The following is a 119312-nucleotide window of genomic DNA, read 5'->3' as shown; positions in this document are numbered from 1 at the left end:
ATACTGATTCAGCAGCTGAGGGAGGGAGATAGGTGATAACCAGCATGAGGTTTACTTGCTCATGCTTGACCTGAAGCCATGAGACTTCATGGCGTCAATGTTGAGCACTCCCAGAGCCACTCCCTCCCAACTGTAGACCACTAGGATGACACATTTGGTGGCTCTCTCCTGCCGGTGGGACAGGACAGGACAGGACAGTGATGGTGATGGAGGAGTCGGGGACATTGGCAAAAAGGCATGATTCTGTTGGTATGACTATATCAGGCTTTTGCCTGACTAGTGTGTAGGACTACCTCTCCCAATTTTAGTGCAAGTCCCCAGATGTTAGTGTGGAGGACTTTGCAGGGTCGACTGGGCTGGGTGTGCCTTTGTCTTGTCCGATGCCGGTGCCGAGGTTGGTGCCAAGTGGTCCATCCGGTTTTATTCTTATTATTGTTTGTTGTAGCTGTTTATTACAACTGAGTAACTTGCTCGACCATTTTAGAGGGCAGTAAGAGTCAACCACATTGCTGTGGGTCTGGAGTCACATACCATGCAGACCAGGTAAGGGCAGCAGATTTCCTTCCCCAAAGGACCAGATGGATTTTAAAGAAAACCCGGTACTTTAATGGTCATCATAACTGATACTAGCCTTTTATTGCCAATTTATTTAATTAACTGAAATTAAATTCCACAGATGCCGTGGTGGGATTTGAACTCACGTCTTCAGATTAGTTGCCCACATAATGATGGTGACTGCACTCCAAGACATTGAGCATAAAATTGCAAACCCCTTTTTACCCCGGGGCGGGCGGCAGAAACGCCACCCCCGGAATTGCACCCATTATTGTGGGGACTATAATGGCTTTGTGCTGCACCTCCCGATCAGCCTCGGGTCGGGGTGTACACGGTGATGATGCCATCGCTGTGCGCACCGACCCCTTATCGTCCCGGGCTGACCGCTTTGAGCCCCGTGGGGGAAATTGGTCTGCGGGACGCGAGGCTGGCGTGGGGCAATGCCAACACCAGCTTTGTGGGGCGCGATGCTGCCGTACAGGAGCCGCCGGGTCGTTACTTGAAGGGGAAGGCCTTTGTGCCACGGCCGCCATGTTTTACAGTCGGCCCAACAATGGCGGTCGGTCTGCCATCATGAAGCCCACCACCCCCTCTTAGGGGCCGGGCTGCTGTCCCAGCCTAAAACTTCTCCGGTGGTGCCCACCAAAGGGGCTGCAGTGTTCACAACGGCCCTCCCCTGTAAATGAAGGGGAGGGGTGTTGTGTCGTGTCAGCACTACGCGGAAAGGCCATGTAGCAATGATGTCAGCAGCGTGTCGCAGAGCTGCAAGCCCTGTTACTGCCCCGGGAGGGCCTTGGAAACGATGCAGAATGCCTCAGACAACACTCCACCTCGTCTCTGAGGTGATTCATTGTGGTGTGCTGCAGGCTGCACAACTTGGCTATAATGAAAGTGCAGGCATTGCCAATGGGGATTGCAACCCCATCTCAGGAGGAGGACAAAGAGGAAGAGGAGCCTGCCGAGGTCCCGAATGGCCAACCAGATGAGGAGGAGGAACAGCAGCCACAGAGGAAGCACTGTGGCAATGCTGCCGCTGCAAGAGCGTCTCATAATGCATCGTTTCTCTTCAATGGAGGAAGCTGACAGATGCAGCTAATATTGACCGTGCTGTGCACTATGATAATGGCTCAGTGAAATTCCACATTGATAGACAAGAGGGGAATGCAAATGGTCAAATTAATATTTTAATAACTTCGTCAAAAGTTTTGCCTCAAACAGCACACCAAACAAACCCTCACCAGCAACTAATAAAAAAATGTTAACAAATGCTCCTTGAAACAGCATAACACACAATCAACTTGAGCAATATGTGTTCAAGCGCCCCTGCCATTTGTAATTCCACACCAGCTTCAATGTGCCATATTAGGACCAGACCCATACACCAATAGCAGGCATCAAACAACAGCAACAATATATTTACAATGATATTTACAGGATGAAGACATCTGTCCAGGGTGGCCAAAATCTTTATTTCCCACCCTTTTCTTAAACCCTCCTCCCACGCCTACTGCTCCTCCTTAATGGGGCTGCAGTGCCTGCAGCAAGACTGCTTTAAGGCTGCTGTGTCTGTAAGGCAGACACTACAGACAGCCGAGCAGGATGCCCTGGACCAGCTCTGAGACCGGAAGGGCCTGCAGCGGACTGCACTACCTCAGTATCGGTGGCAGCAGTCTTAGATGGCTATGGTATAGACCGCGGCAGGTGCAAAGGTGGAGTGGCAGTGGTGGGAGCCGGAATGCTGTCATCCTGAGCAAGGACAGCACCTTCCATTTCCAGCAGAGCCTCAGCATCCGGAGCTAGATTGCTGGCCTGCTTCGGCACCATCACTTCCCCAGAGAGGATGGCCGCAGTTGGTGTTTGCATGGCATCAATCTGAGACTGACCCACAGAACCCGGAGTCTGAAACGCTGCAGTCTGAGAGTTGATGCCAGTAACCAGTGACCGCATCAGATCACGAAGGCCTTGTGTGGCTTCGGCCTGTGATGCGATAGCTACTGCCATGCCACGCGGCATCACCTCTGGGATTCCACTGTCGCTCGTTGAGCCCATCTCCCTCTGGAGCCGGTCAAGGATGGGCTCGATAGGCTGCTGGGAGGCTCGGCCAATGCTTGAGGCGGCCTCCTCCAACCTCAGAGCAAGTGCATCCATGCTCTGCGGGATGCTTTCCAATGCACCCCTGGCGCTGTGTGTTGCTGCAGACCACTCAGGCCAGGAGTCTCAGGCTCTTCAAAGCCCAATAATGGCGTGTCTTCCACCGAGGTGGTGCCTCCACTTGGTGCAGCTGATGGAGGGTCACACTCTGTCGAAAAATTTTTGCCCCCTTCCTCCTCGTCTCCCCCACTGTTCGATGTGGAGGGCTCATGGTGAGGCTGCTGTGCTTCTGGCTCATCATCTGTAAGCACAAAGCAACAGAATTGTGGTTAGCAGCAGGTGAGGGGCAGGAAGGGAAGAAAGAGCTGGCATTGGACATTTATATGTAAAGGGAGTAGGGCATTTGGTCTCAAGGGTAAAGGGCCACACATAAAACACAAAGGGCATTAACATACTGCCAGGGGGCTCGGCTTCACCAACCACTACTGCACCAACTGGTGTGCCCACGAGGGCGGACACTTGCTCCTACACCTCTGTGAGGTCCTCGATGTCAGGCTCCCCTCCTCCGGTGCACCTCTGCTCGTGCCGGTTGTGTGTCAGTTTCGACTGCAATAACAAACACAAGAAGGTGTGAGTGAGTGTGCAGCTCATCGTGTGCCACATGTGCCTACCTTCGTTGAATAGTGGCTACTGTGTGGAAGTGTGCAGATCTCCATTTGAATGTGTGTGGCTGTGCAGAGTGGCTGGGTGAACGGTGGGATTAGGTGATTACCACCTAAGATGAAGGATAAGGCTGAAGTGTTGTGAACGCATATCAAGAGTGAAACGGTAGTGCGAGAAGGAGTCAGGCTGAGTAGGGAATACGAAGGTCAGCGACGATTGGATGGCCAGGCCATGGCTGATGAACTGAGCCTGAACTTTAATGGTGTCTTCACCAATGAAGACCATCGCCTCGGTACACATCGTGCAGGAGCAGGTACTGCAAAGTCTTGACATTGTGTGAGACAGTGAGCTTCACATTAAGGCATTGCAACGTGAATAGAAAGGGTACTCACCCTGACTGCCCTAGTGAGGTTGTTGAACCTCTTGTGACATTGTGTCACAGTTCTGGCGACTGTGTTCCTGGCGGAGACGTGCTGGGCCACCTCCCTCCATCGCCTCCTGAAGACTCTGGGAGCAGGCCTCTTTCCACTGGAAGGTTGCAGCAGAATCCACCGCCTCTCCACTCCCTCCACGAATGCCTCGACGACCGTCGGCGAGATGCGGTGGTCACGCTGGCGACCAGCTTCCTCCTCCATTTTCCCACTCTGAGCAAACGGAGAAGTTGGAACTGTGCATGCGCATACTTATCTTACCACGTCTTTAAGAATTGACTGTCCACAGGATGCATAGCGGCTTTCGCAGCATTTGCATTCGCTCTGGAAATTTATTGTTGAGATTTTCAGTTCCACCACCGTTAGAGAATTGTGCAATGACTGATTTAACGCTCCCGTTCCCGCTTGGGGCGCTGAAACCTATTTTTGCAGCAGGCGGAGCAAACTTTCAGGGGAGCTATAGTTACTGCCCCAACAGGATTAACCCTTCAAAATGGGGGTACCGAATTACTAACCCAATTCCCCGATATCAGTGTTAAATTTACTTTACATCACATTTCTCAGGCTGCAATGATGCTGGAGCTCCCAGTCTCTGCCGTGTGTGACACAGATTGGGCACCCCAAAGTTATACTGAGGTCATTGGCGAATGAATACTGTGCATGTCTGGATGGATGCTGGTGCAGAGCTACACTTTCTGCAAGCTATTATTTAATGACAATGAGGGAGAGAATGGGAGCGCCTGACTTCATCTAACAATAAAAACATTTCAGAGCAAGTTTGTATAGTTCTCGGGGATTTTAAAATGCTGCTTTGCATCAGGCGGATATGATAGTGCAGTCGGTACGATCTCAAGCTGGTGCGGAACAGCCTCCAGGACTGGGGAAGAGGGGAACACAGTGTCTCACGTTACTTGTCTTTAGTACCATTGCCAGTTAGATTGCTGGCCTGACATCGGAGTTATACGACTATTTCTGTGATACTCCTACCACAAGGAGTAGTTGAGGCCAATAACAGATTCATTTAAAGGGAAGCAAAATAAGGGCATGAAGGAGAAAGAATAGATGAATATAATGATAGGGTTAGATGAAGAGGGGTGCGTTGAGGCTCATGTGGAACATAGACAGTGACTTGGACCCAATGGGCTTCGGCCTGTTTCTGTGCCGTACATTCGAAGCATGTAATACCTTGTTGATGTGTACTTGAAAATGTTTCACATTGATGCAAAAAGGCATTAGATACTGAATGAAAAGTGTACTGGTATATTCTGTATCTAGCATAATGAATGAAATGTTTGTGAAAAGTTTCAGTGACGGCAGCAGATAAGAGTATGAATTACTTAGACCTTGAGCCACATGCACAAGTTCTTCTCTCCCATCCCCTTCACTCCCTTACTGACATTGTCAACCATCCAACCAATAAAGAACAGTGCTCTACTGACCCTGACAGAACAGAAATGTAATATACTTAACAATTATGGTACAGATGCAGAACACAGAGATTCAAGCTCCATGGGTGTAAGATACCCTCGTCATGATTAAAGTCTTTGGTTTCTTTTTACTGAATAAAATGGTTAAAACATTATGGGCAGGAAATTCCAAACCTTAGCGGCAGCGGATATCACTAACGGTGCGCTCGAGCATTATCGCCGTTGGAAAGCCCCGGCGCTGGCGCTAACTATATCGGTGCACCGGTCCCGAGCGAGCAAGGGAAGGTGCTGAAAGGGCACTTCTGCTCCCGTCGGGCAATAACCGGAGTAGGATGTCGGGGAAAACTTCGGGAGGGAACATCGGATCTGATCCATGTCAATGGTCGGTGAAAGGGCTTGTGGGGCTGAACAGGGCAGTACTGAGCATGTGTGGCCGTGCCTTGGCTGGAAGGAGTGACAGCAGTAAAGCGGCAGACTGATTTCCAACTGATAAATACACAGGTCAGCCTCTGACAACGAAGGTGTGTCCAGCGGTACAGGAACCAGGCGGGTCGCACACCGGGATGCATAGCACGAGTCCCGGAAACCTATGGAGGCGGACCTGTTAAAACCGTGGGGATGGAGCCTGCTGTCTGCGGGTGGAAAAGTCACCTTGCCTCGGTGGTTAGTTTTCCGTTGTGTGATCGGCGCTATTGGGGCGGTCTGGTCGGATGCGTTTTGCTCCAGAGTCCCGTGTCCGAATTCATCCGGGGATGGCTCATAGGAAAGCAAGGGAAGGTGAAATGGTGAATGAAAAAAATACTGGAAGAATAGGAAACCATTAACTCTTTTAGCGTCTACCTGCAAAACATAAAACATTTATCCGTGCCACCCGACCTGGATGACACACCAGACATTTACAAGGCCCTTTTTTTTTTTCTTTTTTTTCGGTTTTTCTTTTGGGCACTAAAATCAATTTTTTTTCCTTTTTCCAGTGCCCCCTATAAAAGGGGAGGGGGACACTAAAAGCACCGGCAATTAAAACAAATTAAACTTTAAAACGTAAAATCAAATTAAAATTTGGTTGCCGGGCGTGATGATGCACTCCAGTCCCTCCGGTGCCCACCTCTTAGGAAACCATTAACCAGAGACCAAGTCCAAAAGGTGAAATGATTAACTAAAGAATGTGGGAAATGATTATCCAAAGTCTGCAAAATGCTTGCAGAGACTAAGTCTAAACGTGGCATGAGTTGCTGAGGCGTGAGTCCGGGGAGCGTCCGAGGCCTATCAAGGTCGCGAGAGCCAGGTGGAGTTCGTAGTCGCTGAGGCGTGAGTCCGGGGAATCCGGGCAAGGCCTATAAAGGCCGCGAGAGACAGCGGGAGTTCGTAGTCGCTGAGGCGTGAGTCCGGGGAATCCGGCCGGGGCCTGTAAAGGCCCAGCTTGCATCAGGGAGGCAAAAAAGAAGTAGAAAGAAAACGAAAGGTGACGTCACAACCAAGGGGGTAAGTGATTGGCTGGTGATTGGTCAGTAGTTTTTCTTTCTCTTTCTTTATCAGTAAGTAACATTTAGCATCGTTGTTGCCCAATTAAGTTTATCTAAGGATTAAGACATGGCAGGAGAGCTCGGACATGTGTTATGCTCCTCCTGTACTATGTGAGAAGTCAGGGACGCTTCTGGTCTCCCTGACGACTATGTGTGCAGGAAGTGTGTCCGCCTCCAGCTCCTGACGGAATGCATTGCGGCACTGGAGCTGCGAGTGGATTCACTCTGGAGCAGCCACGATGCTGAGAATGACTTGAATAGCACATTTAGCGAGTTGGTCTCACCGCAGGTAAAGGGTACACAGCCAGATAGTAAATGGGTGACCAACAGGAAGAGCAGTGCAAGGAAGGTAGTGCAGGGGTCCCCTGCGGTCATCCCCCTGCAAAACAGATACCTCGCTTTTGGTACTGTTGAGGGGGATGACTCATCAGGGGAAGGCAGCAGCAGCCAAGTTCATGGCACTGTGGGTGGCTCTGCTGCACAGGAGGGCAGGAAAAAGAGTGGGAGAGCTATAATGATAGGGGATTCAATTGTAAAGGAATAGATAGGCGTTTCTGCGACAGCAACCAAGACTCCAGGATGGTATGTTGCCTCCCTGGTGCAAGGGTCAAGGATGTCTCGGAGCGGATGCAGGACATTCTGAAAAGGGAGGGTGAACAGCCAGTTGTCGTGGTGCATATAGGTACCAATGATAGAGGCAAAAAACAGAATGAGTTCCTACGAGATGAATTTAGGAAGCTAGGAGCTGAGTTAAAACTTAGGACCTCAAAAGTAGTAATCTCAGGATTGCTACCAGTGCCACGTGCTAGTCAGACTAGAAATAGCAGGATAGCTCAGATGAATACGTGGATTGAGGAGTGGTGCAGAAGGGAGGGATTGAAATTGCTAGTGCATTGGAACCAGTTCTGGGGGAGGTGGGACCAGTACAAACCGGACGGTCTGCACCTGGGCAGGACCGGAACCAATGTCCTAGGGGGAGTGTTTGCTAGTGCTGTTGGGGAGGAGTTAAAATAATATGGCAGGGGGAGGGGAACCTATGTAGGGGGGCAGACGGAAATTAAAAAGGGAGAAAGAGGCAAAAGACAGAAAGGAGAATAGTAAAAGTGGAGGGCAGGGAATCCCAAGGCAAAAAACAAAAAGGGCCACATTACAGTAAAATTCTAAAGGGGCATGGTGTGTTAAAAAGTCAAGCCTGAAGGCTCTGTGCCTCAATGCGAAGAGTATTCGAAATAAGGTGGACGAATTAACTGCGCAGATAATGGATATGATGTAATTGGCATCACATAGAAACATAGAAACATAGAACAATAGGTGCAGGAGTAGGCCATTCGGCCCTTCTAGCCTGCACTGCCATTCAATGAGTTCATGGCTGAACATGCAACTTCAGTACCCACTTCCTGCTTTCTCGCCATACCCCTTGATCCCCCGAGTAGTAAGGACTTCATCTAACTCCCTTTTGAATATATTTAGTGAATTGGCCTCAACTACTTTCCGTGGTAGAGACTTCCACAGGTTCACCACTCTCTGGGTGAAAAAGTTCTCCTCATCTCAGTCCTAAATGGCTTACACCTTATCCTTAGAATGTGACCCCTGGTTCTGGACTTCCCCAACATTGGGAACATTCTTCCTGCATCTAACCTGTTTAAACCCGTCAGAATTTTAAACGTTTCTATGAGGTCCCCTCTCATTCTTCTGAACTCCAGTGAATACAAGCCCAGTTGATCCAATCTTTCTTGATAGGTCAGTCCCACCATCCTGGGAATCAGTCTGGTGAACCTTCGCTGCACTCCCTCAATAGCAAGAATGTCCTTCCTCAAGTTAGGAGACAAAAACTGTACACAATACTCCAGGTGTGGCCTCACCAAGGCCCTGTACAACTGCAGCAACACCTCCCTGGCCCTGTACTCAAATCCCCTCGCTATAAAGGCCAACATGCCATTTGCTTTCTTAACCGCCTGCTGTACCTGCATGCCAACGTTCAATGACTGATGTACCATGACACCCAGGTCTCATTGCACCTCTCCTTTTCCTAATCTGTCACCATTCAGATAATAGTCTGTCTCTCTATTTTTACCACCGAAGTGAATAACCTCACATTTATCCACATTATACTTCATCTGCCATGCATTTGCCCACTCACATAACCTATCCAAGTCACTCTGCAGCCTCATAGCATCCTCTGCGCAGCTCACACTGCCACCCAACTTAGTGTCATCCGCAAATTTGGAGATACTACATTTAATCCCCTCGTCTAAATCATTAATGTTCAGTGTAAACAGCTGAGGCCCCAACACAGAACCTTGCGGTACCCCACTAGTCACTGCCTGCCATTCTGAAAAGTACCCATTTACTCCTACTCTTTGCTTCCTGTCTGACAACCAGTTCTCAATCCATGTCAGCACACTACCCCCAATCCCATGTGCTTTAACTTTGCACATTAATCTCTTGTGTGGGACCTTGTCGAAAGCCTTCTGAAAGTCCAAATATACTGGTTCTCCCTTGTCCACTCTACTGGAAACATCCTCAGAAAATTCCAGAAGATTTGTTAAGCATGATTTCCCTTTCACAAATCCATGCTGACTTGGACCTATCATGTCACCTCTTTCCAAATGCGCTGCTATGACATCCTTAATAATTGATTCCATCATTTTACCCACGACTGAGGTCAGGCTGATCGGTCTATAATTCCCTGTTTCCTCTCTCCCTCCTTTTTTAAAAAGTGGGGTTACATTGGCTACCCTCCACTCGATAGGAACTGATCCAGAATCAATGGAATGTTGGAAAATCACTGTCAATGCATCCGCTATTTCCAAGGCCACCTCCTCAAGTACTCTGGGATGCAGTCCATCAGGCCCTGGGGATTTATCGGCCTTCAATCCCATCAATTTCCCCAACACAATTTCCCAACTAATAAAGATTTCCCTCAGTTCCTCCTCCTTACTAGACCCTCTGACCCCTTTTATATCCGGAAGGTTGTTTGTGTCCTCCTTAGTGAATACCGAACCAAAGTACTTGTTCAATTGTCTGCCATTTCTTTGTTCCCCGTTATGACTTCCCCTGATTCTGACTGCAGGGGACCTACGTTTGTCTTTACTAACCTTTTTCTCTTTACATATCTATAGAAACTTTTGCGATCCGTTTTAATGTTCCCTGCAAGCTTCTTCTCGTACTCCATTTTCCCTGCCCTAATCAAACCCTTTGTCCTCCTCTGCTGAGTTCTAAATTTCTCCCAGTCCCTGGGTTCGCTGCTATTTCTGGCCAATTTGTATGTCACTTCCTTGGCTTTAATACTATCCCTGATTTCCCTTGATAGCCACGGTTGAGCCACCTTCCCTTTTTTATTTTTATGCCAGACAGGAATGTACAATTGTTGTATTTCATCCATGCGGTCTCGAAATGTCTGCCATTGCCCATCCACAGTCAACCCCTTAAGTATCATTCGCCAATCTATCCTAGCCAATTCACACCTCATACCTTCAAAGTTACCCTTCTTTAAGTTCTGGACCATGGTCTCTGAATTAACTGTTTCATTTTCCATCCTAATGCAGAATTCCACCACATTATGGTCACTCTTCCCCAAGGGGCCTCGCACAATGAGATTGCTCATTAATCCTCTCTCATTACACAACACGCAGTCTAAGATTGCCTCCCCCCTGGTTGGTTCCTCAACATATTGGTCTAGAAAACCATCCCTTATGCACTCCAGGAAATCCTCCTCTACCGTATTGCTTCCAGTTTGGCTCGCCCAAGCTATGTGCATATTAAAGTCACCCATTATAACTGCTGCACCTTTATTGCATGCACCCCTAATTTCCTGTTTGATGCCCTCCCCAACATCACTACTACTGTTTGGAGGTCTGTACACAACTCCCACTAACGTTTTTTGCACTTTGGTGTTCTGCAGCTCTACCCATATAGATTCCACATCATCCAAGCTAATGTCCTTCCTAACTATTGCATTAATCTCCTCTTTAACCAGCTATGCTACCCCACCTCCTTTTCCTTTTATTCTATCCTTCCTGAATCACAGAGACATGGCTCCAGGTTGACCAAGGCTGAGAATGCAACATCCAAGGGTATTCACCATTGAGGAAGGATAGACAGAGAGGAAAAGGAGGTGGGATGGCGTTGCTGGTTAAAGAGGAAATTAATGCTATCGTAAGGAAGGACATTAGCTTGGATGACGTGGAATCGGTATGGGTGCAGCTGCGAAATACCAAAGAGCACAAAACACTGGTGGGAGTTGTGTACAGGCCACCAAACAGTAGTCGTGAGGTTGGGGACAGCATCAAATAAGAAATAAGGGATGTGTGCAATAAAGGTACAGCAGTTATCATGGGCGACTTTAATTTACATATAGATTGGGCTAACCAAACTAGTAGCAGTACGGTAGAGGAGGATTTCCTGGAGTGTATTAGGGATGGTTTTTTTGACCAATATGTCGAGGAATCAACTAGAGAGCTGGCCATCCGAGACTGGGTGATGTGTAATGAGAAAGGACTAATTAGCAATCTTGTTGTGTGAGGCCCCTTGGGAAAGAGTGACCATAATATGGTAGAATTCTTTATTAAGATGGAGAGTGACACAGTCAATTCAGAAACTAGGGTCCGAAACTTGGGGAAAGCTAACTTCGATGGCATGAGGCGTCAATTGGCTAGAATAGACTGGCAAATGATACTTAAAGGGTTGACGGTAGATAGGCACTGGCAAACATTTATAGATCACATGGATGAACTTCAACAGCTGTATATCCCTGTCTGGAGTAAAAATAAAACAGGGAAGGTGGCACAACCGTGGCTAACAAGAGAAATTAAGGATAGTGTTAGATCCAAGGAAGAGGTATAGAAATTGGCCAGAAAAAGCAGCGAACCTGAGGACTGGGAGAAATTTAGAATTCAGCAGAGGAGGACAAAGGGTTTAATTAGGAGGGGGAAAATAGAGTATGAGAGGAAGCTTGCTGGGAACATAAAAACTGACTGCAAAAGCTTCTATAGATAAGAGAAAAAGATTCGTGAAGACAAATGTAGGTCCCTTGCAGTCAGACTCAGGTGAATTAATAATGGGGAACAAAGAAATGGCAGACCAATTGAACAAATGCTTTGGTTCTGTCTTCACGAAGGAAGACACAAATGACCTTTCGGATGTACTGGGGACCGAGGGTCTAGTGAGAATGAGGAACTGAAGGATATCCTTATTCGGTGGGAAATTGTGTTGGGGAAATTGAAGGCCGACAAATCCCCGGGACCTGATTGTCTGCATCCCAGAGTACTTAAGGAGGTGGCACTAGAAATAGTTGATGCATTGGTGATCATTTTCTAACAGTCTATCGACTCTGGATCAGTTCCTATGGACTGGAGGGTAGCTAATGTAACACCAATTTTTAAAAAAGGAGGGAGAGAGAAAATGGGAAATAATAGACCGGTTAGCCTGACATCAGTAATGGGGAAAATGTTAGAATCAATTATTAAGGATGAAATAGCAGCGCATTTGGAAAGCAGTGACTGGATTGGTCCACGTCAGCATGGATTTGTGAAAGGGAAATCATGCTTGACAAATCTTCTGGAATTTTTTGAGGATGTAACTAGTAGAGTGGACAAGGGAGAACCAGTGGATGTTGTGTATTTGGACTTTCAAAAGGCCTTTGACAAGGTCCCACAAAAAAGATTGGTGTGCTAAATCAAAGCACATGGTATTGGGGGTAATGTACTGGTGTGGATAGAGAACTGGTTGGCAGACAGGAAGCAGAGAGTCGGGATAAACAGGTCCTTTTCAAAATGGCAGGCAGTGATTAGTGGAGTGCCGCAGGGCTCAGTGCTGGGACCCCAGCTCTTTACAATATACATTAATGATTTGGATGCAGGAATTGAGTGTAATATCTCCAAGTTTGCAGATGACACTCAACTAGATGGCGGTGTGAGCTGTGAGGAGGATGCTAAGAGGCTGCAGGTTGATTGGACAGGTTAGGTGAGTGGGCAAATGCATGGCAGATACAGTATAATGCGGATAAAAGTGAGGTTATCCACTTTGGTGGCAAAAACACGAAGGCAGAATATTATCTGAATGGTGGCAGATTAGGAAAAGGGGAGGTGCAACGAGACCTGGGTGTCATGGTTCATCAGTCATTGAAAGTTGGCATGCAGGTACAGCAGGCAGTGAAGAAGGCAAATGGCATGTTGGTCTTCATAGCTAGGGGATTTGAGTATAGGAGCAGGCAGGTCTTACTGCAGTTGTACAGGGCCTTGGTGAGGCCTCACCTGGAATATTGTGTTCAGTTTTGGTCTCCTAATCTGAGGAAGGACGTTCTTGCTATTGATGGAGTGCTGCGAAGGTTCACCAGATTAATTCCAGGGATGGCTGGACTGACATATGAGGAGAGACTGGATCAACTAGGCCTTTATATACTGGAGTTTAGAAGGATGAGAGGGGATCTCATAGAAAGGTATAAGATTCTGACGGGATGGGACTGGTTCGATGCGGGAAGAATGTTCCCGATGTTGGGGAAGTCCAGAAGCAGGGGACACAGTCTTAGGATAAGGGGTAGGCCATTTAGGACTGAGATGAGGAGAAACTTCTTCACTCAGAGAGTTGTTAACCTGTGGAATTCCCTGCCGCAAAGAGTTGTTGATGCAAGTTCATTGGATATATTCAAGAGAGAGTTAGATATGGACCTTATGGCTAAAGGGATCAAGGGGCATGGAGAGAAAGCGGGAAAGGTGTACTGAAGGAATGATCAGCCATGATGTTATTGAATGGTGGTGCAGGCTCGAAGGGCCGAATGGCCGACTCCTGCACCTATTTTCTATGTTTCTATGTTTCTTTAAATACATGTCCGAAATTCATTTATTAATAACCAGTGACCACATTTACAACAAACATATTAATGATGCACCTTTGTGCAATGGCTCGTTACTGTGCCTTTGCCTGCTCTAGTGCTCCTACAAAGTGTTGGCCCAGTAGCTGCAGCACGGCTGGTGGACGGCTGCTGAGTGTCCGTGCGGGGGACTTCAGATGACCTTGCAGGACACCCTCGACTGACTCTGGGCCAGGAAGGTCCGGCTGCAGACTGCACCATCTCAGCAGGGGCGGCAGCAGTCTGGGGTAGCTGGATGACAGACAGTGACAGGGGCAATGGCGGTGTGGCCGTGGTGTAAGCAGAAATGCTATCATCCTGAGAGAGGACAGCAACTTCCTGTTCCACTGACCCACTGCCATTCCCCCGCGGCAACACCTCAGCATCCCTAGCAATCTGTTGGAGCACAGATTGATGGCCTGCTGAGACGCCGTGAAAGCCCCGGTTGACGGTGGTAGACCCAGCCATGATGGCAGCAGTCAGAGCTTGCGTGACATCAAGTTAAGACTGCATGAGAGCAGTCTGAGATTGGATGCCACCAAGCATAGACTGCATTACAGCACTAATATTTGCGTCGCTTCCGCCTGTGCTGCACTGGAAGCTGCCAGATCGCCCATCACACGCGGCATCATGTCTGGATCACCACGGACTCACTGGGAGTCTACCATCCTTTGCAGATTGGAAGTGATTGGCTCCATGGTGTGCTCAGAGTCTTCTGCAATGTTGGAGGTGGACTCCTCCACACTCCTGGTCATTACCGAGAGGCTGTCATGCACCCATGCCATTGGATCTATTATCGCCGTGTGCATGCCCATCACACTTCTTGTAAATGCCTCAATATGGAGGTCCTCATCTGTGTCCTGTGTAGCACAACTCACACATGAACCCGCCCTCCGGGGAGTTGGCTCCCGAGCTATCCTTTGCCCCGACCTCACTGTAGCCCACTCGTCCCCGGTGCCTCACCATGTGCAGATCTCGCTACTGTGGCCTCTAAACAACAGTGTCTGAGCTGGTGCCTGTGGGTGAGATCCGCCTCGCTCTCTACGCTGACCTCAGCGACAGGCTTCTCAGTTGCTTGTTCGTTGTCTGCAATAATAATCTCACACGAGTCGGGTAAAGGAAGGGAGAATTGTATGCATAGAGCATGATTAGCTGGAAAGTCTGATACGCTTGTGGGGTGAGGGGGAAGTGGGATGTGAGAAGAAGGAGTAGGGATGAACATACCGTGGTTTCCCCAAGGGGGTCTACGTCGCCGATGACCAAGGCGCCCTCCACCCGGCGCCCAATAATACGCAGCACTCTATTCTCCAGTGCAGACAGTGGTTGGGTGTCGGCTTGTCCCCTGTCTGTGCACTCCTGCTCCGTCCTGTTTTGAGCCACCTTGGCCTCACTCCACCGTGCTGCCCAAGACATCATGCGCTACCTCCCTCCACATGCTGCACAAGGCTTGCGGCGAGCGGCTCCTGCCACTTGCCGGGTCGAGCACCGCTCTCTGACTCTCCACACCGAACACCAAGGCTCCATTGCAGAATTTGTGGGCTCTCACCCTGGGTCGTTGATCCTCCATGTGTGCAGCAGCTTCAGTCCGTTAGCTCCTTCTCCTTCGGGCTGTACAGAGACTCCAGGGAAAAACCATGAATTGTTCATCCAGCACACCCAGCACCAACATCAGAGATGGAGATAGGGGGCCCTCGCCCACCCCGCCACCACCCTCCGACCCAGCGGGCGGGGTATTTCAGTTAAAATCTTCCACCAGGTCGAGCAGTTCCTGGGAGATGTCGGGGCGACTGGGCATGCTCAGCCTCATCGGCCTCGCCCGCCTCAGCTTACAGGACGACCGACCCAGCAATGATTAATGGTTGTGGTATGGTGGTAACTGTGGACGGCTCCATGGCCCCCACAACAGGCAGGGCTTCTTCCCCATCCCCAGGAGGCCCAGGCTGGACAGAAGTAGCTGTATCACCCTCCCGAGGGATGGGCAACTCCCGCCGATGGCGCGTCTTGGTAATGGTGGGGATGTGGGGTGGGTGGAGCGCGGGACCAGCGCGATGCGCCAACTCCTCTTGCATTGAGGGACCTCCCTCCTCTCGGTCCTCCTCCGCTTCCAAGAAATGGCGCTTCCTTTTTAGTCTGGATGGACACTGTAAAGTCCTGTCCCCTCAGTACAGATTCACACGAGGCATGTAGTGAAGTCAAGGTCACTCTGGACCTGCACCTTTATTTCACAGCTCTGGAATGCTGCACTTGCCTGAGACCTGCCCTTATATACCTGTCTCTTGCAAGTGCACCCCTGGTGGTAAGGTATGCTGGTGGTTACAGGTCATATCTTATTACAGTCATGTATAGCATGTTAGGATACAGTTATATACTATAATGTAAGATACATGACATCACCCTCCCCCAAGGTCTTATTGTCTTTATAGGTTCAGTCTCTCAGGTGGTCTACGCTCTCGCGTGGAGTGTGAGTTGTGGTTCAGTTGTTTGCCTTGGTGTCTGTTTTTCTTTGGGTGTGGTTGCTGATATCTCGCCTGGGTTGTCTGTTTCGATCGGTGTGATTGTTGTTGACTTTTCTGGGCTGTCTATTGGGATTGCCCTTTCCTCAATTTGTTCCCTCTGTCTGTCCACCAGGTGTGGTGCGAGTTCCACATTGTCGTCTTGCCTCTGGTTCCGCAGTGTTGTTGGTAAATCTGCTTTTGACTTGGTCTGCATGCCTCCGGCAGGTTTTGCCATTGTCCATTTGTACTACCAGTAGCCTATTTCCTTACTTGCCCGTTACTGTCCCTGCAAGCCATTTGGGACCCCTGCCATAGATTAGTACAAACACTTTGTCCCCTATCTCATTCCATCTACCCCTCGAATTTCTGTCATGGTACTCAGTCAGCTTACGGCGCTTTGCCTCAATGATTTCGTGCATGTCTGGGAGGATTAATGAGAGCCTTGTTTTTAAAGTCGTTTTCATCAACAGTTGCGCGGGGGTGATCCCAGTCAATGAGTGCGGACGAGATCTGTATGCCAGCAGCAGTCGCGACAGGCGACCCTGCAGCATGGGACCTTGGATTTTAAGAGTGCCTTGTTTAATCATTTGCACTGCTCTCTCCGCCTGACTGTTGGAGGTCGGCTTGAACGGTGCCGTCTTGACATTATTTATGCGGTGGTCAATTATAAAGTCTTGGAATTCTGCGCTGGTGTAGCACGGACCATTGTCACTGACCAGTGTGTCAGGGATTCCGTGCGTTGCAAACATGGTTGCAAGGCTCTCTACAGTGGTGGAGGTTGTGCTCGAGTTTAAAATGGTGCATTCGATCCACTTTGAAAATGCATGTACAACTATGAGGAACATTTTGCCCATGAATGGGCTGCCTGGTCTACGTGCACCCGCGACCATGGTTTGGTAGGCCAGGGCCCGGGGCTCAGTGGAGCCTCCCTGGGGGCATTGCTGAGTTGGGCACACATGGTGCACCTTCGGACGCAGAGCTCCAAGTCCGCATCAATACCAGGCCACCAGACGTGGGATCTGGCTGTGGCCTTCATGAGAATGATCCCCGGGTGCTCGCGGTGGAGCTCCCGGACAAATGCCTCTCTGCCTCGCAGAGGAATGACTACTCAGCTGCCCCACATTAGGCAGTCTGCTTGTCGTGATAGCTCATGCATGCGCCTGTGAAAGGGTTTTAATTCCTCGGAGCAGGCATCGCGAGCCTCTGCCCAGTCACCAGTTAGGACACATCTTTTTACTAAGGATAACGTGGGGTCGCTGGCCGTCCAGGCTCTGATTTGGCGAGCCGTCATGGGTGAACCTGTGAACTCAAAGACATTGATTGCCATGACTATCTCACAGTCCTGTTCATCAGACACTTCCGTGGTCGCCAGGGGTAGCCTGCTGAGAGCGTCGGCACAGTTGTCTGTGCCTGGTCTGTGTCTTCTGGTATAGTCGCCAGCATGAGTGCCCATCATTGAATTCGTGCCGAGGCATTGGCATTTATTGCCTTGCTCTTGGATAGGAGGGACGTGATCGGTTTCTAACGCGAACTTGGCCCCGAAAAGGTATTGATGCATCTTTTTCACACCGTACACGCATGTGAGCGCCTCCTTCTCTACCATTCCGTACCCGCGCTCCGCCCGCGAAAGTGACCTGGAGGCATAAGCTATGGGTTGTAATTTGCCCGCACTATTGACATGTTGCAAAACGCACCCGACCCCATATGCTGATGCATCGCATGAGAGAACTAGCTTTTTACCTGGATCAAAGAAAGTCAAAACACTGTTGCGTGCCTTATTGAAGGCGCGTTCCTGGGCGTCCCCCCAAAACCAATCGCACCCCTTCCTGAGTAGCACGTGGAGAGGCTCCAGCAGCGTGATTAAGTTCTGGATAAAGTTCCCAAAGTAATTGAGTAGCCCGAGAAAGGCACGCAGTTCTGAGACATTCCGGGGCCTGGGTGCCAGGCGAATTGCTTCTGTTTTGGACTCTGTTGGGCAGATTCCATCAGTGGCAATCCTTCTGCCCAAAAATTCAACCTCGGGTGCGAGAAACAAGCACTTGGATTTCTTGACTCGTAGGCCTACCCTATCCAACCACTTTAGTACTTCCTCCAAATTACGGAGATGGGAGTCGGTGTCCCTACCCGTGATAAGTATGTCATCTTGAAATACAACCGACCCCGGGATGGACTTGAGCAGACTCTCCATGTTGCGCTGGAATATGGCAGCTGCTGACCTGATGCCGAATGGGCATCGATTGTATATGAAAAGGCCTCGATGTGTGTTGATGGTGGTGAGTAGCTTGGATTCCTCGGTCAATTCTTGCGTCATATACGCAGATGTGAGGTCTAATTTTGAGAAAAGTTTACCTCCAGCCAATGTGGCAAATAAGTCCTCCGCTCTGGGCAGTGGGTACTGGTCCTGTAGGGAGACTCTGTTTATGGTAGATTTGTAGTCCCCACAGATTCGTATGGATCCATCGGGCTTCATGACTGGGATGATGGGACTTGCCCAGGCGCTAAATTCCACAGGTGATATAATGCCTTCCCGCAGAAGCCTGTCTAGTTCGTGTTCAATCTTTTCCCTCATCACATAGGGTACAGCTCTGGCCTTGTGATGGACCGGTCTAGCATCCTGTGTGATGTAGATTTTGACTTTGGCCCCTTTGAAAGTGCCCACACCTGGCTGAAAGAGATGTTCAAATCGCTTTATAACTATTGAGTAGGAGGTCCGTTCCTCTAATGACATGCATGGACATCATCCCATTTCCAGTTTAGTTTTGCCAGCCAGCTTCTCCCCAGCAGTGCTGGGGGATCTCTGGGGACAATCCACAGGGGAAGTCGGTTCACTGTCCCTTTGTGTGTGACAGAGAGCATGGCGCTGCCGAGGACTGGTACGATTTCTTTGGTATAGGTCCTTAGTTTGGTGTTGATTGCTCGCATTGTGGGTTGATGAGGTGTGAACGGCCGTTCCTGTGGCTCTTGATGGCTTCTGCCTGCTGTCGAGAGCCTGTTCTCCTGGTTTTGTCTGTGTGTGGGGGTAGCAGCTTGTTTAGTGCTGTGAACTTCTTGTTCCGATATTTCGTTAGTTGTCGTACCTGCATTGTAAATCAACCTTGTTTCTTCTTCCCCTACCAAGAATGTCTGTGCAACCAGTGCTGCTGCCTCTAAGGTCAGGTTCTTGGTCTCTATGAGCTTTCGGAATATGCCTGCATGGCCTATTCCTTCAGTGAAAAAGTCTCTCAGCATTTCTCTCCTCAGTTCATCGGAGAACTCACATAAACTAGCCAACCTCCGAAGTTCCGTCACGAAGTCGGGTATGCTCTGGCCCACACAGCGTCTGCAGTTGTAGAACCTGTGTCTGGCCATGTATAGGTTGCTCGCTGGCTTCAGGTGGTCTCTTACCAGTGTGCTCAATTCTTCAAATGACTTGCTTGCTGGTTTCTCGGGTGCCAACAGATCCTTCATTAAAGCATATGTTTTCGAGCCACAGCTGGTCAAGAGATGGGCTCTTCTCTTGTCTGCCTTATCGTCGCCTAACCAGTCTTTGGTTACAAAGCTTTGCTGGAGCCTTTCTATAAAGTCCTCCCAAATGTCTCCCGCATTGTACTTTTCATCTGATCCGTTGTTCGCCATTGTGTGGATTCTGTAATCCCGTAACTCATCGCCACTGTAAAGTCCTGTCCCCTCAGTACAGATTCACACGAGGCATGTAGTGAAGTCAAGGTCACTCTGGACCTGCACCTTTATTTCACAGCTCTGGAATGCTGCACTTGCCTGAGACCTGTCCTTATATACCTGTCTCTTGCAAGTGCACCCCTGGTGGTAAGGTATGCTGGTGGTTACAGGTCATATCTTATTAGTCATGTATAGCATGTTAGGATACAGTTATATATAATAATGTAAGATACATGACAGACACGGAGGCAGGGAGACTTCTATGTTTGCCTCTGCCTCTGCCTCCGCTCCCTCCTTCTGTTTTTGTTTCTCGGGCCCAAGGCCGACCGCGGGTAGTAGATTCTCTTTGGGAGTGGGTCCTGTCATAGGATTGGTCACAGGATTACCTCGTGCTCACGTTCACCATTTTGGTGTTTGGGGCAAGCGCGGTTATGGGGTCATTTGAGTTTTCTTAGTGACTCGCCTCAAGATGTTTTTTTCCCTCCACACCTTCCTTCTGCCCGGACGCACTCCCTTTCCCCCGCCGGAGGCCGTGTTGGTCTTTTTCTGACATCGCCCGTGCCTCTACTGGTTCCGACGAAAGCGGGTGGGGGAGGAGTGGCGGCGACACCAGCCTCGGTCACCTTAGCTGGTTTAGCGGACTTGGAGGTCGGAGTCGAGGATGACTTGCTTCCACACTAGAAATGAGTTCTCAGGTGACTGAAGAGTCCAATGCGGGACCCACAGTCTCTGTCACAGGTGGGGCAGACGGTTGTTGAAGGAACAGGAGGGTGGGGTGCCTGGGTTGCCACGCGCTCCTTCCACTGTCGACGCTTGGCTTCAGCTTGCTCTCAGCGAAGAGGCTCGAGGTGTTCAGCGCCTTCCCGGATGCTTTTCCTCCACTTTGGGCGGTCTTGGGCCAGGGATTCCCAGGTGCCAGTGTGGATGTTACATTTTTTCAAGGAGGCTTTGAGGGTGTCCTTGAAGCATTTCCTCTGCCCACCTGGGGCTCACTTGCTGTGTTGGAGCTCCGAGTAGAGCACTTGTTTTGGGAGTCTAGTGTCAGGCATACGGGTGATGTATCCCGTCCAGTGTGGCTGATCGAGCGTGGTCAGTACTTCGATGCTGAGGATATTGGCCTGAGCGAGGACACTGACGTTGGTGCGCATGTCATGCCAATGGATTTGCAGCATCTTACGGAGGCAGCATAAGTGGTACTTCTCCAGTGTTTTGAGGTGCCTGCTTTACATAGTCCATGTCTCTGAGCCATATAGGAGGGCGGGTATCACAACTGCTCTGTAGACCATGAGCTTGGTGCCGGGTTTGAGGTCCTGGTCTTCGAATACTCTCTTCCTCAGGTGACCAAAGGTTGCACTGGCACACTGCAGGTGGTGTTGGACCTCGTCGTCGATGTCTGCCCTTGTTCACAGTCGGCTCCCGAGGTATGGAAAATGGTCCACTTTGTCCAATGTCTCGTTGTGGATTTTGATAAACGGGGGGGGGCAATGCTGTGGCAGGGGCAGTTTGGGACGATCTTTGTCTTACAGTTGTTTAGTGTAAGGCCCAAGCTCTTGTAAGCCTTGGTGAAGATTTTGACGATGGCTTGGAGTTCGGCCTCCGAGTGTGCGCAGACGCAAGCAGCGTCTATGTACTATAGTTCGATGATGGAGGATGGGACGAGCTTGGATCTAACCTGAAGGTGGCGGAGGTTGAACAGATTCCCGTTTGTCCTGTAATTTAGCTCCACTCCAGCGGGGAGCTTGCCGAGGGCGAGATGGAGCATTGCAGCAAGGAAGATCAAGAAGAGCATTGGTGCAGTGACACAGCCTTGCTTGACCCCAGTCAGAATGTGGACTGGGTCTGTGGTGGATCCGCTGGTCAGGATCACGGCTTGTATGTCGTCATGGAGCAGGTAGAGAATGGTGACAAACTTTTGAGGGCAGCCGAATCTGAGGAGGACGCTTCTTAATACCTCACGATTGACAGTGTCGAAGACTTTTGTGACCTCGGTGGAAGACACGCCATTATTGGGCTTTGAAGAGCCTGAGGCTCCTGGCCCGAGTGGCCTGCAGCAACACACAGCGCGAGGGGCATCTTGGGGCAAGCTCCTCAGAGATTGACTCTGATCATGACTCCTGCTCGGAGACACTCAGATGTGGACATGGACTTGGAGGCTATGTCGAGAGAGTCCATGGTAATTCACCGTGAGCTTATGGGTGCATTGGAAAGCGTCCCGCAGAGCATGGATGCACTTGCTCTGAGGTTGGAGGAGACCGTCTCAAGCTTTGGCCGAGCCTCCCAGCAGCCTATCGAGCCCATCCTTGACCGGCTCCAGAGGGAGATAGGCTCAACGAGTGACAGTGGAATCCCAGAGGTGATGCCGCGTGCCATGGCTGGCATGGCAGTAGCTATCACATCACAGGCCGAAGCCATTAAGGAGCAGCAGTAGGCGTGGGAGCAGGGATTAGGAAAGGTTGGGAAATAAAGATTTTGACCACTATGGACTGATGTCTCCATCCTGTAAATATCATTGTAAATATATTGTTGCTGTTGTTTGACGCCTGCTATTGGTGTATGGGTCTGGACCTAATATGGCACATTGAAGCTGGTGTGGAATTACAAATGGCAGGGGCGTTTGAACACATATTGCTAAAGTTGATTGTGTGTTATGCTGTTTCAAGGGGCATTTGTTACATTTTTTGTTAGTTGCTGGTGTGTTTTTCTTGGTGTGCTGTTTCAGGCGAGACTTTTGATGAAATTATTAAAATGTTTATTTGACCGTTTGCATTGCCATTTTGTCTATTAATGTGGAATTTCTCTGAGCCATTATCACAGCACATAACATGGTCAATATTAGCTGCTTCCATCAGCTTCCTCCATTGAAGAGAAACGATACATTATGAGCCACTGATGATTGGCCCTTGCAGCGGCAGCATTGCCACAGTGCTTCCTTCGTGGCTGCTTCTCCTCCTCGTCTAGTTGGCCATTCGGAGCCTTGGCATGCTCCTCTTCCTCTTTGTCCTCCTCCTGAGGTGGGGTTGCAATCCTCACGGCCAATGCCTGGGACCTCATTATAGTCAAGTTGTGCAGCATGCAGCACACCACAATGAATAGCGACACATGTTGATTGCAGTATTGAAGGCTGCCACCAGAGCGGTCCAGGCATCGGAACTGTTGCTTCAGCACCCCTATTGTCTACTCGACTCTGTTGCGGGCGGTCGCATGGCTGCTGTTGTAGCGATGCTCCAATTGGGTGGTGGGATTGCGGAGAGGGGTCATTAGCCAGGTGGCAAGGTCGTATCTTTTGTCCCCGAGCAGCCAGCCATGTCCTTCCCATGGTGGCTGAAACATTCGTGGCACAGTGCTCTCATGCAGGATGTATGCATCCTGTGTGCTGCCAGGATAGCGGGCATTCACTGTGAGGATGCGCTGCGTGTGGTCACACAGCAGCTGCACATTCAGGGAGTGGTATGCCTTTCAGTTTCGGAAGACCTCGACATTCTAGAATGGTGCTCGAAAGACCACATGTGTGCAGTCAATGGCTCCTTGAACCATTGGGAAGCTTGCTATCCTGGCAAACCCATATGTCTGCTCATACTATTTATCCCTGCTCATTGGGAATGTTAATAATTGCATTGACCGTCTGAACAGAGCCCATTAAACATGAACCAAATTTCCCGGCGGGGCACAACAACCTGCGTGGCTGGGTGGCAAGCCTTTCAATATGCATTATTGCAGCGATGTGAAGCAAATTGAGAGACGTTGCCTATGTCCTCGATGCAGCCTGGAAGGAGGCGGAGGCATAGAAGGTCAGCGCAATACTGGCCTTCACTGCGACGGGCAGCGCAGTCTTGGTGCCGATGTCAGGCTGCAGGTCAGGCTGCAGAAGATGGCACAACTCTTTCAGGACCTCTTTTCGGAATGCAGCCTTCTGACACACTGCTCCTCTGATATGTCAAGGTGTGAGCGTTGTTCCCGTTAAACCTGTGGGGGGTAAGGCCTCCTGTCCCAATGTCAATGGGGTCTCCTCAGTTGTGGGCCATGCTCTGTTGAAATGTTGCACTCACTGTGACCTCCAATTAACCCGGTTGCTCCTCCCTTCAAATAGCCTCCAGGTATCGCCTAACTTACGTGGGATTGCCTGGTTTCTCTGGCGTGTGCAGCGGCAGACGCTAAATGAGACGGACACACCTCATTTTGCCAGTGGTGTGCTAGCGGGTTGCTGCTCGCGAACTGATGTCATGATCTAACTGATTTTGGACGGCGAGGCGTTTTGCGCCGCCGGTAAACATGAACCACATTTCCCGGCGGGGCACAACAACCTGCGTGGCTGGGCGGTAAGCCTTTCGAGATCCATTAATGCCCCTAAATGAGGTGCTTCAAACCAAATTTCATGTCTACAGAGTGATCAACAGAGGGAAAGAGTTCCTAGGTCCAGTAGCTGGGACTGAACTCTTGTTATCATTTAAGAAACAACTGGATACAAAAAAGGTGGGGAGATAGATATATATTTTTTTTTGGAGGGCCGTGTGGCCTCCATCATCTGTAATTATCTTGTTTGTGCACTAAATTGATAATATTGTACAAATTCTTCACATTTGTATTGAATTCCTCTGACTGTCAGTCAACTGTGATATTAGCCCACTTATACAAAAAGGGTTCCATGCCTCTTAAAATAAAGTTGAATACATTCAAGGAAGAATTTGCAATTATATTGTACGATTCATGCCCTCAGGACATCTCAAGACACTGTACAGCCAAAGATAACGGGGGCGATAATGCCCGCGCCAGTGTAACGGGACGGTAACCTACGAACCTGGGCCTATTTGCGCCCGGATTGGAAGTACCGCCCCCTCTGGGAATTGGGCCCAAGTGCATCAGAGAAGAAGCGGAGTGTTGTCTGAGGCGCTCCCGGTAGCTGGCCGTGCATCTCTGCGCCACGCTGATGACATCAGCACTACACGGTCACTCCGCGTAGCACTGACATGCCACAAAGCCCCCCCACTCCTTCATTTGAAAGGGGAGGGCCGTTGGGAACTCTGCAGCCCCTTTGGTGGGTACCACTGGGCCACCAGAGACTTTTTAGGCTGGGGCAGCGGCCGGCCCCCAAAGGGGGGTGTGGGGCTACATGATGGCAGCCCGGCCTTTCCAACAACTGCTATTGTTGTGACGACTGAAAAACATGGCGGTCACGGTGCAAAGGCTCTCCTCTTTAAGCAGCGCCCCGTCAGCTCCTGTACAGCAGCATCGCAACCCGCAAAGTTGTTGTTGGCATCGCCCCAAGCTAGCCTCTCCTCCCGCGGGGCGCAAAGCGGTTGGCCTGGGGCAATAAGGGGTCGGCATGGGATGATAAGGAGTCAGCGCACACGGCAATGGCATCACCGTGTACACCCCGTGCCGAGACTAATCGGGAGGTGCAGGGCAAAGCCATTATCACCCCCACAATAATGGGGGCAATTCCGGGGAAGCCGTTTCCGTTGCCCGCCCCGGGGTGAAAAGGGGTTTGCAATTTCACGGTCAACGTCTTGCAGTGCAGTCACTGTCATTATGTTGGCAAAATGATCCAAACACATGAGTTCAAATTCCACCATGGCAGCTGTGGAATTTAAATTCAGTTAATTAAATAAATCGGCAATAAAAAGCTAGTAATAGTAATGATGACCATTAAAGTACCGGGTTGTCTTAAAATCCTCTCACTGATGTCCTTTCGGGAAGGAAATCTGCTGCCCTTACCTGGTCTGCACTACATGTGACTCCAGACCCAGAGCAATGTGGTTGACTCTTAACTGCCCTCTGAAATGGCTGAGCACACCACTCAGTTGTAATAAACAGTTACAAGAAACAATACTCAGAATAAAATGAGATGGACCACTCAGCATCAACCTCGGCACTGGCATCGGCAAAGACAACGGCACACCCAGCCCAGGCGACCCTGCAAAGTCCTCCGCACTAACATCTGGGGACTTGCCCCAAACTTGGGAGAGGTAGTCCCACACACTAGTCAGGTAAAAGCCTGATATAGTCATACCAACAGAATCATGTCTTTCTGCCAATGTCCCTGACTCCTCCATCACCATCACTGGGTATGTCCTGTCCCATTGGCAGGAGAGAGCCACCAAATGTGTCATAGTAGCGGTCTACAGTTGGGAGGGAGTGGCTCTGGGAGTGCTTAACGTTGACTCCCTGAAGTCTCATGGCTTCAGGTCAAGCATGGACAAGGAAACCTCATGCTGGTTACCACTTATCTCCCTCCCTCAGCTGCTGAATCAATACTCCTTCATGTTGAACACCACGTGAGAGAGGCACTGAGGGTAGCAAGGGCACAGAATGTATTCGACATGAGGGAAAAACCGACCTGGCCTCATTCTCTCCAATGTACATGTCGCAGTTGCATCTCTCCATGACAATATTGGTAGCTGTGACCACCGCACAGTCTTTGTAGAGCCGAAGGTCTGTCTTCACACTGAGGGCATCCTCCATCGTGTAGTGCAGCACTACCAGCGTGCTCAATGGGAGAGATTCAGAATGGATCTAGCACCTCAAAGCCGGGCATCCGTGAGGCGCTGTGGGCCATTCGAGCAGCAGGAGAATTTTATTCCACCACAATTTGTAACCTCATGGCATATCCCTCACTCTACCATTAACATCAAGCCAGGTGACTAACAATGATTCAATGAGAAGTTTAAAAGAGCAGACCAGGAGCAGCATCAGGATACTGAAAAATGAGCTGCCAACCAGGGGAAGCTGCAACACAGGACTACATGTATACTAAACAATGGAAGCAGCATGGGAGTCAGGGGAACGACTCTCCACTGGCTGGAGCCATACCTAGCACAAAGGAAGATGGTTGTGGTTGCCGGAGGCCAATCATCTCAGCCCCAGAACATCACCGCAGGTGTTCCTCACGGCAGTGTCCTAGGCCCAATCATCTTCAGCTGCTTCATCAATGAACTTCCCTCCATCAAATTCCTGGAATTCCCTCTCTAACAGCACTACGGGACTACCTTCACCACGCAGAAAGCAGCGGTTCAAGAAGGTGGCTCACCACCACCTTCTCAAGGGCAATTAGGGATGGGCAATAAATGCTGGCCTTGCCAACACGCCCACATCCCAGAAACGAATGAAAAAAAAGAGATGGAAATAGTGGGAAGAGAGGTTTGAGGGCGACAGTTGACCAAAACATGGAGGAAGTGGGGTAAAGATTCGAAGACGAATGTTGGTCTCAACAGAGCGGAAGGTGGGAGAGAGATTCAGAGATAAATGTTGGTAAAGACACACAATAAGTGCAGGATAGGGGTTCAGTGATGAATATTGGTCAAGGTAGGGAGGATGAGGGGATGTGGGATAGAGGTGCAGGGTTGAATGGTGTTAAAGTTAAGGAGGAAAGAGGAGGGAATGGAGAGAGTTTCAGGGATGAATGTTGCCCATATTGGGGAGAAAGTGAGGGACATCGGTTCAGGAATGAAGGTTGCTCAATGTTAAGGAGGAAGTGGGTGGAGACAGGTTCAGGGATTAATGTTGCCCAATGTTAGTTGGAGTACTGCGTGCAGTTCTAGTCACCGTAGAAAGAATGTGATTGCACTAGAGAGGGTGCAGAGGAGATTTACTAGGATGCTGTCTGGAATGGAGAATCTTAGCTATGAGGATAGATCGGATAGGCTGGGTTTGTTCTCATTGGAACAGAGGAGGTTAAGTGGAGACTTCATACAAGTGTACATAATTTTGAGGGTCCTGGATAGAGTGGATAGCGAGGGCTTATTTCACTTGGTGGAGGGATCAATTATGAGGGGATTAGTTTTAAGGTGGTTGGTGGAAGGTTCAGAGGGGATCTGAGGGGAGACTTCTTCACGCAGAAGATTGCGGGGATCTGAAACTCACTGCCTGGAAGGGTGATGGATGCAGAAACCCTCACCACATTTAAAAGTTGCTTGGATGGGCACTTAAAGTGCCGTAACCTGCAGTTACGGACCTGGAGCTGGTCAACGGGATCAGACTGGAGAACCTCATGTTGGTTGGTGCAGATACGATGGTAAGTACTGCAGGGAATCGAATATGTCCAATGTGATCTCCTGGACTAGTTTTGATTGCCTGGATGGGTCAGAGAGGAATTTTCCCAGATTTTTTTTCCACATTTGGCCTGGGTTTTTATCTGGGTCTTGCCTCTCCCAGGAGATCACATGGCTCCGGTTGGGGTGGTGTACAGAATGTTTCGGTGCAAGGGGTGTCGCAGTTGTGTGGGGTGGACTGGTTGGGCTGGGTGCTCTTTACCTTCCCGCTGTTGTTCATTGTTCATAGGTTTATATGTAACCTTCAGGGCTGCTGACCGAGAGCCATGTGGCTCTTTATTGTCCGGTGTGGAGACAATGGGCCGAAATGGTCTCCTCCTGCACTGTAGATTTCTTTGTTTCTATGTTTCTATGTTAAGGAGGAAGTGGGGGAGACAGGTTCAGGGATGAATCTTGCCCAAGAGAGGTAGGGAGGGAGAGAAGAGAACGTTCCAACAAAGTTGCATTTGACAGTATGAAGCTTGCGCCAACATTTCACGATTACCACACATACCAAGAGATAGAGAGACCCAGGAGGTGTCATCAGTCACATGCCGGTCAGTATAAATACATTGTCGCACAGTGTCTGATAAGTTTTCATCTCTGGCAGAGAGGATGCACTCGAGTTTGGCATTGGCGCAGGTTCTGGCCCTGGCCACGCTGTGGGTCGCCGGTGAATCCAACACCAGTATCGAGTGTCAATGCTCGAATCCCTCTCTGTGCCAACCCGTGGCCGCACACATTCAGCACCAAGTCGAGGTGGGTGTCGAGGGCCATTAAATTCCCTCGTGTAAAAGTTATTTTACTTTAAGTTGTCTGTTGAAGTGTATTGAGCAGCAGCCCTTGGAATGGACATTGGGATGTGAGCTCCTTCCTTTCTTCATTTTGTTCCTCTCACCCGCACTGTTGTGGAAGATCTGAGAGATCCTCCTCTTTAGGTTGTTCTTTCCGGGGTCGGGGGTCGTTCTTCACCCCCTGGCACTTTCCCCCTAGGGGACCGAGATGGGGGGCTCGGGCTGGGCTGTACTGGGGACTCAGGCTGTTCTGCGTTATGATGGAGGGCACTGGTTGGGTTTGTTTTGGGGGCTCGGGCTGGGCTGAGTTGGATTGGGCTGGGGGCACAGGCTGCACTGGGTTGAGTTGGGGGCATTAGCTGGGTTAGTTTGTTTTGGGACACTTTGGCGGGGTGTGGCTGGGTGGAGGCACTCGGACTTGGCTGGGTTAGGTTGGGGGCGCTGGCTGGTTTGGGCTGAGGCTGGCAGGTTCGGGCTGGGCTGGGTTGGGTGGGCTCAGGTTGGGCTGGGTTGGGGGTCTCGGGTCGAGCTGTGCTGAGCTGCATGGCAGTCACGGGCTGGGTACAACATACACGCACTGGGCTTGGGTGCAAAGGCTGGGCTGTGTTGGGGGGCTTGGGCTGGGCTGTGTTGGGTGGGCTCGGGCTGGGCTGTGTTGGGTGGGCTCAGGCTGTGTTGGGTGGGCTCGGGCTGGGCTGGGCTGTGTTGGGTGGGCTCGGGCTGGGCTGGGCTGTGTTGGGTGGGCTCGGGCTGGGCTGGGCTGTGTTGGGTGGACTCGGGCTGGGCTGTGTTGGGGGGCTCGGGCTGGGCTGGGTTGGGTGGGCTCGGGCTGGGCTGTGTTGGGGGGCTCGGGCTGGGCTGTGTTGGGGGGCTCGGGCTGGGCTGTGTTGGGTGGGCTCGGGCTGGGCTGTGTTGGGGGGCTCGGGCTGGGCTGTGTTGGGGGGCTCGGGCTGGGCTGTGTTGGGGGGCTCGGGCTGGGCTGTGTTGGGGGGCTCGGGCTGGACTGGGTTGAGGGTCTCGGGCTGGGAATTGTTGGGTGGGCTCGGGCTGGGCTGGGTTGGGTGGGCTCAGGCTGGGCTGTGTTGGGTGGGCTTGGGCTGGGCTGTGTTGGGTGGGCTCGGGCTGGGCTGTGTTGGGGGGCTCGGGCTGGGCTGTGTTGGGTGGGCTCGGGCTGGGCTGTGTTGGGGGGCTCGGGCTGGGCTGTGTTGGGGGGCTCGGGCTGGGCTGGGTTGGGTGGGCTCGGGCTGGGCTGTGTTGGGGGGCTCGGGCTGGGCTGTGTTGGGTGGGCTCGGGCTGGGCTGTGTTGGGGGGCTCGGGCTGGGCTGTGTTGGGGGGCTCGGGCTGGGCTGTGTTGGGTGGGCTCGGGCTGGGCTGTGTTGGGGGGCTCGGGCTGAGCTGTGTTGGGGGGCTCGGGCTGGGCTGTGTTGGGGGGCTCGGGCTGGGCTGGGTTGAGGGTCTCGGGCTGGGAATTGTTGGGTGGGCTCGGGCTGAGCTGGGGCAGGAAAGAGATGGCACCAGTCAAGCTCCAGCCTGTGTCACGGGGAGAGGGATCGCTGGCCAAGTATCCGGAAAAGGCTGAGGGGTGTGGGTTGAGATCGGGATCAGGTGAAGCTCGTGGATCGGTGCAAGGGTCAAGTTAGAATATGGTGGAAATGCAGAGTATCGTATTATAATTCCTATGTTAAAATGTTAATGTTGGTATAGTTGCAGCCTGTATAAAATAGGACACTCTATTGAACTGTGCAAAGATATTTTAGCATGTGCAACGTCAATAAAATGTGCTTTTTTTTTAACGTAAAGTATCTTAAATGACATGATCTCCCTCTTACTGCCTAATGCCATGGTTAAAGTTTGCGGTTTGCACAGAATATTGACCCCAAAACACCTGTCAAATATTCTGGAATCCCATGTAATAAAAATGGGATTTGACTTAATCAGTCAATGTAAAGTGTGACCCTGGCCATGATTAAACTGCATATAACTTATTGGATCTTTGAAAACAAAACATTGGTGGCAAATGACTTTGTAACTGATGTAGCTGATGAGGTTAGCATTTACTCCAGAGTAATGTTACTAAGTGGGCAGTGTGGCAGCAACAAGAGCACCACCAATATAACCTGCAGGATAGATGTGTTCACCAGCCCTCCCTGGTCACGTAGCCTGGGGACAGTTATATTGATTGGGAAAATCTATATTTTTAAATGGAAGTTAACAGCTTTATTTTTGTACTAGGTTGTTGTCTTTGATATTGGTGGAAAGGATTGGAAGCATTATGACTGGTCTAAGGTCACAACTGTTATAGCCGTGAGAGCGTATGACCCTGAACTTTTGTGTCACGCTCATGCAAATGACGTTCGTGTTCTCCTGACAGGTAACTCATTTTATCACCGAAAAAACCACAACGAGATATCGGTAGATTAAGGGCTAAAAATTGATTTTCGCCCCGTTTGACACCGGTAATGCTCGCTCGGAGGATATTTCGCTCTTGGATCTCTTGATCATTCTCATCGAAGCAGTCCTGGTGTTTTCTGGTTGAGTGACCGAGCGTCTCTTTGCAGGCACTGGTTATGGAGGCCTGGAGGGCAGACCAAGTGTTGTGGACATTCTGCATCTCAGGGTCATTAAGACACGCCAGGTTAGTTGTGAGGCACTTACTGTATAGGACTCTCTTAGCTGGGTCCTTAAGTGCCCCGGCATTGACTTTTTTGCGGCACTGCTTCTGCTGCCCCCTCCTCTTTGGGGCTATGCTGATGTCAATGATGGATCGGATTTGGCGGTGATCCATCCAGCAGTCATCAGCTCCTGACATGGCGCAGGTGATGCGCACATCTTTGAGATCCCTGGCTTGGATGCTGACATAGTTGAAGCGAGGGTGTTGCCATGATGCCTTGTATTTGTCCCTCTAGTGGAACAAGATGTTGGTGATGAGAAGTTCATGTTCTACACATTTTGTCAGGAGTAGGGTACCCGCTGGAGTTGGCTTTCCCTACCCCCACTCTCTGCCAAACACGCCTCCCCAGAGGGCTGTGTCATGCCAACCCTGGCATTGAAGTCACCGAGGATGATCAGTTTGTCGTCACTTTGTGCATGCCTTTTGGAAATCTGTGCACATCACATCAACCACATTGTCCTCATCAACCATTCCTGTTCCCTCATCAAAAAACTCGATCAAGTTGGTTAAACACGATTTGCCTTCAACAAATCCATGCGGGCTTTCCTTAATTAATCCACATTTGTCCAAGTGACTGTTAATTTTGTCCCTGATTATTGTTTCTTAAATCTTCCCCACTACCAAGGTTAAACTGACTGACCTATAATTGCTGGCTTTATCTTTGCATAATTTTTTGAACAAGGGTTTATCATTTGCCATTCTCCAGTCCTCGAGCACCACCCCCATTTCTAAGGAGGGTTGCAAGATTATGGCTAATATCTCTGCGATTTCTTCCTTCACTTCCCTCAGTGTCTTAGGATGCATCCTGTCATGTTTGTAACTACAATGTAACACCACTGTATTACTGTAAACACTCAACTTAGATGTACACCTTGACCACAGAGGGTGAACATGTGGGAGACACTCCTTACCTGATCACACAGGTATATAAAGGGAGGTCACACGCAGGGTCATCACTTCTGGAGTCCTGTAATAAAGAGTTAAGGTCACAGAGTGGCCTTGTCCCTGGAATGTGCCTCATGTGGTTTCATGCTGTAGAGTAAGGACTTTACATATCCCATCCGATCCTGGTGACTTATTTACTTTAAGTACAGCTAATGTTTCTAGTACCTCTTCTTAATCAATTTATACCCCATCCAGTATCTCAACTACCCCCTCTTTCATTATGTCTATGGCAGCTTCTTGTTCTTTGGACAGGTGCACCGTACTCATTTAATAACTCAGCCATAACCTTCTGCCTCCATGCGTAGGTCTCCTTTTGGATCCCTAAATGCCCCCAACCCTCCTCTTATTAGCTTTTACTATTTATATACCTATAAAAGTCCTTAGAATTACCTTTTGTGTTCATTTCCTTTTTATGAGACCTTATTTGGCACAAATTAGCTGCCACATCTCCTTATAAAACAAGTGATTTCACTTCAAACGTAATTATTTGGCTCTGAGTCATGTAAGGACATCCCGAGGATGTGAAAGGCACTATGTAAGTGCAAGTTCTAGCTAAATCTTCCTCTCCTACTTACGACTTGATGTTTGCACTTCTGTCCTGTAAAATGCCTTGGGCTTTATGTTCTACAAATGATGCTGAATAAGTGTCAGTTGTTTCTTCTTTCTTCATTAGGACGTTTAACAAGAGAGCTATTTACCAGCTCTGCAATGCGAACAGATTGGATAAATTCTAAAATACAGTTGGCAAAAAAGCAATTTATGGATGGACTCCTTGTGAATTATCAGCAATTTTTGGAAAACGATGAATTATATCTTTTTGGAATGATTGAGCTGATTCACGAAACCACACAAACCTTCCACCGTGAAATACCTGGATCTCAGGTAAACAACAACAACTTGTATTTATATAGTGCCTTTAATGTAGTAGAATATCCCAAGGTGCTTCAAAGGAGTGTTATAAGAAAAAACAAATAAATTTGACACCGAGCCACGTAAGAAGAAATTACGGCAGATGACACAAGCTTAGTCAAGAGGTAGGTTTTAAGGAGCGTCATGAAGGAGGAAAGAGAGGCAGAGGCGGAAAGGTTTGGGGAGGGAGTTCCAGAGCTTGGGACCCAGGCAGGTGAAGGCACGGCCACCAATGGTTGAGCAGTTATAATCAGGGATGCTCAAGAGGGCTGAATTTGAGGAGTAGAGACATCTCAGCGGGTAGTGAGGCTGAAGGAGATTACAGAGATAGGGAGGGGCGAGACCATGGAGGGATTTGTAAACAAGGATGAGAATTTTGAAATCAAAGCATTGCTTAACTGGGAACCAATGTAGGTCAGCGAGCAAAGGGGTGATGGATGAACGGGACTTGGTGCAACTTAGGACACGGACTGTCACGTTTTTGATGAACTCAGTTTATGTAGGGTAGAATGTAGGAGGCCATCCAGGAGTGTATTGGAGTAGTCTACTCTAGAAGTGACAAAGACATGGATGAGGGTTTTAGCAACAGATTAGCTGAGGCAGGGACGGAGATGGGCAATGTTACGGAGGTGGAAGTAGGCAGTTTCATTTATGCTGCCGATTTATGGCCGCAAGCTCATTTCAGGGTCAAATATGACACCTAGCTTGTTAACAGTCTGGTTCAGGCTCAGACAAATGCTCGGGAGAGGGATGGAGTCGGTGGCTAGGGAATGTAGTTTGCAACAGGGACCAAAGACAATGGCTTAGTTCTTACCAATATTTAATTGGAGAAAATTTCTGCTCATCTAGAACTGGATGTCGGACAAGCAGTCTGACAATTTAAAGACCATGAAAGTGTCAAGAGAAGTGATGGTGAGGTAGAGCTGGGTGTTGTCAGTGTACATGTGGAAACTGACGCCGTGTTTTCAGATGATGTCACCAAGGGGCAGCATATAGTTGAGAAATAGGAGGGGGCCAAGGTTAGACACCAGAGGAAATGATGTGGGAATGGGAAGAGAAGCCATTATAGGTAATTTTCTGGCTCTGATTAGATAGATAAAATGGAACCAGGTGAGTGCAGTCCCAACCAACTGGACGGTGGTGTGAGGCGTTGGAGGAGGATAGAGTAGTCAACCGTGTCAAAGGCTGCAGACATGTCGAGAAGGATGAGGAGGGATAGTTTACATTTGTCATAGTCACAAAGGATGTCATTTGTGACTTTGATGTGAGCCGTTTCAGTCCTGTGGCTGGGGTGTTAACCAGATTGAGGAAATTCAAACGTGGAGTTCTGGGAAAGGTGGGCACAGCTTTGTGAGGTGACAACATGTTCAAGGACTTTGGAGAGGAAAGGGAAGTTGGAAATGGGACGGTAGCTTGCAAGTACAGTGGGGTCAAGGGTTGTTTTTTTGAGGAGATGGGTGATGACAGCAGATTTGAAGGAGAGGGGGACAGTACCTGAGAGAGAGAACCATTAACAATGTCGGCTAACATGGGAGACAGAAAAGGAAGTTGGGTGGTCAGCAGTTTAGTGGGAATAGGATCAAAGGAGCATGAAGTGGGTCTCATGTACAATATGAGCATGAAGGGGTCAAGAGGGGCTATCAGAGAGAAACTGGGGAGAGATGTGAGTTCAGGGCTAAGGCAGGGGGGAAACTCAGAGGAAATTTGGCCCGATGGGCTAGGGGAAGGAAAGGAAGTGGCAGAGGCAGCTGATCAGCTGGTCTCAAAAGAAGAAATTGCAGAGGCTTTGACCATATTTTCCAATCCTTTCTGGTTTCAGGTGTGGTGCCAGAGGACTGGAGACTGCTAATGTGGTACCTATGTTTAAGAAGGGAGAAAGGGACAGTCCGAGCAATTACAGGCCAGTCAGCCTAACCTCGGTGGTGGGAAAATCAGTGGGAAAAATTTCTGAAGGACAGGATAAATCTTCATTTAGAAAGACCACGGATTAATCAAGGACAGTCAGCACGGATTTGTTTAGGGAAGATCGTGTCTAACTTAATTCTATTTTTTGAGGAGGTAACAAGGAGGGTCGATGAGGGTAGTGCGTTTGATGTAGTGTGTATGGATTTCAGCAAGGCTTTTGATATGGTCCAAGGTGGCAGACTGGGCTCGAAAGTAAAAGCCCATGGGATCCAAATCAAAGTGACAAGTTGGATCCAAAATTGGCTCAAAGGCAGGAAGCAGAGGGTAATGGTTGATGGGTGTTTTCAGTGATGTTCTGCAGCCCACACTACGATATGTGTGCGCACTTGGCCTGTGCAGCAGAGCAGGCCTCCAGTCATCTTGGTTAATCCTTGCCACTGGACTAAGACCCAGCTCTGTCAAGCCCGTGTTGTGGCTGGTGTGCAACGGCCACCACACGTTTAAAAAATCCACGCACAGGCATCTTCCACCCGTTAACATCTGGAATATTAGTTCCTTCACTGAAACTCATCCCTTTTTGGCGTGGAAGCAAGTCATCCTCGTTTTAAGGGACTGCCGATGATGATGATCTGCAGGGCTCAGTACGAGGTCCTTTGCTTTTTGTGCTATACATCAATGATCTAGACTTGAATACAGGGGGTACGATCAAGAAGTTTGCAGATGATACTAAAATCAGCTGTGCGATTGATAATGAGGAAGAAAGCTGTAGACTGCAGGAAGATATCAATCAACTGGTCAGGTGGGCAGAACAGTGGCAAATGGAATTTAATGCGGAGAAAAGTGAGGTAATGCATTTGGGGAGGGCTGCTAAGAATAGGGAATACACATTAAATGATAGGACACTCAGAAGTGTAGAGGAACAATGGGACCTTGACGTGCATGTCCACAGATCACTGAAGGGCGCAAGCCAGTTAAATAAGTTGGTTAAGAAGGCAGAGGGAATGCTTGCCTTTATTAGCCGGGGCATAGAATACAAGAGCAAGGGGGTTATGCTTGAACTGTATAAAACTGTAGTTCGGCCAAAGCTAGAGTACTGCATGCAGTTCTGATCACCATTTTTCAGGAAGGATGTAATTGCACTCGCGAGGGTACAGAGGAGATTTATGAGGATGTTGCCGGGAGTGGAGAATCTTAGCTATGAGGACAGATTGGATGAGCTGGGTTTGTTTTCCTTGGAACAGAGGGGGCTGAGGGGAGACCACATTGTGGTGTATAAAATTATGAGCGGCCTAGATATAGTGGATAGAAAGGGCCTATTTCCCTTAGCAGAGGGTCAACAACCAGGGGCCATTAATTTAATGTAATTGGTAGAATTTTTAGAGGGGATATGAGGGGAAATTTCTTCACCCAGCAGATTCTGGGGGTCTGGAACTCACTGACTGAAAGGGTGGTAGAGGCAGAAACTCTCACCACATTTAAATAGTACTTGGATGTGCATTTGAAGTGCTGTAAACTGCAGGGATATGGACCGAGAGCTGGCAAGTGGGATTAAGCTGGATAGCTTGTTGTTGGCCGGTACGGAGACGATGGGTTGAAATGGTCTCCTTCCGTGCTATAAATTTCTAAGATTCTATGATGAGCTCCTCGCACTTGTTGTTGGAGGTGAGTGTGATGGCGATAAGGGGGAGGGGTTTAAGAAGACAATTGGCAGTAGTGAATAGTAACTGGGGCTTATCTTTGCATTCCAGAATGATCCTGGAATAGTGAACAGTATTGACAGACAAGAGTCAAACCCGATAATGGTTTATATGGTCCAGCCAGATCTGGCAGTGAATGGTAAACCTGTTGTCCAACACATCCGTTGAAATCTGCACCCCTTGGACTTGAGGGAATGAAGATGAGGGCCGTACCAGGGGGAAAAGCCAGGGTGAGAGAGAATAATTGTTTTAATAGAGAGTAGGGTAACAAAGGTGGTGATGAGGGTGTGGATGAGCAGATCGGTGGCTGCAGAAATATCATGGTGAATGGAGGGACAAAGGCTAGACAGATTGGAGTTGATAAGTGCAGTTGTAAGAGAGTTTGAAGAGAGTGTTTTCCAGGGGCAGATGTAGAAGAAAGTAGCGTTGTTTGGGGGAAGGGGGATGTGGTTGGAGGGCGATACAAGGAAATGGTCAGAGATTATCTGATCTGCAATTGACACGGTAGGAATAGCGAGGCCACGAGAGATGGCAAGGTCAAGGGAGAAATCGTGTATATAGGTTGGGGAGTTCACATGGAGGGAGAGATTAAGGGAGGATAGGAGAGTAGTGAACTCAGTGGAGAGACAGCATGATGAATTGAGATGAAGGTTGAAATCACCGAGGATAAGAAGTCGCTGGGTGCAGAGGCTGAGGGAGGAAAGCAGTGAGGATATATCCGTCATTACATTTTTATTGTGCTTGGATGGGCGGTAGAGAAGGAGAATTTTAAATGAGAGGTGAGAGGGGTGGAATAAGGTGAGATGTTCAAAGGAGGAGAAGGTGCAGGAGGAGTAGGGGGATAGACCAAGGTATGATTTTGTGATGAGAACCACATCGCCATCACAGCGGTCTGGGCAGGGCAAGTGATGGAAGGTATAGCCGGGTGGGGAGGCTTTATTTAAACGTAAAGAGACTGAAATTGCCCACCGCTGGAAACAGGGCACCTACCCTGTTCCTCATGTTTTTATCGGCGTGCTAGTTGCCCAGCTAAGAGAGCCCTATACAGTCGGCGACTCACAGCTAGCCTCGCGCGCCTTGATGACCCCAAGACGCAGAATGCACACAACGCTTGGTCTGCCCTCCAGGCCTCCTTAACCAGTGCCTGTAAAGAGACGCTCGATCACGCAACCAGGAAACACCAGGACTGGTTTGATGAGAATGATCAGGAGATCCAAGATCTGACAGATCGCAAGTGCAGGGCATTTCTGAGCCTTAAACAAAAACCCAACTCTGGAGCAGCAAAGCAGTATTACAAATGGCTCAAGAGTGAGGTCCACCAAAAAACCCGAGACCTAACGAACAGGTGGTGGATGGAGAAAGCACAGCAGATACAGCATGATGTGCGAGGATTCTTCATCGCAGTCAAGGCCACCTACAGCCCAAACACCCAAGGCCCCACCCCACTGCTGGCCAAGAACGGGGAAACACTCATCAAAGACACCGAGGCAGTCGGGGCCCGCTGGAAGGAGCACTTCGAAGATCTCCTCAACCGAGACTCTGCCTTTGATCCAAGTGTTCTCGACTCCATCCCACAGCATGCTACCCGCCACCCCCTCGGCAAAACCTCAACACTGCACAAGATAGAAAACAGCCTAAAAACAACAAGGCTACGGGAGAGGATGGAATCCCTGCTGAGGCACTGAAGTATGGCGGGCAGACACTGTTGGTGCGAATGCATGACCTCATCTCGCGCACCTGGAGGGAGGAGAGCATGCTGGGAGATCTCAGAGATGCAGTGATTGTGACCATCTTTTAAAAAGGGGACAAGTACAGAGGAATCTCCCTGCTATCAGCCACTGGGAAAGGAGTCGCAAGTGTCCTCCTCAACAGTCTTCTCCCAGTAGCTGAGGGGCTCCGTCCGGAGTTGCAGCGTGGATTTCGTTCCCCACGGGACACAACGGACATGATTTTTGCAGCACGACAGTTGCAGGAAAGATGCAGGGAGCAGCGCCAGCCCTTATACATGGCCTCCTTCGTCTTTACAAAAGCCTTTGACACTGTCAACCGTGAGGGTCTATGCAGCGTCCTCCGCAGTTTCGTGTGACCCCAAATGTTCGTCACCACCCTGCGCCTGCTACACGACGACAAGCAGGCCATGATCCTTACCAACGGATCCATTACAGACCCAATCCACGTCCGGACCAGGGTCAAACGGGGCTGCGTCATCACCCCAAACCTCTTTTCAATCTTCCTCACTGCCATGCTCCACCTCACAGTCAACAAGCTGCCCGCTGGTGGTGAACTAAACTACAGAACCAGTGGGAACCTGTTCAACCTTCGCCGTCTCAAGTCCAGGTCCAAGACCACCCCAACCTCTGTCGTCGAGTGACAGGACGCAAACGATGTCTGCATCTGCGCTGATACAGAAGCTGAAATCGAGGACACAGTCGACGTATTGACTGAGGCCTATGGAAGCATGGGCCTTACGCTAAACATCCATAAGACAAAGCTCCTCCACCAGCCTGTCCTCACTGCACAGCACTGCCCCTCAAGACCCACGGCACAGCCCTGGACAACATGGACCATTTCCCATACCTCGGGAGCTTCTTATCAACAAGAGCAAACATTGACGACGAGATCCAACACCACCTCTAGTGCGCCAGTGCAGCCTTCGGACGCCTGAGGAAAAGAGTGTTTAAAGACCAGGCCTTCAAAACTGCCACCAAGCTCATGGTCTGCAGGGCTGGAGTAAAACTCGCCCTCCTTTATGGGTCAGAGACATGAACCCTGTACAGTAGACACCTCACGTCGCTGGAGAAATACCACCAATGATGTCTCCGCAAGATCCTACAAACCCCCTGGGAGGACTGACTCACCAACTTTAGTGTCCTCGACCAGGCAAACAACCCCAGCATTGAAGCACTGACCACACTTGATCAGCTCCGCTGGGCAGGCCACATTTTTCGCATGCCTGACACAAGATTCCCAAAGCAAGTGCTCAAATCGGAACTCCTTCACGGCAAACAAGCCAAAGGTGTGCAGAAGAAACGTTACAAAGCCTCCCTGATAAAGTGCAACATTCCCACCGACACCTGGGAGTCCCTGGCCAAAGACCGCCCTGTGGAGGAAGTGCATCCGGGAGGGCGCTGAGCACCTCGCGTCTCATTGCAGAGAGCGTGCAGAAATCAAGCGCAGGCAGCGGAAATAGCATGCGGCAAACCAGTCCCACCCACCCCTTCCCTCAACGACTATCTGTTCCACCTGTGACAGGGATTGTGTTTTTCATATTGGATTGTTCAGCCACCTAAGGATTCATTTTAAGAGTGGAAGCAAGTCTTTCTCGATTCCGAGGGACTGCCTCTGATGATGATGTTGGTTGCGTTGGCCTCTTGAACGAAATTCTGCCCTTTGGCTTTTTATTCCCGGTGGATCGGAAGTCGGTCATAACAGGGGCGGAAGTGCGGCAGTGAGCACACTCGAGCGGAGGACGTTGGGGTTGGGCGGGGTGGCCGCCGCTGTCAGTCATCAGCGTAGCGCTGATGATGTCATCACGGTGCCGCATCACCACGGCTCTCCCCTTCACTTAAAGGGGAGAACCTGCGCGATTGTTTAGGTTCGGTCCACTGGGCCACCAGGGAATGTTTAGGCCGGACCAGTGGCCTGGCACCAAAGAGGGGGTGGCAGGTTTCCTGTTGGTGGCCCGGCCGAACCCGGGGGCATAATTGTTACCCCGACATGGCAGTTGGCCGACAAAATATATAACATGGTGGCCGTGGTAGTAGGTATTCCCATTAATGGGAGCCGCACCGCCATTTTACAACCTCACTGCACCGGCAGAAAACAGCAACTTTTGGCACCGTGCTGTGGGAGCACGATTTGTTCGGCGGAATTTCGCCATAGCGGGTGTACGCGCTTATGACGCACTTAGGATTGATAGACAGCAGAGTAGCAGTGGGGGGGAGTGGGTCACTGACGGGATACTGCAGGAGTGGAATTTTTTAAATGTGGCCATTACATGTGAAATCGGCGGCCATTGCACTCCGCAGCATGGCCGCTGATTTCCGGCGGTAACAGGCCTTAAAGTAAGGGGCAATTTCAGCCCCAAGGTTTCATCACCCCTCAGCCAAGTTTCCGTCACGTCCAAGATGTCGATGCAATCATCCACGATAAACTCATGGATAGCAAGGCAGTTGTTGGAGGGAAATGCGGAGAGGGTCGGTGATGGATGATCCACTGCCAGCATCCACAGGGTCAGCACTTGGAGGGATGAGTTGGACGAAGGTCATCTCCCTGTGGGCTAGCTGGGTGGCAAGGTCGGTGGGAGAGTGGGGTGGGACCGTTGGGGACACTACCCCTGAGGAGACAGTGACGAGTGCCACGGTGGGCCCTTCGGAGCATACCAAGAGAGGCACAGAGAGAAGCTGCAGGCTTATCTAAGAGCGAGTCGAGCCTGCGACGGCGGCAGGAGAGGAGGAAGGTCGAAGTGTAATGAAGGGTCGGGGTAGGGATTTGGGAGGACAGAGTATCCGAGAGAGGGGAGTTGAAAGGCAGCATGACGACAGGAGAGAAGGTCAGGGGGGGGATAGGGAGAAAAGATCAAGCGGGAGAAGTTGTGGAAATAGAAGTGAATGTCTCAGGTTCGAAGTGACAGTCAAATTGCGCACGCAACTGGACATCGGGAAAAACTGAAGTTACATCAGCCTGGTTATGTAGTAATTATAGGGATGCACATTTCCCGGGAGTGACAGGGAATATGTTGATGGTCATAGTAAGGAGTGCAGAGTTAAAGTAAAGGAGCCATTTAAAAAAATGAGGATAACACTTTTGTTTCTATTTAATTATAAAGGAACATTGATATTTTTCTGGAGAAGAAAATGGAAATAGTGATATTTAGCTGCTGTTTATTAGTGCACCATCTGGTTCCATTCTGCTTTGACCAAAGCTGAGGTTAGAAATTTTAATTTGAATCAGCTTCAACTGGATATACAGCAAACTTGGTGCTGCACCACTTGTAGCCCAGAATTCTACCGTTAGTTGAAGCCCAGCTTCCATGAATGGCATGGTTCAAACTGTAATATTCACACAAGTTCACAGAACAATAGAGCACAGAAGATGACCATTTGGCCCATCGTTCCTGTGCCTGCTCTCTGAAAGAACTGCCCAATGACTCCCATCCCCCTGCTCTCGCTCCATAGCCTTACAACTTTTTTCCTTCAAGTATTTATCCAATTGCCTTTGAAAGTTACCAACAACTTGCTGTGAAAAATATCCTCCTCATGTCACCTCTGGTTCTTTTGGCAATTACCTTAACGGGGTCCTCTGGTTACCGACCCTCCTGCCACTGAAAACAGTTTATTCTAACTCACTCTATCAAAATCTTTCGTAAAGGGAAGAGAAACTTGTATTTATGCAGGGCCCTATAACATCCTTCGGAAATGTCCCGTGATTTACACGCGATGGTTTATTTTGAAATTAAGGACCATTAAATAGGTTTAAAGCACTTGCTGCATTTTTATTCAATGATGCTTGAAGCAGATTTTATTGTTATGAGGTTTTTATATGACAGACCTTGCTAACCTGACGTGCTGTCATTTAATTCTTAAGTGTCGGCTCATTAATGCCTTGTGTTAAGGCAGTGAATACGCAAGCCGTACAAATCATGGGGCTAGACTTTCCGTTATTTTTGCATGCATATCACCCACTTAACGTCATTTTAACGCTGAAATGAGGTATAATGCCCATATATCGCCCATTTAGCCACAAAATGGAAACTAATGTCAGCAGCTCATAAATGAAAGAACGTTGTGGTTATTTACAAAGCTGCAACACTGCTGGGTGTGCAGGTCAGACATCACTGGTGTGCATCACCTTGGTGACTGTTAAAGTTTAAGTTGATTCAAGTTAAGTGTAATTATACCCTTTCATGTTTAGGAATCACCAGTGTGTAATGGTGCAGCTATCTGAGACACTGTGCAACAATGTTATGTTGAATATAAAACATTTAATCCAACCATTTATGTGAAATCATAATTATAAGTGTAAAATACACCTCTCCCCACCTCACAACAAATTTATCACATTTATATCATTCGAATGGTCACCATTTCCAGCAACACAGAACACAAATGCAAACTAGCAAGATAGCCCCCTCACCCCTTCCCTCGAACCTCTCACCAAAATAGCACAAACAACATAAAAATATGCCCAAGACAACACCTGCACCTCACTTTCCTTTCCCCCCTCCACTTCTACCCCACACCTCTACCCCTTCCCCTTCCCCTCCTGCCTCCAAGCAGCCTGGCTGAGGAGCTCCTCAGGTGCTGCTTCATTGGGGGGGATGACGGCAGAACCGCTGCTTGGACGGATACGGGAGAGGACGGTCCCGAGGTGGGAATGTCCTCCGGGCCAAAAGCAATATCTTCGTCCTGGCTCTCATGTGTCATTGGCATTGGGGTACTGCACTTTGGGGCGCAGTGCCGTGCTCCGGGACCACTGGGAGGCCTCCGCCATCAGTGTTCCTGGCTATTGGCTCCATGGCCTCCACCAGCTGTGGCATGTCCGCCATCATAGTGGCAGACATGCTGGCCAGCTGGAGGGATTTGCCCCCCATTATTTGTTGGATCTGCTGACCTATGTCAACACTCCTCCTGGACAAGTCTACCATGCCCCTGCTCAGATCTGCTGCTCGTGGTGCAGACCTGCCACGTATAACCAACCTCCGCTTGGTCGGCGCCGGTCTGGAGACACCTGGGGCGCCCTGTGGCAAGTTGCTTGGGCCCGGTACCTCCATGTTGGATGTGCGAATGGCCGCGGGAGTACTAAATGTCATTAGTGTCGAATGGAATATGGAAGTTGGGGATGCAGGCTCCTCGAAGTCAGCACTGTCATCCGTTGAGAAAGGACCCGGCAGGTGCACGGGTGAGTATCGGTGCCCCTCAGCACCACATCGAGGATCGTCCGGTGAGTCCGGCCCCGCGCCCTCACCTTCTGGCCTCTGTGGTCTTGCCTGGGGCCGTGCTGCTGGCTGAGCTGCTAAACATAAATGAGGTTATTAGAGGAGAAGGGGGTGCTAGGGGCACATGGTGAGTCTAGCGCTACACACAGCATATGCACGACAAAAACACCACTATCAAGATCATCAAGACATCACATTTCATGACTATCACCAAATTCTGCAATGCAATGATTCTCATGAGGACATCATTATTTAGACAAGAATTTTATGATTCATCTATCATATAATATTGGTCGGATATGAGTGTGTGTGGCATCTATTGACTTTACATCACACAATGATGTATACTTTACTCACGTGGCATCACATCAGGCTCTGCTGCTGTTTGCGTGACTGACCGGGGGGTGGCTCCCCACTAGTGCCAACATCCACTCCTTGATTTCAGTGATGTCGCCCCCCCACACGTTAACATCTGCTCGGCCCTATTCCTTGAAAGCTACTTCTATAAAAGGTAACAACAGCACGACATGGCATGAGATCATTGCGTGATATTATTGCTCGGTACTGTCACAGAGACTGATACAACACATAACCGACAGATGTAATCATTATACACCATGACCGCAGGCTTTGAGTAACCTTCCCGGTATAAGTGCAAGACATCACATCTGATTTTAATCACTCATTACACTTACAATTCCAATCATATAAATATATAAGTACATGTAAATAAATGTAATACTTACTGTGGTGGATCCGACAAGGTCGTTCCGTCGCTTGCAGGTTTGGTTGCCCTCACGCACCTCGTTGGTCATCGACAAGACCACCTCGGCTATCTCGGCCATATCTTCTGGTAGGTCTTTGGGGTGGGTGTCCCATGCCCTCCCTGGGTCAATTGACCCCAGCGTGACTTGACCTCCTGCATGAGGGATGCATTTGCCTCGTCCGAGAACTTCCTCGCTCTTTTTTGTCCTCCCAATTGTTCCTCTCCCAGCTCACTGTTTTCACCAGCGTCAGTCTCCATACTGTGCTAGGTCGCTTCCTCCATTCCTTCCAAATTAAATATTATTTGTTCCACAAAAAGTCGGTGCCAACTACCGTCTTTGTGCTTAGTAGGCTTTTTTCTGCTGGTAAATCTCACTCCTGCCTCCCAAAACAGCCAAACAAGCACACACCACACCCACACATGTTTCAGTTCCTCTCTGCTCCCTCTCACTCTGCCTCCTCTTCTGCGCATGTAATGATGACCCCTGACCTCCTGAAACGCGGGAAATGAGCGTTACCATGCTGTTGCTCTGGTCAGCGACACTTTATGGCAGAAGGTCAAAAAAATGTAACGCTAACGCCCATTTCAGCTAGCTCGCGGTAACGCCCATTTTCAAAAATGGAAAGTTCGGGTTTTGAAAATGGGCGATAATCCGGCAATCTCAAAACCCATTTTTTCCACCCACGCAGGAAATAACGACCATTTTTGGGCGATCTGCACAAAAGTGGAAAGTCTAGCCCATGGTCTATTCGCAGCTGGAATATTGGAGGGAAAAATTTGCCCCTCGTGCCACTGGGTCAAATGAACCATTTGATTGCTATCTGGAACCACCCGCTGAAACTGCAGTGCAGATGTTGGGCAAGGACACCAACTGCTTTGCTCCTTCCCTCACAGTCTAATATCCTGCCAGCACTCAGGGGTCGAAATTTGGTTGTGGATGCCGCCCGTTACCACCGGCGGTAGGTGGCAAACGGCCGGCAACAGCCTCCCATCATCGTTAAGTGGCGTCCACGGCCCGGCTGAAATAGAGTAGGCTCTTTGGCAGAGACACCAAGAGGCAACACTGAGCCAGCTAACGCCACCCACGTAGTGACATCATCAGCAAACAATGGCTCTGTCGGGATATTTGCTTTGAACTGCTGCCGTACAGTCTGAAAAAAGTGGTGGTTCAAGAGCAGTTATGAGGGGAATCGCCGAGAAAGGAAGGTACATTTTTCTCTTTATTTATTTCTGCATGATTTCATTAGTTTTAAGAGTGGAGAAATGTGTGTGTGTGGATCGGAGAACTTTTAGTAATTTACTTTTCCTTCCCTTTTCTTCCGCTTGTTTTTCCGAGCATGGCGGTAGCCTCCTGAGCCTCCGCCCGAGGATGTGTGTGCAACGCCACTTTTCAGCGCTGCTCTGCCACCTTTGGGTGTAAAAACTGAATTTGGTCGTGAGAGCCTGCACCTAATGCCTGGCGGTAAAATCAGCACTCAAGCGGTGACCCCGTCTCAAAAACACTAGTAGCGAATTTCGACCTATTAATGTCTGGCCTCACGTGATCAAATGTGATCACTGTAAGATTCAGGATCACAGGTCACTCACAGATACCCAAAGGGTCTTAGGAGTTATAAGGCAAATGAATTGATAGTTCAAATATAGTCAAACACAACACACAATCAGGACAGACATAGTAGACCTACGACCGTGATAAATAGTTGTTATTAGTCCCGATCGCACAGACGGCTGGTGGTACGAACAGTTCTTTTCTTCACCGTCTGCCCTGAAATGCCTTCTGGGTCTTTCTTTTTAATTCTTTTTAGGGATGGACCTGGTGTAGGATACGGACAGGACCATTTAACCTATTGTATGTCGGGTTCTTTGTCTCAACTCTTGGGTGAAACCCCCCTCTTCACATCCTCCCAAGGTTGGAGTCAGACATTCCATTCTTGGCCTTCAGATGTTTGAAGCTGCCTGTTATCAGTTATTGATGTTCACGCTGTTCAAATCACTTTGGCTATTGAACCAGGGAATTAATCCTTTATTCTAACACCAATCTGAAGGGACATCTTGGTCTCAAGTTATTTCTTCCAATTCACAATATCTTACATCACTTTGATCAGGTATTGGAGCATGGCCGGTAGTTTTGCGATTGCAATTTGGTCACAACTTGATGCCTCGAGGAGAGGAGAGATAATTGACAGAAAAATTGTCGGAAGAATTTGGGTGAATGATGAGGTACTAAACATGATTAATATCTTGTTAACCTAAAGTGCTACTAATTAACTTCTTCGTGTTATTCTTTGGCCCTTAGATCACATTTACTGTGCCTTGGGCTCCAAACTGCATAGAGGGCCAATGCTATGACTTTGCTACAATTGCAAAACATTGTGACTTTTTGATTGTGAAATCCTATGATATGCATGAGGAAACGATGAACGAGTGTTTTGCAATGTCAAATACTCCTTATCACCAGGTTGTATCAGGTATGTACAATAAGATGTTCAGGGTCTACCTGCCCTATATCAAAGTTAATCTAAGAACCTCATTGTTGTTTTTTGCCCATTTAGGTCTGTCCGCTTATATCAATCTGGGTATTGAATCCAGAAAGCTCGTGTTGGGACTTGCATTGTTTGGTTATGACTATACTTGCAAGCACTTTTTTGAGGTAAGGCAAAATGGTCAGTTTGCATTGCACAAGAAATGGGAGTAGAATCAATTCACCTGAAACTCATCCATCTGGTACATTAATTGTCTCATCAGGACATCTAATTGTATTTTGCCTCTGTTGGTTTGCTTTGTACACTATTTCAAAATCTTCACTTTTTAAATTTCTGTTCCATGTTTACTTTTCACCAATTTCCATTTACATCCATTGGTTTAGTCTCTGGGCTTACCTTATCCATGTTATTTAATATTGTATTCCATTAAAGCCAAACCCTAAGTGCATTGTTCACGACTTCACCCTCCAGTGCAATTACTTTCTCTCTATCTACCCAATCAGCTCCTTTGATATTGTTAAACTCATCAATTAGAGCAGCCCTTAATCTGCTATATTCAGTCACTGAGTATCTGACGAACATCTTTGTGGCCTTCTGCGCATGCTCGCGGTATCCCAGTGCCACCAATGCACACCCGATCCCCTTCTGCACATGCACACTGTTGGGGAGGAGTTAATCTAATATGGAAGGGGGATGGGAACCTAGGCAGGGAGACAGAGGGAAATAACATGGAGTCAGAAGTAAAAGATAGAAAGGCGAATAGTAAAAGTGGTGGGCAGAGAAACCCAAGGCAAAAAGCAAAAAGGGTCACATTACAGCAAAATTCTAAAGGGGCAAAGGGAGTTAAAAAGACAAGCCTGAAGGAGTGCCTCAATGCGAGGAGTATTCGGAATAAGGTGGACGAATTAACTGCGCAGATAGCAGTTAATGGATATGAAGTGATTGGCATCGCGGAGACATGACTCCAGGGTGACAAAGGCTGGGAACTCAACATCCAGGGGTATTCAACATTTAGGAAGGATAGACAGAAAGGAAAAGGAGGCGGGATGGCGTTGATGGTTAAAGAGGAAATTAATGCAATTGTAAGGAAGGACATTAGCTGGGATGATGCGGAATCAGTATGGGTGGAGCTACAGAATACCAAAGGGCAGAAGACGCGCGTCGGAGTTGTGTACAGGCCACCAAATAGTAGTAGTGAAGTTGGGGACAGCATCAAACAAGAAATAAGGGATGTGTGCAATAAAGGTACAGCAGTTATCATGGGCGACTTTAATCTACATATTGATTGGGCTAACCAAACTGGTAGCAATGCGGTGGAGGAGGATTTCCTGGAGTGTATTAGGGATGGTTTTCTAGACCAATGAGGAACCAACCAGAGAGCTGGCCATCCTAGACTGGGTGATATATAATGAGAAGGGACTAATTAACAATCTTGTTGTGCGAGGCCCCTTGGGGAAGAGTGACCATAATATGGTACAATTCTTTATTGGGATGGAGAGTGACAAAGTTAATTCAGAAACTAGGGTCCAGAACTTAAGGAAAGATAACTTTGACGGTATGAGGTGCGAATTGGCTAGATTAGACTGGCAAATGATACTTTGGTCGGTGAGAGGCGACAGTCCGGGGATGTCGGAGGCCAATAAAGGCCACGAGAGGCAGCGGGAGTTCGTGGTCGGTGAGAGGCAAGAGTCCGGGGACGTCGGAGGCCTATAAAGGCCGCGAGAGGTAGCGGGAGTTCGTGCTCATGGAGAGGCGTGAGTCTGGGGTCAGAGGCCTATAAAGGCTGCGAGAGGCAGCGGGAGTTCATGGTCGTGGAGAGGCGTGAGTCCGGGGTCGTAGGCCTATAAAGGCCGCGAGAGGCAGCGGGAGTTCGCGGTTGTGTAGAGGTGTGAGTCCGGGGTCGGAGGCCTATAAAGGCCGCGAGAGGCAGCGGGAGTTCGTGGTCGTGGAGAGGTGTGAGTCCGGGGTCAGAGGCCTATAAAGGCTAGCTGGTGCAGCTGCAGGGAGAAGGCAAAAAAGAAGTAGAAAGAAAGCGAAAAGTGACTTCACAGCCAAGGGGGTAAGTGATTGGCTGGTAATTGGTAAGTAGTTTTTTGATCTCTTTTCTTCATCAGTAAGTAACCTTTTGCATTGTTGTTGCCAAATTAAGTTATTCTAAGGGTAAGTCATGGCAGGACAGCTCGGACACGTGTTATGCTCCTTCTGTACTATGTGGGAACTCAGGGACGCTTCCGGTGTCCTGACGACTACGTGTGCGAGAAGTGTATCCGTCTGCAGTTCCTGACAGACCGCATTACGGCAATGGAGCTGCGGGTGGATTCACTCTGGAGCATCCATGATGCTGAGAATGACGTGAATAGCACGTTGAGCGAGTTGGTCTCACAGCAGGTAAAGGGTACACAGCCAGATAGAAATGGGTGACCAACAGGAAGAGCAGTGCAAGGAAGGTAGTGCAGGGGTCCCCTGCGGACATCCCCCTGCAAAACAGATACACCGCTTTGGGTACTTTTGAGGGGGATGATTCATCAGGGGAGGACAGCAGCAGCCAAGTTCATGGTACCGTGGGTGGCTCTGCTGCACAGGAGGGCAGGAAAAAGAGTGGGAGAGCTATGGTGATAGGGGATTCGATTGTAAGGGGAATAGATAGGCGTTTCTGCGGCCGCAACCAAGACTCCAGGATGGTATGTTGCCTCCCTGGTGCAAGGGTCAAGGATGTCTCGGAGAGGGTGCAGGACATTCTGAAAAGGGAGGGTGTATAGTCAGTTGTCATGGTGCACATAGGTCCCAACAATACAGGTAAAAAAACGAGATGAGGTCCTCCGAGACGAATTTACGGGGCTAGGAGCTAAATTAAAAAGTAGGACCTCAAAAGTAGTAATCTCAGGATTGCAACCAGTGCCACGTGCTAGTCAGAGTAGGAATCGCAGGATAGCTCAGATGAATACGTGGCTTGAGGAGTGGTGCAGAAGGGAGGGATTCAAATTCCTGGGGCATTGGAACCGGTTCTGGGGGAGGTGGGACCAGTACCAACCGGATGGTCTGCAGCTGGGCAGGACCGGAACCAATGTCCTATGGGGAGTGTTTGCTAGTGCTGTTGGGGAGGAGTTAAACTATTATGGCAGGCGGACAGGAACCTATGTAGGGAGGCAGAGGGAAATAAAAGGGAGACAGAGGCAAAAGATAAAAAGGAGAAGAGTAAAAGTGGAGGCAGGGAATCCCAAGGCAAAAAACAAAAAGGGCAACATTGCAGACAAATTCTAAAGGGTCAAGATGTATTAAAAAGACAAGCCTGAAGGCTCTGTGCCTCAATGCGAGGAGTATTCGGAATAAGGTGGACGAATTAACTGTGCAGATAGCAGTTAATGGATATGATGTAATTGGCATCACAGAGACATGGCTCCAGGGTGACCAAAGCTGGGAACTCAAAATCCAGAGGTATTCAACATTTAGGAAGGATAGGCAAAGAGGAAAAGGAGGCAGGTGGCGTTGCTGTTTAAAGAGGAAATTAATGCAATAGTAAGGAGGGACATTGGCTTGGATGATGTGGAATTGGTGTGGGTGGAGCTACGGAATAACAAAGGGCAGAAAAAGCTGGTGGGAGTTGTGTACAGGCCACCAAACAGTAGTAGTGAGGTTGGGGACAGCATCAAACAAGAAATAATGGATGTGTGCAATAAAGGTACAGCAGTTATCATGCGCGACTTTAATTTACATATAGATTGGGCTAACCAAACTGGCAGCAATGCGGTAGAGGACGATTTCCTGGATTGTATTAAGGATGGTTTTCTTGATCAATATGTCGAGGAACCAACTAGAGAGCTGGCCATCCTAGACTGGGTGATGTGTCATGAGAAGGGACTAATTAGCAATCCTGTTGTGCGAGGCCCCTTGCGAAGAGTGACCATAATATGGTAGATTTCTTTATTAAGATGGAGAGTGACACAGTTAGTTCAGAAACCAGGGTCCGAAACTTAAGGAAAGCTAACTTCGACGGTATGAGGCGTGAATTGGCTAGAATAGACTGGCAAATGACACTTAAAGGGTTGACAGTGGATAGGCACTGGCAAACATTTATAGATCACATGGATGAACTTCAACAGTTGTACATCCCTGTCTGGAGTAAGAATAAAACAGGGAAGGTGGCTCAACTGTGGCTAAGAAAGGAAATTAAGGATAGCGTTAGATCCAAGGAAGAGGCATAGAAACATAGAAACATAGAAACATAGAAAATAGGTGCAGGAGTAGGCCATTCGGCCCTTCTAGCCTGCACCGCCATTCAATGAGTTCATGGCTGAACTTGCAACTTCAGTACCCCATTCCTGCTTTCTCACCATACCCCTTGATTCCCCTAGTAGTAAGGACTTCATCTAACTCCTTTTTTAATATATTTAGTGAATTGGCCTCAACAACTTTCTGTGGTAGAGAATTCCACAGGTTCACCACTCTCTGGGTGAAGAAATTCCTCCTCATCTCGGTCCTAAATGGCTTACCCCTTATCCTTAGACTGTGTCCCCTGGTTCTGGACTTCCCCAACATTGGGAACATTCTTCCTGCATCTAACCTGTCGAACCCTGTCAGAATTTTAAACGTTTCTATGAGGTCCCCTCTCATTCTTCTGAACTCCAGTGAATACAAGCCCAGTTGATCCAGTCTTTCTTGAAAGGTCAGTCCCACCATCCCGGGAATCAGTCTGGTGAACCTTCGCTGCACTCCCTCAATAGCAAGAATGTCCTTCCTCAGGTTAGGAGACCAAAACTGTACACAATACTCCAGGTGTGGCCTCACCAAGGCCCTGTACAACTGTAGCAACACCTCCCTGCCCCTGTACTTAAATCCCCTCGCTATGAAGGCCAACATGCCATTTGCTTTCTTAACCGCCTTGTGCACCTGCATGCCAACCTTCAATGACTGATGTATGATGACACCCAGGTCTCGTTGCACCTCCCCTTTTCCTAATCTGTCACCATTCAGATAATAGTCTGTCTCTCTGTTTTTACCACCAAAGTGGATAACCTCACATTTATCCACATTATACTTCATCTGCCATTCATTTGCCCACTCACCTAACCTATCCAAGTCACTCTGCAGCCTCATAGCATCCTCCTCGCAGCTCACACTGCCACCCAACTTAGTATCATCCGCAAATTTGGAGATACTACATTTAATCCCCTCGTCTAAATCATTAATATACAGAGTAAACAGCTGGGGCCCCAACACAGAACCTTGCGGTACCTCACTAGTCACTGCCTGCCATTCTGAAAAGTCCCCATTTACTCCTACTCTTTGCTTCCTGTCTGACAACCAGTTCTCAATCCATGTCAGCACACTACCCCCAATCCCATGTGCTTTAACTTTGCACATTAATCTCTTGTGTGGGACCTTGTCGAAAGCCTTCTGAAAGTCCAAATACACCACATCAACTGGTTCTCCCTTGTCCACTCTACTGGAAACATCCTCAAAATATTCCAGAAGATTTGTCAAGCATGATTTCCCTTTCACAAATCCATGCTGACTTGGACCTATCATATCACCTCTTTCCAAATGCACTGTTATGACATCCTTAATAATTGATTCCATCATTTTACCCACTACCGATGTCAGGCTGACCGGTCTATAATTCCCTGTTATCTCTCTCCCTCCTTTTTTAAAAAGTAGGGTTACATTGGCTACCCTCCACTCCATAGGAACTGATCCAGAGTCAATGGAATGTTGGAAAATGACTGTCAATGCATCCACTATTTCCAAGGCCACCTCCTTAAGTACTCTGGGATGCAGTCCATGAGGCCCTGGGGATTTATCGGCCTTCAATCCCATCAATTTCCCCAACACAATTTCCCAACTAATAAGGATTTCCCTCAGTACCTCCTCCTTAGTAGACCCTCCGATCCCTTTTATATCCGGAAGGTTGTTTGTGTCCCCCTCAGTGAATACCGAACCAAAGTACTTGTTCAATTGGTCCGCCATTTCTTTGTTCCCCGTCATGACTTCCCCTGATTCTGACTGCAGGGGACCTACGTTTGTCTTTACTAACCTTTTTCTCTTTACATATCTATAGAAACTTTTGCAATCCGTCTTAATGTACCCTGCAAGCTTCTTCTCGTACTCCATTTTCCCTGCCCTAATCAAACCCTTTGTCCTCCTCTGCTGAGTTCTAAATTTCTCCCAGTCCCCGGCTTCGCTGCTATTTCTGGCCAATTTGAATGACACTTCCTTGGCTTTAATACTATCCCTGATTTCCCTTGATAGCCACGGTTGAGCCACCTTCCCTTTTTTATTTTTACGCCAGACAGGAATGTACAATTGTTGTCGTTCATCCATGCGGTCTCTAAATGTCTGCCATTGCCCATCCACAGTCAACCCCTTCAGTTTCATTCGCCAATCTATCCTAGCCAATTCACGCCTCATACTTTCAAAGTTACCCTTCTTTAAGTTCTGGACCATGGTCTCTGAATTAACTGTTTTATTCTCCATCCTAATGCAGAATTCCACCATATTATGGTCACTCTTCCCCAAGGGGTCTCGCAGAACGAGATTGCTAATTAATCCTCTCTCATTACACAACACCCAGTCTAAGATGGCCTCCCCCCGAGTTGGTTCCTCGACATATTGGTCTAAAAACCCATCCCTTATGCACTCCAGGAAATCCTCCTCCACCGTATTGCTTCCAGTTTGGTTAACCCAATCTATGTGCATATTAAAGTCACCCATTATAACTGCTGCACCTTTATTGCACGCATCCCTAATTTCATGTTTGATGCCCTCCCCAACATCACTACTACTGTTTGGAGGTCTGTACACAACTCCCACTAATGTTTTTTGCCCTTTGGTATTCTGCAGCTCTACCCATATAGATTCCACATCATCCAAGCTAATGTCCTTCCGAAATATTGCCTTAATTTCCTCCTTAACCAGCAATGCTACCCCACCTTTTTTTCCTTTTATTCTATCTTTCCTGAATGTTGAATACCCCTGGATGTTGAGTTCCCAGCCCTGATCATCCTGGAGCCACGTCTCCGTAATCCCAATCACATCATATTTGTTAACATCGATTTGCACAGTTAATTCATCCACCTTATTGCAGATACTCCTTGCATTAAGACACAAAGCCTTCAGGCTTGTTTTTTTAACACCCTTTGTCCTTTTAGAATTTTGCTGTACAGTGGCCATTTTTGTTCTTTGCCTTGGGTTTCTCTGCCCTCCACTTTTCCTCATCTCCTTTCTGTCTTTTGCTTTTGCCTCCTTTTTGTTTCCCTCTGTCTCCCTGCATTGGTTCCCATCCCCCTGCCATATTAGTTTAAATCCTTCCCAACAGCACTAGCAAACACTCCCCCTAGGACATTGGTTCCGGTCCTGCCCAGGTGCAGACCGTCCGGTTTGTACTGGTCCCACCTCCCCCAGAACCGGTTCCAATGTCCCAGGAATTTGAATCCCTCCCTGCTGCACCACTGCTCAAGCCACGTATTTATCTGCGCTATCCTGCGATTCCTACTCTGATTATCACGTGGCACTGGTAGCAATCCCGAGATTACTACTTTTGAGGTCCTACTTTTTAATTTAGCTCCTAGTTCCTTAAATTCGTTTCGTAGGACCTCATCCCTTTTTTTACCTATGTCGTTGGTACCAATGTGCACCACGACAACTGGCTGATCTCCCTCCCTTTTTAGAATGTCCTGCACCCGCTCCGAGACATCCTTGACCCTTGCACCAGGGAGGCAACATACCATCCTGGAGTCTCGGTTTCGGCCGCAGAAACGCCTATCTATTCCCTTTACAATTGAATCCCCTATCACTATTGCTCTCCCACTCTTTTTCCTGCCCTCCCTTGCAACACAGCCAGCCACGGTGCCATGAACTTGGCTGCTGCTGCCCTCCCCTGATGAGTCATCCCCCTCAACAGTACCCCTCAGCAGTGTATCTGTTTTGCAGGGGGATGACCACAGGGGACTCCTGCACTACCTTCCTTGCCCTACTCTTCCTGCTGGTCTTCCATTCCCTAGCTGGCTGTGGACCCTTCTCCTGCGGTAAGACCAACTCGCTACACGTGATACTCACGTCATTCTCAGCATCGTGGATGCTCCAGAGTGAATCCACCATCAGCTCCAACTCCGCAACGCGTACCGTCAGAAAATTAGCCAGAAAAAGCAGCAAACCTGAGGACTGGGAGAAATTTAGAATTGAGCAGAGGAGCAAAGGGTTTAATTCAGAGGGGGAAATTAGAGTAAGAGAGGAAGCTTGCTGGGAACATAAAAACTGACTGCAAAAGCTTCTGTAGATATGTGAAGAGAAAAAGATTAGTGAAGACAAACGTAGGTCCCTTGCAGTCAGATTCAGGTGAATTTATAATGGGGAACAAAGAAATGGCAGACCAATTGAACAAATATTTTGTTTCTGTCTTCACTAAGGAAGACACATATAACCTTTCGGATGTACAAGGGGACCGAGGGTCTAGTGAGAAGAGGAACTGAAGGATATCCTTATTAGGCAGGAAATTGTGTTGGGGAAATTGATGGGATTGTAAGCTGATAAATAGCTGGGGCCTGATAGTCTACATCCTAGAGTACTTAAAAGAAGTGGCCCTAGAAATAGTGGATGCATTGGTGATCATTTTGCAACAGTCTATCAACTCTGGATCAGTCCCTATCGACTGGAGGGTAGCTAATGTAACACCGCTTTTTAAAAAAGGAGGGAGAGAGAAAACGGGCAATTATAGCCTGACATCAGTAGTGGTGAAAATGTTGGAATCAATCATTAAGGATGAAATAGCAGCGCATTTGGAAAGCAGTGACAGGATTGGACCAAGTCAGCATGGATTTATGAAAGGGAAATCATGCTTGACAAATCTTCTGGGATTTTTTGAGGATGTAACTGGGAAGGTGGACAAGGGGGAACCAGTGGATGTGGTGTAATTGGACTTTCAAAAGGCTTTTGACAAGGTCCCACACAAGAGATTGGTGTGCAAAATCAAAGCACACGGTATTGGGGGTAATGTACTGACGTGGATAGAGAACTGGTTGGCAGACAGGAAGCAGAGAGTCGGGATAAATGGGTCCTTTTCAGAATGGCAGGCAGTGACTAGTGGGGGTGCCACAGGGATCAGTGCTGGGACCCCAGCTCTTTACAATATATGTTAATGATTTGGATGAAGGAATTGAGTGTAATATCTCCAGGTTTGCAGATGACACTCAACTGGGTGGCGGTGTGAGCTGTGAGGAGGACTCTAAGAGGCTGCTGGGTGACTTGGACAGGTTAGGCGTGTGGGCAAATGCATGGCAGATGCTGTATAAATGAGGATAAATGTGAGGTTATACACTTTGGGGGTAAAAACACGAAGGCCGAACATTAACTGAATGGCGGCAGATTAGGAAAAGGGGAGGTGCAGCGAGACCTGGGTGTCATGGTTCATCATTCATTGAAAGTTGGCATGCAGGTACAGCAGGTGTTGAAGAAGGCAAATGGTATGTTGGCCTTCACACTAGGCAATTTTAGGATAAGGGCAGGGAAGTCTTACTGCAGTTGTACAGGGCCTTGGTGAGGTCTCACCTGGAATATTGTGTTCAGTTTTGGTCTCCTAATCTGAGGAAGGACGTTCTTACTATTGAGGGAGTGCAGCAAAGGTTCACCAGACTGATTCCAGGGATGGCTGGACTGACATGAGGAGAAATTGGATCCACTGAGCCTTCATACACTGGAGTTTAGAAAGATGAGAGGGGATCTCATAGAAACATATAAGAGTCTGACGGGGCTGGACAGGTTCGATGCGGGAAGAATGTACCCGATGTTGGGGAAGTCCAGAACAGTCTAAGGATAAGGGGTAGGCCATTTAGGAATGAGTTGAGGAGAAACTTCTTCACTCAGAAAGTTGTTAACCTGTGGAATTCCCTGCCGCAGAGAGTTGTTGGTGGCAGTTCATTGGATATATTCAAGAGGGAGTTCGATATGGCCCTTACAGCTAAAGGGATCAAGGGGTATGGAGAGAAAGCAGGAAAGGATACTGAAGGAATGATCAGCCGTGATCTTATTGAATGGTGGTGCAGGCTCGAAGGGCTGAATGGCCTACTCCTGCACCTATTTTCTATGTTTCTATGTTTCTCCCAAAGCCGTGAATGCGCAGTACCCAACAGTTGTGACCTGCACTGTGGGCCACGCTTTAATTCACTCCTGAAGGAGAAGGTCGCTGTTTGCATTGGTGGCCAGGTGCAGAGTGGGGACAGCTGCTGAAGAGAGCCAGAGACAGAGGGGAAATGAGAGAGAAGGAGATGGTCATTGGATCCATTGGGGGCAGTGTGTGGTGGCGGAGGGGGCTGTTGGCAGAAGAGAAGGAGAGAGGAGAAGGGAGAGAGAGAGAGGAAGAAAGAGAGAGAGAGGTGGATCAAAGAGAGATACGGTGAAAGTGAGAGAGAGAGTGGAAGAGAGGGGGAGGGGAGAGAGAAAGGTGGTGAGGGAGATGGGGAGAGAGAAGGGGAATGAGAGAGAGGGACAGATGGACGAGAGAGTGGTGAAGGGTAGAGAGAGGGAGAGTGAAGGGGAGAGAGAAGGTGGGAGACAGGGAGAGGGGAGTGAAGAGAGAGAGAGGGGTATACAGAGAGAGGGGGGGGAGGAGAGAAAGAGGTGGGGAAAGAATGGTCTAATGGGAGAGAGAAAGAGAGGGAATGGAGAGGGTTTAAGGGGAGGAGAAAGGACTGGAGCGAAGGGAAAGGAGTTCTGAAACTTGGTGGGGAGAGGAGATCAGGACCTCGATGGGGAGAGGAGGTCAGGAATTCAGGGATGAGAGGAGGTCAGGAATTCGGGGACGGGGAGATTAAATAGCACGGAGAGCACAATGGGGATGGGGGAAAAATGTGACTCAGGTCGAAAGCTGGTGGAGATGGAAGGAATGAAAGCGAGAATGTGATCCAGATGGTAAGGCGGATCACATACATCCAATCCCACCCTTTTTACACCTATACAACGTTCTCCTCTCCTTCCTCTCGACCTGGTTGGTTTCTCGGAATGTTTGCTACTTGTGTAGCAAGTGATATCATTGGACTGGATGAAATCCAGAACCCATGATACTGTTAAACATAAGAACATAAGAAATAGGAGCAAGAGGAGACCATTTGGCCCCTCGAGCCTGCTCCGCCATTTAATAAGATCATGGCTAATCTGATCTTGGGCTCGGCTCCACTTCCCTGTCCGCTCCCATAATCCTTCACTCACTTATTATTCAAAAATATGTCGATCATACCTTATATTCAATGACCTAGCCTCCACAGCTCTCTGGGGCAGAGAATTCCAATCTGCTCAACCTTTCCTCATAAGTCAATCCCTTCTTCTGAGGAATCAACCTAATGAACCTTCTCTGAACTGCCTCCAATGCAAGTGTATCCCTCCTTAAATAAGGAGAGCAAAACTGTGCGCAGTGCTCTAAGTATGGCCTCACCAATACCCTTTAATGTTGTAGCAGGACTTCCCTGCTTTTATACTCTATCCCCTTTGCAATAAAATCCAACATTCCATTTGCCTTCCTGATTACTTGCTGTATCTGCATGCTAACTCTTTATGTTTCATGCACAAGGCCTCCAGGGGCTAGATAGAAACATAGAAAATAGGTGCAGGAGTAGGCCATTCGGCCCTTCGAGCCTGCACCACCATTCAATAAGATCATGGCTGATCATTCACCTCAGTACACATTTTCTGCTTTCCCTCCATATCCCTTGATTCGCCATATCTAACTCCCTCTGGAATATATCCAATGAACTGGCATCAACAACTCTCAGCGGTAGGGAATTCCACAGGTTAACAACTTTCTGAATGAAGAAGTTTCTCCTCATCTCAGTCCTAAATGGCTTACTCCTTAACCTTATACTATGTCCCCCGGTTCTGGACTTCCCAACATCGGGAACATTCTTCCTGCATCTAACCACTCCTGTCTTGTCAGAATGTTATATATTTCTATGAGATCACCTCTCATCCTTCTAAACTCCAGTGAATACAAGCCCAGTCAATCCAGTCTCCCCTCATATGTAAGTCCTGCCATCCCGTGAATCAGTCTGGTGAACCTTCATTGCACTCCCTCAATAGCAAGAACGTCCTTCCTCAGATTAGGAGACCAAAACTGAACACAATGTTCCAGGTGAGGCCTCACCAAGGCCCTGTACAACTGCAATAAGACCTCCCTGCTCCTATACTCAAATCCCCTAGCTATGAAGGCCAACATACCATTTGCCTTCTTCACCACCTGCTGTACCTGCATGCCAACTTTCAATGACTGATGTACCATGACACCCAGGTCTCGTTGCACCTCCCCTTTTCCTAATCTGCCGCCATACAGATAATATTCTGCTTTCGTGTTATTGCCACCTGTTAAGTCCTGACTCTAATGTACTGACTTACACGAGACACACGCTGAAGTCAAGATCACTCAGGACCTGCACCTTTAATTCCAGCTCTCCAGTGCTGCACTTGCCTGAGACCTCCCTTTATATACCTCAGTGGGACAGGTATGGAGTGTCTCCTGCAAGTGCACCCCTGGTGGTAAGGTATGCTTATTGTTGCAGGTCATATCCAGTTACAGTCATGTATAGCATGGTAAGATACAGTTATATACAGTAATGTGAGATGCATGACATCACCCTCCCCCAAGGTCTTATTGCCTTTATAGATTCAGTCTCTCAGGTGGTCTGCGCTCTCGCGTGGAGCGTCTTAGTTGTGGTTCAGTTGTTTGCCTTGGTGTCTGTCCACCAGGTGTGGTGTGAGTTCCACATTGTAGTCTGCCTCTGGTTCTTCAGTGTTATCAGTGAATCTACTTTTTACTTGGTCAATATGCCTCCGGCAGGTTTGGCCATTGTCCATTTGTACAACCAGTAGTCTGTTTCCCTCTTTGTCTGTTACTCAGGCAAGCCATTTGGGACCCCGGCCATAGTTTAGCACCAACACTTTGTCCCCTATCTCATTCCACCTCTCCCTCGAATTTCGGTCATGGTACTCAATAAGCTTTTGACGCTTAGCCTCAACAACTTCATGCATGTCTGGGAGGATTAACGAGAGCCTGGTCTTTAAGGTTCGTTTCATCAATAACCTGTCCAGCCCCATCAGAATCTTATATGTGTCTATGAGATCCCCTCTCATCCTTCTAAACTCCAGTGTATAAAGGCCCAGTTGATCCAGTCTCTCCTCATATGTCAGTCCAGCCATCCCTGGTGAACCTTCGCTGCACTCCCTCAATAGCAAGAACATCCTTCCTCAGATTCGGAAACCAAAACTGAACACAATATTCCAGGTGAGGCCTCACCAAGGCCCTGTACAACTGCAGTAAGACTTCCCTGCTTCGATACTCAAACCCCCTAGCTATGAAGGCCAACATACCATTTGCCTTCTTCACCGCCTGCTGTACCTGCATGCCCACTTTCAATGACTGATGAACCATGACACCCAGGTCTCGCAGTACCTCCCCTTTTCCGAATCTGCCACCATTCAGATAATATTCTGTCTTCATGTTTTTACCCTCAAAGTGGATAACCTCACATTTATCCACATTATACTGCATCTGCCATGCATTTGCCCACTCGCCTAACCTGTCCAAGTCACCCAGCAGCCTCTTAGAGTCCTCCTCACAGCTCACACCGCCACCCAGTTGAGTGTCATCTGCAAATTTGGAGATATTACACTCAATTCCTTCATCCAAATCATTAATATATATTGTAAAGAGCTGGGGTCCCAGCACTGATCCCTGTGGCACTCCACTAGTCACTGCCTGCCTTTCTGAAAAGGACCCGTTTATCCCAACTCTCTGCTTCCTGTCTGCCAACCAGTTCTCTATCCATGTCAGTACACTACCACCGATAGCATGTTCTTTGATTTTGCACACCAATCTCTTGTGTGGGACCTTGTCAAAAGCCTTTTGAAAATCCAAATACACCACATCCACTGGTTCTCCCTTGTCCACTCTGCTAGTTACATCCTCAAAAATTTCCAGAAGATTTGTCAAGCATGATTTCGCTTTCATAAATCCATGCTGACTTGAACCAATCCTATCACTGCTTTCCAAATGCGCTGCTATTTCATCCTTAATGATTGATTCCAACATTTTCCTCACTACTGATGTCAGGCTAACTGTTCTATAATTAACCGTTTTCTCTCTCCCTCCTTTTTTAAAAAGTAGTGTTACATTAGCTACCCTCCAGTCCATAGGGACTGATCCAGAGTCGATAGACTGTTGCAAAATGATCACCAATGCATCCACTATTTCTAGGGCCACTTCTTTAAGTACTCTGGATGTAGATCTGGCCCTGGGGATTGATCAGCCTTCAATCCCATCAATCATCCTAACACAATTTCCTGCCTAATAAGGATATCCTTCAGTTCCTCCTTCTCACTAGACTCTCGGTTCCCTAATACATCCGGAAGGTTATTTGTGTCTTCCTTCATGAAGACAGAATCAAAGTATTTGTTCAATTGGGCATTATTTCCGACGTGGGTGGTAAAAATGGGTTTTCAGATCCCCAGCTTCTCACTAATTCTCAAAGCACCTCGTCTCCATTTTTGAAATTGGGCGTTACTGCGAGTGATATGAAATGGGCAGTAGCGTTAAATCTCTCTGACCGTGTGCCGTAAAGTGTTGCTGTCCTTAGCAACGGCAACGGCTTGGCACCGCTCGATTCCCATGATTCAAGAGGTCAAGGGTCGTCTTGACATGCACAGAAGAGGAGACACAGAGAGAGGGAGCTGAGAGGGACTGAAATTGTGTGTGGCTGTGTGATGTGTGCTTGTTTGGCTGTTGTGCGAGGTACGAGGGAGATTCACCAGCAGTAAAAAGTTTACTAAGCACCAAGAACATAGTTGGCACTGAGTTTTTGTCCAACAAAAATTGGACAGGTTAGATGCAGGAAGAATGTTCCCGATGTTGGGGAAGTCCAGAACCAGGGAACATAGTCTTAGGATAAGGGGTAAGGACTGAGATGAGGAGGAACTTCTTCACTCAGAGAGTTGTTAACCTGTGGAATTCCCTACCGCAGAGAGTTGTTGATGCCAGTTCGTTAGATATATTCAAGAGGGAGTTAGATATGGCCCTTGCGGCTAAAGGGATCAAGGGGTATGGAGAGAAAGCAGGAATGGGGTACTGAAGGAATGATCAACCATGATCTTATTGAATGGTGGTGCAGGCTCGAAGCACCGGATGGCCTGCTCCTGCACCTATTTTCTATGTTTCTATGTTTCTATATAACATGGAAAGGATGGAGGAGGCCCTGGAGCTGGTAGCCAGGAACACTGGTGGCAGAGGACTCTCAATGGTCCCAGATCGCGGCACTGCACCCCAAGGTGCCGCATCCCTATTGCCAAAGACACATAAGAGCCAGGAGCAACCTCTTGCTTCTGGCTCGGAGCACGTTCCCGCCTCGGGACTGTCCTCTCTCGTATATATCTGAGCAACGGTTCGGCCGTCATTCCCCCCCCTCCCGCAATGAAGCATCACCTGAGGTGCTCCTCGGCCAGGTGGCTTGGAGTCTGGAGGGGAAGGGGAAGGGGTAGAGGTGGGGACGAGAAGTGGGGTGGTGGGGTGAAGGAGTGTTTTTTACAGAAATACTTATAATTTCAGACAATGTTCGATTTAAATGTTTTTGATTTAATAAGACCTTGTTTCGCATTGTCTCAGATAGCTGCACCATTATACACTGGTGATTCCTGAACATGAAAGGGCATAATTACTCTTAACTTCAATCAACTTAAACTTTAACTATCATAAAGATGATGCCCACCTTTGATATATGACTTACACACACAGCAGTGTGTCAGCTTTGTAAATACCACCAATGTTCTTTCAGGAAAAGCGCTCATTGATGAGCTCCTGATATAACAGTCTTGCAGCTATCCACCACAGGCCCTTTCATGAGGTTGGCAGGGGGGCGGGGGTATGGCTTCAGCATCAGCCTGATTGTCTGGGCCGATGTCAGCATCCACCTCCTCGTCCTTCTCTTCCTCTCTCTGGTGAGCTGGACTGTCAGACTCTTCAGGCAATTCTTTTCCCCTCCTGATAGTCAAGTTGTGCAGCATGGAGCACACCACCATGAATTAAGTTACTTGCTCAGGGGGGTATTGGAGCTCGCCTCTTGAGTGGTTCGGGCATCTGAAGTGCTGCTTAAGCACTCCAATGGTTTTCTCCATGATATTCAGAGTGGCTCTGCGGCTCTCGTTGTATTGCCTCTCAGGTTCGGTGTGGGTGTCACGCAGGGGGGTCATCAGGTGGCAAGGCCATATCCTTTGTCACCAAGCATCCAGCATTGACCTTGTGGCTGATTGTTAAACAAGTCAGTTACAGTGCTCTCACACAGGATGTGAGCATCATGGATGCTGCCCAGAAATTTTGCATTCATTGCCATTATAATTTGCTGGCGGTTGACAAACGAGTTGCACATTCAGGGAGTGGAATCTCTTGCGGTTCCTGAAAACCTCTGCATCCTGAAAAGGTGCCTACATCGCGATGTGCGTACAGTCTATTGTTCCCTGAACCTTGGGGAAGTTAGCAATTTGGGAGAATCCTAAAGCCCTCTCAGTCTGAGCCTCCCTGGTCATAGGGAAGCTGATCAGGTCCATCCTGCGTGTGCACAGGGCTTCAGTGACCTGTCTAATGCATCAATGTGTGGCATGCTGAGACAGATCGCAAATGTCACCAGCTGAGGCCTGAAAAGAACCCGATGTGTAGAACGACAGTGCCGCGGTGACTTTGACCTCGACGGACAGTGCAGTACTGATGGTGCTGGCATGCTGCAGATCTCCGCTTATGAGCTGGCATACCTCAGTGATAACCTCTTTGTGGAAGCGCAGTCTCTGAAGGCAGGTAGTGTCGGGCAAGTCGAGGTAAGACTGCTTCTCCCTGTACTTGCGGGGGGTGTAACATCTGGTCCTCATCAGTCTGGCACATCTTACATTGGGCACATAGTGATGTGGAGCGTACCTTGGGCCATCTCGAGTCTGCAGCCATCATCGTAGGCAGTCCCTCGGAATCGAGGAAGACTTGCTTCCACTCCCAAAGTGAGTTCTCTGATAGCTGAACAGTCCAATACGAGAGGCACAGATCCTGTTACAGGTGGGACAGACACTCGTCAGGGGAAGGGGTTGGTAGGGCTGGTTTGCTGCATGCTCCTTCCGCTGCCTGTGCCTGGCCTCTTCATGCTCCTTGCGTCGAGACTCAAAGAGCTCAATGCCCTCCCGGATGGACTTTCTCTGCCTCAGGCAGTCTGCATCCAGGGTCTCCCAAGTGTCAGTGGTGATGTCGCACTTTACCAGGGAGGCATTGAGGGTGTCCTTATAACGTTTCTGCTCTCCTCCTTTGGCTCGTTTACCACGAAGGAGCTCTGTATAAAGCGTTTACTTAGGGAGTCTCGTATCTGGCATGCGTACTATGTGGCCTGCCAGCGAAGCTGATCGAGTGTGGTCAGTGTTTCAATGCTGGGGATATTAGCCTGGTCGAGGACACTGATGTTGGTGCGCCTGTCCTCCCAGGAGATTTGCAGGATCTTGTGGAGACATCGTTGGTGATATATCTCCAGCGACTTGAGGTGCCTTCTGTAAATCGTCCATGCCTCAGATCCATACAGGAGGGCGGGTATTACGACAGCCCTGTAGACCATGAGTTTGGTGGTAGATTGGAGAGTCTGGTCTTTAAAAACTCTTTTCCGCAGGCGGTCGAAGGCTGCACTGGCGCACTGGAGGCGATGCTGAATCTCCGCATCAATGTCTGCCTTTGTTGGTAAGAGGCTCCCGAGATATGGTAAATGGTGATTGATGATTGGAGGGCAGTGCTGTGTGGCGATGACAGGCTGGTGAAGGACATTTGTCTTACGGATGTTAAGCGTAAGGCCCATGCTTTCATATGCCTCAGTGAATACATTGACTATATCCTGCAGTTCAGCCTCTGAATTTGCACAGACACAGGCATTGTCCACATACTGCAGCTCAATGACAGAGGTTGGGGTGATCTTGGACCTGGCCTGGAGGCAGCGTAGGTTAAACAGCTTCCCACTGGTTCTGTAGTTTAGTTCCACTCCAGCGGGGAGCTTGTTGATTGTGAGGTGGAGCATGGCGGCGAGGAAGATTGAGAAGAGGGTGGAGCAATAACACAGCCCTGTTTCACCCCGGTCCGGTCGTGGATTGGGTCTGTAATGGATCCGTTGGTGAGGATCACGGCCTGCATGTCATCCTGAAGCAGGCGAAGGATGTTGACAAACTCTTGGGGGCATCTGAAACGGAGGAGGACGCTCCATAGACCCTTATGGTTGACAGTGTCAAAGGCCTTTGTAAGATCGATAAAGGCCATGTATAAAGGCTGGCGCTGCTCCCTGCATTTTGCCTGGAACTGGCGCACTGCAAAGATCATGTCAGTTATGCCCCGAAGAGGACGAAATCCGCATTGTGATTCCGGGAGGAGCTCCTCGGCCACTGAGAGAAGACAACTGAGGAGAACTCGAGCGGCAACTTTCCCAGTGGCTGAAAGCAGGGAGATTCTTCTGTAGTTGCCGTAGTCGGACTTGTCTCCCCTTTTTAAAGATGACCACAATCACTACATCTCTGAGAACTCCCGGCATGCTCTCCTCCCTCCAGATGAGAGAGATGAGTTCATGTATCCGCGCCAACAGCGCCTCTCTGCTGTATTTTAGCGCCTCAGCAGGGATTCCATCCGCACCCGTAGCCTTGTTATTCTTAAGCTGTTTTATGGCTTTGCCAACCTCGTGCAATGTTGGAGTTTCACTGAGCTGGTGGCGGGTGGCATGCTGCGGGATGGAATCGAGAACACTCGAGTCAAAGGCAGAGTCTTGATTGAGGAAATCTTGAAAGTGCTCCTTCCATCGGGCCCTGACAGCCTCAGTGTCCTTGATGAGTGTTTCCCCGTTCTTGGCCAGGAGTGTGGTGGGGCCTTGGGAGTTTGGACCGTAGGTGGCCTTGACTGCAGTGAAGAATCCTCGCATATCGTGGTTGTCGACCAGTTGTTGTATCTCCTGTGCTTTCTCCATCCAACATCTGTTCTTTAGGTCCCGAGGTTTTGTTGGACCTGAGCCTTGAGCCGTCTGTAATGTTTTGCAACTCCCGAGTTGGCTGTTGCTTGAGGCTCAGAAATGCTTTGCACTTGCGATCTATTAGTTCTTCGATCTCCTGATCATTTTCATCAAACCAGTCCTGATGTTTTCAGGTTGAGTGACCAAGTGTCTCTTCACAGGCACTGGTTATAGAGGCCTGGAGGGCAGACCAAGTGTGATGGGGATTCAGCATCTCAGGGTCATCAAGGCATGCCAGATTAGCTGTGAGGCGCTGGCTATATCGGGCTCTCTTAGCTGGGTCTCTAAGTGACGCAGCATTAACTTTTTTGCAGAACTGCTTCTGCTGTCCCCTCTGCTTTGGAGCAATGTTAATGTTGATGATGGGTTGGATTAGACGGTGATCTGTCCAGCAGTCGGCAGCTCCTGTCATGGCGCGGGTGATGAGTACATCCTTGCGATCCCTGGCTCGGACGATGACATAGTCGAGCAGATGCCAGTGTTTGCAGCGAGGGTGGAGCCACGATGCCTTGTATTTGTCCCTCTGGCGGAACAGGGTGTTGGTAATGAGGAGTTCATGTTCAAGACATTTTGTCAGGAGTAGGGTACCGCTGGAATTCCCTTTCCCTACCCCCTCTCTGCCAATCACACCTCCCCAGAGGACTGTGTCTTTGCCAACCCTGGCATTAAAATCACCCAGGAGGATCAATTTGTCGCCTGTGGGGACACAGGACAAGGATGTCTCGAGGTTGGAATAAAAATCCTCTTTAGCCGAATCCATTACATCGAGTGTGGGGGCGTATGCACTGATGACTGCGGAACATTGGTTCCGAGATAGGGTGATACGGAGTCTGCAGCATGTAATTGGTCATCAAGAGAGGGTGAGAAAGGACAGGCCCCATTGCAATAGCTTTCTGTTTTCTACCGATTAGTCACAAAGAATGAATGTCCCGACGAAGACACCTATTAAATTCCAATCGTTCACAATATGATAAAGATGTTTGTACAGATGTTCACAACCCCTCCAAAGATCTCCAGAGCACATCCGAACTCTCCCAAGCTGGAAGCAGAGCAGCCTTTTAAATGATGTGACATGTGATGTAGAACATGGCGTCCATAACGCTGGGATTATTTCCGGTTAGTTCCACTTTTTCTGGGCGTTTTTTTGTGTGAGCGATATTGTGACCGATATGTGTGCGAGGTGGAGAAAGTGACACTGGCAGATCTCCTGGGCGTTAGTTTCGGAAAATGTGATCTTTCGGACAAAAAAAAGTGGGCGGTCGGTATTATTTAATCTTGAGCGGAAACTAACGCTGGGAAATATTGTGGGTGTTGATTTCGCCCATTCTGATGATTCCGCCCCAAAAAGATGGGTGGGCGGTATTATTTTTTCCCGTCGTTTTGCACATGGGGAAAGTAACGCTTGGCGATAAGTGTCCAAAAGATGCCTGTCAGTTTCAATTTTGTGGCTAAATGGACGAGATCTGGGCGTTATACGTCATTTCAGCGATAAATGGACATTAAGTGAGCGTTAAGCATGCAAAAAATGTGGAAAATCTAGCCCCAGGACCCTCTGTACTACAGCATTTTGTAATTTGCCTCTATTTAAATAATAATTTGCTTTTTTATTTTTCCTGCCAAAGTGGATAACCTCACACTTTCCCACATTATACTCCATCTGCCAAATGATTGCCCACTCACTTAGCCTGTCTGCATCCCTTTGTAGATTGTTCATGTCCTCCTCACAACTTACTTTCCCATCCATCTTTATATCATCAGCAAATTTGGCTACATTGCATGCGATCCCGTCATCCAAATCATTAATATAGATTGTAAATTTTTGAAGGCCCCAGCACCGATCCCTGTGGCACCCCACTAGTTATTGTTTGCCAACCGGGAAATGACCCATTCATCCCCACTCTCTGTTTTCTGCTATTTCTCTAATCCGCTATCCATGCTGATATATTACCCCCAACCCCGTGAGATTTTATCTTGTTCAATAGCCTTTTATGTGGCACTTTATCAAATGCCCTCTGGAAATCCAAATACACCACATCCACTGGTTCCCCCTTATCCAACCTGCTGTTTACATCCTCAAAGAACTCCAGCAAATTTGTCAAACATGATTTCCCTTGCATAAAACCATTCTGACTCTGCTTGTCTGAATGATGCTTTTCCAAATGTCCTGCTACTGCTTCCTTAATAATGGACTCCAGCATTTTCCCAACGAAAGATGTTAGGCTAACTGCTCTATTGTTTTCTGCTTTCTGTCTGCCTCCTTTTTTAAATTGGGGCGTTACATTTGTGGTTTTCAAATCTGCTGGAACCTCTCACAAATCCAGTGACGTTTGCTCGATTACCACCAATGCATCCACTATCTCTGCAGCCACTTCTTTTAAAACCCTAGGATACCAGCCATCAGGATTTGTGCACCTTTAATCCTATTATTTTACCGAGTACTTTTTCTTTAGTGATAGTGATTGTTTTAAGTTCCTCCCTCCATATAGCCTCTGGATTATCCATTATTGAGATGTATTTACTGTCTTCTACCGTGAAGTCTGACACAAAATATTTGTTCAAAGTCTCTGCTATTTTCATGTTACCCATTATTAATTCCCCAGTCTCATCCTCTAAGTGACCAACATTTACTATAGCTACTCTCTTCCTTCTTATATACTTGTAGAAGCTCATACTTTCTGTTTTTATATTTCTTGCTAATTTACTCTCATAATCTATCTTCCCTCTCTTTATTACTTTTTAAGTTGTTCTTTGCTGGTTTTATAAAATTCCCATTCCTCTGGCCTCCCATTAATCTTGGCAACTTTGTACGCCATTGTTTTCAATTTGATACCATCCTTTACTTCCTTAATAAATCACGGATGGTTCTCCCTTCTGGTAAAGTCTTTCCTTCTCACCAGAATATATTTTTGTTGAGAGTTATGAAGTAGCTCCTTAAATATCTGCCATTGCTTATAAATGTCTTACATGTTAATCTATTTTCCCAGTCCACTTTAGCCAACTCTACTTTCATACTTTTGTAATCGCCTTTAATTAGAATCAGTACACTGGTTTGAGATCCAACTTTCTGACCCTACAACTGAATTTGAAATTCAACCATGCAATGATTACTCTTTCCTAGAAGATCCTTTACGATGAAATCATTTATTAATCCTGTTCATTACACAGCACCAGATCTAAGATAGCCTGTTCCCTGGTTGGTTCCGCAAGGATACACTCTATGAACTCTTCCTCAATTTGATTTGTCCAATCAATATGAAGATTAAAATTACCCATGATTATTGCTGTACTTTTCTTACATGCCTCCATTATTTCTTGAGTTATACTCCATCCAACAGTGTAACTACTGTTCGGGGATCTATAGACTACCTGCACCAGTGACTTCATCCCCTTATTATTTCTTATCTCCATCCACCCTACATCTTGATCTTCTGAGCCAATATAATTTCTCACTACTGCACTGATCTCATCCTGTATTAATAGAGCTACCCCACCTCCTTTTCCTTTCTGTCTAGCCCTCCGAATTGTCAAATATTCATGAATATTCAGTTCCCAGCCTTGGTCACCTTGTAACCTTGTCTCTGTAATGGCTATCAAATCATACCCATTTACATTTATTTGCGCCGTTAACTCTTCTATCTTTTTACAAATGCTGTGTTCATTAAGATAAAAATATTTTTGTTTTATCTTTTTGGCTCTGAGGAAACATTGGGTCTGTTTTCTTTGGAACAGAGGAGGCTAAGCGGAGACCTTATTGAGGTGTATAAAATTATGAGGGGTCTGGATAGAATGGATAGGAAGGACCTGTTTCTCTTGGCCAAGTGGTCAACAACCAAGTGGCATAGATTATGTGGGCCATCCCGATCTGTGTGAGAACACCACCGCAGGTCGGGGCTATAAATAGAGTTGTAGCACCGGGCCCTGGAACATTGTGGGCGAAGGTGCGGTGAATGAGAATATGGAGCCCATAAGAGCCGAGGGCCCAGTGGCAGCATGGGCCTGCCCACACTGCGATATGTGTGCGTACTAGGTATATGCTTCAACCCTTGCCATTGGATGAAGGCCTAGCTTTGTTGAGCCTGTGTGGTGACTGATGTGCAACAGTCACCACACATTAAAAAAATCCACACACAGGCCTCTTCCACCCCCTCAATTGGAGTTCAGGACTGGAACATTGGCTCCTTCATTTGAAACATCTGTGAACTCTAGTGGAAACAAGTCATTCTCGCGTGAGGGACCGCCTATGATGATGATGGATTTAAAGTAATTTGGGGGAGGTTTTGGGAAGATATGAAGGGAAAGTTCCTCACCCAGAGGATAGTGGTGGTCTGGAACTCACTACCTGAAAGTGTGTTAGAGGCAGGAACCCTCACCACATTTAAAAGGTACTTAGATTTGCACTTAAAGTGCCGTAACCTACAGGGCTACGAACCAAGAGCTGCAAAGTGGGATTAGGCTGGTAGCTCTTGGTTGTCCTGCACGGACTCAATGGGCCAAAATAGAAACATAAACATAGAAACATAGAAAATAGGTGCAGGAGTAGGCCATTCGGCCCTTCGAGCCTGCACCACCATTCAGTAAGATCATGGCTGATCATTCACCTCAGTATCCCTTTCCTGCTTTCTCTCCATATCCCTTGATCCCTTTAGCCACCAGGGCCGTATCTAATTTCTCCTTGAACATATGTAATGAACTGGCATCAACAAATCTGTGCAGTAGAAAATTCCACAGGTTAACAACTCTCTGAGTAAAGAAGTTTCTCTTCATCTCGTTCCTAAATGGCTTACCCTTTATCCTTAGACTGTGACCCCTGGTTCTGGACTTCCCCAACATCAGGAACATTCTTCCTGCATCTAACCTGTCCAATCCCTTCAGAATTTTATATGTTTCGATGAGATCCCCTCTCATCCTTCTAAACTCCAGTGAATACAGGCCCAGTCGATCCAATCTCTCCTCATGTCAGTCCTGCCATCCCGGGAATCAGTCTGGTGAATCTTCACTGCACTCCCTCAATAGCAAGAACATCCTTCCTCAGATTAGGAGACCAAAACTGAACACAATATTCCAGGTGAGGCCTCACCAAGGCCCTGCACGACTGCATTAAGACCTCCCTGCTCCTATACTGAAATCCCCTAGCTATGAAGGCCAACATACCATTTGCCTCCTTCACCGCCTGCTGTACCTGCATGCCAACTTTCAATGACTGATGTACCATGATACCCAGGTCTCGTTGCACCTCCCCTTTTCCTAATCTGCCACCATGCAGGTAATATTCTGCCTTTGTGTTTTTGCCACCAAAGTTGATATCCTCACATTTATCCACATTATACTGCATCTGCCATGCATTTGTCCACTCACCTAACCTGTCCAAATCATCCTGCAGCCTCTTAGAGTCCTCCTCACAGCTCACACTGCCACCCAGCTTAGTGTCATCTGCAAACTTGGAGATATTACACTAAATTCCTTCATCAAAATTTTTGATGTATATTGTAAATAGCTGGGGTCCCAGCACTGAGCCCTGCGGCACCCCACTAGTCACTGCCTGCCATTCTGAGAAGGACCCGTTTATCACTACTCTTTGTTTCCTATCTGCCAACCAGTTCTCTATCCACGTCAATACCTTAACTCCAATGTGCTTTAATTTTTGCAAACTAATCTCTTTGTGTGGGACTCTGTCAAAAGCCTTTTTAAAGTCCAAATACACCACATCCACTGGTTCTCCCTTGTCCACTCTACTAGTCAAATCCTCAAAACATTCGAGAAGATTTGTCAAGCATGATATCTCTTTCATAAATCCACGCTGACTTGGACCGATCTTGTCACTGCTTTCCAAATGCGCTGCTATTTCATCTTTAATAACTGATTCCAACATTTTCCCCTTCCTTCCATGGTGTATATTTCTATGTTACTATGATTCTATGATTTATCATTTTGCCCTGCTTTGACCACACTTTCTGATACACTCTTATTTTTATACATTCTGTCTCTTCCTGTCAAACTTTGGTTATCATTTCCCCCACCGCTACCCTGCTCTATTGCCTTCACCTTGCTCTATGACTTTTTAAATTTCTGCTCACCTGAACTCTCCCCTCTCTACAGCCCTAGTTATTCAATTCACCAGGACACTAGCCCCAGCATGGTTCAAGTGAAACCTGTCCCAATGGGACAGTTCCCTCTTACCCCTGTACTCGTGCCCGTGCCCCATGAATTGAAACCCATTTCTTCCACACCAGTCTTTGAGCCATGCTGGGTTACTATTCACTTCATAGCCAATAAACCTGTTAACAATCTGTGACCCACACACAATGCCCCATCGATGGGTGGTGGGGGATGGTAAGGAACTAGTTGGGGAGAGAAGGTCAGGAACCAAAAGGGGGAAGAAAATTGGGAAGGTGGAGAAAGTTAGGAAGCGGGGGAAAATGGGGTGTAGGGGAAGAAGGTAAAGAGCCCAGAGGGGTAAAGAAGGTCAGGAACTTGGGCATTGGGTGGTCAGGACCTTGGGCGGGGGGAGGTCAGATACTTGGGCATTGGGTGGTCAGGACCTGAGGCGGGGGGAGGTCAGATACTTGGGCGGGGGCAGTTCAGATACTTGGGCAGGGTGAAAGAAGGTCAGGATCTCGGGGGTGGGAAGGGGGGAGGGTGAAAGGCAGGAAATTGAGTGGGGAGAGGATGACAGAAACGTGAAGGGGAAGGTCAGGAACTTGGGTGGTGGGGGAGGTAAGGAACTTGTTGATTGGCAAAAAATCAGAAACTCAGGGGGTGAACTGAATGTTAGAAACATGCTTGGGGGGTAGGAGTACATCTTAAACCACAAGGGTGAGCCCAATCTCTTCGATGTGAGCTCTGTTCCGACTGGCGCCTGGCAGTCAGAATCGCTCAAATTACAATTTGTAAAGTACTTGATTACTTAGGCAGGCAGGATCTAATTATGCATTCCAGATAAACCACTGGGTGTGTCTTGTCTTTTACATTTGGAGATCGTTCATGCTGTTCCTGTGTTTTTGAAGTTACCAAATTAAATATATTCACAAGTATTATTTTCTCATCCTTTTTGTACTTTCCAGCCTGGTAGATGTGAATTGGAAAGGAACAATTTGGAAGATGCCCCTTGCAGTTATGCAGTGGCAAACTGGGTCCCATACAAAGATATCATGAAGCTCTTGCCTAAATCATTTACCGGCAAATATTGGGATGAAGTTTCGAGGGTTCCATATTTTAACTACATGGTAAGATTATCAATCAAAGCATAATGGAGATTGGTGCATTTAAGATTCTTTGTACAATGTGAACATTACAGCCTTTCATGATTCAATATTCTCTGTGTGCAGGATTTGGCAATTGAGACTCATATTTGGGGAAGGAAATGTGTTACCCTTACCCGGTCTGACCTCTATGTAACCTCGGTCACACACCAATGTGACTGATCATTAACTGCCCTCTGAAATACCTCGCAAGACACACAGTCGCTTTGGGCAACTCGAGATGGGCAGCAACACACACATTCCAACAATTATTTTTTAGAGAGTTGAAACTGAAGCAAAATGATATCAGGTTTGAAAGTTTGTTCCATATTGTTGACCCCGATATTAATCTGAAGGCAGGTTGTGTGCTCCGGTGTGGAATTCCATGGGGGAAACACGGAAATCAACTGAGCGGGCTGAATTTGCAATCTCAACTGAATTGTAGCAATTAATTTTGACTTCAAGGTTTTGTGTCTCCGAGCTGCACAGTGGGCGTGATGCACACCCACATGACATAATCTCAGCTGTATTTAAAGGGACGGTGTCTATGTGTAAATTGGAGATGTTCAGTATGGATGGTGGACATAGAGCAAGGGCAGCACCCAGATTCAATGATGCCTCACTGAAATTACTGCTGGGTGCAGTCAGGAGGTGGAGGAGAGACATATTTTCCCCCAGCCATTGGAGAAAGAAACCTGCTGCTCTCATTAAGGAGGTGCAGTTGGAGTTAGTTAAGGAGGTGAGCAGCAGGAGCATTGTGCAATGGGAACAGTTTCTCTTGATCTACTCTGTTCAGACCCCTCATGATTTTGAACACCTCTATCAAATCTCCTCTCAATCATCTCTGCTCAAAGGAGAACAACCCCAAATTCTCCTGTCTCTCCACGTAACTGAACTCCCTGATCCCTGGAATCATTCTTGTAAGTCTGTTCTGCACCCTCTCTAATACCTTCACATCATTCCTAAAGTGCCGTGCCTAGAATTGGACACAATACTCCAGTTGAGGCTGAACTAGTGTTTTATACAGGTTCATCATAATAACCATGATTTTGTACTCGATACCTCTTAGCAGGAAGCCAGGATCCTCTAAACTTTTTTTATCTGCTTTCTCAACCTGCCCTGCCACCTTCAACGATATATGCACATATACCCCTAGGTCGCTCCGTTCATGCACCCCCTTTAGGTATGTACCCTTTAGTTTATATTTGCTCTCCTCAGTCTTTTAACAAAAATGTATCACTTACACTTTTCTGCTTTAAATTTCATCTGCCATGTGTGCGCCCATTCCACCAGCTTGTCTATATCCTCTATCCTATCATTGTTCACTATACTTTCAAGTTTTGTTTAATCTGAAAATTTTGAAATTGTGCCCTGTACACCCACATCCAAGGCATTAATGTATATCAAGAAAAGCAGTGGTACGAGAACTGACCCCTGGGGAACACCACTGTATACATTCCTCCAGTCCGAAAAACAACCGTTCACAACTATTCACTGTTTCCTGTCATACAGCCAATTTCGTATCCACTCTGCCAGTGTCCCTTTTATTCTGTGGGCTTCGACTTTGCTGACAAGCCTATTATGTGGCACTATGTCGAATGCCTTTTGGAAATCCATGTACACCACGTCATCCACATTGCACTCATCTACGATCTCTGTTACTTCATCAAAAATCTCGATCAAGTTGGTTAAACATGATTTGCCTTTAACAAATCCATGCTTGCTTTCCTTAATTAATCCATACTTGTCCAAGTGACTGTTAATTTTGTCCCTGATTACTGTTTCTAAAAGCTTCCACACTACTGAGGTTAAACTGACCGGCCTATAGTTGCAGGGTTTAACCCTTACACCCTTTATTGAACAAGGATGTAACATTTGCAATTCTCCAGTCCTCTTGTTAAGTATGGAAGAACTCCACAAGACTGAGTACTGTGAGCTAAAAGTGATGTGACCTTAGTCTCTTTAATACAACTCCAGAGTGCCTAAGCAGCATGGCAGACAACCTTTTATACTCCCTTGTGCGAGGTGTGCAGGTGACCCTTGGGCCTCCAACAGTTGCACCCTCTGGTGGCAAGTCTTGCACAGTTACAATGTTTACATACATACCATCACTCCCCCCCAATGTCTTTGATATAAATTATTTACAAGTTGAGACAATCCGGGGCCCTACACTCTCTGGTTGATCGTCTGAGTTCAAATTCTGACATGGGTGAGCTGGTCGGACCATTGCTGCACTGTGGCGCGGCTGGTCTGACAGGACTGTTGGGAATGGTGGGTTCATCCTCTTCATTGACAGCGAGGTCGATTGCTGGTTGAGTGTGAGTTGGTGGATCGACGATGGTGATGTCCTCTTCAGGTTGTTCCTGGTTGTCGGTGAACTGCAGTTTGGTCTGATCCAAATGCTTTCTGCACGTTTGTCCATTCAATAGTTTGACTAAAAACACTCTATTCCTCTCCTTGGCCAAGACAGTGCCAATGACCCATTTAGGATCATGACCTTAATTAAGGACCAACACCGGGTCGTTAACATCAATGTCACGCGATACAGCCGCGCGATCGTGGTACTTGTTTTGCCGGTGACGCCAGGTTTCCACATGATCATTTAGATGCGGGTGGACTAAGGAGAGCCTGGTTTTGAGTGCTCTCTTCATTAACAATTCTGCAGGGGAAGCCCCAGTGAGTGAGTGGGGTCGCCTCCGGTAGCTGAGCAGAACCCATGATAAGCAGGTCTGCAACAAGCCTTCCGTCACGTGTTTCAAACTTTGCTTGATAGTTTGGGTTACCTGTTCCACTAGACCGTTGAATGTGGGCTTAAAGGGGGCAGACCTGACATGCTTGATGCCATTGCGGGTCATAAACTTGAATTCAGAGCTTGTGATACACGGTCAATTGTCACTGATAAGGACGTCGGGCAAGCCATGGGTGGCGAACATAGCCCGGAGGCTTTCAATGGTGGCAGTTGATGTGCTGGATGACATGATTACGCATTCAATCCATTTAGAATAAGCATCCACTTCAACTAAAAACATCTTTCCGAGAAAGGGACCAGCAAAATCTACATGGATCCTGGACCATGGTTTGGAGGGCCATGACCACAGACTCAATGGAGCCTCCCTTGGTGCATTGCTCAATTGTGAGCATGTCTTGTACTGGTGTACACATGACTCTAAGTCCGAGTCAATGCCAGGCCACCAAACATGCGACCTGGCTATAGCCATCATCATGACTATGCCTAGGTGGGTATTGTGTAGATCACGTATAAAAATTTCCCTGCCCTTTTTTGGCAAAAACCATGCGATTACCCCATAAGAGACAATCCGACTGGATGGACATTTCATCTTTGCGTCGGTGTAATTTCATCTTGCATTTCCTCGGGAACAGCCGACCAGCTCCTATTAAGGAAGCAACATTTTACAAGTGATAGCACAGGATCCTGGCTGGTCCAGGTCCTGATGTGGCGAGCAGTGATGGGTGATCCCTCGCTCTCAAAAGCATCCATGACCAGAAGCAAGTCTGTGGGCTGCGCCATTTCCACCCCGGTAGTGGGCAATGGTAGCCGACTGAGGGCATCAGCACAGTTCTCCGTGCCTGGTCTGTGGCGGATAACATAGTCATAGGCGGACAATGTTAGTGCCCATCTGTGGATGCGGGACAAAGCATTGGTGTTTATACTTTTGCTTTCTGAAAACAGTGAAATGAGCGGTTTGTGGTCGGTTTCAAGCTCAAACCGAAGTCCAAATAGGTATTGGTGCATTTTCTTAATCCTATATACACATGCTAAAGCCTCTTTCTCAACCATACTGTAGACTCTTTCTGCCTTAGACAGACTTCTAGATGCGTATGTAACCAGTTGAAGTTTGCCCGATACATTGGTTTGCTGTAACAGACTGCCGACGCCATAAGAAGATATATTGCAAGCTAGCACTAATCATTTACACGGTTCATACAGTACAAGTAACCTATTGGAACAAAGTAGGTTTCTGGCCTTCTCAAAGGCTGTCTCTTGAGAGTTACCCCAAACCTAGTTGTCACCCTTACAGAGCAACATGTGCAATGGTTCCAGCAAAGTGCTTAAGCCGGGTAGAAAGTTACCCAAATAGTTGACGAGTCCCAGGAACGAAAGCAGCTCGGTCACATTCTGTGGTCTGGGTGCATTCTTGATGGCCTCTGTCTTTGAGTCCGTGGGTCTGATGCCGTCTGCCGCTTTCTTTCTCCCCAAAAATTCGACCTCTGGCACCAGGAAAACATACTTGGAGCGTTCAGCCTGAGTCCCCCTCTGTCTAGAACCTCTTCCAGGTTGTGCAGGTGTTCGATGGTGTCACGACCAGTGATCAGGATGTCGTCTTGAACCACAGCGGTACATGGAACCGATTTCAGCAGACTCTCCATGTTCCTCTGGAAGATGGCAGCAGCCGAGCGAATCCCAAAAGGGCACCTGTGGTATATAAACAGTACTTTTTGCGTGTTGATGCACGTCAATCTTTTCAAAGATTCAGCCAGCTCCTGTGTCATGTCGGCAGAGGTGAGGTCCAACTTGGTGAACGACTTCCCCCCCTGCTAACGTTGTGAACAGGTCATCCGCCTTGGGTAGCGGGTACTGGTCTTGTAATGAGACTCGTTTGATTGTTACCTTGTAGTCTCCGCAGATTCTGACTGTGCCATCGCTTTTCAACACCGGAACAATTGGACTGGCCCGCTCGTTGTACTCGACTGGCGATATGATTCCCTCTCGTTGAAGTCTGTCCAGTTCGATCTCGACTTTCTCCCTCATCATATATGGAACCGCTCTAGCCTTGTGATGAACGGGCCTTGCATCGGGGACTAGATGGATCTGCACCTTGGCACCTGTGAAGTTGCCGATGCCTGGTTCAAATAGCGAAGGAAACTTGCTCAGCACTTGGGCGCACGAGGCATCATCCACTGACGATAGTGCTTTGACGTCGTCCCAGTTCCATTGAATCTTTCCCAGCCAGCTTCTGCCAAATAGCGTTGGGCCATCGCCGGGTACAATCCACAGTGATAAATCGTGCACAGCTCCATCGTACGATATCGTAACTGCCGCACTGCCAATGACTGGTATGAGCGCTTTGATGTAGGTGCACAGCTTTGTCTGAATCGGGCTCAGTTTGGGCCTTTGTGCCTTGTTGCCCCACAGTTTCTCAAAAGCCTTCTGGCTCATAATTGACTGACTCACCCCGTATCCAACTCCATTGATGCTGGTAGACAGTTAAATTTGACTTTCAGCATGATAGGAGGGCTCTTGGTGGTGAAGGTGTGTACCCCGTACACTTCTTCCTCAGATTGAGTTGCCTCCCTTCTTTGTTCTGCGTGATCCGCGCCAGATCGATCATCCTCTGCCCACTCTGCCATGTGGTGAGTCGCAGGACTCCTGCACATTCACTGGAGGTACCCCATTGTTTCACAGCCTTTGCACACATAGTGCTTGAATCGATATTGATGGGCTCGATGATTAACCCCGCAGCTCCAACATGATGCTAATGGATTGGCATTCACGACCGATGGCGGACTCTGAGTCATCCTCGGTCTTGCAGCTGCAGACATGTAGGCCCTGCCTTATGCAGTTCTGACAGCTAGCGATGTTATTTTATGCACAGTACTTGCCGGTGAGCTTCGATGCTGGGAATATAACTGTCTGGTATTATTACTCATGGATAAGAATGCCTGGGCTATCATGATGGCCTTGCTCAGGTCGAGGGATTCGGCGGACAGCAGCTTGCGAAGAATGACCTCGTGGCCGATGTCAAGCACAAAAAAGTCCCGCAGCATTTCCCCAAAAATCCAGCAAATTTGCAAGTTCCTGCATGGAGTCTCAGGTCGGCGACATAACTCGCCACGTCCTGGCCCTCGGAGCGGTGATGTGTGTAGAAGCGATACCTGGCCCTCGGAGCGGTGATGTGTGTAGAAGCGATACCTGGCCCTCGGAGCGGTGATGCGTGTAGAAGCGATACCTGGCCATTGAGATGCTCTCCTTCGGCTTGAGGTGGTTCTGAACCAGCGTACACAACTCTGTATATGTCTTCTCCACTGGTTTCTCTGGTGCTCGCAGATTCTTGATGAGGCCGTATATTGTGGACCCACACACGGTGAGGAGAATCGTCCTGCGCTTGATCGCTTTATTGTCCCCATTCAGCTCGTTGGCCACGGAGTACTGGTCGAGACGCTCAATGAAGGCTTCCCAATCATCACCCTCTACAGATCTATCTAAAATATCAACGGCAGCCATAACCACATGAAAGTTCATAACCTGTTACTCGTCGCCAATTGTTAGGTATGGAAGAAAGCCATAAGACTGAGTACTTTGAGCTCACACTGATGTAACCTTAGTCTCTTTAATACAACTCCAGAGTGCCTAAGCAGCATGGCAGACAACCTTTTATACTCCCTTGCACGAGGATTGCAGGTGATTCTTGGGCCTCCAACAGTTGCGCCCTCTGGTGGCAAGTCTTACACAGTTACAATGTTGACCTACATAACACCTCTGGCACCTCGTTTGTTTCTAAAGAGGATTGGAAGATTATTACTAGTACCTCCGTGATTTCTTCCTTCACTTCCCTCAGTATCTGAGGCTGCATCCCATCTGGTCCTGGTGACTGAATTACTTTATATACAGGCAGCCTTTCTAGTCCCAATTCTTATCCCATCCAGTATCTCCTCTATCTCTCCCTTTATTGGGATCAATTTTACTCAATTATCTGCATCATTTTTTTGGCGTGCGGCGTTTTTTTTGAGTAAATTCAAATCTGCAAGTTTCCCCAAAGTTTCTGCACTGGCATAATTCACTTAGGTAGGATTTTTTTAGGCTACGTTTTTTTTACCTTATTGGGGGCATTATCTGCCACCCGCAACAATTCTGGCCATTTAAGCAAGTTTGGCCGGCTCCAATTCACTCCAATTTTTCTTAGAATGGCATATGTGACTCTGGAAAAACCTTCTGGGCAGTTAACAAATTCAGCGCAGTGCAACAGATGCAGTTCCACGGCCCGGACAGCAGCAGGAGAGAGGGAGAGAGAGGGATATCATGTTTGTAACCTCACATAACTGTAATCTTTATGTAACAACACTGTACATTGTATACACCTGAGAAATGCACACCTTGACCACAGGGGGTGAACTTGTGGGAGACACTCCTCACCTGGTCACCCAGGTATATAATGGGAGGTCCCACGCAGGGTCATCACTTCTTGGTCCTGTGAATAAAGGTACAAGTCACAGAGTGACATTGTCTCCAATATGTGCCTCCATGTCTCGGTCTCCTTTTTGTCTCTAATTGGCCCCACCCCTTTTTGTTGCTGCCCGTTTAATATTTATATGCCTAAAGAAGACTTTTGCATTACCTTTTATTATAGCTGCCATCCAATTCTTATACTCTCTCTTTCCCCCTCTTATTTTCATTTTCACTTCTCTGAACTTTCTATATTTAGCCTGATTCTTAGATGTATTCTCAAGCCTGACATCGGTTATACGCGCTCTTTTTCTGCTTCTTCTTATTCTCTATCTCATTCGCCACTGCAAGGGGTGGTCCCGGGTGTCAGGTTCACCTCTGACCTACTTGAGTGGTTCGAATCGCTCCCACTCCCTCGGGTTCTCGACTCTGGGTTTATTTGGGGGATGTGATAAAGTGCAAAGGACAACTGGTTTGGTGAAAAAGAACTTTGATTTTATTACAGACAAGAAAATACAATGTCAGACTTATAATCACTCGAATAAAGAATAATATATTACACATTCAAAGGGGATTACAGTAAAAATTACCCCTCCCACCTCCCATTACCTAATCCTAGCAAGGTTAGACTCCAGGGCAGGCAGGGACTATGCTTACCAATCCTTTCCGGTCAGTTAGCGGTAGTTCGCGATTTCGGGGTTCATTGAATTCTGTAGGTTCTGCTTGCGGTACCCCGAACATCGGAGAAGACATCTTACTGCGCAATCTTCAGTTGGGTTGAGTCTGCTGATGCGGTAAGGCACGTTTTGGACCTATGGGGTAAGTACCCGGTTTTCTTCATTAGAAATAGGTCTAAAGTCTCTTTAGGTAATGTTTTCACCTGTTGGTAGTCAGGCCTTAGATTGGAGAGTGGAAACTTTCGATTCTTCGGTTTCTTCCTGTTGAAGTTTTGTTTCGAGTTTGGCCGATCGCGGTGGTTTTTCGTTGGTACCACGTTGGCTGTGGTCGGTTGCTGCCGCGATGGTGATGTTCTTCCTTCCTTCAGGGCTTCAGGACTTCGAGGCTGGAGAAGTTAGTTTACAACTGTCGCGTTGGTTTCTCTCCTTTCTTGATGACAACAGCATGGTCTCGGTTGTATGGCAAAGTGTGTCATACCCTCTGTTAAAACAGGGGGCTAGTTTTTCGATTTGAGCTGTTCTAATCTTTGCGCCAAATGAGTCCAGGATTCTTTTTAAAAATTTGGCGGGCTTGACTTCTCTTTGTAATATTTTGGCGTGCTTGTTAAAAGTTAATATGACTTGGGTGGGTTGCATTTCTAAATCTATTTCCTGATGGAAATATTAGCTTGGTAATCGCAGTTTCCTGTGCTTAGTTTTTCGCATACAGGCTGTAGTGGGCCCTTTGTTCTTATTCATGTTGAAGATGGCTTTTCTCAGTTTGGTTTGATGGCTGGCCATCTCTGACTTATTGTTGTAATGTAAATATCTCTTGTGGAGAAGGGTTTTCGAATGACCATTCCTCCAAACAAGTTAACTTAGTCTCACCACCCAGATAGTTCTTTAGTTCTTTAGGCCCGTCCACAGGCTTGAATTTGTCTTGTAAAAGTCCAAAATTCGATTAAAGTTCGTAGTTTTTCCATAAGCACTTTTGCATTTCAAACTTTCCGGTAGATAGTCCAAATTAAATTTCCTTTCGAATGAGCCCAAACACTAGAGGGGGGGTTCTCGTGAATGTTGCACCCTTCAGTATCCAGGGAGCTCTGGCTCTGGTTGCTCTAAATTTCCCCTTAGTGGGAATGTACCTCGACTGTACCCAAACTATTTCCACTTTAAAGGCATCCCACCGTTGCACTCCAGTTTTGCCGACCAATCTTTGATCCAATTTAGCACGGGCCAAATCCATTCTCATCCCACTGAGATTGATTTTCCTGCAATTAAATATTTTTACTCTAAATTGCTCCCTGTTGTTTCCCTTGGCTAATCTAAACCTCATGAAACTATGGGCTAGATTTTCCATTATCTTTGCATGCATACCGCCCACTTAACATCCATTTTAACACTGAAATGAGGTGTAACGCCGATATATCGCCAATTTAGCCCACAAAATGGAAACTGCGGCCCATTTCTTGGTCACTTATCGCCGAGTGTTACTTTCGGCATGTAGGTAACGCCGACAAAAAATAATACCGCCTTTTTTTGAGTGGAAACATAAGAATGAACGAACCCAAAGCCCATAATATCGCCCAGCGTTATTTTCGGCCCGTAATTTACGTCAAGATTAAATAATACCTGCCGCCCACTTTTTTTTTGTCGTAAACATCACATTTGCCGAAACTAATGCCCAGTATATCCCCAGCGTGACTTTCAGCACCTCGCACACAGATCGCCCACAATCTCACTCGTCGAAAAATCTGCTGTGAAATAGTTGAACTGACCTGAACTAATCACAGTGGTGTGGACACCATTTTGTAAATCGCAAGTTGCTTCATTGAAAGGGCTGCTTCAACTTCGGGGGAGATTGGATGTACTCTGGAGTTCATTTAACATGAGTTCATCTGAGTAGACATCTTATCATACTGTGGACGATTGGATTTTCCGTTAGGTATCTTAGTGGGGACAGTTATTGCTTGTGAACAATGGGCATTATACTTAGTTATTGGAATGGGGCCAGCCATTTCTCAGCCTGCCTTGATGACAACGCAGATGCTGCAGAATACAATTGGCACAAGGTCTAATCCACAGCATTATGTGCCCAATCTAAGACATGCCAGACTGATGAGGAGGACCAGACCATACACCCCCCGCATTTACAGGGAGAAGCAGTCTTACCTCGACTTATCCGAGAACACCTGCCTTCAGAGACTGTGCTTCCACAAAGTAGTTATCCGTGAGATATGCCAGCTCATCAGGGCAGATCTTCAGCCTGCCAGCACCATCAGGACCGCCCTGTCTGTCGAGGTCAAGCTGACCGCGGCACTGTCGTTCTACACATCGGGTTCCTTTCAGGCCTCCGCTGGCGACATTTGCACTATATCTCAACATGCCACACATTACTGCTTTAGACAGGTCACTGAAGCTCTGTACACATGTAGGATGGACGTTATCAGCTTCCCTATGACCACGGAGGCTCAGCCTGACAGGGGTCCAGGATTCTACCGAATTGCTAACTTCCCCAAGGGGCAGAGAGCAATAGACTGTACGCACATCGCCATACGGGCACCTTTTCAGGACGCAGAGGTTTTTTGCAACCGAAAAGGATTTCAATCCGTGAAGGTCCAACTCGTTGTCGACCACAACCAGATAATTATGGCAGTGAATACCAAATTTCCGGGCACATCGATGAGGCTCACATGCTGCATGAGAGCGCTGTATCTGACATATTTACCAGGCAGCCACAAGGTCAATGCTGGATTTGGTGACAAACGATATGGCCTCACCACCTGGCTGATGACCCCCCACATCGAAGCTGAGAAGCCTCCTCACAGCCTTCTTTCCCACCAAGCTTTGTATCATCAGCAAACTTAGATACATTACATTCGGTCCTTTCATCTCAGTCATCAATATAGATTGTAAAAAGCTGAGGCCCCAGCACTGATACTTGCGGCGCCCCACTAGCCTGCCAACCTGAAAATGACCTCATTTTTCCTGTTGTGTTTTCTTTCCTTGAAGTCATTGAATGGCGGTGCAGGCTAGAAGGGCCGAATGGCCTACTCCTGCACCTATTTTCTATGTTTCTGTGTCTATGTTTCTATGAACCAATCCCGAAGACCTGCAAAAAAGGTAAGTTAAGATTTTTATTTTTTAATTCTTTTGCAGCAATTACTTAGTTAATGGTCTGGTAAATGTTTTGTGATTTTTGATTTTTTTGTTTTTTGCAATTTTTTATTTGTGTATGTTTTCTCCCCTCCCAGGGCCTGTATTTTTAGCATTGATAGGCCTCGGGCTAAAGTTGGTGAGATCGCGGTTTCCACCAGGTTTAACGACAGGCGTATTTTGTTGTCAAATTTATTCCGTTAAAAACGGCAATATTTTTATTTTTATTTCTTCACAAAAATGATGTTATTTATCAAATAACAACAGGCTGGGGAATTTCTAGCCCTTGGTTCCCCACTATTTCTGGTATGATTTTTGTGTCTTCTACTGTGGAAACAGAATATTTGTTTAACATCTCTGCCATTTCCTTATTCCCCATCATACTTTCTCTTTTCTCAGACTCAATCGACCCACATTTACCTTCACTATAGAAGCTCTTACAATCTGTGTTTAGATTTCTTGATAGTTTAATCATTCTATTTTCTCTCTCTATCAATGTTTTGGTAACTCTTTGCTGGTTTCTAAAACTCTCCCTACCCTCAGGCTTAGAACTCTTCTTGGAAACATTAAAGCCTTTACTTTTAATCTAATACTATCCTTATCTTCCTTAGTTGGCCACAGAGGGATTACTTTTCGTGGATTTTTTATTTCTCAAACATTTATATGCATTGATAATAATCAAATACTTTTTCAATATTTGCCTTTGCTTAACTATGATCATACCGTTCAATTTCATTTCCCAATCTATCTTGGCCCACTCGGCTCACCTACCTATGTCATTGGCAGACTTAAGTACTTCACTTTTGAACTCAATGTCAAATTCTATCAAATTATGATCACTCTTCTCTGGAGGATTCCTTACTATGAGATGTATGGGTTCTCCCTCGAAGTCACACTCCATCCGGACTTGAAAAAATATTGCTGTTTCCTCATCATCGCTGGGTCAAAATCATGGAACTCCCTCCCTAACAGCATTGTGTTAGTACCTTCATCTTATGGACTTGCAGCGGTTTAAGAAGTTGTCTCACCAGCACCTTCTCATGGGCAATAAGTGCTGGCTGTGCCAGTGATGGTCACATCCCGAGAATGAATCATTAAAAAAAAATTAAACATGACAAGATCTAAAATAGCCGCTTTGCTGGTTGGTTCCACAGACCCCAGCTTCTGTAGAACAACATTGTTCGAGCAAACTGTCTAGAATGCATTCCATGAACTCGTCCTCCAAACTACTTTTGCCAATTTGATTTGTCCATATGGAAATTAACCCAATAGTTTTGACTAATTAAAGATGATCTTCCAGTGTCAGTAGGACATAGGGTGATACAGCACAGGAAGGAGGTCATTCAACCCATCATGCCACTGCTGGCTCATTTACAGAACTACACAAATAGTCCCCCTCCCCTGCTCTTTTCCCATAGCCCTGTCATTTTTTTTGCTTCAACAATTTATCCAATTCTGTCTGAAAGCTACAATTGAATCTGCTTGCACCATCCTTTCAAGCTGTGCCTTTCAGATCACAACAAGTTACTTTGTGAAGAATCTTTTCCTCTAGTTCTTTTGCTCATCACCTTAAATCTGTGTGCACTGGTTACTGACTTCTCTGCCACTGGCAACAGTCTTTCACATGTATACTCTATGAAAACCATTCATGATTCTGAACACTTCTATCAAATCTCCTTTTAATCTTCTCTATTCTAAGGAGATCAACCCAACATCTCTAGTCTCTCCATAGAAATAAAAGGGGCAAATTTGTCCTGTTTCCCGATTGGGGGCAGTAACATTCCGGGGCCGGGACTTTTAGCGCCCGGTATGGAAGTCCCGCCTCCGTCATGGAATTGCCCGAAGAAGTCCCCCACTGAAAGGAAGCCGGATGCAATCTCCCGTGCTCCACTTTCTTTGCTGGCGGTAACCGGGGCGCTACTGGGGCGGGAGTCAAGCGCTACGCGGATGCTCCATAATGGCCAGCATCCTGGCACAATGGCAGTCCGGACCAAGCTAGGGCAGCCATCATCGAGAGAATCCGAGAGTCGGCTGACATAAAGAGATGGTCCAGGGCACTGGCGCCCTCCCCTTTAAGCACCGCCCTGAGAGCGGATGTTGGCCAGCTTCGCAACCCACGAAGTTGCCATTGACACTTGCTTGCTCCGGCCTCGCGGCCTGCATGGCAGTTTCCCATGTAGGGTGCTAATGGGTCGGCCTGGGGCGGTGATGGGTCGCCATGCAACGCAATGATTTCATCGCCGCTTGTGTAGCACCCTGGGGTGCTAACCATGAGGCACAGCACAGCCATGGTCGTGCCCACCTCCCTGGACAAAAACTGTCTTGCTCCCCGTTGGTGTTGCTCTGGAGGCGTTAACGGGGCCATAAAAAAGGGCAATTTCACCCCCAATATCTCTCATTCCTGGTATCATTATAACCAATCTCTTTTACACCCGCTTTCAGGCCTTGACATTCTTTTTGAAGTGTGTTATCCAGAATTGAAGACAATACTCCCAATAGACCCAACAAATGTTTTGTAAAGGTTTGGCAAAAATGATTTAGTACGCTATGCTTCCATTAATAAAGCTAATGGAAGTCTGTTACTATCGTTCTCATGGTTGACTACATTTCTAAGTTTTGCTGGAAAGTATAAAATAAAGTGTTTTCTGGTTTTAGCACAGACATAGGCCATTCAGCCTGCTGAGCCCGTGCCGGCTCTCTGCAAGAGTACTCCAGCTAGTCCCACGCTCGCGCCCTTTCCCCATAGTCCTGCAATTTTTTTTTTGCCTTTCAGTACTTATCCAATTCCCTTTTGAAAGCCAAGATTGTGTCTGGCTCCACCAACCGTTCAGGCAGTGCTTTCCAGATCCTAACCACTCCCGGCGTAAAATAAGTTTTTCCTCATATTGACTTAAGTTCTTTTGCCAATCACCATAAAACTGTGACATCTGGTTCACGATCCTTCCACCAATGGGAACAGTTTCTCTTGATCTACTCTGTCTTGATCCCTCATTATTTTGAACAGCTCCATCAAATCTCCTCTCAACCTTGTCTGCTCCAAGAAATGCAACACCATCTTCTCTCATCCATCCATGTGACTGAAGTCCCTCATCCCTGGAACCATTCTTTTAAATCTTTTGTGCACCCTCTCTAAAGCCCTCAGAACTCTCCCAATGTGCAGTGCCCAGAATTGGACACAATATTCCAGGTGATGCCTAAACAGTGTTTGATAAAGGTTCATCATAAATTCCTTGCTTTTGTACTCATTGCCTCCATTTATCAAGCCCTGGATCCCGTATGCTTTTTTAACTGCTTTTTCCATCTGCCCTGCCACCTTCACCGATTTATGCACATATACCCCCAGTTCTTTCTGTTCATATACCCCTTTTAGTTTTTTAACCTTTAGTTTATATTACCTTTCCTCCTTCTTCCTACCAAAATGTTTCACTTCAAAGTGTTCTGCGTTAAATTTCACCTGCCACGTGTCCGCCCATTTCACCAGCCTGTTTATGTCTTTTTGAAGTCTATCACTATCCTCCTCACTGTTCACTACACTTCCAAGTTTTTTGTCATCTGCAAATTTTGAAATTGTGCCTTGTACACTCAAGTCCAAGTCATCAATATACATCAAGAAAAGTAGTGGTCCTAGTATCGACCCCTGGGGACACCACAGTATACCTACCTCCAGTCTGAAAAACAACCGTTCACCACTACTCTCTGTTTCCTGTCTCTTAGCCAATTTTGTATCCATGCTGCTACTGTCCCTTTTATTCTGTGGGCTTCAACTTTGCTGGCAAGCCTATTATGTGACACTTTATCAAACGCCTTTTTTGGAAGTCCATGCACACCACATCAACTGCATTGCCTTCATAAACCCTCCCTGTTATCTTATCAATAAACTCGATCAAGTTAGTTAAACACGATTTGTCTTTAACAAATCTGTGCTGGATTTCCTTAATTAATCCATGCGTGTCCAAGTGACTGTTAATTTTGTCCCAGATTGTCATTTCTAAAAGCTTCCCCAGTACCGAGGTTAAGCTGACTGGCCGACAGTTGCTGGATTTATCCTTGCACACTTTTTTGAACAAGGGTGTAACATTTGAAATTCTCCAATCCTCTGGCACCACTCCTGCATCTAAGGAGAATTAAAAGATTATGGCCAGTACCTGTGCGATTCCATCCTTAACTTCCCTCAACATCCCACGATGCATCCCATTCAGTCCTGGTGATTAATCTGCTTTAAGTACAGCCAGCCTTACTGGTAGTACCTCTTGTTAATCAATTTTTATCCCATCCAATATCCCCACTGTTATTTTTGTCGACTTGTATTTACTCTGTACAGCCACCAGAGGGCTCATCCCCTGGAGTTCCAAGTGATACCATAATCCCTTGAAAGCACAGGTATTGAAGGAAACTTCACAGGTTGGAGAGGCACTCTGGAGACCTGCACTAAAAGACTAAGGTCACACTTTACTTTGAGCTCAGTGTTCAGTCTGACTCTTTCTCCATATACAACTGGCGACGAGATGCAGATAGCGAACCCAAAGATGCAGAGAACAGTGGGCATCCTGGAGAAATTTTCAGAGGGAGATGATTGGGAAATTTTTGTGGAGTGACTCGACCAATACTTCGTGGCCAACGAGCTAAATGGGGAAGAGAGCACTGCCAAACAAAGGGCATTCCTCCTCCCCGTCTGTGGGGCACCAACGTATGGCCTCATGAAGAATCTGCTCACTCCAACAAAACCCACAGAGAAATCGTATGACGATTTGTGCACACTGGTCCGAGAGCATTTGAATCCGAAGGAAAGCGTTTTGATGGCGAGGTACCGGTTCTACACCTACAAAAGGTCTGAAGGCCAGGAAGTGGCGAGTTATGTCGTCGAGCTAAGACGCCTTGCAGGACATTGCGAATTTGAAGGACATTTGGAGCACATGCTCAGAGACTTTATCGTACTTGGCATTGGCCACGAAACCATACTTCACAAATGTTTGACTGCAGAGACCCCAACCTTGAGTAAGGCCATAGCGATAGCCCAGGCATTCATTGCTACCAGTGACAATACGAAGCAAATCTCTCAGCACGAAAATGCTGCGACAAGTACTGTGAACAAAATGATGTTGTTTTTGAATCGTAACGTACAGGGCAGGTCACACATACCTGCAGCTGCACGTCAGCAGTTGACTCAGAGTCCACCATCAAGGGTGATGAATGCAAGGCCATTAACACCTTGTTGGCGCTGCGCGGGTGATCATCGTTTCCATTCATACCGATTCAAAGAGTACATTTGCAAAGGCTGTGGAACAATGGGACACCTCCAACGAGTGTGCAGGCGAGCTGCAAAGCCTGTTAAACCTGCAAACCACCACGTTGCAGAGGAAGACAGATCCACGGAGGATCACGACGAACCAGAGCCTCAGATAGAGGAGGCAGAGGTACCTGGGGTGCACACATTCACCACGAATTGTCCCCCGATAATGCTGAATGTTGAACTAAATGGACTCCCGTTGTCAATGGAGCTGGATATGGGTGCGAGCCAGTCCATCATGGGAAAAAAGACTTTCGAAAGGTTGTGGTGCAACAGACCACAAGTTCCAGTTCACACGAAACTAAGAACTTACACAAAAGAACAGATTCCTGTAATCGGCAGTGCTACCGTAAAGGTCTCCTACGATGGATCGGTGCACAAGCTACCACTCTGGGTGGTACTGGGCGATGGTCCCACGCTGCTCGGCAGGAGCTGGCTGGAAAAGATACGCTGGAACTGGGACGATGTCCGTGTGCTATTGCCCGCTGACGACACTTCGTGTGCCCAGGTCTTAAACAAATTTCCTTCGCTGTTCGAACCAGGCATCGGGAAATTGCGAGGAGCAAAAGTGCAGATCCACCTAATTCCGGGGGTACGACCCATCCATCATAAGGCAAGAGCAGTACCGTACATGATGAGAGAAAAGGTAGAGATTGAGCTAGATCGGCTGCAATGAGAGGGCATCATTTCACCAATCGAGTTCAGCGAGTGGGCCAGTCCTATTGTCCCAGTCCTCAAGGGAGGCGGCACCATCAGAATCTGTGGCGATTACAAAGAAACTATCAATCATTTCTCCCTGCAGGATCAATACCCACTACCAAAGACCAACGACCTCTTTGCAACGCTGGTGGGAGGAAAGACGTTCACGAAGCTGGATCTGACTTCAAGCTACATGACGCAGGAACTGGAGGAATCATCGAAGGCTCTCACCTGCATCAACACACACAAGGGTCTTTTTGTTTACAACAGATGCCTGTTTGGAATCCGATCAGCGGCGGCGATATTCCAGAGAAACATGGAAAGTTTACTGAAGTCGGTCCCGCACACCGTGGTCTTCCAGGACGACATCTTGGTCACTGGTCAGAACACAGTCGAGCACCTGCAGAACCTGGAGGAGATTCTTAGTCGACTCAACCGTGTGGGGCTCAGGTTAAAATGCTCGAAGTGCGTTTTCCTGGCGCCTGAAGTGGAGTTCCTGGGAAGGAGGATTGCGGCGGACGGCATCAGGCCCACCAACGCGAAGACGGAGGCAATCGAGAATGTACCGAAGCCACACAACGTGACGGAGCTGTGGTCGTTTCTGGGACTCTTGAACTACTTTGGTAACTTCTTACTGGCTCTCAGCACACTGCTCGAACCATTACATGTCTTACTACGAAAAGGGGGCGAATGGGTTTGGGGCAAAAGCCAAGAAAATGCCTTTGTAAAAGCGAGAAAATTGTTACGCTCAAACAAATCATTAGCTTGTTGCAATATACACCCGACGCCATATTAACACGCATCACATGGTCCCAGCATGTGATGCGTGTTCTTTGGCGTCGGGTGTGTATTGCAACAAGCTAATGATCTTGGGAAACTGCAACTGGTTGCTTATGCATCCAAGAATCTGTCTAATGCTGAGAGAGCCGACAGCATGATTGAAAAAGAAGCGTTAGCGTGTGTCTATGGAGTAAAGAAAATGCATCATTACCTGTTTGGGCTAAAGTTTGATTTGGAAACTGACCATAAGCCACTCATATTCCTGTTTTGCGAGAGTAAAGGGATTAATACCAACGCATCGGCCCGCATCCAGAGATGAGCGCTCACATTGTCCGCATACAACTACGCCACCCGCCACAGGCCAGGCACAGAAAACTGCGCCGATGCTCTCAGTAGGCTGCGATTGCCCACCACGGGGGTGGAAATGGCGCAGCCCACAGATCTAGCCATGGTTATGGCAGCATTTGAGAGTGAGCAATCACCCGTCACTGCCCAGCAAGTCAAAACCTGGACAAGGCAGGACTCCTTGTATCTCTAGTCAAAAGCTGTGTGCTTCATGGGAGCTGGTCCAGTGTCCCAGTGGAAATGCAGGAAGAGATAAAGCCGTTCCAGTGGCGCAAAGATGAAATGTCTATACAGGCAGAGACTGCCTTCTGTGGGGCAATCGAGTAGTGGTCCCCAAGAAGGGCAGAGACACCTTCATCAATGACCTCCACAGTACCCACCCAGGCATCGTACTGAAGAAAGCGATAGCCAGATCCCACGTGTGGTGGCCCGGTATCGATGCGGACTTGGAGTCCTGCCTTCACAGATGTAATACATGTTCGCAGTTAAGCAATGTACCCAGGGAGGTGCCGCTATGTTTATGGTCAACATACCAGGCAGCCCAGCAAGGCCAGCTGCACAGCAGCCCAGCGAGGGCCCAATAAATGATTCAACAACACCAGCTTTCACAACGAGACGATCAACCAGGGCAAGAAGGGCCCCAGATCGACTCACATTGTAAATAGTTACATTATTGATTTTGGTGGGGAGTGTTGTTATATATGTGGGCTTGTATTTACTCTGTACACCCACCAGAGGGCTCATTCCCAGAGTCCCAAGGGATCCCATAATCCCTTGGGAGCACAGGTATTTAAGGAGGCTTCACAGGTTGGAGAAGCACTCTGGAGACCTGCAATAAAAGACTAAGGTCACACTTCACTTTGAGCTCAGAGTATTCAGTTTGACTCTTTCTCCATACACAACACCCACTACCTCCTCTTTCACTATGAATTGAGCAGCACTTGTTCCTTGGTGAAGATAGATGCAAAGTACTTATTTAGTCCCTCAGCCATACCCTCAGCCTCCATTCGTAAGTTTCCTTTTTTGTCCCACCCCTCCTCTTACCCGTATAATACCTGGATGCCTAGAGAAGACTTTTGAATTCCCTTTTATGAGGGCCATTGGTGGCATTCAACTGCCTCGGCCCTCAGCTCTTCAATTCCCCTCCTAAACTTCTCTACCTCTTCGACTTCAAGACCCTCCTTAAAACCCACTTCTTTGGCCAAGCATGTGGTCACCTGTCCTAATATCTCCCGATGTGCCTCTGTGTCAGACTTTATTTGATAACACTCCTGTGAAACACCTTAGGATGCTCTACTACATTAAAAGGTGCTATATAAATGTTGTTGTTCTTGTTGTAATAGATGTTAAGAATGGAATTCATTTGTACTTGATCGTGTCGATTTAAATCATCTCAAAGTGCGTCACGCAATAAGTTTCTTTGAAGTGCTGTAACATAGTTATGTAATTGGCTTGAAATCATGCTGTGGAGTGTTAGCGGATAAACACACAATTCAATCAAATGATCAGCCTTGCGCTATTTTAACGGCATCATTAACCTATGCATCAATTGTACCGTATTCCATGGTGTCATTTCAAGATCAGTACTTGCATTGACTTTGGCAACTTTAGTATCATTGGGCCCAAGTTTCGGGCCGTGCCTAAAACAGCGCAGCCCGGACCTGGAGTCCTGTTTTTCGCGCCACAAAGTGCGCCTAAAAAAATCTTACCTATTCTCCGGCTCCCTGCAGGCCCTCTGGAGCTGGGCGCGGTGCAGCACGAGCTGTGGGGGCGGAGCCAGGTCCCTGGGCTGAAAACAGTGCCGGGACTTCTGCACATGCACGCTACAGTGGGCACACATGTGCAGTAGCTCCAGGCGCCCAAAACTGTGGGAGGGGCCCGAAGCACGCAGCCCCTGGCCCTGGCCGAATGGCCTCAATGGGGCTGCGTGGATAAGGCTCCTCCCACCTGACTGGACCCGACCCGACCCTCACTCTCTCTCCCCCGCTCACCCACCCCCCCCCCAGCGACCCGATCTCCGCGACTCTTCCCCCCCCACCCCCCTCCGTGGCTCCGCTCCCCTCGGACCTCCGCGACTCTCCCCCCACTCCCCCCGGACCTCCGCGACCCCACCTCGAGACCCGACGCCACCTACCTGTAAATCCAGCCCGAAGTCTTGGGCCCGGCCGTTCAGCCTCCTTCCCTCCCTTCCTGCCTCCCTCCCTCCATCCTTCCTTCCCTTCCTCCTTCTATCCTTCCCTCGCTCCCTCTCTCCTACCCTCCCTCCCTCCCTCCCTCTCTCCTTCCCTCCCTCCCTCTCTCCTTCCCTCCCTCCCTCTCTCCTTCCCTCCCTCCCTCTCTCCTTCCCTCCCTCTCTCCTTCCCTCCCTCCTTCCCTCCCTCTCCCCTTCCCTCCCTCCTTCCCTCCCTCCTCTCTCCTTCCCTCCCTCTCTCCTTCCCTCCCTCCTTCCCTCCCTCTTCCCTCCCTCCTCGCTCCTTCCCTCCCTCCTTCCCTCCCTCCTCTCTCCTTCCCTCCCTCCCTCCCTCCTCTCTCTCTCCTTCCTTCCCTCCTTCCCTCCCTCCTCTCATTCCCTCCCTCCCTCCCCTCTCCTTCCCTCCCTTCCCTCCCTCCCTCCTCTCTCCTTCCCTCCCTCCCTCCTCTCTCCTTCCCTCCCTCCCTCCTCTCTCCTTCCCTCCCTCCCTCCTCTCTCCTTCCCTCCCTCCATCCTTTTTCCTTCCCTCCCTCCCTCCTCTCTCCTTCCCTCCCTCCATCCTCTCTCCTTCCCCTCCTCCCTCCTTTCTCCTTCCCTCCCTCCCTCCTCCCTCCTCTCTCCCTTCTCCCCCTCTCCCATCCCTTCCCCCCCTCTCCCCCCCTTCTCCTCCTCTTCTCCTCCTCCCACCCCCCCACCCACCTTCTCCTCGCCCACCCCTCCTCCTCCTCCCCCACCCCACTTGTCCCCCTCCCCTCGCTGTCAGTTCTCACTGACTAGAACTGGAGCAAACTAAATGCCGAGAATTTAAATGTCTAAGATACTCCATTCTAAAATTCAGAAGTAACTCAGGCCGAAACTTGGCCCCATTAAATAATAAAAAAGTTGAAATGTATTCTTTTTGAAGTTCTGTGATCTCAATGAAGAATCAGTAGCCAGACTTTTTCAAAAATTAGTTTCTATTAGTTTGCAGTGATTTTCATAATCCATTTCAACTAAGTTTTGAAAAAATCCACCTTTTCACCTTTCTTTAGCTCAGCCGACCTAACCTCACCTTTTAATGTAAGTACAAGTTTAATGTATTGTGCATATTGCTGCTGAAGATGTTCAGCACTGTGTCTGGAACTGTGCACTGAGTCAAACCTTGCTCCTATTTGTGTAACTCTCTTTATTTTTTTATGGCAGGTCAATATTACATACCATGAGGTCTGGTTTGACGATCCAGAGAGTTTTTCAATAAAGGCATTTATCTTGAGGAAATTAAAACTCCGTGGCATTGGCATGTGGAATGCAAATTACCTAAATTACAGTGCTGTTCCTATAGCAGCGATGCAAACTGAAGACATGTGGAATGCAATGTGCCCTTTCAGAGGAAAATGGCGAGCTCGAATCATTTAATCTTTTCATAATGTGATCATTTACATTGCAAGTAAACTCAACCAAAAGTGAGCTAGCTTCCAAATTTGAAATTACTCCAATATAGATGTAGGGAACAGCTTTAACCTTTTATCTAATCAGCAGATTTCTATTCAATGAAAAGCAAATGTACTAATGCAATTTGCACTACACGATCTGGTTACTTCAGCACCTTAAATCATTTATACAAGATGCAACAAAGCTATATTAACGATCATAATGTTTAATGATAGCGCAGGCTGTAACTTCTTGCTAAATACTTGCAATTCAGCTTTCCCATTGGGTGATAATCCATTCTCACATGCACATGTGTGCTATCCATTTTATGCACATTGTAATTTTTGATGGGCTTTTTGATGATTTTCCTTTTCCTTAGGTTATCATTTTGAACCAAGATAACATTTTAATTGTCATTTTCCTCCTTTAATGGGTGTGAATGACCAGCAAATAGTGTTGTGGCCAGAAAATAGGGTCCAGTATACTGCTATGTTATTTTGAATTGTAATATACAATGATTAGAGTATAGAAGGTGGCCATTCGGCCCATCGAGCCCGCGCTGGCTCTCTGCAAAAGCCCTTTAATTACTCCCACTCCACTGCCCTTTCCCCGTAGCTCTGCAATTTTTTTCCCTTCAGGTACTTATCCAGTTCCCTTTTCAAAGTCACTGTTGAATCTGCCTCCACCACCTAAGGCAGTGCATTCCAGATTCTAACCACTTGCTGCATAAAAATGTTTCTCCTCATGTCACCTTTGATTCTTTTAACAACTACCTTAAATCTGTGTCCTCTGATTCTTGACCCTTCCGCCAATGGGAACAGTTTCTCTCTATCTACTCTGTCTAGACCCCTCATGATGTTTAAAACCTCAATCAAATCTCCTCAACCATCTCAGTTCTAAGGAGAACAACCTCAGCTTCTCCAACCCAGCCATGCAACTGAAGTCCCTCAACCCTGGAAGCATTCTTTTAAATCTTTGCTGCACCCACTCTTAGGGCTTCACATCCCTCCTACAGTGCAACACTCAGAATTGGACACAAATATTGCATGCAGCCAACAGCCTCATATATAGTCATACATTTCAGCTAATGTCCCTGACTCCTCCATTGCTATCCCTGGATATGTTCTATCCCACCGGCAGCACAGACTCACCAGAAGTGGTGGCACAGTTGTATACAGTCGGGAGGGATGCCCCTGAGAGTCATAGAAACATAGAAACATAGAAAATAGGTGCACGAGCAGGCCATTCGGCCCTTCGAGCCTGAACCGTCATTCAATATGATCATGGCTGAACATGCAACTTCAGTACCCCACTCCTGCCTTGTGTTACGCTCCTCCCCTGTTACAGCCCCTTGAATATCCACTGTTGGGATATTGTTAGTGTCCTCTCCCGTGCAGACTGATACAAAATATTTGTTCAGAGTTTCTGCCATCTCCATGTTCCCCATTATTAATTCCCCGTTGTCGTCCTCTAATGGACCAACATTTACTTTAGCCACTCTTTTCCTTTTTATATACCTATAGAAACTCTTGCAGTCTGTTTTTATATTTCATTCTAGTTTACTTTCATAGTCTATTTTCCCTTTCTTAATCATTTTTTCAGTCATTCTTTGCTGGCAGTCAATCTTCCCAATCTTCTGCCCTCCCAGTAGTTTTGGCCACTTTGTATGCCCTTGTTTTAAATTGATTACCATCCATTATTTCTTTAGTTAGCCACGGATGGCTATCTTTTCTTTTACACTCTTTTCTCCTCACTGGAATATATTTTTCTTGGGAGTTGTGAAATATCTCCTTAAATGTATGCCACTGTTCATCAACCGTCCTACATTTTAATCTATTTTCCCAGTCCACTTAAGCCAACTCTGCCTTCATACCTTCACAATCTTCTTTATTTAAGCTTAGTACACTGGAAGAAGCACTGAGGGACGCAAGGGCACAGAATATACTGTGGGTGGGAGACTTCAATGTCCATCACAAAGAGTACCTCGGTAGATCCACTACTGACAGAGCTGGCCAAGTCCTGAAGGACATAGCTGCCAGACGGTGAGTGCGGCAGGCGGTGAGATAACCAACACAAGGGAAAAACCCACATGAACTTGTCCTCACCAATCTACCTGTCGCAGATGCATCCGTCCATGACAACATTGGTAGCCATGACCACAGTTATTGTGGAGATAAAGTCCTGTCTTCAGACTGAGGACACTATCCATCATGTTTTGTGACACTACCACCATGCTAACTGGGATAGATTCAACAGATCTAGCAGCTCAAAACTGGGCATCCATGAAGCGTTGTGTCCATTAGCAGCAGCCGAATTGTTTTCCATCACAATCTGTAATCTCATGGCCGGGCATATCCCTCAATCTGCCATTACCATCAAGCAAGCGGACCAACGCTGGTTCAATAAGGAGTGCAGAAGAGCATGCCAAGAAAAGCACCTGGCATCCCTAAGAATGAGGTGCCAACCTGGGGAAGCTGCAACACAGGACTATATGTACACTAAACAGTGGAAGCAGCATGCTATAGACAAAGCTAAGTGATCTCACAATCAGTGGACCAGATCAAAGCTTTGCATTCCAGCCACATCCAGTTGTGAATGGTGGTGGACCATTAAACAACTAACGGGAGGAGGAGGCTCCATGAATATCCCCATCCTCAATGATAGCGGAGCCCAGCACATGAGTGCAAAAGAGAAGGTTGAAGTGCTTGCAACCATTGTGAGGTTATAAAATGTATTAACATTTGTGAACCTTGCTTTTGTAAGATTATTAAATGAACTAAGCTTGATTATAAAATGTATCTTGCTTTACTGCTGATGAGACATTACTGTTGGTAGTTATCGGCCTGTGCAAAGTCCAGACAAGTTTTTACAGAAATGGTCAGACCATGCATGTCCAGACAAGTTATTTATATAGAAATTATCAGATTGTGCATGGTTCAATGACGTTTTTGCAGAGTGGCAAACCCATCTGAAAAATCAGCAAAAGGAGAAAAAACAGGGAATTGTGGAGCCAGGAACAGCTGCTGAGACGATAGTTTAAAAGGTGAAGGAAAAAAAGTAAACTTAATATTGAAAGCGACACTGAACCGACCAGTTTCTGTGCCGAGAAAAATAAATCTCAAGTTTACTGAGTGAAAGGAACCTTAAAAGATATTGCAATTTCAGTTTGTGTGAAAGTGTACAAGTTTTCCTGACTGTGAATGTTTAACACGTTACAATATTCCTTTTGTCTGAAAGTCTGCCTTTGAAAGAAAGTGGGTCCGAAATTCAGGGCCACCAGAAAGCTGGCGCACTTCCTTTTACTTTAAGATTTTTCCGCCGGGATCGTTGAGGCGGCCTCTCCGTTGATTTTCAGCGTTTCGGGTTTTTTTTTACGTTGGACCGAAAGTCCATTAAAGGGGAGAGAATCCGTCATTTTATATTAAGAATAAGAGGATAACTAAAGAAAGGACAGGGCCTATTAAAGACCGTGAGGATAATCTGTGTGTGGAGGTGGACAATGTGGGTCTGGTTCTCAATGAATACTTTGCGTCTCTTTTTACAAAACTGAGGGCGATGCAGACACTGCTATCGAGGAGGAGGAGTGTGAGATATTAGATGAAATAAACATAGTGAGAGAAGAGGTTTTAACGGGTTCAGCAGCTTTGAAAGTGGATAAGTCCCCAGGCCCGGGTGAAATATATCCCAGGCTGTTAAACGAAGCAAAAGACAAAATGTCAGAGGCTTTGACCATAATTTTCCAGCCCTCCCTGGCTTCTTGTGTGGTGCCAGAGGACTGGAGGATTGCTAATGTTTAAGAAGGGAGAAAGGGATAGACCAAGTAATAACAGGCCAGTCAGCTGAATCTCAGTCGTGGGAACATTATTGGGAAAACTCCTGAAGGACAGGATCAATCTACATTTAGAAAGACACGGATTAATCAGGGACAGTCAGCATGGATTTGTCAAGGGAAGGTCGTGTCTGACTAACTTGATAGAATTTTGAGGAGGTAACCAGGAGGGTCGATGAGGGCAGTGCGTATGATGTAGTGTAATTGGATTTTAGCAAAGCTTTTGATAAGGTCCCACATGGCAGACTGGTCACGAAAGTAAAAACCCATGGGATCCAGAGCAAAGTGGCAAATTGGATCCAAAATTGGCTCAGAAGCAGGAAGCAAAGGATAATGGTGGATGGTTTTGTGACTGGAAGGACGCTTCCAGTGGGGTTCTGCAGGGCTCAGTACTAGGTACCTTACTTTTTGTGCTATACGTAAAGGCTTGAATATAGAGGGGTATGATTAAGAAGTTTGCAGATGATACAAAAATAAGCTGTGTGGTTGATAATGAAGAAGAAAGCTGTGGACTGCAGGAAGTTATCATTCAACTGCAGCAACAAAGAGTGGCATTCGTGAGTTTGGTAAGTGGTTGAGTTCAGGCAAGTGGGGGTTGCAGGTGCTGTTTTGTCTTGTTTTTCCTACCAGTGCTGACACTAGAGCAGCTGATAAGGAGTGCGAGAGTAGGAGATGGAGGCCCAGTGAGCAGCCCAACCAGCTGCAGACAAAGATAGAGGGGTGCGAAATCGAGAGGTGACGTCACAGCCAAGCTGGTAAGTGGTTGGCTGTTCGACTGGTAAGTATAACTCTCTTTTAGACTGACTTTTAGATTGGTTTAATTGGCAGTGAACTACTAAGTAGCTGTTTGGTGTTTAAGTAAATTTTAGTAAGTAAATTAATTTAAGGATTAAGTCATGGCAGGAGAGCTCGGACCCGTGTCATGCTCCTCCTGTGCTATGTGGGAAGTCAGGGATACTTTCAGTGTCCCTGACTACTATGTGTGCGGGAAGTGTGTCCAGCTGCAGCTCCTGACAGACCACATGACGGCACTGGAGCTGCGGATGGACTCACTCTGGAGCATGCGCGATGCTGAGAATGTTGTGGATAGCACATTTAGTGAGTTGGTCACACATCAGGTAAGGGTTAGGACAGATAGTGAATGGGTGACCAAGAGACAAGGCAAGAGCAGGAAGGTAGTGCAGGAGTCCCCTGCGGTCATCTCCCCCCCAAAACAGATATACTGCTTTGGATACTGTTGGGGGAGATGACATACCAGGGGAAGGCACCAGCAGTCAGCTTCATGGCACCATGGGTGGCTCTGCTGCACAGAAGGGCGGGAAAAAGAGTGGGAGAGCTATAGTGATAGGGGACTCTATTGTAAGGGGAATAGATAGTAATTTCTGCGGCTGCAACCGAGACTCCAGGATGGTATGTTGCCTCCCTGGTGCAAGGGTCAAGGGTATCTCAGAGCGGCTGCAGAGCATTCTGGAGAGGGAGGGTGAACAGCCAGTTGTCGTGGTACATGCAGGTACCAATGATATAAGTAAGAAGTGGGAAGAGGTCCTATAAGCTGAATTTAGGGAGCTAGGAGTTAAATTAAAAATAGGACCTCAAAGGTAGGAATCTCTGGATTGCTACCAGTGCCACGTGCTAATCAGAGTAGAGGGAGCAGGATAGTTCGAAGAAATACGTAGCTTGAGCAGTGGTGCGAGTGGGAGGGATTCAAATTCCTGGGACATTGGAACCAGTTCTGGGGGAAGTGGGACCTGTACAAAATGGACGGTCTGCACTTGCGCAGGACTCGAACTGATATCCGAGGGATAACATTTGCTGATGCAGTTCGGGAGTGTTTAAACTAATATGGCAGGGGGATGGGAACCTATGCAGCGAGACAGGGTGAAGTAATATGGAGTCAGAAACAGATGATAGAAAGGTAAAAAGCAATAGTGGAAGGCCGAGTAAACAAAGGCAAGAAACAAAAAGGGCCACACTACATCATAATTCTAAAAGGACAAAGGGTGTTAAAAAAACAAGCATGAAGGCTTTGTGTATAAATGCAAGGAGTATCCGTAATAAGATGGATGAATTAACTGTGCAAATAGATGTTAACAGATATGATGTGATTGGGATTACAGAGACGTGGCTCCAGGATGATCAGGGCTGGGAACTCAACATCCAAGGGTATTCAAGATTCAGGAAGGATAGAATAAAAGGAAAAGGAGGTGGGGTAGCATTGCTGGTTAAAGAGGAGATTAATGCAATAGTTAAGAATGACATTAGCTTGGATGATGTGGAATCTATATGGGTAGAGCTGCAGAACACCAAAGGGAAAAAAACATTAGTGGGAGTTGTGTACAGACCTCCAAACAGTGGTAGTGATGTTGGGGAGGGCATCAAACAGGAAATTAGGGTTGCATACAATAAAGGTATCATGGGTGGCTTTATAAACATATAGATTGGGCTAACCAAACTGGAAGCAATACGGTGGACGAGGATTTCCTGGAGTGCATAAGGGATAGTTTTCTAGACCAATATGTCGAGGAATCAACTAGGGGGGAGGCCATCTTAGACTGGGTGTTGTGTAATGAGAGAGGATTACTTAGCAATCTCGTTGTGTGAGGCCCCTTGGGGATGAGTAACCATAATATGGTGGAATTCTACATTAGGATGGAGAATGAAACAGTTAATTCAGAGACCATGGTCCAGAACTTAAAGAACGGTAACTTTGAAAGTATGAGGTGTGAATTGGCTAGGATAGATTGGCGAATGATACTTAAGGGGTTGACAGTGGATGGGCAATGGCAGACATTTAGAGACCGCATGGATGAACTACAACAATTGTACATCCCTGTCTGGCGTAAAAATAAAAAAGGGAAAGTGGCTCAACCGTGGCTATCAAGGGAAATCAAGGATAGTATTAAAGCCAAGGAAGTGGCATACAAATTGGCCAGAAATAGCAACGAACACGGGGACTGGGAGAAATTTAGAACTCAGCAGAGGAGGACCAAGGATTTCATAGGGCAGGGAAAATAGAATACGAGAGGAAGCTTGCAGTGAACATTAAAACGGACTGCAAAAGCTTCTCGAGATATGTAAAGAGAAAAAGGTTAGTAAAGACAAATGTAGGTCCCCTGCAGTCAGAATCAGGGGAAGTCATAACAGGGAACAAAGAAATGGCAGACCAATTGAACAAGTACTTTGGTTCGGTATTCACTAACGAGGACACAAATAACCTTCCGGATATAAAAGGGGTCAGAGGGTCTAATAAGAAGGAGGAACTGAGGGAAATCCTTATTAGTCGGGAAATTGTGTTGGGGAAATTGATGCGATTGAAGGCCGATAAATCCCCAGGGCCTGATGGTCTGCATCCCAGAGTACTTAAGCAGGTGGCCTTGGAAATAGCGGATGCATTGACAGTCATTTTCCAACATTCCATAGACCCTAGATCAGTTCCTATGGAGTGGAGGGTAGCCAATGTAACCCGCCTTTTTAAAAAAAAAGGAGGGAGAGAGAAAACAGGGAATTATGGACCGGTCACCCTGACATCGTTAGTGGGTAAAATGATGGAATCAATTATTAAGGATGTCATAGCAGCGCATTTGGAAAGAGGTGACATGATAGGTCTAAGTCAGCATGAATTTGTGAAAGGGAAATCATGCTTGACAAATCTTGAGGATGTTTCCAGTAGAGTGGACAAGGGAGAACCAGTTGATGTGGTGTATTTGGACTTTCAGAAGGCTTTCGACAAGGTCCCACACAAGAGATTAATGTGCAAAGTTAAAGCACATGGGATTGGGGGTAGTGTGCTGCCGTGGATTGAGAACTGGTTGGCAGAAGGAAGCAAAGAGTAGGAGCAAATGGGGACTTTTCAGAATGGCAAGCAGTGACTAGTGGGGTACCGCAAAGTTCTGTGCTGGGGCCCCAGCTGTCGACATTGTACATTAATGATTTAGACGAGGGGATTAAATGTAATCTCTCCAAATTTTTGGATGACACTAAGTTGGGTGGCAGTGTGAGCTGCGAGGAGGATGCTATGAGGCTGCAGAGTGACTTGGATAGGTTAGGTGAGTGGGCAAATGCATGGCAGATGAAGTATAATGTGGATAAATGTAAGGTTGTCCACTTTGGTGGTAAAAACAGAGAGACAGACTATTATCTGAATGGTGACAGATTAGGAAAAGGGGCGGTGCAACGAGACCTGGGTGTCATGGTACATCAGTCATTGAAGGTTGGCATGCAGGTACAGCAGGCGTTTAAGAAAGCAAATGGCATGTTGGCCATCATAGCGAGGGTATTTGAGTACAGGGGCAGGAAGGTGTTACTACAATTGTACAGGGCCTTGGTGAGGCCACACCTGGAGTATTGTATACAGTTTTGGTCTCCTAACTTGAGGAAGGACATTCTTGCGATTGAGGGAGTGCAGCAAAGGTTCACCAGACTGATTCCCAGGATGGCGGGACTGACATATCAAGAAAGACTGGATCAACTGGGCTTGTATTCACTGGAGTTCAGAACAATGAGAGGCGATCTCATAGAAACGTTTAAAATTCTGATGGGTTCAGACAGGTTAGATGCAGGAAGAATGTTCCCAATGTTGGGGAAGTCCAGAACCAGGGGTCACAGTCTAAGAATTTAGGACCGAGATGAGGAGAAACTTCTTCACCCATAGAGTGGAGAACCTGTGGAATTCTCTACCACAGAAAGTTGTTGAGCCCAATTCACTAAATATATTCAAAAAGGAGTTGGATGCCGTCCTTACTACTAGGGGGATCAAGGGGTATGGCGAGAAAGCAGGAATGGGGAACTGAAGTTGCATTGTTCAGCCATGAACTCATTGAATGGCGGTGCAGGCTCGAAGGGCCGAATGGCCTACTCCTGCACTTATTTTCTATATTTCTATGTTTCTAACTGGTCAGGTGTGCAGAACAGTGGCAATTGGTATTTAATCTGGAGAAATGTAAGGTAATGCATTTGGAGAGGGCTAGAAAAGAAAAGGAATACACATTAAATGATAGTACACTGAGAGATGTCGAGGAACAAAGGGACCTGGGAGTGCATGTTCATAGATCCCTGAAGGTAGCAGGCCAGGTAGAATTGGTGGTTAAGAAGGGATGCAGAATGCTTGCCTTTATTAGCCGAGGCATAGAATATAAGAGCAGGGGGGTTATGCTTGAACTGTATAAAACACTGGTTTAAGCCACAGCTGGAGTACTGCATGCAGTTCTGGTTGCCGTATTATAGGAAGGACGTGATTGCACTGGAGAAGGTACAGAGTAGATTTACGAGGATGTTGCCAGGAGTGGAGAATTTTAGCTATGAGGACAGATTGGATAGGCTGGGTTTGTTTTCCTTGGAACAGAGGAGGCTGAGGGTAGACCTCATTGAGGTGTATAAAATTATGAGGGACCTAGATACTCTGAATAGAAAGGGAGTACTTCCCTTAGCATAGGGGTCAACAACCCGGGGGCATAAATTTAAAATAATTGGTAGAAGGTTTAGAGGGGTTTTGAGGGGAAATTTCCTCATGTAGAGGGTTGTGGGGGTCTGGAACTCACTGCCTGAAAGTGTGCTAGAGGCAGAAACCTTCACCACATTTATATAGTACTTGGATGCACACTTGAAGTTTGTAACCTGCAGGGTTACAGTCTTTGAGCTGGAAAGTGGGATTAGGCTGGATAGCCTCTTGTTGGCCGGCGCAGACACGATGGGCTGAAATGGTCTCCTTCTGTGCTGTAAACTTCTATGATTCTATTATTCTATATCTTCAGCCACTGAGCCACCAGGGAGATTTCGGCCGGGCCAGTGGCCTGGCTCCCAAGAGGAGGTACCAGGTTGCCGGCAAAAATAAAGAAATGCCGGCCACGGCAGTGGGCCCTCCCCTCGAAGGGCCGCCGCATTGCTGGACCACACACAGTGAGGAGAAGCTGCACTGACAGAAAAATCTGTCTGGGGCACCGTGCGGCGGGGCAACGATTGTTTTTAGTGAATTTGGGGCGCTGTATTTTGCAGGTGAGGGAGAGCGGCGGTGTGTGTTTTGATCACGTGTTTGCGGCAGTCATCGGCAGTGGGGCGGAATTGGGTACCGGCCGAAAAATCCCCGACCTGAATGTGGGTCGGGGCGGACAGTTGACCACAAAGCAGCGGCCACGGGATTCCGCCGCATGGTCACCACAAACGGGCAGTAACGGTTCTGACTGAGACCCTGAATTTCGGCCCCAGTGTCTGTTGTGTCTGTTTTAGCTCCACCCACTTTTCTGCGATGGAACTAAAAGCCGTTTAACACTTTGTCGTCATGTTTTGAATTTTGGAAGTTTTAAGAAAGTGTGAATATGTTGAGTATGATCATTTTAATGTAAGATTATGCCTCTAGATGTGGGGAAAGTTTGTGATCGACATTTTAAGTTTACAACACTGCTGAGAACAAAGCACTGTCTTCTGAATCTGGTGACTGAACCCCACCAAGAACCCCACCCTCTAACATTTTGACAAGTAAGAAGTAACCAGAATTTCTCAACTGGGTTGTAAGAGGGGGAAAAATAGTCTATCATGAAATAAAGAAAGGAGAAAGGGAAAGATTCTGTCCCAGTTTTATTTTCAGTGTAGTTCCACTTAAAAAAAAGGATGTGTTTATTTGTACTGCCAAAATGGCCACCATGTTCCACCCTTCTTTTCTAATTGGTCCCCTTGGAGGATAAGCCACACCCTGAAGTTTCACAGCAATGTGTAACTGGAACCGCCCATCCCAAGGTCTCACTGACTTTGCAAATTGTAACTCGATCCACTTTGACTTCCTGAAGTGGCAGAGGACAGAGCTCCCCAGAAGACAGCAAGGGCCAGCCAAAGTCCCTTACCTCAGTCCAAGTACATCACTCCCCCAGCCGAAGTACCTTACCCCAGTCCATCCCTCCCCCAGCAGAAGTGCCTTACCCCCAGTGCAAGTGCATCCTCCACCACCACCCCCTGCCCCGCCCTCACCATAGATGGGGCATAGTGTACGGATTGTTAACAGGTTTATTGGGTATGAAGTGAATAGTGACAGTGTTGTGACTTCTGGATATCATATACACCAACGATGTCCCTTGAAGGGGTTTGGAAGCACGTGATCCGTCTTCCCTGAGTTCGCTCTCTCCCCTCCGAGCCCCTATCCCCACCACTACCCATGTCTCTCTCTCTGCCCCCCCTCATCCTCTCTCTTTCCCCCAGCCTCTCTCTCTCCCCCAGTCACTCTCTTCCCCCTCAGCATCCCCCCCCACCCCCACAAGCCTCTCTCCCCAGTTTATCTCTCCTCCCAGTCTCTCCCTCCGCCCAGTCTCTCTCTCTCCCCCAGTCTCTCCCCGCCCCAGTCTCTCTCGACCTCCAGCCTCTCTCTCCCCGAGTCTCTCTCTCCCCCCAGCCTTTCTCTCTCCTCCCAGCCTCTCTCTCTCCCCCAGTCGCTCTCTCCCCACAGTCTCTCTCTCCCCCCAGATTCTCTCTCTCCCCCCAGCCTCTCTCTCTCCCCCCATCCTCTCTCTCACCCCCCAGCCTCTCTCTCTCCCCCCAGCCACTCTCTCTCCCCCAGCCTCTCTCTCCCCCCAGCCTCTCTCTCTCCCCCCAGCCTCTCTCACTCCCCCCAGCCTCTCTCTCTTCCCCCAGCCTCTCTCTCTCCCCCCAGCCTCTCTCTCTCCCCCCAGCCTCTCTCTCTCCCCCAGTCTCTCTCTCCCCCCAGTCGCTCTCTCCCCCCAGTCTCTCTCTCCCCCCAGATTCTTTCTCTCCCCTCAGTCTCTCTCTCCCCCCAGCCCCTCTCTCTCTCCCCCAGTCTCTCTCTCCCCCCAGTCGCTCTCTCCCCCCAGACTCTCTCTCCCCCCAGATTCTTTCTCTCCCCTCAGTCTCTCTCTCCCCCCAGCCCCTCTCTCTCTCCCCCCAGCCTCTCTCTCTCCCCCCAGTCGCTCTCTCCCCCCAGTCTCTCTCTCCCCCAGTCTCTCCCCATCCCCAGTCTCTCTCTACCTCCAGTCTCTCTCTCCCCCCAGTCCCTCTCTCCCCCAGCCTCTCTCTCTCCCCCAGCCTCTCTCTCTCCCCCAGTCTCTCTCTCCCCCAGGTCTCTCCCCCAGCCTCTCTCCCTCTCCCACCCACCCCCCGCCCCCCACCCAGCCTCTCTCTCACCATCAGGCCCCCTCACCACCATCGGGCCCAGGACCACCGCCAACGGGCCCAGGACTGCCGGGGAGAGAGAGTCGGAGCCCCAGGTCCTGCTTCTTGGCACCACACGCACGGAATGATTCGGCCGGGAGAGGGGCGGAGTTTGACAGGGGTGGGGTTTGTCACCTGTCCGTCAGAAAAAGTGCCGTACAAATAGTTATATCGTTAAAAAACATGCTGTATGAATGGTTTGGACTACAAGCTGAGTGAACATAAGAACATAAGAAATAGGAACAGGAGTAGGCCATATGGCCCCGTGAGCCTGCTCCGCCATTCAATAAGATCATGGCTGATCTGATCATGGACTCAGCTCCACTTCCCCGCCCGCTCCCCATAACCCCTTATCCCCTTATCATTTAAGAAACTGTCTATTTCTGTCTTAAATTTATTCAATGTCCCAGTTTCCACAGCTCTCTGATCAGCGAATTCCTCAGATTTACAACCCTCTGAGAGAAGAAATTTCTCCTCAACACTGTTTTAAATGGGCAGCCCCTTATTCTAAGATTATGCCCACTAGTTCTAGTCTCCCCCATCAGAGGAAACATCCTCTCTGCATCTACCTTGTCAAGTCCCCTCATAATCTTATACGTTTTGATAAGATCACCTCTCAATCTTCTGAATTCCAATGAGTAGAGGCCCAACCTACTCAACCTTTCCTCATAAGTCAACCCCCTCATCCCCGGAATTAACCTAGTGAACCTTCTCTGCACTGCCTCCAAAGCAAGTATATCCTTTCGTAAATATGGAAACCAAAACTGCACGGAGTATTCCAGGTGTGGCCTCACCAATACCTAATATCGCTGTAGCAAGACTTCCCTGCTTTTATACTCCTTCCCCTTTGCAATAAAGGCCATAATACCTTTGGCCTTCCTGATCACTTGCTGCACCTGCAGACTATCCTTTTGCGTTTCATGCACAAGTACCCCCAGGTCTCGCTGTACTGCAGCACTTTGCAATCTTTCTCCATTTAAATAATAACTTGCTCTTTGATTTGTTCTTCCAAAGTGCATGACCTCACACTTTCCAACATTATACTCCATCTGGCAAATTTTTGCCCACTCATTTACCCTGTCTATGTCCTTTTGCAGATTTTTTGTGTCCTCCTCACGCATTGCTTTTCTTCCCATCTTTGTATCGTCAGCAAACTTGGCTACGTTACACTCAAGTCCCTTCTTCCAAGTCATGAATATAGATTGTAAATAGTTGGGGTCCCAGCACTGATCCCTGTAGCACCCCACTAGTCATTGGTTGCTAACCAGAGAATTAACCATTTTGCCCGACTCTCTGTTTTCTGTTCGTTAGCCAATCCTCTATCTGTTCTAATATATTACCCCCAACCCTGTGAATTTTTATCTTGTGCAGCAACCTTTCATGTGGCACCTTGTCACATGCCTTCTGGAAGTCCAAATACACCACATCCACTGGTTCCCTTTTATCCATCCTGTTCATTACATCCTCGAAGAACTGCAGCAAATTTGTCAAACATGACTTCCCCTTCATAAATCCATGTTGATTCTGCCTGACCAAACTTTGCTTTTCCAAATGTCCTGCTACTGCTTCTTTAATAATGGACTCCAACATTTTCCCAACCATAGATGTTAAGCTAACTGGTCTATAGTTTCCTGCGTTTTGTCTGCCTTCTTTTTTAAATAGGGGTGTTACATTTACAGCTTTCCAATCTGCTGGGACCTCCCCAGAATCCAGGGAATTTTGGTAAATTGCAACCAATGCATCCATAATCCCTGCCATTACTTCTCATAAGACACTAGGATGCAAGCCATCAGGTTCAGGGGATTTATCTGCCTTTATCCCATTATCTTACTGAGTACCACCTCCTTAGCGATTGTGATTGTGTTAAGTTCCTCCACGCCTATAGTCCCTAGACTATCCACCGTCTGAATATTGTTTGAGTCCTCTATGGAAAGATTGATACAAAATATTTGTTCAGAGTTTCTGCCATCTCCATGTTCCCCATTACTAATTCCCCCGTCTCGTCCTCTAAGGGACCAACATTTACTTTAGCCACCCTTTTCCTTTTTATATACCAATTGAAACTCTTGCTATCTGTTTTTATATTTTGCACTAATTTACTTTCATCGTCTATCTTCCCTTTCTTAATCATTGCTTTTGTCGTACTTTCTTGGCTTTTAAAAGCTTCAAAGTCTTCTGTCCTCCCACTAGTTTTGGCCACTTTGTATGCTCTTGTTTTTAATTGGATATTGTTGTGTACCTTTAGCAAATGACTCCACGAGGCAGGGTATGATACTGAAACTGTGTAGACCTGTAGTCCTTTATTTGCAGCTCCTCGAGTGAGGACACCAAACTGTGAGTTCCTTTATATACTGGGTTACCTGCAGTGTGCAGTAACCCTTAGGTCTCCAACAGCAGCACCCTCTGGTGTACAGGTAATGTGTGTACAGTATAAGGGTACATTCAGTATTGCATAATAGTGTTACAGACATCACACAGTAAACAGGCATGCATATACAACAACACTCCCCCCTAAGCATTTTTTATATCCTTATTATCATGCCCAGGGGAGGTGATCAGTGGTGGGCTATGGGAGGTTGTGATGAGAGTTGTGTGTTACCAGGTGTGACCCCTGTGCTTGAGGCTGGCCTCATACGTTTCCCCTCCCTCACACACAGACCATGTGGGTGTCACTGTTGTGGGATCCCTCAGGGGGATAACCACAGCAGCAGTGGTTGTGGTGTATATTCTATGATGTGAGTAGTTGTGGGGTGGTGGGCAGGGCCACATGACTGGGTGGGCTCCTTGTCCACCAATTGGGATGAGGGTCAGGTCATCCCAGGTTTTGCCAGGGAAGCTGGAGGGTATTGACCTCACGCTCCTGGTGTTGGCCCTGGTGACCTGGTGACCTGTAGAGCTGGTCTGGTGCAGGTTGCCATTGGTGATGGCTGGGGTGCCCATTGATCACTGTCCCTGTAGTGGGTCTGCTCTCACTGGATGTGTGTGCATCCTGCAAGGGCATCACATTTGTTCCAAAGGTCCAGGCTACATGATCAGCAAGCCTGCTGGACCTGGGGTCTCTCACAGAGGGATTCCATTGGCATTAGCATAGTCCCTTTAGGACCCAATGTTCTTTGGCAGTGTCCGACCAGTATACAAGACACCTTTTCTCTGATCACACATAGTCGAGCCTGCATTGTACATTCTAGCCTATGCATCTCTTTTGGGTGTCCTGGTCTCAACAGACATGGTTACATTAGGCATTTCAAACTCACTATCATTATTGTTAAGCATAATAAACTTGTTCTTAACCTTACTGACACCTGCATTCTTCTCATTAGTCTCATTAGTTAAACCAGCATCACAATTTCATGGTTACATTGCATACATTTTCATACTTGCACCCTTTTATTGCATCTTTAGATTTAAAGTCCTTGTATTCAAATAGTTGAAACTGTCCCTTTAAATTTCTTTGGTTACCGGTCTCCTTTAAGGGAGCCTCCCAATCCGATTGGCCGCTCGGTGCCACGTGTCGCTCCTCCAATGCTGCCCCTCGTGGTATGGCCACGGGCAGTTAGATTACAGGTTCTTCTCTTCGTGGTTCGACTGCCATCTTCTGGCTCTCCCTCAGGTGGGCTGTGGTGGTCTTCTCTTCCACAGGTTCGGCCCTGGATGTCGGGAATCCATTTCTTTCGTCGATGTTCACCTCTTGGAGTGCTGCCCCGGACCGGAAAGTGGAGTTTGGATCCTCGGTCCTGGAGATTTCGCCGGGGTGCTGTGGAGTCGTCACTGCACCGTCGAGCTGGACAGTGGAGCCTCCCCGGATGCTGCGATGGATCCACGTTGGAGGTCGATTGCCAGAGACCAGAGGCAGACGCCATTTCACTTGATGTGGACTGGGTTCATCCAATTCCTGCCCAGCAGCGTGGGACTGTCGCCGGCTACAATCCACAGGGGGAGTTTGTTCAACACGCCGCCCTGGGAGACCTGGACGTCTGCGCTGCTAACGATTTGGATTTTATCTTTGTTGTAGGTGAGCAGCTACACCTGGACAGGAGACAGTTTCGGTCGATTGGCGGGATTTATCCTAAGTTTTTCAAAGGTCGTTTGGCTCATCACAGACTGACTCGCCCCTGTGTCGATTTCCATGGAAACTGGGACCCCGTCCCGTCGATGCCCACTTCCATCTTCCATGGAGAACTTTCGGTGGAGCAGGTATAGATACCATACTCTTCTTCCAGGGTTTGAATAACTTCACCATCATCTGTGTCGGAGCCCGGGTGATGAGCCAACTCATCAGAGACGCGGTGAGTACAGCTTTTTCTGCACATTCTTTGGAGGTGCCCTTTCTCTTTGCAGCCTTTGTATGCATAGTCTTTGTAGCTGCAGTGGTGGGTCCTGTGGTTTCCTCCACAGCGCCAGCACGGGGCCATCCGGTTTGCCCCATGTGACAGACTCAGGGTTGCTGGACTCGGGTCAGCCTTCCTGCATTTCGAAGTATCCATGCGGTGCACTGTGCTCACCGGTTTAGAGTCGTGGGTCAGTATTCGCTTGGAGTCGCCGGCTGAAACCATGCAGGCCTGGCTCACTTGGATTGCTTTCTGCAGGGTGACCGTGATGTCAGCAGAGAGCAACTTGTGCAGGAGGCCCTTGTGGCCGATTCCAATGATGAATATGTCCCTTAGGGCTTCATTTAGATGGTCTCCAAAGTCACACGGAGCAACTAGTCTTCTTAGGTGTGCAGCATACTTCGCAATTTCTTGGCCCTCAGGTCGCCGGTAAGTGTAGAACCAGTGTCTGGCTGTGAGGATGCTTTCTTTCAGTTTTAGTTGTTCCTGTATGAGTGTTACAAGTTCCTCATAGCTTTTGGTGGTTGTCTTCGCTGGGGCTAGCAAGTCCCTAACGAACAATGGATGGAGGGCCCACAACTGCTAAGCAGGATGGTCCTGCGCTTGTTCGGTCATGTAGCCGGTATGTTCCCATCCAGGTCGTTGACTACAAAAAAATGTTCAAATCTTTCCACAAAAGCATCCCAATCATCCCCCTCTGTAAATTGCTGAAAGTTGCTGAGGTTACACATGTTTGAGCATGTAGTTCGTGACCTTGTATCCTCGTCTCCAGTTATAGTGTATGTAGATACCTTTAGCAAATGACTCCACAAGGCAGGGTATGATACTGAGACTGTGTAGACCTGTAGTCCTTTATTTGCAGCTCCTCGAGTGAGGACACCAAGCTGTGAGCTCCTTTATATGCTGGGTTACCTGCAGTGTGCAGGTAACCCGTAGGTCTCCGACAGCAGCACCCTCTGGTGTACAAGTAAGGTGTGTACAGTGTAAGGGTACATTCATAGAAACATAGAAACATAGAAAATAGGTGCAGGAGTAGGCCATTCGGCCCTTTGAGCCTGCACCGCCATTCAATGAGTTCATGGCTGAACATACAACTTCAGTATCCCATTCCTGCTTTCTCGCCATACCCCTTGATCCCCGTAGTAATAAGGACTACTTTTTGAATATATTTAGTGAATTGGCCTCAACAACTTTCTGTGGTAGAGAATTCAGTGTTGCATAACAGTGTTACAGACATCACACAGTAAACAGACATACATATACAACATTCTGCTTCTTAGACTGTCCCCCAGAGTCGAGGATGACTTGCTTCCAAACGACAGTTCGATGAGACCAATGGGGGACCTACAGTCTCTGTCACAGGTGGGGTAGGTAGTGGTTGGAGGGACAGATGGGTGGGGTGCTTGATGTATCGTACGCTCCTTCCGCTGTTTGTACTTGGCTTCCGCGTGCTCCCGGCCAAGAGACTTGAGGTGTTCGGTGCCTTCTCGGATGCTTCTCCTCCACTTTGAGAGGTCTTGGGCCAGGGATTCCCAAGAATCGGTGGGGATGTTACATTTTTTCACGGAGGCTTTGAGGGTGTCCTTGAAGCATTTTCTCTGAGCTCCTGGGGCTCACCTTCCATGATGTAGCTCAGAGTAGAGCGCTTGTTTCGGGAGTCCAGTATCGGGCATGCGGACAATGTGGCCCGGCCATCGGAGCTGGTCGAGAGTGGTCAATGCCTCGCTGTGGGTTAGGTTGACCTAGGTTTGCAGTTAGAAATGTAGACAAACTGCATACGTTGGGTATACTGAGGAATGATCAGTGGTGGAACCGTGTCGTTTATTACCACTGCCACCTCCTTGGATGTGAAAGAGGCAGCTTGGTGCGATAATTCATCAATGAAACCTGTCGGCCCACAGATGGATTCCTTCATGAGTGAATCTTCAGTTCACCAATTTTGATGGACAAAAGTCATGTCGGCAATAACAGTCTCACTATCAAAAGAAGTATTGAATGAAACCTGATGCAGAAACAGAGAAACAAAGGAAATAGATGCAGGAGTAGGCCATTTGGCCCTTCGAGCCTGCACCACCATTCAATAAGATCATTCACCTCAGTACCCGCTTCCTGCTTTCTCTCCATACCCTTGATCCCTTTAGCTGCCAGGGCTATATCTAACTCCCTCTTGAATATATCTAACGAACTGGCATCAACAACTCTCTGCGGTAGAGAATTCCACAGGTTAACAACTCTCTGAGTGAAGAAGTTTCTCCTCATCTCCAAATGGCTTACCCCTTATCCTTAGACTGTGACCCCCCTGGTTCTGGACTTCCCCAACATCGGGAACATTCTTCCTGCATCTAACCTGTCCAGTCCCGTCATAATTTTATATGTTTCTATGAGATCCCCTCTCATTCTTCTAAACTCCAGTGAATACAGGCCCAGTCGATCCAGTCTCTCCTCATATGTCAGTCCTGCCATCCGGATAATCAGTTTGGTGAACCTTCGCTGCACTCGCTCAATAGCAAGAACGTCCTTTCTCAGATTAGGAGACCAAAACTGAATACAATATTCCAGGTGAGGCCTCACCAAGGCCCTCTACAACTGCATTAAGACCTCCCTGCTCCGATACTCAAATCCCCTAGCAATGAAGGCCAACATGCCATTCGCCTTCTTCACCGCCTGCTGTACCTGCATGCCAACTTTCAATGATTGATGAACCATGACACCCAGGTCTCGTTGCACCTCCCCTTTTCCTAATCCGCCGCCATTCAGTTAATATTCTGCCTTCATGTTTTTGCCAACAAAGTGGATAACCTCACATTTATCCACATTATACTGCATCTGCCATGCATTTGCCCATTCACCTAACCTGTCCAAGTCACCCTGCAGCCTCTTAGCATCCTCCTCACAGCTCACACCACCACCCAGCTTAGTGTCCTCTGCACTCAATTCCTTCATCTAAATCATTGATGTCTATTGTAAATAGCTGGGGTCCCAGCACTGAGCCCTGCCACACCCCACTAATCACTGTCTGCCATTCTGAGAAGGACCCGTTTATCCCTACTCTCTTTTTCCTGTCTGCCAAACAGTTCTCTATCCACGTCAATACATTACCCCCCAGTACCATGTGCTTTAACTTTGCACACGAATCTCTTGTGTGGGAACCTGTCAAAAGCCTTTTGAAAGTCCAAATACACCACATCCACTGGTTCTCCCTTGTCCACTCTACTAGTTACATTGTCTTCCCTTAACAAATCCATGCTGACTGTCCCTGATTAATCCGTGACTTTCTAAATGAAGATTTATCCTGTCCCTCATAATTTTTTCCAAATAATTTTCACATCATCGAGGTTAGGCTGACTGACCTGTAATTAGTCGGTCTATCCCTTTCTCTGATAGAGCCTCTGCTATTTCCTCGCTTGCTTCTCTTAACAGCTTTTAAAGATGTTAAACCCCTAAATACTTACTCTCTCACTCTGTTTATTTCATCTAATATTTCACACTCCTTCTCCCTAATTGGAACGAATGCATAGAAAGAACATAGAAACATGGAAATTTACAGCACAGAAACATAGAAACATGGAAAATAGGTGCAGGAGTAGGCCATTCGGCCCTTCAAGCCTGCACCACCATTCAATATGATCATGCAACTTCAGTTCCCCATTCCTGCTTTCTCTCCATATCCCTTTATCCCTTTAGCCATAAGGGCCACATCTAACTCCCTCTTGAATATATCTAATGAACTGGCATTAACAACTTTTTGTGGTAGAGAATTCCACAGGTTCACAATTCTGAGTGAAGAAGTTTCTCCTCATCTCGGTCTTAAATGGCTTACCCCTTATCCTTCGACTGTGACCCCTGGTTTTGGACTTCGCCAACATCGGGAACACGCTTCCTGCATCTAACCTGTTCAATCCAGTCAGAATTTTATATATATTTCTGTGAGAACCCCTCTCATTCTTCTAAACTCCAGTGAATATAAGCCTAGTCGATGCAGTCTTTCTCCATATGTCACTCCTGCCATCCCGGGAATCAGTCTAGTGAACCTTCGCTGCACTCCCTCAATAGCAAGAATGTCCTTCCTCATATTAGGAGACCAAAACTGTACACAATATTCAAGGTGTGGCCTCACCAAGGCCCTGTAGAACTGCAGTAGGACCTCCCATCGTGTCCGCGCAGACCGAAATGTTAGTCCCACTTTTTTTTTTTAAGGGAACATACTTGCTTTGAAACCTCACAATCTCCTCCTTGAATACCTCCCACTGCTCTGACACTGATTTACCTTCAAGGAGCTGTTTCCAGTCCACTTTGGCTAAATCACCTCTCAGCTCAGTAAAATTGGCTTTTCCCCAATTGAGAACTTTTATTCCGGGTCTATCATTGTCCTTTTCCATAACTACCCTAAATCGAACTGAATTATGATCACTAGTACCTAAATGCTCTCCCAATGATACCCCTTCCACCTGCCCAGCTTCATTCCCTAAAACTATCCAGAACCACCCCTTCCCTTGTTAGGCTTGCTGCATACTGGCGGAAAAAATTTCTCTTGAATGCATTTTAGGAAGTCTGCACCCTCATTATCTGGTCAATATCACATTGCTGTTTGTGGCAGCTTGCTGTGTGAAAATTGGCTGCCGTGTTTCCTACATTACAACAGTGACTGCACTACAAAATTACTTAATTTATCTCCAACCAGCTATTTAACTCCACAATTCAGGAAACACAGAGAAAGTTTATTAATTTCCATTGCACATTTATTTCCAGATGTTAAACTTCTCACATTTAAGTTGCTGAAATAAGGTGACTTGATAAACGACGGACAGGAAAAGACCTGCTGCTCCATCCAGCTTGTCCCACACAACCGCGATGCTCTGTACCCGCAGACAACATTCAGCGACGACTTGAAACCGCTCGGTGAACTGTCCTGAATTCTCCGTTCTGTGTCGTTCCAGCTCGCACGGAAACCATTCTCAATCTTCTTTGTGAAAGTGTTAACTGTCACACCCTTTAATTTGCCATTCCGTTAGGCCGTGCCATACTCAGTGGATTGAAATTGAGTTACAGAGCCAGCAATGCTCGGATGAAACATCATCTCCTAAACATTAACGAGCTGAAGCGGGGAGGGTTGAGGGATGGGGATGCGGGGGTGGGGGGTGGTAGGGGATGTGGACCTAATTATCGGGATGCATCGGCAAAATTTGTCTGGGAAAATGTTTTTCGCCTCTCTCCCCGACTCCCGTGCTGTGTTAACTTTTAGCACACTCCAGAACTCAGCTTGTTGACACCCAAAGACAACCCAGAACGAGGAGAATCCATTCACTTCCCTCCCCACCAGACACGAGAGACAAGCAGGTGGCTTGAAGATGTCGTCACTTGAAGAATGAAGAGGAGCTTACGAGGGAACAGCTTACAAGGGAGCTGACCTTCAGTCGGGTATTCTCCACACACTGTTGGCGGCTAACCAAGTAGCTGAGGAGGATGGGAACAGCGGCTTAAGTGACCAGGACAGACATGATAAAGTGATCATTACCCATGAATGCCTCACACTGGGATACCCTAATCTGATGGGCATTCCATCTCAATAGCCAGCCCACCAATCAGAAGCTGGCAAGATCCAAATCCAGGTCCTGATGGTTCAGTTTACTGTTTCGATCTGACGCCGGTGCCCGTGAATAACACTCACTTTGATCAATTTGTCCCTAGGAACCAGAGTCAGTTCCCTTGCAGGATCTGCCCTTCTCACCCTGAGTACCAGTTGATCAATGTCCAATAGTGTGTGGAACATGTTGGAATGAAAAATAAAGATTCCCTAAATAAAAAGCAGGCTTGACTTTAATCTTCAAATGACTCCTCTGTGAAGTCAGACCGGCAATATTTAACACCAGGGTGTATGAGAAGCACGGTTTGTGAGGCAAGTAATGGGTTAAGAAAGAACCACCTTCTGCTGCGATGTTCTGTAACAGCCTGGAGATCAGGCAACCCTGAGCAACAGAATCTAGAAACGAAAGAACGAAAGGCTGTCCAGCCTCCGCTCTGACTGCCTGAGGTCCTCGAGCAGAGAGGTGATTGTCTGCTGATACGAGCAAGTCGATTGATCTGGTAACCCCCAAAGTCCTAAAGATACTCTGCACTACCTCCGTGTGGATCATCCACGGGTCAGGGCGAACCACCGAGCAGCTGAGTATGCTGACTGTAGTATTGTCCACCCCGGCCTAATGTGCCAGCAAGTGTGTCACCCCGTCATTCAAGCACCAATGGGAAGGAACAAGTCAACTTGACAGAGGTGCCCAGGAGGGGATCCCAGACAGTAGAACTACCCGACTACTGCCATACTGTCTGTCTGCAGACATAGAAACATAGAAATTTACAGGGCAGAAGGAGGCCATTTCAGCCCATGGTGTTCGCGTCAGCCGAAAAAGAGCCACACAGCCCTCAGTCAGCAGCCCTAAAGGTTACATACAAACCTATGAACAATAACAGAAAGTCAAAGAGCACTCAGACCAACCAGTCCACCTCACACAACTGCGACACCCCTTATACCGAAACATTCTACACACCACCCCAACCGGAGCCATGTGATCTCCTGGAAAAACCCAGTCCAATTTAGGGAGAAAAATCTGGGAAAATTCCTCTCCGACCCATCCAGGCGATCGACACTAGTCCAGAAGATCAAACCCTGGCCGTATTCTATTCCCTGCAGTACTTACCATTATATTTGCGCCGTCCAACAAAAGGTCATCCAGTCTAATCCAAATTACTAGCTCTAGGTCCGTAACCCTGCAGGTTACAACATTTTAAGTGCCCATCCAACCATATATTAAAAGTGGTGAGGGATTCTGCATCCACCACTCTTCCAGGCAGCGAGTTCCAGATCCACACAGCCCTCTGCATAAAGAAGCCCCGCCCTCAAATCCCCTCGAAACCTTCCACCAACCACCTTAAAACTATGCCCCTCATAATAGATCCCTCCACCAATGGAAATAGACCCTTGCTATCCACCATGTCCAGGCCCCTCAATATTTTGTACACCTCAATGAGGTCTCCGCTCTACCTTCTCTGTTCCAATGAGAACATACCCAGCCTATCCAATCTGTCCATTAACTAAGATTCTCCATTTCAGGCAGCATCCTAGTAAATCTCCTCAGCACCCTCTCTAGTATAATCACATCCTTCCCATAATACCAGGGCCACACCCCGACCAGAACTGCATGCAGTACTCCAGCTGTGGCCTAATAAAAACATAGAAACATTGAAAATAGATGCAGGAGTAGGCCATTCGGCCCTTCGAGCCTGCACCGCCATTCAATGAGTTCATGGCTGAACATGCAACTTCAGAACCACATTCCTGCTTTCTCGCCATACCCCTTGATCCCCCTAGTAGTAAGAGGGATCAAGGGTTATGGTGAGAAAGCAGGAGTGGGGTACTGAAGTTGCATTTCAGCCATGAACTCATTGAATGGTGGTGCAGGCTCGAAGTATTATACAATTTAAGCATAACCTCCCTGCTCTTATATTCTATATCTAGGCCAGTAAAGGCAAGCATTTCATGTGCCTTCTTAACCACCTTATCCATCTGGCCTGCTACTTTCAGGGATCTGTGGACAAGCATTCCAAGGCCCCTTTGTTCAGCTACACTATTAAGTGGCCTAACGCTTAATGTGTATACCCTTTCCTTATTAGCCCTCCCAAAATGCATCACCTCACACTTCTCTGAATTAAATTCAATTTGCCACAGCCCTGCCTGGTAGATTGATATCCTGCTTCAGCCCAAGACTTTCCTCTTCATTATCAACCATAGACATGCTGACTTACCCCCACCGAGTCTGAAAGTGTACAATGTCCTATTATATCTTTCACACCCCGAGCCTGCTGAAATGACAAGTGAGCTCATCCATGTCCACTGGCCTTGAAGTCCATTCCTCCTGAATGTCACAGCATTACCTGAAGAGCCTGATGTCTGTAGCCCAAATGCCTGGAGGACACTGCGCCCCAAGACCACCATCTCTCGTTCAGATGATGCGACAAAGGACAACTGTGGAAACATTACTGGCCGAGTGATAGACATCAAGAATGCTCAACTGGAGACATATCTTCATTCATTGACCTTCAGGATGACTATCTCTCTCTCAGTGCGGATGGTGACCAGTATGCCATATACCCACTCGTAGATAGTTCCTCTGATGGTCAAACAGAAACATAGAAATACAGATATTTACAGCGCAGGAG

The 119312-nt window shown here is 47.8% G+C and overlaps 1 protein-coding gene across 1 annotated transcript; it reads left to right on the top strand.

Moving 5' to 3' along the window:
- The first annotated feature begins 26180 nt into the window (after positions 1 to 26180).
- LOC139268373 (di-N-acetylchitobiase-like) lies at positions 26181 to 97689 on the top strand. Its single transcript, XM_070886443.1, has 8 exons — positions 26181 to 26226; positions 28327 to 28475; positions 30743 to 30881; positions 32800 to 33008; positions 46637 to 46808; positions 46893 to 46990; positions 72913 to 73074; positions 94569 to 97689. Exons 1-8 carry the CDS (start codon positions 26181 to 26183, stop codon positions 94779 to 94781), a joined length of 1188 nt encoding a protein of 395 aa, XP_070742544.1. The 3' UTR covers positions 94782 to 97689.
- Positions 97690 to 119312: the final 21623 nt, after the last annotated feature.

The sequence above is a fragment of the Pristiophorus japonicus genome, chromosome 8, assembly GCF_044704955.1.
Source record: "Pristiophorus japonicus isolate sPriJap1 chromosome 8, sPriJap1.hap1, whole genome shotgun sequence".
Classification (NCBI taxonomy): Eukaryota; Metazoa; Chordata; class Chondrichthyes; family Pristiophoridae; genus Pristiophorus; species Pristiophorus japonicus.
The sequence above is the reverse complement of the archived record's forward strand: the minus strand, read 5'-3'. Positions and strand labels throughout refer to the sequence as shown.

Excerpts from the sequence above, each read along its gene's own strand:
- LOC139268373 (XM_070886443.1), top strand. The coding sequence starts at position 26,181 with ATGGGAGAGATTCAGAATGGATCTAGCACCTCAAAGCCGGGCATCC. Across the intron at positions 28,476-30,742 it reads ACATTCAGCACCAAGTCGAG|GTTGTTGTCTTTGATATTGG; the intron begins GTGGGTGTCGAG and ends TTTTTGTACTAG. Across the intron at positions 33,009-46,636 it reads GTGAAATACCTGGATCTCAG|ATCACATTTACTGTGCCTTG; the intron begins GTAAACAACAAC and ends TTTGGCCCTTAG.